Genomic DNA, 140,691 nt, shown 5'->3' on the forward strand with positions numbered 1-140,691 from the left:
GTACTCGTTTTCCACCAGCAGGTGGCGGCAGAGGGCGCCCGCGGGAGGCCTTGTCGGGCGGATCACAGCTCGCCTACTGTGCCATTCGGAGCTTGGGGCTGTATTTTTTCCAACGTATTTGCTACCCACACCCCGCGGGGCAGCTTGTCTTACAAAGAATTCTCTCTGTTAATATTCTCTTTAAGGCGGGCACGAAGCATCCACTGCTCTTCTAAGCAAGCAACCTTCCTTCTGTGCTCCCTTCGGGATGCAGGACTATGTGCACTCAGATTTATTCCACTCATTTTTCTTCCCCTTTTCATTGGCAGTCTCCAAGGACGCCTGGCTTTCTTCTCACAGACTCGCGTCCGTTTCAGTGTAAGGCATCTTTTCCCTCCGCTGCTCTAATCCAAATTCAAATTATCCAGATAAAACAATAGCGAGGTAAGAGAGAACTGTCTGAGTTAAAGTCACCATCTTTCTGTAACTAATTTAGCAGACAGCTGTACCACATCAGAGGAGGAGGTTTAGATGCTAACCAGGTCAGGCACATCACGGTCAAGTGAGCGCCCCCGGAATCACTAAAGCAACTTAAGGAAGAATCTACTAGAAGAAAGCTGTCTCCTCTTACCACCACCTATTTAAAAGATAGTGTAGTACAGGCAGTTCTACGTGCATAAAACCACATACACACAGTATACCTGACCCAAGTAAATTCCCTCTGAGAAGTCCACCATTAAGCAAAAGAGGTGTATTGTGGTGACATACAGCTGCCGTGTAATGATCCTGAAGGGATGAATCGCCCTATGTATTCCAAGGTACTCCTGTGGTTCGTTTGTTTTTTTTTTCAAGTACGTTCCCGCTAAGAAAAGAGTTCAGAATTGTTTATAACGAGTTCGTTCCAAGTGTCACTTTCTCACTTAACGTAGTAATAAAGATACGCTGCTGCTTTTGGATTTTATTTCCTTCTTGAATCTCACTGGTGTAATTCCAATGGTCAAACAACCTCTTCCAGAAAGACCAGCCCACTGCTTCACAGGAAAAGGAAAAGATGTCTCACACACGCTGGCTAGTACTAAAAAGAGTAATAGGAAGAGAAGTTCAGGCCATCAATGTAAGTATGTTTCCCTGCCTCTTCTGCTGGCTGGTCAAGTGGAATCCTCAGGACAGCCCCAGTACCTTGTGAAGAGCTTCTTAACGCCAGCACAACTTCAACCTGTCTTTTAAAAGAAAGCTGTTAAAGGAGCAGGAGACTGTTTTTAAATGAGAACAACCGAAAATAAAATTATCTGAAGAGCCACTTACTACTGGCATATTACCGTTTAAAAGGAAAATATTAATTACGTGCAGGTGCTCCAGTCTTCGTTGCATTTTCTGTGATTCACAACATTACCTTTGAACAAAAGAGTAAGAGGAACGGAAGGGAGGATATTAACTCGGGTAACCAAGGATTTGGTAAGCTGGAACTTGGTGTCTTTAACACTTTAGCCTTGGAGCAAAAATGTACACCCTGTACAGGCTGAGCTGACTGATGAGGCAGGTGCTCCAGGGTACGTGCTACCGGGAGGTAAGTAACAAACACATTCCGCAGCTATTACCAGAAGTGGGGTTTCAGGATATGCAGACTGGTTTCACAAAAAATATTAGCGGTCTGTTGGTGACAGACAATTTGAGGAATTCAGCGCTGCCCATTACAGACTCCTCAGATCAGCACTTAACGAGAATTAATAAAACGGTTTATTTTTTATATATATATATATATATATATATATATATATACACACACACATATACACACACACACACACACACCCCTATGTTCAAAAAAATGCATACAGTTAAAATATCAAATTAGTGATCCGGTAACAACACTGTTCAAAACCAATCTCTTTTGTATGAACATTAAAATAAATGCACACTTTTAAAAGCATTTCTTTTTAGTGCTTCCAAAGCACAGCGTGTGCCAAGGCAAGGCCACCTGAAGAATCTCCGTCCTCCTCACGGGATGAAAGAGAACTGAAGTCAGGGACCTGGGAAGCCTCAGGTGCGCTTTCATAATGTCTGCAGATAAAAACAGAAGAGAGTCTGAGGTAGATTGTTTAGTAACCACCAAGTGGTAACAGTCACAGGGCTGTCTTTAGCTTTCATTAACACAACAGCAGTTTCTTTACTCTCGATCTACGCTGAATCTCAAGTTTAAAGGCATGGCTAGCAGTTCTCGGGAACAAGGCCCTCGTCTCTGTGCTGGCAACATGCAATATTACCAGTGCAGGTGTTTCTGGGAGTTTTGTTTGTTTGTTTGTTTTTTTATTGGGGGGGGGGGGGGGGGGACACAACAGATGGGATCTCTCCACAATGCAGACACTGTGTGCATTTGACAGTGCCCCATTTTAGTGCGATCCACTGCCTATTGCACGTAAAACGGCTAATGACAGTATTCAAGTGAGTAAATTCTCACCACCTGCAGGAGGGGCAGCAATGGTTATTTTTTTCAGCCTGTTGAGCAAAGAGCACCCTCCACAGGAAAAAAGCCACACCTTTCATAGCACGTCCCTAAGGTTACAGCCCAGCTTCTGCCGATAGAGGTTCGTAAAGTTAAAGCTCTGCTGCTTCTTCTCGGACTCTGACAGTAAGATCACTTGACCGCCAGGATGGCGAGGGCAACAGCTACGTCCTCTTCCACTCTTCTGCGGCACAGCAAACTCATTCCCGGTCCGTATTCCTCTGGCTGGTACACTATTATCTACCGTTCACCTGATTAACTCTGTTGGGTAGGCTGTTGAACTCTAGCTCCTCTAGCGTTCTCTCTAAGTGCTGTATTAAGACACGATTTTTAAACCTAGGGAAGTAATTTCATTTCTTCTTCCAAAAACAGCAGTTAAATAACTCAGTATTATTTGGCCACGACAAACAGTATTAGCGGAGGCTCTCTGTTTCCAGCATGGAAGAGCTTCCCTCATTTCTGACATCAGAATGGCAAATTTAATTTGATACAGCCATCTTTCCCCAACCCACGCAAATTCTGGGTCTTTCTTCCATAACCACCCGTATCTTTCTATTTCACACTTCAGCTCTAGGTAACGACCATTTACTTCAGAAAATACAACGGCAGTTTGACCGCTGAAACTGTAATAATTTAGGTATGTCAAAACAAAACACTTGTTTTGGAAAAGACTGAGATTTGCTATCATGAACAACGTTAGCGTTTAACTCCGAATCATTCGTATCTATACAAACCTTGCTCCTTCCCTTATAGCAAATTCAATGAAATACTTCTGAGTTTCCATCCGTCCTTGTACGTACCTCCTCAAGAAGAGAGAAGATTTTTTTCACGATCTTAAAGAAGAGATCCAAACAGATATTAGAAACAGATCTTGTAAATGCATTTTCAGTAAATCTCAACAGCCAAAGGAAAAACAACAAAGCCTAGAGTTTCCCATTTCTGCATACAGTAATGCACGTAAGAAAAAAAAGCCAGCATACCAATAATTTGAAGTGATATCGATTAGCTGATATTCAAATGTAACGCTGAATTTTGTTCTCTTAAAAGAGCAGTATCTAGAAACACCTGCCCTTGGAAAATGCAGACTAGGTTTAATCAGCAGAGAAGCCTTGTATCTCCACGAACACGCTGCCATGATCAGCAGTTAATAGAAACAAAGGGATACCGAGCCATGTTTCAACCTAGAGCTGTCATTTTTGAAAGCAGAGGTTTAAGATAACTACTCTTTACAAGATGACCGATCTATGTGGAGCATGAGCACGATTGTCTCGTATAAAGTTTAACAAAAAAAAAAAAAAAAAAGTAGCGCAAAAGAATGAACCGGACACCTTAGATGTGAAACAACAGTATTTCTTCATTGGTTTCTGTGTTTTCTTCTCTGAACCAACTATGAAAACACGAATGGTGCTGTGACTAAGCCTGCTTAAGAGTGCTGCAGTAAGGACGGTGAGGATATAAAGTTGGACTCTGAATACATGTACTTACTTTCTTGTTCTTCCACTACTTGTACACGAGTAATCAAAAATCATTCCAAATCTGAGGTTTTATTTTCAAAATAGATCCTCATTTCAAGAAAAAGTCTTCTGTACCCCTAGCCTATTTTTAATACACTAATAAAGAACTTACTTCTTCCACGTTTGCAAACCTCTTTCACCACTCTGATTTTAATACCAGCATCGCTTCCCTCCAACATTGTAGGTGTTATTTTAAATCAATTTGGCACAGATTCAGAAGTAGACTCCATCACTCGTTTTTGGTCATCTCTAGCCACGCTGTAATTTAGAGGCCCTCGAACAAGTGCATTGGTACCAGGTTTACGATCCAAGCCATCTTTGCATCATTTAAGCAATTGAACTCATCATGTAGAGAGTCTAAGTCACCAGGTGACATTTCATCCTCTCCCTTAACAGCTGGAACCGAAGAAGCCATTTGCACAGACAAGCCATCAATTTGCTCTTCCAGCAACTGACAGTTTTCTGCTTTCTTCTCTCCATTACCATCTTGGACAGTACTGATACCAGTGTCTGAAAATTAAGAAGGAGCTTAGTAGTGCATATAACTGCAGGATCAAAAAACACAGAAGGACATTATTCTGCATCCCTTCTTGTTGAAAGTACTGTGGAGAGAGTTACTCAGCACTGTCAGATCACTTCAGTAGTTTTATTCACCCTTTGACGCAACCACAGGAATACCTCCTTTTGGGCTGCTACCGTCTCATATGACTGTCGTGAAGTTATTTGCTGTATTCCCATTTCAGTGACTAAAGCAAACTAAAGTTTCCCCTCCTTCCCCCAGTTCCAGCAAATTTTTCTTTCGACTCTGCTGCAACAGGTGGGTAAATTACTATTTGTGAGAAATTTAAAATTTTTTTTTTTTTTTTTTTTTTACACACTTTCCTTCCCCACTTCTCCCTTCCCCACTATAGAATACACAAATGAGAATTAAAAGCTGAAATGAAATCCTTGCTACCGCCAAACCATCGTGGTGAAAGGTTTCAGCACTTTTTAGAAACAGTTCCAAATTATTGCTCATTCAGGACTTCGTTACCTATAGCAACAGCCTGTTTGTCTAAGCCGACCAAAGAAATTCAGTCCCAATTAACTCTAAAACTTACGTGTCCTTTTGAATTAACACAGAAAGCACGGAGACCTTTTTTTTTTTTTTCCTGCACACTATGTCCATTTATGACCACACAAGTTCCTGTACTACAACAACTCCAACACACCTTTATTTGTTGGCATGCCTTTGAGGTTCAGATATGGTGACGGAGATCCAGCAGCACAGGGTGGCCCTTTCCCACCAACATGGTTTGTCACAACAGTGACTGTGGCCGTCGCAATAGCGGCGACGTGCTACGCCTTCTCTCTTTAGTGATGCTGGAGTATTGGGCTCTCCAGGACGCTTGATCTTATTCTGAGGCCCAGCAACAAATTTATCTGCTTCATCTATCATCGTACCCTGAAAAGACTTTTTTTTTTTTTTTTTAATATAAGTAAAAAACAATTGCTTCGTCAATTCACTACCAGAGTATTTGCCTCCGTGTTACAATTCAGTTACTTTTCAAATAATGATACAGCAGACAGCAAGACTTCTCCTACCTTCTCATCCTGTTTGAACAGACTGCCAAGTGTATGAAGAAGCCTTTTTGGTTGATCTGGATCAATCTCCCGAAGGGGTGAAGGCATCATTTTCAACTACTCCTGATGATTTCCCCTTTGAGCAACAGGAACGCCGTGAAGGCAGTCTGCAGCAGAACAAGGTATCTAAATTTAGTCTACCTTAAGACTAAGGAAATACAAGCCTCGCATGCTTCCATTTCCAGTGTTAGCATTTAAGATCTAGAAATCACTATTTCCTCCCTCTACAAAACAAAGGAAAAGCAAAAGGCAAATAAAGCCCCTCTTTCCTTTCACCATCACTATAAGAACATCTACTGCATCCTGTTGCACAGGAAAGCTCACCCATGAAACTGAATTTTCAAATTCCAAGCACGCACAACATGTTTTGTGACAGAAGGCAGAAATTTCATTCTTTTCCTTCGGAATCTAGGGAAGGACGACTGACCCAAGAAACGATGCAAAGTCTACTTCCTCTCCCACACCGAGGACAGAAACACTACTTAGGTGAATTAAATAGCTGTACCAGAATATTAATAAATAATTGTGTCCATTTACCTTCATCCTGCCCCACGATATCCCTGCGTGTTTTCAGAAGATTGGTTCTCATTCCGGTTAGCTGATCTAGAAGATTGTGACAAGACATATCATATGCATTTCTGAATGCCCGTGGCTTCAAATCCTAGTTTTATAATAAAACAAGTAACTTTCAGTTAACCCGCGAGTTCTCACGCACAAAGAAATTGCTCTGTGGGCTGTACTACCGTTAACTACTAAAAAAAAAAAAAAACAAAAAAAATTCCAAAACAACTTCAGACATTCTGAACGTATTCTGAAACAACTTTCTTTCCATCTCTCCGGAAAGAGCTTTCCTCCTATCTGTGACAAAGGAAAAAAAAAAAAAAAAAAAAGTTGTGATCGCGGGAGTCGTTACACAAAGCCACACTCTGTGAATTCACTACTACAGTTAAGATCATTTTTAGTCAAAAATACCTCGGCAGCAATGCTATCACTGCAAACATAGCGTTGCCAAAAAAAAAAAAAAAAAAAAAGAAATTCAACTCAAGATATAGGAGAGGGCGAGCTAAAAGCACAAATAACATGACCGATGGAGGCTGCAACAACCACCTGGTAGATGGTTGTCCACAGCCCTCGGATTGCATGGTCGTCTTTCCTGACAAACGAATACTGGAAGAACAGAAAAGATACACCGTGTGTCCGCAAAAGCCTTCGGGGAGACTACTGAAAGGAAAACCAAACCAAAAAACTAGGAACAGCAAGTGGCGTATACGTCAGTTTTGTTAACAGAGCACCACTAATGTACCAGGAATTTCCACATTCTTCGCCCCTCCTCTACCTTGAAAATGTCACCCAATTCTGTCAGTGTCTTCACCATCAGCATTTATTTATTTATTTCGTTTTTCACGTGGACATCCGAGGAAAACATTGAGTACCCTGTCATCGAGGAAGAAGAGGAGAGGGGGGAAAAAAAAAAAAAAAAAAGAGAGATGAGGGGGGGAAGAAGCACTGCCATTCCTTTCCTCGGTAATGCGAGCAAAAAGCTCAGGCGCTCAGCAACAACGTGCTTTGAAAGATAAAACACAGAAGAAACTGCACGTTATTTAGTCTCAGCTACAGAGTCACGTGTATTTGTACCTGCTCATTTATTCATCTGCCAGTGTATTTTAGTACAAACGCTACAGAACATAGAAACCGCAAGGTTACTACTACCTTTTGTGACCGACGCGATCTTTGGCAGGAACAGCTATCGAAAAAGAACCAACAAAATCCCCTTCGTCGACAGCCATCCGAACCTTTATCGTCTAACAGCAGTCCTACAAACATCCCCTGGGATGCTCAACTCCTGAAACTTTCTGTTCAACTTGAGGCAGAACAAGCCCTTACCCTGGGCACCTTCACCCAGCTCTCCACTGCTAGCAGAGTAGCACCCTGATACTGTCCAGGACGCGCTGCAGCAGCCTACTCGCTTACGCGTATTTACTGCAGCCTGGTTCGAGACGCGCACAGAGGGACCCACGAAAAATCCACCCTTTCCTTCAGAGAAGTAAATACATACATACATACGGACGACACGGTAAGGAAGAAAAGCTGAACACACAGCATGCGGTCCTTTACCGTGGGGCAGATCCAGCATCAGCACAAGGAGCTTTGGGGCACGTGAGCGATCATCTACACCGGCCATCGCGACAAGCCAAACTCACGCACACGAGCCTCGACCTAAAAACACAGAACACATTAAGTTCCTTTATAGCTTATGGAAGTAACAACCAGCATCTTAGATGCAGTTGGATAGTTGGATTGCATCAGCTTAGGGACTGCCTCCTTCAAAACGCACAGGGGGGTGGGGAAACCAGTCTTGGAAACCTGTTGCCTAACAGGAAGGAGACTGTTGTCTTCTCCTCCATAGGTGACGTTCTTCCAAGCATCGTCCTGCTCCTGGATTTTACCAGCCGCGACGGGATGGTCCTACCGGCGTGAGTCGGGAACGCTTCCCACGGGGTTTCTGTGACACTGAAGTAAGTTTTCCGCAGGTACAAGTAACGCAGCACGAGACGGCAAGGAAGCTAAGGCACCGTCTGCAGCACAGCACGTGTGCGATATTGGGCCTGAGGGGACCAGTCAAAGCCTGCAGTAATCGCTGAACAGGTGGGCAAGCAGGGAGCCCTACGGGAAACAAAGCTCACGTTCTGCAAAGCTCTTTTCCCGTCAAGAAGACGGCCTTTTCTATTCAGCGCATTTACTGAACTTTAGGCTACTTCCCATTCGCTTTGGCAAGTTAGCCTTTGCGTAAGCCAAGAGGTTTTAAACTGCCAAGCACCACTGATGGTTCTTGTTCTCCAACAACAGGGAATTTCAATCAGGGCACTCGTTAACAGGAAAGCCTGGCTCTGTTTCACACAAATCACGTACCTAAACCACGGAGACAGGAGTCTGCAGGAAGAACTCTTTAAAAGGTGAACTTAAAGAGAAGGATACTACTCATTTTTCCACAACTTCTGCAAGGACTGCGGCAAAAAAAGGCTGAACCAGGGACGTCTCTATCATCATCCCCTCTAGAATTCAGCAACTCCATACAGTTATGGGGCAAATACCACAGCTGCAGCGCAAGACAAACAAAGACCTCGAAGGTCACGTTTCTGCCTGCGTACCGAGTTCCGCTGGGAAGACCCCCCACCTCTGGAAAGACCCCCAGCCGCTCAACTCCCAAGCAACGTTGCCACGGCCAGTGCTTACGCAGAGTTTTGCTCTCTCTCGCTGCTCAGTACAGGCCCAAGGCCTCCTTTATTGCACACAGTTCAAGCAAAACTCTTGGGACATAACCAAGAGACAGACAGACAGACAGACAGAAATTGCCTCTCACGTCTGTCCTCACTGACCGCAACCAGCGTCCTGGAAAGCCCCGCAAGCACCGGTCTATTCCTAGGACAACTCCGAAAGCTGAGGCGGGACAAAGTTTAGCCTCTCGTACCAAAGACTGAGCAACAGACAGAGCCTGACAGGCCAGTTCATTCTAGGTCTAAGAGGCTACTACGACTCGGCAGGCACTACGTGCCTTCCTTCCCTTTGCGCTTCCCAGCGCCGAGCAGCTCGCGCTTCCGCAAATTCAATGAAGCCTTGGAGCCGGGGCTGCAGGAAGCTTACGAGCACGCCTTGATTCCACCCCGAGGTCGCTGCGACTTACCTGGGCAGTCGGGACGGACGGGCTGCTCTCTCTCCTGAGAACCCTGCGACCGCAGCACGCCAGCTGCGGCTTTCCTCGCTTTACCCGGTGCGCCACCTTCGCTCGGCAACAAACCCCGCAGGGGTCCTAGCGGCGGGGAGCTGCTTCTGCCCCGGTGAACCGCAGCACAAGGAGAGAGCCGGCTGTCAGGACGCAGGGAGAGGAAAGCCTCCGAGGCGCGGCGCGGCGCAGCCCAGCCCAACGATCAAGCGCAGCGAGGACCCGCGCCCGGCCTCAACACCCCCCGCCCCTCCCGGCCCGACGCTCCGAGGAGGCACCCCCGGAGGCTCTCGCTCGCCTCACCGCCGGCAACCGCGCTCGCCGCCAGCGGCAACCTGCGCCTCCCGGCGCGCACGGCCCGGCCCCGGCCCGGCCCCGGCCCGGCCGCGCAGCCCGGAGCCCACGTGGCCGCCCGGCAGCGCAGAACTACAGCTCCCAGCATGCCTCGGGACGGAGCACTCCAGCCAATCCAGAGGGGCGTCGGCCACGCGCACGCAACGGCACCTCCTCCTGCTGCCCTCTCTGCCCCCCCCCGCCGCCGCAGCCGCCCCCCTCTCCCCTGTCCCCTCTCCCCCAGCCCCCCGAAGCCGCCCCAGCTCCTCTCGTGCTCCGAGCATCTCCAGCATTTCAGGAACTGGAACCCTGGAACCGCTGACGTCTGGCACGTGTCAGAAACGTGGCAGGAGACGTACTCTGCTGTCGCAAGGCACTTGCAAAGCCGGCCCGACAGCTGAAGCAGACTCACACAGTCCACCGAGCAACTCGGGGCCCCCACTGCTGTCCACTCACCCTCATGCTTCGTTCAAGCTTCCGTGCCTACGCCCTGAGCTACAAGAAACAAAGAGAGAAGGTCACATCCACAATGGATACGCAAACAGTGCGGCACATGCAGAGGACTCAAACACAGAGACCAGAGCCAGACAAATAAAACAAACAAACAAACAAACAAACAAACTGAAGTCCACAAATGCCACAAGGCCATGAATGCATAGCAGCCCCGGCAGGGGTAATGGCAGACATACCCTTTGCAGATGAAAAAGGTGACCCTGCTCAGTCTCTTGGTAATACTGCACCAACACGGTCAAGCCTCTTGTAGCATGTCATCAAGCTGGTTTTAGTCCTCTGGAGAGTTACACAAGTGGGTTGATTCATCTAGAGATTAAAATACAGATCAAACACAGGAGCGTATCCCACCATCCCAAAAAAAAAGTGAGCCAGCAACCTCTGCTACATATCCCTCTATGAAGTGAATTCCAAGCCCTTAGAATTCCAGAAATCCATAGACTCCAGCCTGCCTAGAGAACCCGGCAACTGACTGAAGGAAAAACAAAGCACTTACCCCCAAAGAGCAGCCCAGGCAGAAGGAGCTCTCTGACGGCATACTTGGGGCTCATATACCTTTTGGTCCCACCCAGCACCCAAACCCAATCACCTGGGAAAGGGGAGGGGCAAAGCACATGAAAGTAGAAAGAGGAGGAGCAGCAGCTGTGGTTTATTTACTTATTTATAAGGCTTAGCTCAACAGCATGCAGAGGGCAGACAGGAGAACTGGGGTGTTTCTAGAAGCAACAATCCCCATGCTTTCGCTGCAGCTTTGAATATTGAAAGGACAACACAACCAAGCAAGTAACTGAAGCTTTTTCAGCTCGAATTAGCTCAAACTTTTATTTACGCAGAAAGAAAAATCTAGGAGCAGAACAGATTATACGCCAACAAAATCAATTCCGTTCCACTCGCAGCAAAAATCACTTCCTTCAGCAGGCTATCTGAGAACCAAAAGGCTATGCTGATGGGTCAAAACACACTACAGGACACTGGGGCCGGGCCCTCCGCTGCACCCACTTAAAACCCATCCCTATACTCACCAAGGTGCAACCCCAACCCGAACACAGACGCAGCATTTCAGCCTCAACACAGTTTCCAGAACTGCTGGAAAGCAAGCTTCATCCTCAGCGAGGCGTGCTCAGGCTGCACAGGAGGGGGCTTCGGGCACCTCTTTGCCTACCGAAGAAGACCGCCATCAGCACCTGCTTTGTTCCGATCCTAAAGGCTAACATCACAGCCCACGTCGCCTGGGACACCTGATAAACAGAAGAGAAAGCAGCCATACCGTTTTCAAGCCGTCCCTGCACGTGTCGCTCCTCGATGATCTGCAACCTCCTCTCAAATCCTCAACCGCTTCTGTGGAGAGCCTGCCATGGCACCTGCAAAGCAAGACCCTTCGCAGTCACCTCGTGCTACTTGGCAGTTCTGCTCCAATCCAGCTCACAAACAGCCCGCCCTTCCCGTGCTGCTCTTCAGAGTGCAGCTTGGCCCCTCTGAGCCTGTGCGACACACCTGTGAAACAAAAAGAAAAGCATAGGCTGAAGCAGCATCCAAAGCCACAGCACAGCTGGGACAGTTACTCTCATCTGCTCCCTAACCTCTGCTCCCTCACCTGCCCTCGAGGCAGATGCTTCCATCTGCTCTCTTAGGCCAGCTACAACACCCCTGAAATATCAACAGGATTTTTACTGTACTTTGTGCAGTTAAGTAACTGCAGTGACAACTGCACCCCTAAAGTACCTGCTACATCTGTTCATCGCTCACCTTGCCAAAAGCAGCTCCGGTCAAGTCCCGCGTTGTACACTGTGTTTCAGCTTTAACAAATGAAAACGGTCACAAGATAATCATTCAGCTGCCAGCATTAGCACCCATCCCTCAACAACACAAAGGGACCCCGTTTACAATATTATCATTTCAAAACAGCAGCCCCCATACCTCAGCACACCTCAGAAGTAGACCAAGCCAGTCACCGAGCTGCCTACGGAGCGCTGAACAGTTCCGGAAGGAGCTCTTTCCTGTGACAGGTTCCTCCAAAGGTTTACGCTCTACTGGGGACAGGAGAGAAATAAAAATAAAAGTTTCAAAAACCCCTTATCTGTAAGCTTTCAAGATTCCACAGACCTCCTCCTCAAGCACACCGTTCAAGCACTATGCGAGCAGCTGCTCACAAGCAGCTCAACTCTTCCCCCCCACACGCACATCTGACAAACACCACAGAGATGACTGTGCCTGCTGCCCTTCAGTACGTGCGCAGAGGCAGACCAGATGTCTTCGCCAACACAGTCCGGACAATGTATTAGCACACCCATGCACTGCCACGTTAGCTGTCATCACTAACTGCCAGGCAGGACAGCTCCAGACCAAACACATACACACACAGCCACGCCACAAACACTACAAACAAAACACACAACACAAGGCGCAAGAAAAAGTGACCCCCGGAGGGAAGCCCTATGGCAACAGCAAGTCACAACAGGTGCTCTGCACCAGACCCAAGGAGAGACTCAAATGTCACGACACGCGACTGGAAGACACTGCCAGAACTGGGGTGATGGAGGCCTAAAAAGCCTTCCTTCAAGACAAGAGACCAGAAGGATGGGGACTGAAAACCCCATATGATTCAAAGATCGAAGCCGAAATTCCTTTAAGCGGTATATTCTTTATTGCAGCGCTGGATGCACGGGGGGATCTCTCCACCTATCGTGCATACCCAAAGCAGAAAGCAGTCTTGAATTTATACAATCAATCTATCAATATTCTACTGGCGCCTATACATATTCATTGCCTACCCCCGCCTTCCCTCGCTTCTCATGCTAATTAGCCTTTTGGCACCTTGCGCCTGAGTAGAGCCTCCCAAGAACTGTGGGCAGGGGCCTTTGGGACGTGGGCAGGGGTCTTTGGGAGGAAGACCCCGAGTCTTCCTCACATTGTACTTTTCACCTTTGGTCAGGAATCCGCTGAGTTGGCATGTTTCTTAATCGCAAGAGCTGGCTGTTGCTAATTCTTCCCTTTGTTGTGTCTTTATAATGAATTCCAACGTCCAGTTTTGAGATTTATAGTCCTTACATTTGTTTCTCTGTCCGTCTGCCGCTTCCTTATCGTGAGTTCCGGTGTCTTGTTTCGAGATATACAGTCCTTGTCTGGGGACTGTCCTTGCCTCCCCAATACCTCCTTAATCACATAAGACGACGCTTAGGAAATCAATTCCCAAGCAAGAGCTCCTGATGCGGCCCAGATGACTTCCACAAGAGCGAGGATGGAAACAGGTGCGATCTCAAACCGAATATGATGCACGAGACCTGAAACAGAACTGCACTTCAAGCAGCGACTGCAAGACAAGAAGTGCTCGGATCAGAGCCACGATGACAAAACAAGCACTGAGGCCCTTCAGCACCGCTACCAAGTCGCCTGTCTGGTCTGTCCAGTGTAAAAAGCTAGAAGGATATCAAGACCCGAGAAGCACAGAACAGACGCTGCAGAAGCAACACTACAGGACAGACGAACAGAAGGAAACTGTCCTGCCTGGCGCACGCACTCACGCTACAAAATAATCCCGCTGCTTCTATTAGCCTGGTGACCCAGCCACAAGCAGCCTGAACGTGACCCAGCCTGAACCACCCTCGCAGCGGCACCAAGTATTTTCAGCCAGCTGGCTCCACGCTGCTCTGGCTCCCAGCTCCCATTAGCCACCCCAGATATGCAAATACCAGGTGCCCCCCAACTTAGCTCTCAGGTTGCTGCATGGTAAATTCCCTCCGCCTCAAGAAATACACAGGCACTGGTCGTCATCTTAGTCAATTGCCAGGCTCATCATCAGCTGCAAAAACAGAGTACCAGCATTCACTAGCATGCCGGTCATGATGCCCACCTTCTCCACAACGCTGACTACTGCTGATGCAACATACAACTATGCTCACCTGTTCCTCTCCAAATCCAAGCTCCAACAGTGCAACCAGTATCATCCACACCACCTGGGAAAACAAAGGGATTAAATGATCGTTGCGTTCACAACACATCACCCAATGGTGTGTTTTTTTTGTTGTTGTTGTTTTTGTTATTGTTGTTTTTTGTGTGTGTGTTTCCTGTATTTATTTATTTTTTAGTCTGCTTTAGCTCAACGGCATGCAGAGTGCAGACAAGAAAACTGGGGTGTTTCTAGAAGCAACAATCCCCACGCTTTTGCTGTAGCTTTGAATATTAAAAGGACAATACGACCCAGCAAGTAACTGGAACTTTCTTACCTGGAATTAGCTCAAACTTTTCTTCACATTGAAAGAAAAATCTAGGAGCAGAACAGATTATACACCAACAAAATTGAGTCCATTTCATCCCCAGAAAAAAAATCACATGCTCTCATCCCCTCCTGTACCTCAGCCGCTTGCCTACCCCACGTGGCACACGCTTCCATCTGTTCTCTTTACCCACTTATAGCACCTCTAAAAGGCAAACTGGAATTTTACTCTATTGGCTGTAGGAAAATAACTGCAGTGACAACCGCGCCCCAAACTGAGCCAGCAGCCCCTACTAAACATCCCTCTACTAAGTGAATTCCAAGCACTTAAAATCCAGAAATCCATAGACTCCAGCCTGCCTAAACAACCCTGCAACGGACAGAAGGAAAAACAAAGCACTGTCCCCAAAAGAGCAGCCCAGGCAGAAGGAGCTCTCTGATGGCATGCCTGGGGCTCATATAGCATTTAGCCCCGCCCAGCACCCAAACCCAATCACCTGGGAAAGGGGAGGGGCAAAGCACATGAAAGTAGGAAGAGAGCAAAAGGAGCAGCTGTGTTTTGTTTTGTTTTGTTTTCCTTTCCTTTCCTTTGTTTTTTAAAATCTGTTTTATCTCAAAAACATTCAGAGAGCAGACAAGAGACCTGTGGTGTTTCTAGAAGCAAAAATCCCCTTTTGCTTTTGCTGCAGCTTTTAATGTTGAACTGATAACGGCACCAAGCAAGTAACTGAAACTTCTTCAACTGGAATTAGTTTAAACACGCTCACCGTCATCTGCAAACACAGAGAACCAGCATTCACTAGCCCTAACCCTAACCCCAACCCTCACCCTAAACTCTAACCCTAGCCCCAGCCCTAGTCCCTAAGCCCAACCCTGGTTCCCGAGAACTTCATTTCCAGGCATGCTCTGGGCGCTCAACATGGCCTCCCGGAGGTCCGGAGGCCCAGAACTACATTGCCCGGCATGCTCCGGGCACCCAACATGGCCTCCCGGAAGTTCGGAGGCCCAGAACTACATCTCCCGGCATGCTCCGGGCAGTCAACACGGCCTACCGGAAGCCTGGTGCCGGAAAACTACACCTACCAGAATTCCCTGGACAGCCAGCACGGCCAATCAGAGGCCGAGTTTTCGAGAACTACATTTAACAGCGCTCACTGTAACCCTAGCCCTTCCCGCCCTTACACAAAAAAGCCTCAAGCCCTATCCCTAAACATCCTCGAAACCCCTACGGACCTAACCCAAACTATTTACCACACTAAACCCCTGAAGTCCTATGCCTAAAACCCCTAACCCAATAAATTAAGACGCTCAAATCCCAAACCCGCAAAATTGAGATGCTCAAATCCCAAACCCCCTTCCAAAAAAGAAAAAGAAAAATCAAGAAAAAAAAAAATCAAACAAAACAAAAACAACAAAAGGGGTAGATCTGGTGGCATCTGCCCTGTAACCCTGCAAAAATCACGAGGGACCTAGAACAACAAAGCAAACGCACAAAATAACATTGACATCCTATCCATAAATGTGCTATAACAATTAATCACCTCCAAAGAGCTTCAAGCAATAAATGCACATACTACTAGATCGGTTTCCTCTAAAAGATCGTACCAGACCCTGACCCACCAAAAGAACCCTGCATGTAGCTAACAGAAGCATCAACAAAGCACTGACCCCAAAGAGCAGCCCGGGCAGAAGGAGCTCTCTGATGCCGTGCCTGGGGCTCCTATACCATTTGGCCCCGCCCAGCACCCAAACCCAATCACCTGGGAAAGAGGAGGGGGCAAACCACAAGAAAGAGAGCAGGAGCAGCAGCAGCTGTGTTCTTTTATTTATTTATTTATTTGGTTTTTTTTGTGCCTATCCCTAGTTTACAGCATGCAGAGTGCAGACAAAAGAACTGGGGTGTTTCTAGAAGCAAAATTTACCGTATTTATGCCTCAGCTTTGAACATAGAAAGGACAATACAACCAAGAAAGTAAATGAAATATTTTCCACGGGAATTAGCTCAAACGTTAGTGTTAGGTCAGAGGTTGGACTCAATGATCTTGAGGTCTCTTCCAACCTAGAAGTTCTGTGATTCTGTGTGATTTACATATGAAGAAAAATCTAGGAGCGTAGGAAATTACACAGCAAAAAAAACAACGACGTAATAAGCAACGCGCATGCACGGCCCCGCGGCCGCCTGCAGTACTCGTTTTCCACCAGCAGGAGGCGGCAGAGGGCGCCCCCGGGCCCCACCGCGCATGCGCCCCCCTCGGCCGCCTGCAGTACTCGTTTTCCACCAGCAGGAGGCGGCAGAGGGCGCCCCCGGGCCCCACCGCGCATGCGCCCCCCTCGGCCGCCTGCAGTACTAGTTCTCCACCAGCAGGTGGCGGCAGAGGGCGCCCCCGGGGCCCCACCGCGCATGCGCGGCCCCCGGCCGCCTGCAGTACCCGACTAAAACCAGCAGGTGGCGGCAGAGGGCGCCCGCGGGCGTCACCGCGCATGCGCGCCCCTCGGCCGCCTGCAGTACCCGATTAAAACCAGCAGGTGGCGGCAGAGGGCGCCCCCCGGGCCCCACCGCGCATGCGCGCCCCTCGGCCGCCTGCAGTACCCGATTAAAACCAGCAGGTGGCGGTAGAGGGCGCCCGCGGGCGTCACCGCGCATGCGCGCCCCTCGGCCGCCTGCAGTACCCGATTAAAACCAGCAGGTGGCGGCAGAGGGCGCCCGCGGGCGTTACCGCGCATGCGCGCCCCTCGGCCGCCTGCAGTACCCGATTAAAAGCAGCAGGTGGCGGCAGAGGGCGCCCGCGGGCGTCACCGCGCATGCGCGCCCCTCGGCCGCCTGCAGTACCCGATTAAAACCAGCAGGTGGCGGCAGAGGGCGCCCGCGGGCGTCACTGCGCATGCGCGCCCCCCGGCCGCCTGCAGTACCCCTTTCCCACCAGCAGGTGGCGGCAGAGGGCGCACGCGGGCGTCACCGCGCATGCGCCCCCCCCGGCCGCCTGCAGTACCCCTTTCCCACCAGCAGGTGGCGGCAGAGGGCGCCCGCGGGTGCCAACGCGCATGCGCGTCCCCCGGCCGCCTGCAGTACTAGTTCTCCACCAGCAGGTGGCGGCAGAGGGCGACCGCGGGCGTCACCGCGCATGCGCGCCCCCCGGCCGCCTGCAGTACCCCTTTCCCAACAGCAGGTGGCGGCAGAGGGCGCCAGCGGGTGCCAACGCGCATGCGCGTCCCCCGGCCGCCTGCAGTACTCGTTCTCCACCAGCAGGTGGCGGCAGAGGGCGCCCGCGGGTGCCAACGCGCATGCGCGTCCCCCGGCCGCCTGCAGTATTCGTTTTGCACCAGCAGGTGGCGGCAGAGGGCGCCACCGGACCCCACGGCGCATGCGCGTCCGCCGGCCGCCTGCAGTACTTGCTTCCCACCAGCAGGTGGCGGCAGAGGGCGCCCGCGGGCGTCACCGCGCGTTGCGCGCCCCCCGGCCGCCTGCAGTACTCGTTTTCCACCAGCAGATGGCGGCAGAGGGTGCCCACGGGCGTCATGCGGCATTCGTGGCGCCCGGCAGCCTGCAGTACTCGCTTCCCACCAGCAGGTGGCGGCAGAGGGCGCCCCCCGGGCCCCACCGCGCATGCACGCCCCCCGGCTGCCTGCAGTACCCCTTCACCACCAGCAGGTGGCGGCAGGGGGCGCCACCGGACCCCACCGCGCATGCGCTCCCCCCGGACGCCTGCAGTACTCGTTTTCCACCAGCAGGTGGCGGCAGAGGGCGCCCGCGGGAGTCACCGCGCTATGCGCGCCCCTCGGCCGCCTGCAGTACCCGAATAACAGCAGCAGGTGGCGGCAGAGGGCGCCCGCCGGTGCCACCGCGCATGCGCGCCCCTCGGCCGCCTGCAGTACTCGTTTTCCACCAGCAGGTGGCGGCAGAGGGCGCCCGCGGGAGGCCTTGTCGGGCGGATCACAGCTCGCCTACTGTGCCATTCGGAGCTTGGGGCTGTATTTTTTCCAACGTATTTGCTACCCACACCCCGCGGGGCAGCTTGTCTTACAAAGAATTCTCTCTGTTAATATTCTCTTTAAGGCGGGCACGAAGCATCCACTGCTCTTCTAAGCAAGCAACCTTCCTTCTGTGCTCCCTTCGGGATGCAGGACTATGTGCACTCAGATTTATTCCACTCATTTTTCTTCCCCTTTTCATTGGCAGTCTCCAAGGACGCCTGGCTTTCTTCTCACAGACTCGCGTCCGTTTCAGTGTAAGGCATCTTTTCCCTCCGCTGCTCTAATCCAAATTCAAATTATCCAGATAAAACAATAGCGAGGTAAGAGAGAACTGTCTGAGTTAAAGTCACCATCTTTCTGTAACTAATTTAGCAGACAGCTGTACCACATCAGAGGAGGAGGTTTAGATGCTAACCAGGTCAGGCACATCACGGTCAAGTGAGCGCCCCCGGAATCACTAAAGCAACTTAAGGAAGAATCTACTAGAAGAAAGCTGTCTCCTCTTACCACCACCTATTTAAAAGATAGTGTAGTACAGGCAGTTCTACGTGCATAAAACCACATACACACAGTATACCTGACCCAAGTAAATTCCCTCTGAGAAGTCCACCATTAAGCAAAAGAGGTGTATTGTGGTGACATACAGCTGCCGTGTAATGATCCTGAAGGGATGAATCGCCCTATGTATTCCAAGGTACTCCTGTGGTTCGTTTGTTTTTTTTTTCAAGTACGTTCCCGCTAAGAAAAGAGTTCAGAATTGTTTATAACGAGTTCGTTCCAAGTGTCACTTTCTCACTTAACGTAGTAATAAAGATACGCTGCTGCTTTTGGATTTTATTTCCTTCTTGAATCTCACTGGTGTAATTCCAATGGTCAAACAACCTCTTCCAGAAAGACCAGCCCACTGCTTCACAGGAAAAGGAAAAGATGTCTCACACACGCTGGCTAGTACTAAAAAGAGTAATAGGAAGAGAAGTTCAGGCCATCAATGTAAGTATGTTTCCCTGCCTCTTCTGCTGGCTGGTCAAGTGGAATCCTCAGGACAGCCCCAGTACCTTGTGAAGAGCTTCTTAACGCCAGCACAACTTCAACCTGTCTTTTAAAAGAAAGCTGTTAAAGGAGCAGGAGACTGTTTTTAAATGAGAACAACCGAAAATAAAATTATCTGAAGAGCCGCTTACTACTGGCATATTACCGTTTAAAAGGAAAATATTAATTACGTGCAGGTGCTCCAGTCTTCGTTGCATTTTCTGTGATTCACAACATTACCTTTGAACAAAAGAGTAAGAGGAACGGAAGGGAGGATATTAACTCGGGTAACCAAGGATTTGGTAAGCTGGAACTTGGTGTCTTTAACACTTTAGCCTTGGAGCAAAAATGTACACCCTGTACAGGCTGAGCTGACTGATGAGGCAGGTGCTCCAGGGTACGTGCTACCGGGAGGTAAGTAACAAACACATTCCGCAGCTATTACCAGAAGTGGGGTTTCAGGATATGCAGACTGGTTTCACAAAAAATATTAGCGGTCTGTTGGTGACAGACAATTTGAGGAATTCAGCGCTGCCCATTACAGACTCCTCAGATCAGCACTTAACGAGAATTAATAAAACGGTTTATTTTTTATATATATATATATATATATATATATATATACACACACACATATACACACACACACACACACACCCCTATGTTCAAAAAAATGCATACAGTTAAAATATCAAATTAGTGATCCGGTAACAACACTGTTCAAAACCAATCTCTTTTGTATGAACATTAAAATAAATGCACACTTTTAAAAGCATTTCTTTTTAGTGCTTCCAAAGCACAGCGTGTGCCAAGGCAAGGCCACCTGAAGAATCTCCGTCCTCCTCACGGGATGAAAGAGAACTGAAGTCAGGGACCTGGGAAGCCTCAGGTGCGCTTTCATAATGTCTGCAGATAAAAACAGAAGAGAGTCTGAGGTAGATTGTTTAGTAACCACCAAGTGGTAACAGTCACAGGGCTGTCTTTAGCTTTCATTAACACAACAGCAGTTTCTTTACTCTCGATCTACGCTGAATCTCAAGTTTAAAGGCATGGCTAGCAGTTCTCGGGAACAAGGCCCTCGTCTCTGTGCTGGCAACATGCAATATTACCAGTGCAGGTGTTTCTGGGAGTTTTGTTTGTTTGTTTGTTTTTTTATTGGGGGGGGGGGGGGGGGGACACAACAGATGGGATCTCTCCACAATGCAGACACTGTGTGCATTTGACAGTGCCCCATTTTAGTGCGATCCACTGCCTATTGCACGTAAAACGGCTAATGACAGTATTCAAGTGAGTAAATTCTCACCACCTGCAGGAGGGGCAGCAATGGTTATTTTTTTCAGCCTGTTGAGCAAAGAGCACCCTCCACAGGAAAAAAGCCACACCTTTCATAGCACGTCCCTAAGGTTACAGCCCAGCTTCTGCCGATAGAGGTTCGTAAAGTTAAAGCTCTGCTGCTTCTTCTCGGACTCTGACAGTAAGATCACTTGACCGCCAGGATGGCGAGGGCAACAGCTACGTCCTCTTCCACTCTTCTGCGGCACAGCAAACTCATTCCCGGTCCGTATTCCTCTGGCTGGTACACTATTATCTACCGTTCACCTGATTAACTCTGTTGGGTAGGCTGTTGAACTCTAGCTCCTCTAGCGTTCTCTCTAAGTGCTGTATTAAGACACGATTTTTAAACCTAGGGAAGTAATTTCATTTCTTCTTCCAAAAACAGCAGTTAAATAACTCAGTATTATTTGGCCACGACAAACAGTATTAGCGGAGGCTCTCTGTTTCCAGCATGGAAGAGCTTCCCTCATTTCTGACATCAGAATGGCAAATTTAATTTGATACAGCCATCTTTCCCCAACCCACGCAAATTCTGGGTCTTTCTTCCATAACCACCCGTATCTTTCTATTTCACACTTCAGCTCTAGGTAACGACCATTTACTTCAGAAAATACAACGGCAGTTTGACCGCTGAAACTGTAATAATTTAGGTATGTCAAAACAAAACACTTGTTTTGGAAAAGACTGAGATTTGCTATCATGAACAACGTTAGCGTTTAACTCCGAATCATTCGTATCTATACAAACCTTGCTCCTTCCCTTATAGCAAATTCAATGAAATACTTCTGAGTTTCCATCCGTCCTTGTACGTACCTCCTCAAGAAGAGAGAAGATTTTTTTCACGATCTTAAAGAAGAGATCCAAACAGATATTAGAAACAGATCTTGTAAATGCATTTTCAGTAAATCTCAACAGCCAAAGGAAAAACAACAAAGCCTAGAGTTTCCCATTTCTGCATACAGTAATGCACGTAAGAAAAAAAAGCCAGCATACCAATAATTTGAAGTGATATCGATTAGCTGATATTCAAATGTAACGCTGAATTTTGTTCTCTTAAAAGAGCAGTATCTAGAAACACCTGCCCTTGGAAAATGCAGACTAGGTTTAATCAGCAGAGAAGCCTTGTATCTCCACGAACACGCTGCCATGATCAGCAGTTAATAGAAACAAAGGGATACCGAGCCATGTTTCAACCTAGAGCTGTCATTTTTGAAAGCAGAGGTTTAAGATAACTACTCTTTACAAGATGACCGATCTATGTGGAGCATGAGCACGATTGTCTCGTATAAAGTTTAACAAAAAAAAAAAAAAAAAAGTAGCGCAAAAGAATGAACCGGACACCTTAGATGTGAAACAACAGTATTTCTTCATTGGTTTCTGTGTTTTCTTCTCTGAACCAACTATGAAAACACGAATGGTGCTGTGACTAAGCCTGCTTAAGAGTGCTGCAGTAAGGACGGTGAGGATATAAAGTTGGACTCTGAATACATGTACTTACTTTCTTGTTCTTCCACTACTTGTACACGAGTAATCAAAAATCATTCCAAATCTGAGGTTTTATTTTCAAAATAGATCCTCATTTCAAGAAAAAGTCTTCTGTACCCCTAGCCTATTTTTAATACACTAATAAAGAACTTACTTCTTCCACGTTTGCAAACCTCTTTCACCACTCTGATTTTAATACCAGCATCGCTTCCCTCCAACATTGTAGGTGTTATTTTAAATCAATTTGGCACAGATTCAGAAGTAGACTCCATCACTCGTTTTTGGTCATCTCTAGCCACGCTGTAATTTAGAGGCCCTCGAACAAGTGCATTGGTACCAGGTTTACGATCCAAGCCATCTTTGCATCATTTAAGCAATTGAACTCATCATGTAGAGAGTCTAAGTCACCAGGTGACATTTCATCCTCTCCCTTAACAGCTGGAACCGAAGAAGCCATTTGCACAGACAAGCCATCAATTTGCTCTTCCAGCAACTGACAGTTTTCTGCTTTCTTCTCTCCATTACCATCTTGGACAGTACTGATACCAGTGTCTGAAAATTAAGAAGGAGCTTAGTAGTGCATATAACTGCAGGATCAAAAAACACAGAAGGACATTATTCTGCATCCCTTCTTGTTGAAAGTACTGTGGAGAGAGTTACTCAGCACTGTCAGATCACTTCAGTAGTTTTATTCACCCTTTGACGCAACCACAGGAATACCTCCTTTTGGGCTGCTACCGTCTCATATGACTGTCGTGAAGTTATTTGCTGTATTCCCATTTCAGTGACTAAAGCAAACTAAAGTTTCCCCTCCTTCCCCCAGTTCCAGCAAATTTTTCTTTCGACTCTGCTGCAACAGGTGGGTAAATTACTATTTGTGAGAAATTTAAAATTTTTTTTTTTTTTTTTTTTTTACACACTTTCCTTCCCCACTTCTCCCTTCCCCACTATAGAATACACAAATGAGAATTAAAAGCTGAAATGAAATCCTTGCTACCGCCAAACCATCGTGGTGAAAGGTTTCAGCACTTTTTAGAAACAGTTCCAAATTATTGCTCATTCAGGACTTCGTTACCTATAGCAACAGCCTGTTTGTCTAAGCCGACCAAAGAAATTCAGTCCCAATTAACTCTAAAACTTACGTGTCCTTTTGAATTAACACAGAAAGCACGGAGACCTTTTTTTTTTTTTTCCTGCACACTATGTCCATTTATGACCACACAAGTTCCTGTACTACAACAACTCCAACACACCTTTATTTGTTGGCATGCCTTTGAGGTTCAGATATGGTGACGGAGATCCAGCAGCACAGGGTGGCCCTTTCCCACCAACATGGTTTGTCACAACAGTGACTGTGGCCGTCGCAATAGCGGCGACGTGCTACGCCTTCTCTCTTTAGTGATGCTGGAGTATTGGGCTCTCCAGGACGCTTGATCTTATTCTGAGGCCCAGCAACAAATTTATCTGCTTCATCTATCATCGTACCCTGAAAAGACTTTTTTTTTTTTTTTTTAATATAAGTAAAAAACAATTGCTTCGTCAATTCACTACCAGAGTATTTGCCTCCGTGTTACAATTCAGTTACTTTTCAAATAATGATACAGCAGACAGCAAGACTTCTCCTACCTTCTCATCCTGTTTGAACAGACTGCCAAGTGTATGAAGAAGCCTTTTTGGTTGATCTGGATCAATCTCCCGAAGGGGTGAAGGCATCATTTTCAACTACTCCTGATGATTTCCCCTTTGAGCAACAGGAACGCCGTGAAGGCAGTCTGCAGCAGAACAAGGTATCTAAATTTAGTCTACCTTAAGACTAAGGAAATACAAGCCTCGCATGCTTCCATTTCCAGTGTTAGCATTTAAGATCTAGAAATCACTATTTCCTCCCTCTACAAAACAAAGGAAAAGCAAAAGGCAAATAAAGCCCCTCTTTCCTTTCACCATCACTATAAGAACATCTACTGCATCCTGTTGCACAGGAAAGCTCACCCATGAAACTGAATTTTCAAATTCCAAGCACGCACAACATGTTTTGTGACAGAAGGCAGAAATTTCATTCTTTTCCTTCGGAATCTAGGGAAGGACGACTGACCCAAGAAACGATGCAAAGTCTACTTCCTCTCCCACACCGAGGACAGAAACACTACTTAGGTGAATTAAATAGCTGTACCAGAATATTAATAAATAATTGTGTCCATTTACCTTCATCCTGCCCCACGATATCCCTGCGTGTTTTCAGAAGATTGGTTCTCATTCCGGTTAGCTGATCTAGAAGATTGTGACAAGACATATCATATGCATTTCTGAATGCCCGTGGCTTCAAATCCTAGTTTTATAATAAAACAAGTAACTTTCAGTTAACCCGCGAGTTCTCACGCACAAAGAAATTGCTCTGTGGGCTGTACTACCGTTAACTACTAAAAAAAAAAAAAAACAAAAAAAATTCCAAAACAACTTCAGACATTCTGAACGTATTCTGAAACAACTTTCTTTCCATCTCTCCGGAAAGAGCTTTCCTCCTATCTGTGACAAAGGAAAAAAAAAAAAAAAAAAAAGTTGTGATCGCGGGAGTCGTTACACAAAGCCACACTCTGTGAATTCACTACTACAGTTAAGATCATTTTTAGTCAAAAATACCTCGGCAGCAATGCTATCACTGCAAACATAGCGTTGCCAAAAAAAAAAAAAAAAAAAAAGAAATTCAACTCAAGATATAGGAGAGGGCGAGCTAAAAGCACAAATAACATGACCGATGGAGGCTGCAACAACCACCTGGTAGATGGTTGTCCACAGCCCTCGGATTGCATGGTCGTCTTTCCTGACAAACGAATACTGGAAGAACAGAAAAGATACACCGTGTGTCCGCAAAAGCCTTCGGGGAGACTACTGAAAGGAAAACCAAACCAAAAAACTAGGAACAGCAAGTGGCGTATACGTCAGTTTTGTTAACAGAGCACCACTAATGTACCAGGAATTTCCACATTCTTCGCCCCTCCTCTACCTTGAAAATGTCACCCAATTCTGTCAGTGTCTTCACCATCAGCATTTATTTATTTATTTCGTTTTTCACGTGGACATCCGAGGAAAACATTGAGTACCCTGTCATCGAGGAAGAAGAGGAGAGGGGGGAAAAAAAAAAAAAAAAAAGAGAGATGAGGGGGGGAAGAAGCACTGCCATTCCTTTCCTCGGTAATGCGAGCAAAAAGCTCAGGCGCTCAGCAACAACGTGCTTTGAAAGATAAAACACAGAAGAAACTGCACGTTATTTAGTCTCAGCTACAGAGTCACGTGTATTTGTACCTGCTCATTTATTCATCTGCCAGTGTATTTTAGTACAAACGCTACAGAACATAGAAACCGCAAGGTTACTACTACCTTTTGTGACCGACGCGATCTTTGGCAGGAACAGCTATCGAAAAAGAACCAACAAAATCCCCTTCGTCGACAGCCATCCGAACCTTTATCGTCTAACAGCAGTCCTACAAACATCCCCTGGGATGCTCAACTCCTGAAACTTTCTGTTCAACTTGAGGCAGAACAAGCCCTTACCCTGGGCACCTTCACCCAGCTCTCCACTGCTAGCAGAGTAGCACCCTGATACTGTCCAGGACGCGCTGCAGCAGCCTACTCGCTTACGCGTATTTACTGCAGCCTGGTTCGAGACGCGCACAGAGGGACCCACGAAAAATCCACCCTTTCCTTCAGAGAAGTAAATACATACATACATACGGACGACACGGTAAGGAAGAAAAGCTGAACACACAGCATGCGGTCCTTTACCGTGGGGCAGATCCAGCATCAGCACAAGGAGCTTTGGGGCACGTGAGCGATCATCTACACCGGCCATCGCGACAAGCCAAACTCACGCACACGAGCCTCGACCTAAAAACACAGAACACATTAAGTTCCTTTATAGCTTATGGAAGTAACAACCAGCATCTTAGATGCAGTTGGATAGTTGGATTGCATCAGCTTAGGGACTGCCTCCTTCAAAACGCACAGGGGGGTGGGGAAACCAGTCTTGGAAACCTGTTGCCTAACAGGAAGGAGACTGTTGTCTTCTCCTCCATAGGTGACGTTCTTCCAAGCATCGTCCTGCTCCTGGATTTTACCAGCCGCGACGGGATGGTCCTACCGGCGTGAGTCGGGAACGCTTCCCACGGGGTTTCTGTGACACTGAAGTAAGTTTTCCGCAGGTACAAGTAACGCAGCACGAGACGGCAAGGAAGCTAAGGCACCGTCTGCAGCACAGCACGTGTGCGATATTGGGCCTGAGGGGACCAGTCAAAGCCTGCAGTAATCGCTGAACAGGTGGGCAAGCAGGGAGCCCTACGGGAAACAAAGCTCACGTTCTGCAAAGCTCTTTTCCCGTCAAGAAGACGGCCTTTTCTATTCAGCGCATTTACTGAACTTTAGGCTACTTCCCATTCGCTTTGGCAAGTTAGCCTTTGCGTAAGCCAAGAGGTTTTAAACTGCCAAGCACCACTGATGGTTCTTGTTCTCCAACAACAGGGAATTTCAATCAGGGCACTCGTTAACAGGAAAGCCTGGCTCTGTTTCACACAAATCACGTACCTAAACCACGGAGACAGGAGTCTGCAGGAAGAACTCTTTAAAAGGTGAACTTAAAGAGAAGGATACTACTCATTTTTCCACAACTTCTGCAAGGACTGCGGCAAAAAAAGGCTGAACCAGGGACGTCTCTATCATCATCCCCTCTAGAATTCAGCAACTCCATACAGTTATGGGGCAAATACCACAGCTGCAGCGCAAGACAAACAAAGACCTCGAAGGTCACGTTTCTGCCTGCGTACCGAGTTCCGCTGGGAAGACCCCCCACCTCTGGAAAGACCCCCAGCCGCTCAACTCCCAAGCAACGTTGCCACGGCCAGTGCTTACGCAGAGTTTTGCTCTCTCTCGCTGCTCAGTACAGGCCCAAGGCCTCCTTTATTGCACACAGTTCAAGCAAAACTCTTGGGACATAACCAAGAGACAGACAGACAGACAGACAGAAATTGCCTCTCACGTCTGTCCTCACTGACCGCAACCAGCGTCCTGGAAAGCCCCGCAAGCACCGGTCTATTCCTAGGACAACTCCGAAAGCTGAGGCGGGACAAAGTTTAGCCTCTCGTACCAAAGACTGAGCAACAGACAGAGCCTGACAGGCCAGTTCATTCTAGGTCTAAGAGGCTACTACGACTCGGCAGGCACTACGTGCCTTCCTTCCCTTTGCGCTTCCCAGCGCCGAGCAGCTCGCGCTTCCGCAAATTCAATGAAGCCTTGGAGCCGGGGCTGCAGGAAGCTTACGAGCACGCCTTGATTCCACCCCGAGGTCGCTGCGACTTACCTGGGCAGTCGGGACGGACGGGCTGCTCTCTCTCCTGAGAACCCTGCGACCGCAGCACGCCAGCTGCGGCTTTCCTCGCTTTACCCGGTGCGCCACCTTCGCTCGGCAACAAACCCCGCAGGGGTCCTAGCGGCGGGGAGCTGCTTCTGCCCCGGTGAACCGCAGCACAAGGAGAGAGCCGGCTGTCAGGACGCAGGGAGAGGAAAGCCTCCGAGGCGCGGCGCGGCGCAGCCCAGCCCAACGATCAAGCGCAGCGAGGACCCGCGCCCGGCCTCAACACCCCCCGCCCCTCCCGGCCCGACGCTCCGAGGAGGCACCCCCGGAGGCTCTCGCTCGCCTCACCGCCGGCAACCGCGCTCGCCGCCAGCGGCAACCTGCGCCTCCCGGCGCGCACGGCCCGGCCCCGGCCCGGCCCCGGCCCGGCCGCGCAGCCCGGAGCCCACGTGGCCGCCCGGCAGCGCAGAACTACAGCTCCCAGCATGCCTCGGGACGGAGCACTCCAGCCAATCCAGAGGGGCGTCGGCCACGCGCACGCAACGGCACCTCCTCCTGCTGCCCTCTCTGCCCCCCCCCGCCGCCGCAGCCGCCCCCCTCTCCCCTGTCCCCTCTCCCCCAGCCCCCCGAAGCCGCCCCAGCTCCTCTCGTGCTCCGAGCATCTCCAGCATTTCAGGAACTGGAACCCTGGAACCGCTGACGTCTGGCACGTGTCAGAAACGTGGCAGGAGACGTACTCTGCTGTCGCAAGGCACTTGCAAAGCCGGCCCGACAGCTGAAGCAGACTCACACAGTCCACCGAGCAACTCGGGGCCCCCACTGCTGTCCACTCACCCTCATGCTTCGTTCAAGCTTCCGTGCCTACGCCCTGAGCTACAAGAAACAAAGAGAGAAGGTCACATCCACAATGGATACGCAAACAGTGCGGCACATGCAGAGGACTCAAACACAGAGACCAGAGCCAGACAAATAAAACAAACAAACAAACAAACAAACAAACTGAAGTCCACAAATGCCACAAGGCCATGAATGCATAGCAGCCCCGGCAGGGGTAATGGCAGACATACCCTTTGCAGATGAAAAAGGTGACCCTGCTCAGTCTCTTGGTAATACTGCACCAACACGGTCAAGCCTCTTGTAGCATGTCATCAAGCTGGTTTTAGTCCTCTGGAGAGTTACACAAGTGGGTTGATTCATCTAGAGATTAAAATACAGATCAAACACAGGAGCGTATCCCACCATCCCAAAAAAAAAGTGAGCCAGCAACCTCTGCTACATATCCCTCTATGAAGTGAATTCCAAGCCCTTAGAATTCCAGAAATCCATAGACTCCAGCCTGCCTAGAGAACCCGGCAACTGACTGAAGGAAAAACAAAGCACTTACCCCCAAAGAGCAGCCCAGGCAGAAGGAGCTCTCTGACGGCATACTTGGGGCTCATATACCTTTTGGTCCCACCCAGCACCCAAACCCAATCACCTGGGAAAGGGGAGGGGCAAAGCACATGAAAGTAGAAAGAGGAGGAGCAGCAGCTGTGGTTTATTTACTTATTTATAAGGCTTAGCTCAACAGCATGCAGAGGGCAGACAGGAGAACTGGGGTGTTTCTAGAAGCAACAATCCCCATGCTTTCGCTGCAGCTTTGAATATTGAAAGGACAACACAACCAAGCAAGTAACTGAAGCTTTTTCAGCTCGAATTAGCTCAAACTTTTATTTACGCAGAAAGAAAAATCTAGGAGCAGAACAGATTATACGCCAACAAAATCAATTCCGTTCCACTCGCAGCAAAAATCACTTCCTTCAGCAGGCTATCTGAGAACCAAAAGGCTATGCTGATGGGTCAAAACACACTACAGGACACTGGGGCCGGGCCCTCCGCTGCACCCACTTAAAACCCATCCCTATACTCACCAAGGTGCAACCCCAACCCGAACACAGACGCAGCATTTCAGCCTCAACACAGTTTCCAGAACTGCTGGAAAGCAAGCTTCATCCTCAGCGAGGCGTGCTCAGGCTGCACAGGAGGGGGCTTCGGGCACCTCTTTGCCTACCGAAGAAGACCGCCATCAGCACCTGCTTTGTTCCGATCCTAAAGGCTAACATCACAGCCCACGTCGCCTGGGACACCTGATAAACAGAAGAGAAAGCAGCCATACCGTTTTCAAGCCGTCCCTGCACGTGTCGCTCCTCGATGATCTGCAACCTCCTCTCAAATCCTCAACCGCTTCTGTGGAGAGCCTGCCATGGCACCTGCAAAGCAAGACCCTTCGCAGTCACCTCGTGCTACTTGGCAGTTCTGCTCCAATCCAGCTCACAAACAGCCCGCCCTTCCCGTGCTGCTCTTCAGAGTGCAGCTTGGCCCCTCTGAGCCTGTGCGACACACCTGTGAAACAAAAAGAAAAGCATAGGCTGAAGCAGCATCCAAAGCCACAGCACAGCTGGGACAGTTACTCTCATCTGCTCCCTAACCTCTGCTCCCTCACCTGCCCTCGAGGCAGATGCTTCCATCTGCTCTCTTAGGCCAGCTACAACACCCCTGAAATATCAACAGGATTTTTACTGTACTTTGTGCAGTTAAGTAACTGCAGTGACAACTGCACCCCTAAAGTACCTGCTACATCTGTTCATCGCTCACCTTGCCAAAAGCAGCTCCGGTCAAGTCCCGCGTTGTACACTGTGTTTCAGCTTTAACAAATGAAAACGGTCACAAGATAATCATTCAGCTGCCAGCATTAGCACCCATCCCTCAACAACACAAAGGGACCCCGTTTACAATATTATCATTTCAAAACAGCAGCCCCCATACCTCAGCACACCTCAGAAGTAGACCAAGCCAGTCACCGAGCTGCCTACGGAGCGCTGAACAGTTCCGGAAGGAGCTCTTTCCTGTGACAGGTTCCTCCAAAGGTTTACGCTCTACTGGGGACAGGAGAGAAATAAAAATAAAAGTTTCAAAAACCCCTTATCTGTAAGCTTTCAAGATTCCACAGACCTCCTCCTCAAGCACACCGTTCAAGCACTATGCGAGCAGCTGCTCACAAGCAGCTCAACTCTTCCCCCCCACACGCACATCTGACAAACACCACAGAGATGACTGTGCCTGCTGCCCTTCAGTACGTGCGCAGAGGCAGACCAGATGTCTTCGCCAACACAGTCCGGACAATGTATTAGCACACCCATGCACTGCCACGTTAGCTGTCATCACTAACTGCCAGGCAGGACAGCTCCAGACCAAACACATACACACACAGCCACGCCACAAACACTACAAACAAAACACACAACACAAGGCGCAAGAAAAAGTGACCCCCGGAGGGAAGCCCTATGGCAACAGCAAGTCACAACAGGTGCTCTGCACCAGACCCAAGGAGAGACTCAAATGTCACGACACGCGACTGGAAGACACTGCCAGAACTGGGGTGATGGAGGCCTAAAAAGCCTTCCTTCAAGACAAGAGACCAGAAGGATGGGGACTGAAAACCCCATATGATTCAAAGATCGAAGCCGAAATTCCTTTAAGCGGTATATTCTTTATTGCAGCGCTGGATGCACGGGGGGATCTCTCCACCTATCGTGCATACCCAAAGCAGAAAGCAGTCTTGAATTTATACAATCAATCTATCAATATTCTACCGGCGCCTATACATATTCATTGCCTACCCCCGCCTTCCCTCGCTTCTCATGCTAATTAGCCTTTTGGCACCTTGCGCCTGAGTAGAGCCTCCCAAGAACTGTGGGCAGGGGCCTTTGGGACGTGGGCAGGGGTCTTTGGGAGGAAGACCCCGAGTCTTCCTCACATTGTACTTTTCACCTTTGGTCAGGAATCCGCTGAGTTGGCATGTTTCTTAATCGCAAGAGCTGGCTGTTGCTAATTCTTCCCTTTGTTGTGTCTTTATAATGAATTCCAACGTCCAGTTTTGAGATTTATAGTCCTTACATTTGTTTCTCTGTCCGTCTGCCGCTTCCTTATCGTGAGTTCCGGTGTCTTGTTTCGAGATATACAGTCCTTGTCTGGGGACTGTCCTTGCCTCCCCAATACCTCCTTAATCACATAAGACGACGCTTAGGAAATCAATTCCCAAGCAAGAGCTCCTGATGCGGCCCAGATGACTTCCACAAGAGCGAGGATGGAAACAGGTGCGATCTCAAACCGAATATGATGCACGAGACCTGAAACAGAACTGCACTTCAAGCAGCGACTGCAAGACAAGAAGTGCTCGGATCAGAGCCACGATGACAAAACAAGCACTGAGGCCCTTCAGCACCGCTACCAAGTCGCCTGTCTGGTCTGTCCAGTGTAAAAAGCTAGAAGGATATCAAGACCCGAGAAGCACAGAACAGACGCTGCAGAAGCAACACTACAGGACAGACGAACAGAAGGAAACTGTCCTGCCTGGCGCACGCACTCACGCTACAAAATAATCCCGCTGCTTCTATTAGCCTGGTGACCCAGCCACAAGCAGCCTGAACGTGACCCAGCCTGAACCACCCTCGCAGCGGCACCAAGTATTTTCAGCCAGCTGGCTCCACGCTGCTCTGGCTCCCAGCTCCCATTAGCCACCCCAGATATGCAAATACCAGGTGCCCCCCAACTTAGCTCTCAGGTTGCTGCATGGTAAATTCCCTCCGCCTCAAGAAATACACAGGCACTGGTCGTCATCTTAGTCAATTGCCAGGCTCATCATCAGCTGCAAAAACAGAGTACCAGCATTCACTAGCATGCCGGTCATGATGCCCACCTTCTCCACAACGCTGACTACTGCTGATGCAACATACAACTATGCTCACCTGTTCCTCTCCAAATCCAAGCTCCAACAGTGCAACCAGTATCATCCACACCACCTGGGAAAACAAAGGGATTAAATGATCGTTGCGTTCACAACACATCACCCAATGGTGTGTTTTTTTTGTTGTTGTTGTTTTTGTTATTGTTGTTTTTTGTGTGTGTGTTTCCTGTATTTATTTATTTTTTAGTCTGCTTTAGCTCAACGGCATGCAGAGTGCAGACAAGAAAACTGGGGTGTTTCTAGAAGCAACAATCCCCACGCTTTTGCTGTAGCTTTGAATATTAAAAGGACAATACGACCCAGCAAGTAACTGGAACTTTCTTACCTGGAATTAGCTCAAACTTTTCTTCACATTGAAAGAAAAATCTAGGAGCAGAACAGATTATACACCAACAAAATTGAGTCCATTTCATCCCCAGAAAAAAAATCACATGCTCTCATCCCCTCCTGTACCTCAGCCGCTTGCCTACCCCACGTGGCACACGCTTCCATCTGTTCTCTTTACCCACTTATAGCACCTCTAAAAGGCAAACTGGAATTTTACTCTATTGGCTGTAGGAAAATAACTGCAGTGACAACCGCGCCCCAAACTGAGCCAGCAGCCCCTACTAAACATCCCTCTACTAAGTGAATTCCAAGCACTTAAAATCCAGAAATCCATAGACTCCAGCCTGCCTAAACAACCCTGCAACGGACAGAAGGAAAAACAAAGCACTGTCCCCAAAAGAGCAGCCCAGGCAGAAGGAGCTCTCTGATGGCATGCCTGGGGCTCATATAGCATTTAGCCCCGCCCAGCACCCAAACCCAATCACCTGGGAAAGGGGAGGGGCAAAGCACATGAAAGTAGGAAGAGAGCAAAAGGAGCAGCTGTGTTTTGTTTTGTTTTCCTTTCCTTTCCTTTCCTTTCCTTTCCTTTGTTTTTTAAAATCTGTTTTATCTCAAAAACATTCAGAGAGCAGACAAGAGACCTGTGGTGTTTCTAGAAGCAAAAATCCCCTTTTGCTTTTGCTGCAGCTTTTAATGTTGAACTGATAACGGCACCAAGCAAGTAACTGAAACTTCTTCAACTGGAATTAGTTTAAACACGCTCACCGTCATCTGCAAACACAGAGAACCAGCATTCACTAGCCCTAACCCTAACCCCAACCCTCACCCTAAACTCTAACCCTAGCCCCAGCCCTAGTCCCTAAGCCCAACCCTGGTTCCCGAGAACTTCATTTCCAGGCATGCTCTGGGCGCTCAACATGGCCTCCCGGAGGTCCGGAGGCCCAGAACTACATTGCCCGGCATGCTCCGGGCACCCAACATGGCCTCCCGGAAGTTCGGAGTCCCAGAACTACATCTCCCGGCATGCTCCGGGCAGTCAACACGGCCTACCGGAAGCCTGGTGCCGGAAAACTACACCTACCAGAATTCCCTGGACAGCCAGCACGGCCAATCAGAGGCCGAGTTTTCGAGAACTACATTTAACAGCGCTCACTGTAACCCTAGCCCTTCCCGCCCTTACACAAAAAAGCCTCAAGCCCTATCCCTAAACATCCTCGAAACCCCTACGGACCTAACCCAAACTATTTACCACACTAAACCCCTGAAGTCCTATGCCTAAAACCCCTAACCCAATAAATTAAGACGCTCAAATCCCAAACCCGCAAAATTGAGATGCTCAAATCCCAAACCCCCTTCCAAAAAAGAAAAAGAAAAATCAAGAAAAAAAAAAATCAAACAAAACAAAAACAACAAAAGGGGTAGATCTGGTGGCATCTGCCCTGTAACCCTGCAAAAATCACGAGGGACCTAGAACAACAAAGCAAACGCACAAAATAACATTGACATCCTATCCATAAATGTGCTATAACAATTAATCACCTCCAAAGAGCTTCAAGCAATAAATGCACATACTACTAGATCGGTTTCCTCTAAAAGATCGTACCAGACCCTGACCCACCAAAAGAACCCTGCATGTAGCTAACAGAAGCATCAACAAAGCACTGACCCCAAAGAGCAGCCCGGGCAGAAGGAGCTCTCTGATGCCGTGCCTGGGGCTCCTATACCATTTGGCCCCGCCCAGCACCCAAACCCAATCACCTGGGAAAGAGGAGGGGGCAAACCACAAGAAAGAGAGCAGGAGCAGCAGCAGCTGTGTTCTTTTATTTATTTATTTATTTGGTTTTTTTTGTGCCTATCCCTAGTTTACAGCATGCAGAGTGCAGACAAAAGAACTGGGGTGTTTCTAGAAGCAAAATTTACCGTATTTATGCCTCAGCTTTGAACATAGAAAGGACAATACAACCAAGAAAGTAAATGAAATATTTTCCACGGGAATTAGCTCAAACGTTAGTGTTAGGTCAGAGGTTGGACTCAATGATCTTGAGGTCTCTTCCAACCTAGAAGTTCTGTGATTCTGTGTGATTTACATATGAAGAAAAATCTAGGAGCGTAGGAAATTACACAGCAAAAAAAACAACGACGTAATAAGCAACGCGCATGCACGGCCCCGCGGCCGCCTGCAGTACTCGTTTTCCACCAGCAGGAGGCGGCAGAGGGCGCCCCCGGGCCCCACCGCGCATGCGCCCCCCTCGGCCGCCTGCAGTACTCGTTTTCCACCAGCAGGAGGCGGCAGAGGGCGCCCCCGGGCCCCACCGCGCATGCGCCCCCCTCGGCCGCCTGCAGTACTAGTTCTCCACCAGCAGGTGGCGGCAGAGGGCGCCCCCGGGGCCCCACCGCGCATGCGCGGCCCCCGGCCGCCTGCAGTACCCGACTAAAACCAGCAGGTGGCGGCAGAGGGCGCCCGCGGGCGTCACCGCGCATGCGCGCCCCTCGGCCGCCTGCAGTACCCGATTAAAACCAGCAGGTGGCGGCAGAGGGCGCCCCCGGGGCCCCACCGCGCATGCGCGCCCCTCGGCCGCCTGCAGTACCCGATTAAAACCAGCAGGTGGCGGTAGAGGGCGCCCGCGGGCGTCACCGCGCATGCGCGCCCCTCGGCCGCCTGCAGTACCCGATTAAAACCAGCAGGTGGCGGCAGAGGGCGCCCGCGGGCGTTACCGCGCATGCGCGCCCCCCGGCCGCCTGCAGTACCCGATTAAAAGCAGCAGGTGGCGGCAGAGGGCGCCCGCGGGCGTCACCGCGCATGCGCGCCCCTCGGCCGCCTGCAGTACCCGATTAAAACCAGCAGGTGGCGGCAGAGGGCGCCCGCGGGCGTCACTGCGCATGCGCGCCCCCCGGCCGCCTGCAGTACCCCTTTCCCACCAGCAGGTGGCGGCAGAGGGCGCACGCGGGCGTCACCGCGCATGCGCCCCCCCCGGCCGCCTGCAGTACCCCTTTCCCACCAGCAGGTGGCGGCAGAGGGCGCCCGCGGGTGCCAACGCGCATGCGCGTCCCCCGGCCGCCTGCAGTACTAGTTCTCCACCAGCAGGTGGCGGCAGAGGGCGACCGCGGGCGTCACCGCGCATGCGCGCCCCCCGGCCGCCTGCAGTACCCCTTTCCCAACAGCAGGTGGCGGCAGAGGGCGCCAGCGGGTGCCAACGCGCATGCGCGTCCCCCGGCCGCCTGCAGTACTCGTTCTCCACCAGCAGGTGGCGGCAGAGGGCGCCCGCGGGTGCCAACGCGCATGCGCGTCCCCCGGCCGCCTGCAGTATTCGTTTTGCACCAGCAGGTGGCGGCAGAGGGCGCCACCGGACCCCACGGCGCATGCGCGTCCGCCGGCCGCCTGCAGTACTTGCTTCCCACCAGCAGGTGGCGGCAGAGGGCGCCCGCGGGCGTCACCGCGCGTTGCGCGCCCCCCGGCCGCCTGCAGTACTCGTTTTCCACCAGCAGATGGCGGCAGAGGGTGCCCACGGGCGTCATGCGGCATTCGTGGCGCCCGGCAGCCTGCAGTACTCGCTTCCCACCAGCAGGTGGCGGCAGAGGGCGCCCCCCGGGCCCCACCGCGCATGCACGCCCCCCGGCTGCCTGCAGTACCCCTTCACCACCAGCAGGTGGCGGCAGGGGGCGCCACCGGACCCCACCGCGCATGCGCTCCCCCCGGACGCCTGCAGTACTCGTTTTCCACCAGCAGGTGGCGGCAGAGGGCGCCCGCGGGAGTCACCGCGCTATGCGCGCCCCTCGGCCGCCTGCAGTACCCGAATAACAGCAGCAGGTGGCGGCAGAGGGCGCCCGCCGGTGCCACCGCGCATGCGCGCCCCTCGGCCGCCTGCAGTACTCGTTTTCCACCAGCAGGTGGCGGCAGAGGGCGCCCGCGGGAGGCCTTGTCGGGCGGATCACAGCTCGCCTACTGTGCCATTCGGAGCTTGGGGCTGTATTTTTTCCAACGTATTTGCTACCCACACCCCGCGGGGCAGCTTGTCTTACAAAGAATTCTCTCTGTTAATATTCTCTTTAAGGCGGGCACGAAGCATCCACTGCTCTTCTAAGCAAGCAACCTTCCTTCTGTGCTCCCTTCGGGATGCAGGACTATGTGCACTCAGATTTATTCCACTCATTTTTCTTCCCCTTTTCATTGGCAGTCTCCAAGGACGCCTGGCTTTCTTCTCACAGACTCGCGTCCGTTTCAGTGTAAGGCATCTTTTCCCTCCGCTGCTCTAATCCAAATTCAAATTATCCAGATAAAACAATAGCGAGGTAAGAGAGAACTGTCTGAGTTAAAGTCACCATCTTTCTGTAACTAATTTAGCAGACAGCTGTACCACATCAGAGGAGGAGGTTTAGATGCTAACCAGGTCAGGCACATCACGGTCAAGTGAGCGCCCCCGGAATCACTAAAGAAACTTAAGGAAGAATCTACTAGAAGAAAGCTGTCTCCTCTTACCACCACCTATTTAAAAGATAGTGTAGTACAGGCAGCTCTACGTGCATAAAACCACATACACACAGTATACCTGACCCAAGTAAATTCCCTCTGAGAAGTCCACCATTAAGCAAAAGAGGTGTATTGTGGTGACATACAGCTGCCGTGTAATGATCCTGAAGGGATGAATCGCCCTATGTATTCCAAGGTACTCCTGTGGTTCGTTTGTTTTTTTTTTCAAGTACGTTCCCGCTAAGAAAAGAGTTCAGAATTGTTTATAACGAGTTCGTTCCAAGTGTCACTTTCTCACTTAACGTAGTAATAAAGATACGCTGCTGCTTTTGGATTTTATTTCCTTCTTGAATCTCACTGGTGTAATTCCAATGGTCAAACAACCTCTTCCAGAAAGACCAGCCCACTGCTTCACAGGAGAAGGAAAAGATGTCTCACACACGCTGGCTAGTACTAAAAAGAGTAATAGGAAGAGAAGTTCAGGCCATCAATGTAAGTATGTTTCCCTGCCTCTTCTGCTGGCTGGTCAAGTGGAATCCTCAGGACAGCCCCAGTACCTTGTGAAGAGCTTCTTAACGCCAGCACAACTTCAACCTGTCTTTTAAAAGAAAGCTGTTAAAGGAGCAGGAGACTGTTTTTAAATGAGAACAACCGAAAATAAAATTATCTGAAGAGCCACTTACTACTGGCATATTACCGTTTAAAAGGAAAATATTAATTACGTGCAGGTGCTCCAGTCTTCGTTGCATTTTCTGTGATTCACAACATTACCTTTGAACAAAAGAGTAAGAGGAACGGAAGGGAGGATATTAACTCGGGTAACCAAGGATTTGGTAAGCTGGAACTTGGTGTCTTTAACACTTTAGCCTTGGAGCAAAAATGTACACCCTGTACAGGCTGAGCTGACTGATGAGGCAGGTGCTCCAGGGTACGTGCTACCGGGAGGTAAGTAACAAACACATTCCGCAGCTATTACCAGAAGTGGGGTTTCAGGATATGCAGACTGGTTTCACAAAAAATATTAGCGGTCTGTTGGTGACAGACAATTTGAGGAATTCAGCGCTGCCCATTACAGACTCCTCAGATCAGCACTTAACGAGAATTAATAAAACGGTTTATTTTTTTTATATATATATATATATATATATATACACACACACATATACACACACACACACACACACCCCTATGTTCAAAAAAATGCATACAGTTAAAATATCAAATTAGTGATCCGGTAACAACACTGTTCAAAACCAATCTCTTTTGTATGAACATTAAAATAAATGCACACTTTTAAAAGCATTTCTTTTTAGTGCTTCCAAAGCACAGCGTGTGCCAAGGCAAGGCCACCTGAAGAATCTCCGTCCTCCTCACGGGATGAAAGAGAACTGAAGTCAGGGACCTGGGAAGCCTCAGGTGCGCTTTCATAATGTCTGCAGATAAAAACAGAAGAGAGTCTGAGGTAGATTGTTTAGTAACCACCAAGTGGTAACAGTCACAGGGCTGTCTTTAGCTTTCATTAACACAACAGCAGTTTCTTTACTCTCGATCTACGCTGAATCTCAAGTTTAAAGGCATGGCTAGCAGTTCTCGGGAACAAGGCCCTCGTCTCTGTGCTGGCAACATGCAATATTACCAGTGCAGGTGTTTCTGGGAGTTTTGTTTGTTTGTTTGTTTTTTTATTGGGGGGGGGGGGGGGGGACACAACAGATGGGATCTCTCCACAATGCAGACACTGTGTGCATTTGACAGTGCCCCATTTTAGTGCGATCCACTGCCTATTGCACGTAAAACGGCTAATGACAGTATTCAAGTGAGTAAATTCTCACCACCTGCAGGAGGGGCAGCAATGGTTATTTTTTTCAGCCTGTTGAGCAAAGAGCACCCTCCACAGGAAAAAAGCCACACCTTTCATAGCACGTCCCTAAGGTTACAGCCCAGCTTCTGCCGATAGAGGTTCGTAAAGTTAAAGCTCTGCTGCTTCTTCTCGGACTCTGACAGTAAGATCACTTGACCGCCAGGATGGCGAGGGCAACAGCTACGTCCTCTTCCACTCTTCTGCGGCACAGCAAACTCATTCCCGGTCCGTATTCCTCTGGCTGGTACACTATTATCTACCGTTCACCTGATTAACTCTGTTGGGTAGGCTGTTGAACTCTAGCTCCTCTAGCGTTCTCTCTAAGTGCTGTATTAAGACACGATTTTTAAACCTAGGGAAGTAATTTCATTTCTTCTTCCAAAAACAGCAGTTAAATAACTCAGTATTATTTGGCCACGACAAACAGTATTAGCGGAGGCTCTCTGTTTCCAGCATGGAAGAGCTTCCCTCATTTCTGACATCAGAATGGCAAATTTAATTTGATACAGCCATCTTTCCCCAACCCACGCAAATTCTGGGTCTTTCTTCCATAACCACCCGTATCTTTCTATTTCACACTTCAGCTCTAGGTAACGACCATTTACTTCAGAAAATACAACGGCAGTTTGACCGCTGAAACTGTAATAATTTAGGTATGTCAAAACAAAACACTTGTTTTGGAAAAGACTGAGATTTGCTATCATGAACAACGTTAGCGTTTAACTCCGAATCATTCGTATCTATACAAACCTTGCTCCTTCCCTTATAGCAAATTCAATGAAATACTTCTGAGTTTCCATCCGTCCTTGTACGTACCTCCTCAAGAAGAGAGAAGATTTTTTTCACGATCTTAAAGAAGAGATCCAAACAGATATTAGAAACAGATCTTGTAAATGCATTTTCAGTAAATCTCAACAGCCAAAGGAAAAACAACAAAGCCTAGAGTTTCCCATTTCTGCATACAGTAATGCACGTAAGAAAAAAAAGCCAGCATACCAATAATTTGAAGTGATATCGATTAGCTGATATTCAAATGTAACGCTGAATTTTGTTCTCTTAAAAGAGCAGTATCTAGAAACACCTGCCCTTGGAAAATGCAGACTAGGTTTAATCAGCAGAGAAGCCTTGTATCTCCACGAACACGCTGCCATGATCAGCAGTTAATAGAAACAAAGGGATACCGAGCCATGTTTCAACCTAGAGCTGTCATTTTTGAAAGCAGAGGTTTAAGATAACTACTCTTTACAAGATGACCGATCTATGTGGAGCATGAGCACGATTGTCTCGTATAAAGTTTAACAAAAAAAAAAAAAAAAAGTAGCGCAAAAGAATGAACCGGACACCTTAGATGTGAAACAACAGTATTTCTTCATTGGTTTCTGTGTTTTCTTCTCTGAACCAACTATGAAAACACGAATGGTGCTGTGACTAAGCCTGCTTAAGAGTGCTGCAGTAAGGACGGTGAGGATATAAAGTTGGACTCTGAATACATGTACTTACTTTCTTGTTCTTCCACTACTTGTACACGAGTAATCAAAAATCATTCCAAATCTGAGGTTTTATTTTCAAAATAGATCCTCATTTCAAGAAAAAGTCTTCTGTACCCCTAGCCTATTTTTAATACACTAATAAAGAACTTACTTCTTCCACGTTTGCAAACCTCTTTCACCACTCTGATTTTAATACCAGCATCGCTTCCCTCCAACATTGTAGGTGTTATTTTAAATCAATTTGGCACAGATTCAGAAGTAGACTCCATCACTCGTTTTTGGTCATCTCTAGCCACGCTGTAATTTAGAGGCCCTCGAACAAGTGCATTGGTACCAGGTTTACGATCCAAGCCATCTTTGCATCATTTAAGCAATTGAACTCATCATGTAGAGAGTCTAAGTCACCAGGTGACATTTCATCCTCTCCCTTAACAGCTGGAACCGAAGAAGCCATTTGCACAGACAAGCCATCAATTTGCTCTTCCAGCAACTGACAGTTTTCTGCTTTCTTCTCTCCATTACCATCTTGGACAGTACTGATACCAGTGTCTGAAAATTAAGAAGGAGCTTAGTAGTGCATATAACTGCAGGATCAAAAAACACAGAAGGACATTATTCTGCATCCCTTCTTGTTGAAAGTACTGTGGAGAGAGTTACTCAGCACTGTCAGATCACTTCAGTAGTTTTATTCACCCTTTGACGCAACCACAGGAATACCTCCTTTTGGGCTGCTACCGTCTCATATGACTGTCGTGAAGTTATTTGCTGTATTCCCATTTCAGTGACTAAAGCAAACTAAAGTTTCCCCTCCTTCCCCCAGTTCCAGCAAATTTTTCTTTCGACTCTGCTGCAACAGGTGGGTAAATTACTATTTGTGAGAAATTTAAAATTTTTTTTTTTTTTTTTTTTTACACACTTTCCTTCCCCACTTCTCCCTTCCCCACTATAGAATACACAAATGAGAATTAAAAGCTGAAATGAAATCCTTGCTACCGCCAAACCATCGTGGTGAAAGGTTTCAGCACTTTTTAGAAACAGTTCCAAATTATTGCTCATTCAGGACTTCGTTACCTATAGCAACAGCCTGTTTGTCTAAGCCGACCAAAGAAATTCAGTCCCAATTAACTCTAAAACTTACGTGTCCTTTTGAATTAACACAGAAAGCACGGAGACCTTTTTTTTTTTTTTCCTGCACACTATGTCCATTTATGACCACACAAGTTCCTGTACTACAACAACTCCAACACACCTTTATTTGTTGGCATGCCTTTGAGGTTCAGATATGGTGACGGAGATCCAGCAGCACAGGGTGGCCCTTTCCCACCAACATGGTTTGTCACAACAGTGACTGTGGCCGTCGCAATAGCGGCGACGTGCTACGCCTTCTCTCTTTAGTGATGCTGGAGTATTGGGCTCTCCAGGACGCTTGATCTTATTCTGAGGCCCAGCAACAAATTTATCTGCTTCATCTATCATCGTACCCTGAAAAGACTTTTTTTTTTTTTTTTTAATATAAGTAAAAAACAATTGCTTCGTCAATTCACTACCAGAGTATTTGCCTCCGTGTTACAATTCAGTTACTTTTCAAATAATGATACAGCAGACAGCAAGACTTCTCCTACCTTCTCATCCTGTTTGAACAGACTGCCAAGTGTATGAAGAAGCCTTTTTGGTTGATCTGGATCAATCTCCCGAAGGGGTGAAGGCATCATTTTCAACTACTCCTGATGATTTCCCCTTTGAGCAACAGGAACGCCGTGAAGGCAGTCTGCAGCAGAACAAGGTATCTAAATTTAGTCTACCTTAAGACTAAGGAAATACAAGCCTCGCATGCTTCCATTTCCAGTGTTAGCATTTAAGATCTAGAAATCACTATTTCCTCCCTCTACAAAACAAAGGAAAAGCAAAAGGCAAATAAAGCCCCTCTTTCCTTTCACCATCACTATAAGAACATCTACTGCATCCTGTTGCACAGGAAAGCTCACCCATGAAACTGAATTTTCAAATTCCAAGCACGCACAACATGTTTTGTGACAGAAGGCAGAAATTTCATTCTTTTCCTTCGGAATCTAGGGAAGGACGACTGACCCAAGAAACGATGCAAAGTCTACTTCCTCTCCCACACCGAGGACAGAAACACTACTTAGGTGAATTAAATAGCTGTACCAGAATATTAATAAATAATTGTGTCCATTTACCTTCATCCTGCCCCACGATATCCCTGCGTGTTTTCAGAAGATTGGTTCTCATTCCGGTTAGCTGATCTAGAAGATTGTGACAAGACATATCATATGCATTTCTGAATGCCCGTGGCTTCAAATCCTAGTTTTATAATAAAACAAGTAACTTTCAGTTAACCCGCGAGTTCTCACGCACAAAGAAATTGCTCTGTGGGCTGTACTACCGTTAACTACTAAAAAAAAAAAACAAAACAAAAAAAAATTCCAAAACAACTTCAGACATTCTGAACGTATTCTGAAACAACTTTCTTTCCATCTCTCCGGAAAGAGCTTTCCTCCTATCTGTGACAAAGGAAAAAAAAAAAAAAAAAAAAGTTGTGATCGCGGGAGTCGTTACACAAAGCCACACTCTGTGAATTCACTACTACAGTTAAGATCATTTTTAGTCAAAAATACCTCGGCAGCAATGCTATCACTGCAAACATAGCGTTGCCAAAAAAAAAAAAAAAAAAAAAGAAATTCAACTCAAGATATAGGAGAGGGCGAGCTAAAAGCACAAATAACATGACCGATGGAGGCTGCAACAACCACCTGGTAGATGGTTGTCCACAGCCCTCGGATTGCATGGTCGTCTTTCCTGACAAACGAATACTGGAAGAACAGAAAAGATACACCGTGTGTCCGCAAAAGCCTTCGGGGAGACTACTGAAAGGAAAACCAAACCAAAAAACTAGGAACAGCAAGTGGCGTATACGTCAGTTTTGTTAACAGAGCACCACTAATGTACCAGGAATTTCCACATTCTTCGCCCCTCCTCTACCTTGAAAATGTCACCCAATTCTGTCAGTGTCTTCACCATCAGCATTTATTTATTTATTTCGTTTTTCACGTGGACATCCGAGGAAAACATTGAGTACCCTGTCATCGAGGAAGAAGAGGAGAGGGGGAAAAAAAAAAAAAAAAAAGAGAGATGAGGGGGGGAAGAAGCACTGCCATTCCTTTCCTCGGTAATGCGAGCAAAAAGCTCAGGCGCTCAGCAACAACGTGCTTTGAAAGATAAAACACAGAAGAAACTGCACGTTATTTAGTCTCAGCTACAGAGTCACGTGTATTTGTACCTGCTCATTTATTCATCTGCCAGTGTATTTTAGTACAAACGCTACAGAACATAGAAACCGCAAGGTTACTACTACCTTTTGTGACCGACGCGATCTTTGGCAGGAACAGCTATCGAAAAAGAACCAACAAAATCCCCTTCGTCGACAGCCATCCGAACCTTTATCGTCTAACAGCAGTCCTACAAACATCCCCTGGGATGCTCAACTCCTGAAACTTTCTGTTCAACTTGAGGCAGAACAAGCCCTTACCCTGGGCACCTTCACCCAGCTCTCCACTGCTAGCAGAGTAGCACCCTGATACTGTCCAGGACGCGCTGCAGCAGCCTACTCGCTTACGCGTATTTACTGCAGCCTGGTTCGAGACGCGCACAGAGGGACCCACGAAAAATCCACCCTTTCCTTCAGAGAAGTAAATACATACATACATACGGACGACACGGTAAGGAAGAAAAGCTGAACACACAGCATGCGGTCCTTTACCGTGGGGCAGATCCAGCATCAGCACAAGGAGCTTTGGGGCACGTGAGCGATCATCTACACCGGCCATCGCGACAAGCCAAACTCACGCACACGAGCCTCGACCTAAAAACACAGAACACATTAAGTTCCTTTATAGCTTATGGAAGTAACAACCAGCATCTTAGATGCAGTTGGATAGTTGGATTGCATCAGCTTAGGGACTGCCTCCTTCAAAACGCACAGGGGGGTGGGGAAACCAGTCTTGGAAACCTGTTGCCTAACAGGAAGGAGACTGTTGTCTTCTCCTCCATAGGTGACGTTCTTCCAAGCATCGTCCTGCTCCTGGATTTTACCAGCCGCGACGGGATGGTCCTACCGGCGTGAGTCGGGAACGCTTCCCACGGGGTTTCTGTGACACTGAAGTAAGTTTTCCGCAGGTACAAGTAACGCAGCACGAGACGGCAAGGAAGCTAAGGCACCGTCTGCAGCACAGCACGTGTGCGATATTGGGCCTGAGGGGACCAGTCAAAGCCTGCAGTAATCGCTGAACAGGTGGGCAAGCAGGGAGCCCTACGGGAAACAAAGCTCACGTTCTGCAAAGCTCTTTTCCCGTCAAGAAGACGGCCTTTTCTATTCAGCGCATTTACTGAACTTTAGGCTACTTCCCATTCGCTTTGGCAAGTTAGCCTTTGCGTAAGCCAAGAGGTTTTAAACTGCCAAGCACCACTGATGGTTCTTGTTCTCCAACAACAGGGAATTTCAATCAGGGCACTCGTTAACAGGAAAGCCTGGCTCTGTTTCACACAAATCACGTACCTAAACCACGGAGACAGGAGTCTGCAGGAAGAACTCTTTAAAAGGTGAACTTAAAGAGAAGGATACTACTCATTTTTCCACAACTTCTGCAAGGACTGCGGCAAAAAAAGGCTGAACCAGGGACGTCTCTATCATCATCCCCTCTAGAATTCAGCAACTCCATACAGTTATGGGGCAAATACCACAGCTGCAGCGCAAGACAAACAAAGACCTCGAAGGTCACGTTTCTGCCTGCGTACCGAGTTCCGCTGGGAAGACCCCCCACCTCTGGAAAGACCCCCAGCCGCTCAACTCCCAAGCAACGTTGCCACGGCCAGTGCTTACGCAGAGTTTTGCTCTCTCTCGCTGCTCAGTACAGGCCCAAGGCCTCCTTTATTGCACACAGTTCAAGCAAAACTCTTGGGACATAACCAAGAGACAGACAGACAGACAGACAGAAATTGCCTCTCACGTCTGTCCTCACTGACCGCAACCAGCGTCCTGGAAAGCCCCGCAAGCACCGGTCTATTCCTAGGACAACTCCGAAAGCTGAGGCGGGACAAAGTTTAGCCTCTCGTACCAAAGACTGAGCAACAGACAGAGCCTGACAGGCCAGTTCATTCTAGGTCTAAGAGGCTACTACGACTCGGCAGGCACTACGTGCCTTCCTTCCCTTTGCGCTTCCCAGCGCCGAGCAGCTCGCGCTTCCGCAAATTCAATGAAGCCTTGGAGCCGGGGCTGCAGGAAGCTTACGAGCACGCCTTGATTCCACCCCGAGGTCGCTGCGACTTACCTGGGCAGTCGGGACGGACGGGCTGCTCTCTCTCCTGAGAACCCTGCGACCGCAGCACGCCAGCTGCGGCTTTCCTCGCTTTACCCGGTGCGCCACCTTCGCTCGGCAACAAACCCCGCAGGGGTCCTAGCGGCGGGGAGCTGCTTCTGCCCCGGTGAACCGCAGCACAAGGAGAGAGCCGGCTGTCAGGACGCAGGGAGAGGAAAGCCTCCGAGGCGCGGCGCGGCGCAGCCCAGCCCAACGATCAAGCGCAGCGAGGACCCGCGCCCGGCCTCAACACCCCCCGCCCCTCCCGGCCCGACGCTCCGAGGAGGCACCCCCGGAGGCTCTCGCTCGCCTCACCGCCGGCAACCGCGCTCGCCGCCAGCGGCAACCTGCGCCTCCCGGCGCGCACGGCCCGGCCCCGGCCCGGCCCCGGCCCGGCCGCGCAGCCCGGAGCCCACGTGGCCGCCCGGCAGCGCAGAACTACAGCTCCCAGCATGCCTCGGGACGGAGCACTCCAGCCAATCCAGAGGGGCGTCGGCCACGCGCACGCAACGGCACCTCCTCCTGCTGCCCTCTCTGCCCCCCCCCGCCGCCGCAGCCGCCCCCCTCTCCCCTGTCCCCTCTCCCCCAGCCCCCCGAAGCCGCCCCAGCTCCTCTCGTGCTCCGAGCATCTCCAGCATTTCAGGAACTGGAACCCTGGAACCGCTGACGTCTGGCACGTGTCAGAAACGTGGCAGGAGACGTACTCTGCTGTCGCAAGGCACTTGCAAAGCCGGCCCGACAGCTGAAGCAGACTCACACAGTCCACCGAGCAACTCGGGGCCCCCACTGCTGTCCACTCACCCTCATGCTTCGTTCAAGCTTCCGTGCCTACGCCCTGAGCTACAAGAAACAAAGAGAGAAGGTCACATCCACAATGGATACGCAAACAGTGCGGCACATGCAGAGGACTCAAACACAGAGACCAGAGCCAGACAAATAAAACAAACAAACAAACAAACAAACAAACAAACTGAAGTCCACAAATGCCACAAGGCCATGAATGCATAGCAGCCCCGGCAGGGGTAATGGCAGACATACCCTTTGCAGATGAAAAAGGTGACCCTGCTCAGTCTCTTGGTAATACTGCACCAACACGGTCAAGCCTCTTGTAGCATGTCATCAAGCTGGTTTTAGTCCTCTGGAGAGTTACACAAGTGGGTTGATTCATCTAGAGATTAAAATACAGATCAAACACAGGAGCGTATCCCACCATCCCAAAAAAAAAGTGAGCCAGCAACCTCTGCTACATATCCCTCTATGAAGTGAATTCCAAGCCCTTAGAATTCCAGAAATCCATAGACTCCAGCCTGCCTAGAGAACCCGGCAACTGACTGAAGGAAAAACAAAGCACTTACCCCCAAAGAGCAGCCCAGGCAGAAGGAGCTCTCTGACGGCATACTTGGGGCTCATATACCTTTTGGTCCCACCCAGCACCCAAACCCAATCACCTGGGAAAGGGGAGGGGCAAAGCACATGAAAGTAGAAAGAGGAGGAGCAGCAGCTGTGGTTTATTTACTTATTTATAAGGCTTAGCTCAACAGCATGCAGAGGGCAGACAGGAGAACTGGGGTGTTTCTAGAAGCAACAATCCCCATGCTTTCGCTGCAGCTTTGAATATTGAAAGGACAACACAACCAAGCAAGTAACTGAAGCTTTTTCAGCTCGAATTAGCTCAAACTTTTATTTACGCAGAAAGAAAAATCTAGGAGCAGAACAGATTATACGCCAACAAAATCAATTCCGTTCCACTCGCAGCAAAAATCACTTCCTTCAGCAGGCAATCTGAGAACCAAAAGGCTATGCTGATGGGTCAAAACACACTACAGGACACTGGGGCCGGGCCCTCCGCTGCACCCACTTAAAACCCATCCCTACACTCACCAAGGTGCAACCCCAACCCGAACACAGACGCAGCATTTCAGCCTCAACACAGTTTCCAGAACTGCTGGAAAGCAAGCTTCATCCTCAGCGAGGCGTGCTCAGGCTGCACAGGAGGGGGCTTCGGGCACCTCTTTGCCTACCGAAGAAGACCGCCATCAGCACCTGCTTTGTTCCGATCCTAAAGGCTAACATCACAGCCCACGTCGCCTGGGACACCTGATAAACAGAAGAGAAAGCAGCCATACCGTTTTCAAGCCGTCCCTGCACGTGTCGCTCCTCGATGATCTGCAACCTCCTCTCAAATCCTCAACCGCTTCTGTGGAGAGCCTGCCATGGCACCTGCAAAGCAAGACCCTTCGCAGTCACCTCGTGCTACTTGGCAGTTCTGCTCCAATCCAGCTCACAAACAGCCCGCCCTTCCCGTGCTGCTCTTCAGAGTGCAGCTTGGCCCCTCTGAGCCTGTGCGACACACCTGTGAAACAAAAAGAAAAGCATAGGCTGAAGCAGCATCCAAAGCCACAGCACAGCTGGGACAGTTACTCTCATCTGCTCCCTAACCTCTGCTCCCTCACCTGCCCTCGAGGCAGATGCTTCCATCTGCTCTCTTAGGCCAGCTACAACACCCCTGAAATATCAACAGGATTTTTACTGTACTTTGTGCAGTTAAGTAACTGCAGTGACAACTGCACCCCTAAAGTACCTGCTACATCTGTTCATCGCTCACCTTGCCAAAAGCAGCTCCGGTCAAGTCCCGCGTTGTACACTGTGTTTCAGCTTTAACAAATGAAAACGGTCACAAGATAATCATTCAGCTGCCAGCATTAGCACCCATCCCTCAACAACACAAAGGGACCCCGTTTACAATATTATCATTTCAAAACAGCAGCCCCCATACCTCAGCACACCTCAGAAGTAGACCAAGCCAGTCACCGAGCTGCCTACGGAGCGCTGAACAGTTCCGGAAGGAGCTCTTTCCTGTGACAGGTTCCTCCAAAGGTTTACGCTCTACTGGGGACAGGAGAGAAATAAAAATAAAAGTTTCAAAAACCCCTTATCTGTAAGCTTTCAAGATTCCACAGACCTCCTCCTCAAGCACACCGTTCAAGCACTATGCGAGCAGCTGCTCACAAGCAGCTCAACTCTTCCCCCCCACACGCACATCTGACAAACACCACAGAGATGACTGTGCCTGCTGCCCTTCAGTACGTGCGCAGAGGCAGACCAGATGTCTTCGCCAACACAGTCCGGACAATGTATTAGCACACCCATGCACTGCCACGTTAGCTGTCATCACTAACTGCCAGGCAGGACAGCTCCAGACCAAACACATACACACACAGCCACGCCACAAACACTACAAACAAAACACACAACACAAGGCGCAAGAAAAAGTGACCCCCGGAGGGAAGCCCTATGGCAACAGCAAGTCACAACAGGTGCTCTGCACCAGACCCAAGGAGAGACTCAAATGTCACGACACGCGACCGGAAGACACTGCCAGAACTGGGGTGATGGAGGCCTAAAAAGCCTTCCTTCAAGACAAGAGACCAGAAGGATGGGGACTGAAAACCCCATATGATTCAAAGATCGAAGCCGAAATTCCTTTAAGCGGTATATTCTTTATTGCAGCGCTGGATGCACGGGGGGATCTCTCCACCTATCGTGCATACCCAAAGCAGAAAGCAGTCTTGAATTTATACAATCAATCTATCAATATTCTACCGGCGCCTATACATATTCATTGCCTACCCCCGCCTTCCCTCGCTTCTCATGCTAATTAGCCTTTTGGCACCTTGCGCCTGAGTAGAGCCTCCCAAGAACTGTGGGCAGGGGCCTTTGGGACGTGGGCAGGGGTCTTTGGGAGGAAGACCCCGAGTCTTCCTCACATTGTACTTTTCACCTTTGGTCAGGAATCCGCTGAGTTGGCATGTTTCTTAATCGCAAGAGCTGGCTGTTGCTAATTCTTCCCTTTGTTGTGTCTTTATAATGAATTCCAACGTCCAGTTTTGAGATTTATAGTCCTTACATTTGTTTCTCTGTCCGTCTGCCGCTTCCTTATCGTGAGTTCCGGTGTCTTGTTTCGAGATATACAGTCCTTGTCTGGGGACTGTCCTTGCCTCCCCAATACCTCCTTAATCACATAAGACGACGCTTAGGAAATCAATTCCCAAGCAAGAGCTCCTGATGCGGCCCAGATGACTTCCACAAGAGCGAGGATGGAAACAGGTGCGATCTCAAACCGAATATGATGCACGAGACCTGAAACAGAACTGCACTTCAAGCAGCGACTGCAAGACAAGAAGTGCTCGGATCAGAGCCACGATGACAAAACAAGCACTGAGGCCCTTCAGCACCGCTACCAAGTCGCCTGTCTGGTCTGTCCAGTGTAAAAAGCTAGAAGGATATCAAGACCCGAGAAGCACAGAACAGACATTGCAGAAGCAACACTACAGGACAGACGAACAGAAGGAAACTGTCCTGCCTGGCGCACGCACTCACGCTACAAAATAATCCCGCTGCTTCTATTAGCCTGGTGACCCAGCCACAAGCAGCCTGAACGTGACCCAGCCTGAACCACCCTCGCAGCGGCACCAAGTATTTTCAGCCAGCTGGCTCCACGCTGCTCTGGCTCCCAGCTCCCATTAGCCACCCCAGATATGCAAATACCAGGTGCCCCCCAACTTAGCTCTCAGGTTGCTGCATGGTAAATTCCCTCCGCCTCAAGAAATACACAGGCACTGGTCGTCATCTTAGTCAATTGCCAGGCTCATCATCAGCTGCAAAAACAGAGTACCAGCATTCACTAGCATGCCGGTCATGATGCCCACCTTCTCCACAACGCTGACTACTGCTGATGCAACATACAACTATGCTCACCTGTTCCTCTCCAAATCCAAGCTCCAACAGTGCAACCAGTATCATCCACACCACCTGGGAAAACAAAGGGATTAAATGATCGTTGCGTTCACAACACATCACCCAATGGTGTGTTTTTTTTGTTGTTGTTGTTTTTGTTATTGTTGTTTTTTGTGTGTGTGTTTCCTGTATTTATTTATTTTTTAGTCTGCTTTAGCTCAACGGCATGCAGAGTGCAGACAAGAAAACTGGGGTGTTTCTAGAAGCAACAATCCCCACGCTTTTGCTGTAGCTTTGAATATTAAAAGGACAATACGACCCAGCAAGTAACTGGAACTTTCTTACCTGGAATTAGCTCAAACTTTTCTTCACATTGAAAGAAAAATCTAGGAGCAGAACAGATTATACACCAACAAAATTGAGTCCATTTCATCCCCAGAAAAAAAATCACATGCTCTCATCCCCTCCTGTACCTCAGCCGCTTGCCTACCCCACGTGGCACACGCTTCCATCTGTTCTCTTTACCCACTTATAGCACCTCTAAAAGGCAAACTGGAATTTTACTCTATTGGCTGTAGGAAAATAACTGCAGTGACAACCGCGCCCCAAACTGAGCCAGCAGCCCCTACTAAACATCCCTCTACTAAGTGAATTCCAAGCACTTAAAATCCAGAAATCCATAGACTCCAGCCTGCCTAAACAACCCTGCAACGGACAGAAGGAAAAACAAAGCACTGTCCCCAAAAGAGCAGCCCAGGCAGAAGGAGCTCTCTGATGTCATGCCTGGGGCTCATATAGCATTTAGCCCCGCCCAGCACCCAAACCCAATCACCTGGGAAAGGGGAGGGGCAAAGCACATGAAAGTAGGAAGAGAGCAAAAGGAGCAGCTGTGTTTTGTTTTGTTTTGTTTTCCTTTCCTTTCCTTTGTTTTTTAAAATCTGTTTTATCTCAAAAACATTCAGAGAGCAGACAAGAGACCTGTGGTGTTTCTAGAAGCAAAAATCCCCTTTTGCTTTTGCTGCAGCTTTTAATGTTGAACTGATAACGGCACCAAGCAAGTAACTGAAACTTCTTCAACTGGAATTAGTTTAAACACGCTCACCGTCATCTGCAAACACAGAGAACCAGCATTCACTAGCCCTAACCCTAACCCCAACCCTCACCCTAAACTCTAACCCTAGCCCCAGCCCTAGTCCCTAAGCCCAACCCTGGTTCCCGAGAACTTCATTTCCAGGCATGCTCTGGGCGCTCAACATGGCCTCCCGGAGGTCCGGAGGCCCAGAACTACATTGCCCGGCATGCTCCGGGCACCCAACATGGCCTCCCGGAAGTTCGGAGTCCCAGAACTACATCTCCCGGCATGCTCCGGGCAGTCAACACGGCCTACCGGAAGCCTGGTGCCGGAAAACTACACCTACCAGAATTCCCTGGACAGCCAGCACGGCCAATCAGAGGCCGAGTTTTCGAGAACTACATTTAACAGCGCTCACTGTAACCCTAGCCCTTCCCGCCCTTACACAAAAAAGCCTCAAGCCCTATCCCTAAACATCCTCGAAACCCCTACGGACCTAACCCAAACTATTTACCACACTAAACCCCTGAAGTCCTATGCCTAAAACCCCTAACCCAATAAATTAAGACGCTCAAATCCCAAACCCGCAAAATTGAGATGCTCAAATCCCAAACCCCCTTCCAAAAAAGAAAAAGAAAAATCAAGAAAAAAAAAAATCAAACAAAACAAAAACAACAAAAGGGGTAGATCTGGTGGCATCTGCCCTGTAACCCTGCAAAAATCACGAGGGACCTAGAACAACAAAGCAAACGCACAAAATAACATTGACATCCTATCCATAAATGTGCTATAACAATTAATCACCTCCAAAGAGCTTCAAGCAATAAATGCACATACTACTAGATCGGTTTCCTCTAAAAGATCGTACCAGACCCTGACCCACCAAAAGAACCCTGCATGTAGCTAACAGAAGCATCAACAAAGCACTGACCCCAAAGAGCAGCCCGGGCAGAAGGAGCTCTCTGATGCCGTGCCTGGGGCTCCTATACCATTTGGCCCCGCCCAGCACCCAAACCCAATCACCTGGGAAAGAGGAGGGGGCAAACCACAAGAAAGAGAGCAGGAGCAGCAGCAGCTGTGTTCTTTTATTTATTTATTTATTTGGTTTTTTTTGTGCCTATCCCTAGTTTACAGCATGCAGAGTGCAGACAAAAGAACTGGGGTGTTTCTAGAAGCAAAATTTACCGTATTTATGCCTCAGCTTTGAACATAGAAAGGACAATACAACCAAGAAAGTAAATGAAATATTTTCCACGGGAATTAGCTCAAACGTTAGTGTTAGGTCAGAGGTTGGACTCAATGATCTTGAGGTCTCTTCCAACCTAGAAGTTCTGTGATTCTGTGTGATTTACATATGAAGAAAAATCTAGGAGCGTAGGAAATTACACAGCAAAAAAAACAACGACGTAATAAGCAACGCGCATGCACGGCCCCGCGGCCGCCTGCAGTACTCGTTTTCCACCAGCAGGAGGCGGCAGAGGGCGCCCCCGGGCCCCACCGCGCATGCGCCCCCCTCGGCCGCCTGCAGTACTCGTTTTCCACCAGCAGGAGGCGGCAGAGGGCGCCCCCGGGCCCCACCGCGCATGCGCCCCCCTCGGCCGCCTGCAGTACTAGTTCTCCACCAGCAGGTGGCGGCAGAGGGCGCCCCCGGGGCCCCACCGCGCATGCGCGGCCCCCGGCCGCCTGCAGTACCCGACTAAAACCAGCAGGTGGCGGCAGAGGGCGCCCGCGGGCGTCACCGCGCATGCGCGCCCCTCGGCCGCCTGCAGTACCCGATTAAAACCAGCAGGTGGCGGCAGAGGGCGCCCCCGGGGCCCCACCGCGCATGCGCGCCCCTCGGCCGCCTGCAGTACCCGATTAAAACCAGCAGGTGGCGGTAGAGGGCGCCCGCGGGCGTCACCGCGCATGCGCGCCCCTCGGCCGCCTGCAGTACCCGATTAAAACCAGCAGGTGGCGGCAGAGGGCGCCCGCGGGCGTTACCGCGCATGCGCGCCCCCCGGCCGCCTGCAGTACCCGATTAAAAGCAGCAGGTGGCGGCAGAGGGCGCCCGCGGGCGTCACCGCGCATGCGCGCCCCTCGGCCGCCTGCAGTACCCGATTAAAACCAGCAGGTGGCGGCAGAGGGCGCCCGCGGGCGTCACTGCGCATGCGCGCCCCCCGGCCGCCTGCAGTACCCCTTTCCCACCAGCAGGTGGCGGCAGAGGGCGCACGCGGGCGTCACCGCGCATGCGCCCCCCCCGGCCGCCTGCAGTACCCCTTTCCCACCAGCAGGTGGCGGCAGAGGGCGCCCGCGGGTGCCAACGCGCATGCGCGTCCCCCGGCCGCCTGCAGTACTAGTTCTCCACCAGCAGGTGGCGGCAGAGGGCGACCGCGGGCGTCACCGCGCATGCGCGCCCCCCGGCCGCCTGCAGTACCCCTTTCCCAACAGCAGGTGGCGGCAGAGGGCGCCAGCGGGTGCCAACGCGCATGCGCGTCCCCCGGCCGCCTGCAGTACTCGTTCTCCACCAGCAGGTGGCGGCAGAGGGCGCCCGCGGGTGCCAACGCGCATGCGCGTCCCCCGGCCGCCTGCAGTATTCGTTTTGCACCAGCAGGTGGCGGCAGAGGGCGCCACCGGACCCCACGGCGCATGCGCGTCCGCCGGCCGCCTGCAGTACTTGCTTCCCACCAGCAGGTGGCGGCAGAGGGCGCCCGCGGGCGTCACCGCGCGTTGCGCGCCCCCCGGCCGCCTGCAGTACTCGTTTTCCACCAGCAGATGGCGGCAGAGGGTGCCCACGGGCGTCATGCGGCATTCGTGGCGCCCGGCAGCCTGCAGTACTCGCTTCCCACCAGCAGGTGGCGGCAGAGGGCGCCCCCCGGGCCCCACCGCGCATGCACGCCCCCCGGCTGCCTGCAGTACCCCTTCACCACCAGCAGGTGGCGGCAGGGGGCGCCACCGGACCCCACCGCGCATGCGCTCCCCCCGGACGCCTGCAGTACTCGTTTTCCACCAGCAGGTGGCGGCAGAGGGCGCCCGCGGGAGTCACCGCGCTATGCGCGCCCCTCGGCCGCCTGCAGTACCCGAATAACAGCAGCAGGTGGCGGCAGAGGGCGCCCGCCGGTGCCACCGCGCATGCGCGCCCCTCGGCCGCCTGCAGTACTCGTTTTCCACCAGCAGGTGGCGGCAGAGGGCGCCCGCGGGAGGCCTTGTCGGGCGGATCACAGCTCGCCTACTGTGCCATTCGGAGCTTGGGGCTGTATTTTTTCCAACGTATTTGCTACCCACACCCCGCGGGGCAGCTTGTCTTACAAAGAATTCTCTCTGTTAATATTCTCTTTAAGGCGGGCACGAAGCATCCACTGCTCTTCTAAGCAAGCAACCTTCCTTCTGTGCTCCCTTCGGGATGCAGGACTATGTGCACTCAGATTTATTCCACTCATTTTTCTTCCCCTTTTCATTGGCAGTCTCCAAGGACGCCTGGCTTTCTTCTCACAGACTCGCGTCCGTTTCAGTGTAAGGCATCTTTTCCCTCCGCTGCTCTAATCCAAATTCAAATTATCCAGATAAAACAATAGCGAGGTAAGAGAGAACTGTCTGAGTTAAAGTCACCATCTTTCTGTAACTAATTTAGCAGACAGCTGTACCACATCAGAGGAGGAGGTTTAGATGCTAACCAGGTCAGGCACATCACGGTCAAGTGAGCGCCCCCGGAATCACTAAAGAAACTTAAGGAAGAATCTACTAGAAGAAAGCTGTCTCCTCTTACCACCACCTATTTAAAAGATAGTGTAGTACAGGCAGTTCTACGTGCATAAAACCACATACACACAGTATACCTGACCCAAGTAAATTCCCTCTGAGAAGTCCACCATTAAGCAAAAGAGGTGTATTGTGGTGACATACAGCTGCCGTGTAATGATCCTGAAGGGATGAATCGCCCTATGTATTCCAAGGTACTCCTGTGGTTCGTTTGTTTTTTTTTTCAAGTACGTTCCCGCTAAGAAAAGAGTTCAGAATTGTTTATAACGAGTTCGTTCCAAGTGTCACTTTCTCACTTAACGTAGTAATAAAGATACGCTGCTGCTTTTGGATTTTATTTCCTTCTTGAATCTCACTGGTGTAATTCCAATGGTCAAACAACCTCTTCCAGAAAGACCAGCCCACCGCTTCACAGGAGAAGGAAAAGATGTCTCACACACGCTGGCTAGTACTAAAAAGAGTAATAGGAAGAGAAGTTCAGGCCATCAATGTAAGTATGTTTCCCTGCCTCTTCTGCTGGCTGGTCAAGTGGAATCCTCAGGACAGCCCCAGTACCTTGTGAAGAGCTTCTTAACGCCAGCACAACTTCAACCTGTCTTTTAAAAGAAAGCTGTTAAAGGAGCAGGAGACTGTTTTTAAATGAGAACAACCGAAAATAAAATTATCTGAAGAGCCACTTACTACTGGCATATTACCGTTTAAAAGGAAAATATTAATTACGTGCAGGTGCTCCAGTCTTCGTTGCATTTTCTGTGATTCACAACATTACCTTTGAACAAAAGAGTAAGAGGAACGGAAGGGAGGATATTAACTCGGGTAACCAAGGATTTGGTAAGCTGGAACTTGGTGTCTTTAACACTTTAGCCTTGGAGCAAAAATGTACACCCTGTACAGGCTGAGCTGACTGATGAGGCAGGTGCTCCAGGGTGCCCCCCAGAGGGGCGTCGGCCACGCGCACGCAACGGCACCTCCTCCTGCTGCCCTCTCTGCCCCCCCCGCCGCCGCAGCCGCCCCCCTCTCTCCCCTCTCCCCCAGCCCCCTGAAGCCCCACGCCGTGTAGACCCCGCCGCACGCCCGGTCCGGTGCGGTGCGGCGCCGCCCCCGCCCAGCACAAGGGCCATTGCAGCACAAGCCGCCGACCGCGTGGCGCCCCGCCCGCCTGGCACCTCGCCCCCTCCGGGCCCGGCCCCGACCACCATCCTCGTTACCGCACCGAGCGTCGGCGGCTAGGGCTGAGCCCGGCCCAGCCCGACCCGACAGCTTCCGCCCACAGTGCCGGCATGTCCTGACGCCACTTCCGCCCTCGGCTCCCAGCCAATCAGGAAGTGCTTCCGCCCTCAGTTAAGGCACACCGTGATGACACTTCCGCCCTGGGTTTCCAGCAAATCAGGGAGTGCTTCCGTCCTCAGTTAACGCACTTCCTGACACCACTTCCGTTCCCGGTTGCCAGCCCGGTACAGGCTCGGCCGGTGCTGCTTCCGCTCCGCAGAAGGGCGCTGCCGTTTTGCGGCGTGCGGGAGTCCTGCAGCGCCCCCCGGCTCCCTCTGCTCAGGCAAGGCGGCCGGCTCCGCGCATGTGCAGAAGCAGAGCAGCAGGCACGGCTTCACGGAGCAGCGCTGACGTGCGAGCTAAAAAAAGAAAAAAAATAAATAAAAGCAATCAAACAAACAAAAAAATACCACTCACAGCTTTATGCGTTTACGCAACTTTCTAACAGTTTTTCCAACACTAAGGTGCAATATTCTTCCGGTGTCACGGGGGATGGTTGGGGGATGAATTTCTCAGACTGATTAAGGAGGTATTGGGGAGGCACTGGGGAGGCAAGGACAATCCCCAGACATGGACTGTATATCTCGAAACAAGACACTGAAACTCATGATAAGGAAGCAGCAGACGGACAGAGAAACAAACGTAAGGACTATAAATCTCAAAACTGGACATTGGAATTCATTATAAAGATACAACAAACGGAAGAATTAGCAACAACCAGCTCTTGCAATTAAGAAACCTGCCAATTCAGCAAATTCCTGACCAAAGGTGAAAAGTACACTGTGAGGAAGACTCGGGGTCTTCCTCCCAAAGACCCCTGCCCACGTCCCAAAGACCCCTGCCCACAATTCTTGGAAGGCTCTACGCAGGCGCAAGGTGCCAAAAGGCTAATTAGCATAAGAAGCGAGGGAAGGCGGGGATAGGTAATGCATATGTATAGGTGCTTGTAGAATATTGATAGATTGATTGTATAAATTCAAGACTGCTTTCCGCTTTAGGTATGCACGATAGGTGGAGAGATCCCCCGTGCATCCAGCGCTGCAATAAAGAATATACCACTTAAAGGAATTTCGGCTTCGATCTTTGAATCAAGACCCCCCCCGTACCTGTACATGAAAGCGGGAAAACCTCCCGCCAATGGGAACCACGGCGTGCCCGACCAGAGCCACTCAGGCCCCACCTACAAGAGAGAAATAATGCAAGCTGTGTTCAGTGCAAGCGGATGTTAGGGAAGACACCCCCCAGAAGGATACCTGTCTGACTTCCGGGGTCAGTCGAAGGGCCAAGCCTCTCTTCCCCCTACCTGGCACCCTCCACCCTGGGTCACTGTGGGGTAACGTTTGAACGCTGCCCTTCAATGCACTGTTCCTAGCCGTGACAGTTCTCATTGAACACGACTAGAACGAGAGCGTGCTACCTCATTTAGGTGAATCTGTGACCGTGATAGTCCAGTACCCTGAATCCAAACAGTAACAGTCAGTCAAAGTTAATCAGCTACGCCCTTTAATGCGACCGTATTTCATAGGGAAAAAAACATTAAGCCTAAGATTTCTCGTCCCTAAGGCCCTGGGGGACAGGCAGAGCAGGAATCCAAGACTCCAGAAATGCTGTACTCTAAGGAACTTTTACTCATTCTAGCTTAGAAGTAGCTAAACTGTTTGGGATGAAGTATTCTAGGCGAGGAAAGGTAGTGGTAAGCTTGAAGCAGAAATGGACTGTGAAAACACTTCAACCAACTGACAGAAGTTTCGCAACTGAAGGTGACGCTCTGTAATGAGAGGAACGAGGAAACCTTGAAACTCGCCGTGCTCTCAGGCTTCCCTATATAACTACCCTGGTTCCTTCCACTCACTTTGGGATTCTTTTTTGTTTGTTTGTTTGGTAGGATGGAATTGTCCATCCACACCAGATTTCACCTATGTCTGTCAAAAGCAAGTTTGCCTGTGTGTCTGATCTGCGCTTTTGCACAAAAATTCAGCTACATATGTTTGGAAATCAAACTCTTTTGTTTTCTGGACTTTTCTATAGTTAGTTAAATACATTGACTTCTTGTTTGGCTGGTGCACTATAAAGTATTCTTTTTGTAAGCAAACCGTGTGCCATAGGGCTTCTGGCAAATGTCAAATAACTGATAATCACTAGTATCTCCACTACAATCGGTTAATTTAGTCAAGGGAAAATCTGACCAACTGCCACATCATCTGACATAAACCAACATGTGGAAGCACCCACATGTAGCATGCAAGAAGCCTGCCTGCTGGTCCCTTACACACCAAATTCCATCTCCCTTTCCACCAGACAAGAAAAAGCGCCTTCCCTGCCCTCCTTCTGAACGCTGTTTTTTCAAGCTGTTGCTGCAACCAGAACCACTCAGAGAGTTCAGCAGATACTTCGGAAATGCCCGGCTTTGTATGGCAGCCAACTGGGGAGCAGCCTGAATCGCGGGTTTCAGATGCTGGTTCATCTCTGATGAGATGATGGTCACTACACGTGCTCACTGGCAGTATGGATGTTACATGAGGTGTTGAGGGGGGGCATTCGCACCAGCCCTGTCATTCAGTTACAGAAGGCACAGCTCACCTCAGATTTCAGCCTGGCCTTTCACTGCTTAAAGTCAAAGAGCAGCACCACTGAGAACGACAGAACCACACAGACAGTTATTGCACTGTGGTGGTTTTACAGTGCCGGGCAGCTAAACTCCACTACAGCCTCCTTCTCACTCCTCTTCAAAAGAGGGATGGGAGGGAGAAGAAAGTATGCTGAAAAGAAAAAGAAATGAAAAGGAAAAGGAAAAGGAAAAGGAAAAGGAAAAGGAAAAGGAAAAGGAAAAGGAAAAGGAAAAGGAAAAGGAAAAGGAAAAGGAAAAGGAAAAGCTCATGGGTTGAGATAAGGATAATTTAATTAAAAGGGGAAAAATATAAATAAATAAATTAATTAAAAAAATAAATAAATGAGCAAATGCTGTGCAGAAGCATAAAGGGAAGAAAGAAATTACTCTCTACTTCCCATCAGCAAGTGGTGTTCAGCCAAATCCCAGGAAGCAGGGCCTCAATACACACAGCAGTTGTTTGGGAGGACAGCTATCTTCAAAAAGAGAGCCACCCCCCTCCTTCCCCTTTCCCACCTTGTATTGCTGAGTGTGACATCAGATGGTATGGAATATCCCTTTGGTTGGTTTAGGTCTGCTGCCCTGGTGATGTCCCCTCCCCACTTCTTACCCACCACAAGCTTGCTGGATCTGGGGGGTTTGGAGAGAGTCTTGGTGCTACGCCAGCTACAACAATCTACAAAACACTGATGAGGTACCAGTGCTGTTCTAGCTACAAGCGCAGAGCAGAGCACTGTATGGGCTGCTGCAGGGAAAGCGAACTCCATCCCAGCCAGACCCAGTACATGCAGGGAAAGATTTTCAGGAAAGAATTTCCCTTCACAACACCGTTCCCTCTGCTTTTCTTTGCATGTTGAGGCTGTTTCGGAAAAGTGTTTCTCTCCACGGCACCAGGAGAATTCCCAGAGCTTCTCTCCTGTTCCATAGCAGAGCCCTGCATGTAAATGCCGGGCAACCTACGGAGAGTGCCTGAGAAAAGCAGACGGGGGCACCTCTAAGCTCTACGCTTCGTTCTCGTCATTTACATGTTTTTCCTGTGGTCGTCTCCGGAAGACCGCCTAGTTTTTGGAAGAATGGACCGTGGAAGTTTACATGCGTGGACAGTACCTGTAAAATAAAATACACGGTGGGTAAGAAACGGCCTGTTACAAGCGTTATTTTTAGATAAAGCACCACACGAAACAAGGATGCGGTGGGTATCTTCCAACGACTTTCACAAGCCCTGGCACCACCTCACAGGAGTGAGAAGGAAAAAAAAAAAAAAAAAAAACTACAACAAAAAACGGAGCCGGCGGCCGGGCGGGGGCTGACGAGAAGCACGAGCAGCAGGCGGCGCCAGGGCACGGGCAGCCCGGGGGGCCGCGGAGCACGGCAGCGATGGCCCGGCGCTCACCGCCACCGCCGCGAGGATCCCGCGGGCCGGGCGCTTCTCGCGCGGCCTCCCCCGCCCGCCTTCCTCCTCCGCACCCGGCCGCTGCGCTGCCACCCGCCCGCGGGCGGAGCCCGGCGCCTCGCGCTCCCGCTCTCACCGCGCGAGGCTCCGCCGACGCCCGGCGGCTCCAGCGCACCGGGCGGCACCTCCGGCCCCGCAGCGCCGAGCGCTGCCCGGGGCCCCTCCTCCGCACCGAGCCGCGCCGGGGCCCGGCCGCGCTCAGGGCGCAGAGCGCACGGCCCGCCCCGGGGCCCCCTCGGGCACCGAGGGCCGCGACGAGGCCCGCCCGCGGCGCTCCCTGTCCCGGGCGGCGCGGGCCCGGCGCCCTCAGCCTGCCTCCGCGGGGCAGCCGCCGACCGCGGCGCCCGCTCGGCGTCCCCGGGCCGGCAGAGCGCCCGCTCCCGCCCCGCCCGGCTCCCGCTGCCGCCCCGGGCCCCGCCGCGCGCTCTCGTAGCCGCGGGCCGGGAGGCGCCGGGGGCCGAGCAGCTGCTCCCCGAGCCGCCGGGGCCCGGAGCTCGCCCGCACCCGAGGCGAGCCGGCGGCGCTGCGCAGCTCCGGGCGTGCCGCTCTGCTCCGTACCGCTCCGTGCCGCTCTGCTCCGTACCGCTCCGTACCGCTCTGCTCCGCGCCCTTCCCGAGCGCCGCGCGCGGCTCCTGCTGGCTGTGCGGCCGGGTCCGGCCCCGCAGCGCCCGGCGCTGCAGCCGGCGGCGGCCCCGCTGTGTCCGCGAGCGGTGAGCCCGGGTGGCGGCCTTCGCGCGCAGCCTTTTGCTGCTCGTTTCCCTTGTCGGCGCTGCTGCGGTTCCCCGATGCGGGTCTTCAAAACCGACGTGCATCGAGCGTCTTCCCAGCGGGAGCCGTCAGCCGCTTCGCTGCTTTTCTTTAACGGTGCTGCTGGTGCTGTCCGAAGGATCGCTGCCGCCGGTAACCCTCTCTGTTTCACACACGGACACGTAAACTAGGCCCGAGGGAAGGCGAGCGCTCCCCGGCAAGGTACTGCGTCCTGCAAGCACTGCCAAGTCATGCCAGACCTTCTGCTGCTACCGGTTCCGGGCCGTTGCGCCCCGTTCCCCAGCGGTAGGTCGATGGGAATTTTCGACCTGCTTTTGCCACAACCACCGTATTGTTAGCGGTGTTGTGCGGGGGCCAGGCAGAATACTCGTGTTTGCACATTGCCGGCTCTGCGCGGAACACAGCTGACCTGCCTACAAGAAGCAGGTCTTTAGCTTAGCCCCACAAAGAATCTTTTCCCGTTCTTTCAGCTACCTTCAGTTCCCACAGGCCTTCATTATGAAGATTTCAGTTGATTGCTGCTAACACACACTTGAATCCAAATGTTTGTGCTATTCATAGTGAAACGCTCATTCAGCTAAATGCTTGTCTGTGTCAGGGCTCTTTTGATCAAACTGAATAAAAGACTTGACAAGGTTTTCTGCATAGCCCCGGGTCACATGAAGGAATTCACCAGTGCAGGGACGCCACGCAGTAATAAAATCTCTCTGATTTATGCAGCATAGGTGATGTCTGGGGTTCCAGCAGACAAAAGGAAAGGTTTTTTTTTTTTTTTTTTTTTTTTTTTTTTTTTTTTTTTTTTTTGCCAGGGCAGGACTGTATCTGCCTTTTAGAAACCTTTCAAGGGCATCCTGCTAGGTGGAAAGCAGGCAGAGGTATCTACGTGTACCTAAGACAATTCTTGTGAACCAGAGAGCAAAGTGCAGGCTCTGCACTGACACATCACTCACTCATTCTGAACATCTGAGTTTGTTCTCTTTCCTAAGAAGGACGTTTGGCAGTGCATTTAGCTCCCATTACCCATCTCAGTGATGGGAGCCTCCGTACCCTGACAGCTTTGCTGTCCCTGCAGCTCCTTGCTCCCTCCCCGCAGGGTGCAGCCAGCCCCCTCCACTCCCTGCCATCTCTATCCAGAGGCTGGGGAGGACAGGGAACACAGGGAACAGAGCTGTAGAGAGCAGTAGGGCCCGTTTGTGCCCGTAGGCAGAGCTGCCCGTTGTCCCATCAGAGCGCCTGGCTTTGTCGGACCCGGTGGTGTTTTCTGTGCTCTTATGCTATGCGACAGAGATCTTCTTCCTCAGACTCTTCGCTATACCTGAGCAATGCATGATCCTAGAGCCTGCTGATATCACACTTTTTTTTTTTTTTTTTTTCTCTTCCAGCATAATGCAGAAAGAGGTTCTGCTTGCTCACATTTCTGCCCTGTGGTTGCAGATGTCTCTTGATTTTCCTTGTACTGTTCTTCCAGTACCAGGGCTTTGTCAGCCACCTTCCTGCCTTTGTCAGCCTCCCATGTTAACAGGCTACTTTTCCAGCTAGCTGTAAAAGTCACCTTTCAGTGCTGTGACACCTTTCTTGTGATTCCCTTACAGCTCTCGAAGTCTCATTAGAACAAAAGGGGGCACTCGCACACTGCAGTCTTGTCTGCATGGACCATGTTGGTTTAACACTCGCTGCCTGGAGTGTAAGAGCTCTGACCAGCAGTAATTTGTCACTGTGTAGTTAATTCTCCAGTTTGAAACTGACTTGCCTCTGTTAAGAATCCTTCTTCATAAATGGATGGTAAAAACATGCTCTTCAGGTGCACGTGCTTACTTAAGTTGCTCTGCACTGTCTCCTACTCGAGGAGAGGCTAGCATTGCCATCAGTGGCAAAGATCCTTTTGTCTTAGCCACTCAATGGCTTTAAACTAAAAGAGGGTAGGCTGACATTAGGCATAAGGAAGAAATTGAGGCACTGGAACAGGTTGCCAAGAGAAGCTGTGGATGCCCCATCCCTCGAAGTGTTCAAGGCCAGCCTGGATGAGTCTTTGAGAAACATGATTTAGCGGGAGGTGTCCCTGCCCATGGCAGAGGTGTTGGAATTAGATCTTTACAATCCCTTCCAACCCAAACCGTTGTATGATTCAGTGGTCGTGTGATCTCATCTCATCTCATCCTTCTCTGCTCCCTCCTGCCCAACAGTGCCAGTACACAGACAGGTGGCACAGTGCAATGAATTGCATCAGGGAACTTGAAATTAACCTGTCAAAGAAGGGGGAAGCAGCTATTTTTAACCTCAGTTCCTTCACCTAACCCATGTTGTGGCCTCACAAGCAGTTTAACAGCACCAAGGTGTTAAGGTCTTTAACAGCACACAGCAGCTGTCAGGGAGTACATGGCTGCTGCCTAATGCAGCATGTCTGTGCCATGAAGCACAGCCTCAAGGTGCCTGCTGTGGACCAGCAAGATCAGAGCCAGGCCAGCCCAGATCTTTGTGCAGCACAAGCTTCCCTGGAGACTTCTGTGCCTGGCCCATTGCCTCAGAACTCCGCTGGCCTTTTACTCTATGTACACCTTTCCCTCACCGATCTCCGTGTGCCTGCCCTGTATACCCAGAGTCTGCTGTTGCTTTTTGTTCCATACTTGCTGAGGAATGAAAATGTATGTCAACTGCCACTTCAGTCGATCCTCATAGTGTTTTTTGGTTGTGATTGTTGTGGCTCATACATCCACTTAAGCCTTCTGCCTGAGCATAGGCACATGTCAGATTCCATCTGCGTGTCCTACAGCGTTTTCAGGCTGTGTCTTGGGATCAGCACTCAGACTGCGCCTAGTTTTTCACTGAGCCGCTATGCAGCCATGCAGATTTACTGGGTTCACCACGTACAACTAGCTCATTCGGTGAAAGGGCTCCTTAGCTGCTCTCCATGTCTGATAGTCACTGGACCAGATGGAGCAGAAGCTGAGCTCTTTAGGTGACTCCTACAATTGCAGTTATCCTGCAGCAAGGACACCTGCCCTAGAGAGAAGACTCCTGGCTCCTGGTCTCTGTTCCAAGTACTTTTTTTTTTTTTTTTTTTCATACAAGCATGAAATACAAAGACAGCAGAGACCAAACGCACCTCCAGCTCCCAGCACAAGGGACCTGTCTGCCTTCTCTGTCTCTTTTTCTGCATAATGCCCTGCTTCAAAAGGAAAGAAGTGGATGGCAAGAACCATTCCTTACACTTTTTCCTAAAAAGCTATGGTGTGATAATTTGAAATGTGCGTGCTTCCTGTAGATGAGGAGATAATTGGACTGGTTATCTTGCTTCTTGAGCACGTACTTCAGTCAGTAGACTAACATGGACCTGGGGGAGAATGCTGTTGGACGGTAGGAGAAGCCTAAATTTGGCAGTGTATGTTACACAGAAATATCCCTGGACTGAAGCCTTCACATGGCTTAGAGAAACACTTGTTACCCAACCTGTGCTAAATGGCCTTGTGGCAGAAAGCAGTTCTTGGTGCTGTTTCATCTGGAGCACAGACGTAGCCAACACAACTTCTGAACCAAAAGGCCAAACAAGCTGGTCCCAAAGTGCTGCAAAGGGTGGGAGACAGCAGAAGGGATCTTTTGCATGGCACTTCAAGGGTCACACCTGTCAGTCCCCTTCTCTTTCCTCAGCCACCTCAACAGCCTTCTCGGCCACATCTTCATTCCACACAAGGTGGTAACTGAACATATGCACTCTACAGGGAAAGGTAACCTGGTTACTCCTACAATAATTTTATGTAATTATATTGAATTATTTAAATAATACAAAACCAACGATATAATAATTGTACGGTATTTTGTGCAAATATAATGTATAATATGGAATAAATATATCAAATATTTATAATATGTAGAACACAAACTATGATAGGTTTATAATTGATGGCACTAGAAAACCTTATCATAACAAATCACCATATGATATTTAATGCTCAAATTGAAAACACGGTAATTTTCCTTGCTAAGGAAATTATTTCATATGGAAAAGTTTTTGCTATGCAGGTGGAACAGGGGCCAAGGGAGAGCTCCCCTGCCTTTCACAGTATTCAAAACTTAAAGGCCTTGGACAAGTGGACAAGGCTGTGAGCAAGCTGATGTGCCTGCACCTGCTCTGAGGCCTCCAGAGGCTCTGTCTCCATGGATGTGATTCTCTGATTTTTGACCTCTGGGAGCACTGCAGCCACACAATAAATTACAACACACACATGCCAGGCAGACTAGAGGTTGCTCAAGTCTTTTGACATGCACTTTTTTTTTTTTTTTTGAGTGCATCTCTGTTATTTTGTGACATGGGTTGTAAAAATGAAAGGAGGAAGAAGAGAGAGAACTAAAGATCAAGGATCAGATGTTAAATCCTGCTTGCTCACTTGCTGGTATGAAAACAGTTTGTAAGTGTGCATTCACAATTAACAGCAGACATATTTTGTATCACTGAACTCTGCAAGCAGTCTTTTAACATATTCTAATCGTGCCTGTAAGTGATCAAAAAACTGCAGTGGGAATTACTATAAAATTTACTAAAAAATTACTAAATTAAATTAATTTACTAAATTAAAAATTAAAATTTACTAAATTAAAACTTACTAAAGATTACTATCTATAAAAATATGAATGAAATTACTGTCATAATTTAGGCCTTAAAGCTGAGCAGTGGTTAAAGCCAGACTGAAATTTTATACCAAATCATAACCCAAAAATATCTCACCCTAAAGATGCTTCTCTTGCATGCTTCCTGCTATGGCTTCAAAGGGCAAGCCCAGTATTGTGGAAACATCAGTATTCCTGAAGACCAAAAACCGGAAGACTTCTATTTGCTTAAGGATTCTGCTGCATTCCTCCCTGAGGCAAAACAAACCAGTAATCCTCATTGTTACAGAAACATAGCACTTCACATCTGTTTATCTGTATATAAACATTAAACGATTAATAAAAAATAAGCACCAAAAGGCTTAATTTGAAATCTACTGAAGTTAATGCTAGTCCTCAGTACCCTGGGATACAGCTTCTCGTAACCCAGAACAGCAGAGTTTTCTATTAATGTTATCACACTTTTGCCTGTAGAAATGACTCCTTCAGCACAAGGTGGAAAGGCATGGGGAAGGCAAGCTTCTTTGCAACAACGTGGGGTACAGATGTCCATGCAGATCCAGGACAGCCCCTGCCCGGCTACCACCTTCACGGAGAGTTTCCGTACAAACCCACAGCCTCACATGTCAGTACAGAAAACCATTGCTGTGAAAATACATTCATTTTTTTCCACACTACAGAAGAGAAGTGTTCAATATCCCTCTTCTTTTCGTTTCTTTTCTCCTTTTTATTTTTTTATTTTTATTTTTTTTTTTATTCAGTTCTGTTTTAGGTGAAATTGTCCCCATCTCTGAAAAATATTATGAGACTGGTGCCTGGAAAGCATTACACAACTGTGGAGGAAAGAAAAAGTGCAGTCATGTGTGGCTGGGGTGATTTCTTCTTGACAACGTTGAGAACTGAGGAGCTCTTGCAAACGAAAGGTTCAATCCTGCTGCCCATACATAAACAGGTCTCCAGATAGGCTTTGCATGACTGTGACGTATGGGATGAGACCCTGCATTAGCAGGAGGAACCAAGTGATGCGGTCAGTAAAGCATAATGGGAAAAACCGAACTCTGCTACAACTAAATGTCATGTTGATAAATGCAACTTCACTGTTTTTTATAAACAAAATTAAACTTAATTTGCTTCACAGTAGCTAAGGTGCCGTTAATTCAAAACCCACAGAGTAACTCATTGGACACAGTTAATAGTCAGCAGACCACATAGGCCAGGCTTTGAAAGCATTTAATATTCACTGAAGTGCTGCTTGTATCCAATTATAACTCACTACTTGCCATCTTAATAATTTAAATCTGTCCACTCTTTAGAGAGGAAAAAAAAAAAGCACTAATCAAAGACATGAATGCACCTTTTGCTTTTGACAGCATTAAATTAAAACTAAATGGTAGATCTTGAATGAGTTACTCTGCAAGAATAAAGGCATTAATGAGGTAATTTCATTATAGAGGCTCATCCAAGCCTATGTGAAAACAAGGGAAGTAAATGGAGAGGAAAGCCACGGAGGAAATTAGGGTTCCTTCCACACTAATTAATGTTTTGGGGCATTTAGTACAGGCACCAAATTAACTGCTCCAAAGAACTCCATTGAAAAAAAAATACATTGTTGCCCTGCCATGTAATTAGAAGACAGTACAAGTAGAACACTTAATGAGTATAAAGCCGGCCTTTAACTTATTCTGCCCAGCTTCTGAAAACATGTCATTGTGGAGGCCTAAGTTTAAGGAAGCACCAGGCGTACAATATAGGATTGTTTAGGTCCTTCTGTTCGGTGAGCTGTAAACAGGTAGCCCTGAATGAGAGACTCTGGGACTCCTGGGAGGCCCGGCTTCCCAGAAGAAGAGGAAAAAAAAAAAAAAAAAAAAAAAAAAAAAAAAAGTCTTAAATGCATCCAGAGGAGAAAAAAAAAAAAAAAAAAAGGTGAATAGGCCCGGCACAGCTCACCCAGTGAATGCTCACTGCTGTCTTAAGAGATTACATGATGTTGTGCCACCCCCTCTCATTGAGTTATCTTTACACTGCTTTTGTCTCCTCTAATTGGAGCTGATGAGGTGCTAATTGGTTGCCTTTCTAAAAAGCGGTGCTTAAGCACTGGCAAACAGAGTAAGACAGCGTGAGTGGAGTTAATGAGGGCTTAGCACCCCCCACCCCAAAACCCAAGCAACCCCTCCGCCTCGTATGAGCACACGAACGCACGCACGGCCGTGCCCCTGCCGCAGCCGAGAGCTGAAGGGACGTGACCGACTTCGGGTACAGCCCTGCGCTGGCCCGAGCCGTGTGAGGAAGGGGCAGTGCCGGGCCGGCAGCCGCGCCCCGCTCGCCGCGGGCAGGCCGGCGGCTGGCTGCTGGCGGCGGGTGCCGGGTGCCCGGCGGGGCCGGCCGCGGGCCCCGTGGCCGCAGGGGCCCGGGTAAGAACCGCGCAGAGACGGTTCTCACCCGCCGACAGAGGCTGCGGGGGGCAGCTCACACTCACCTCGCGCAGAAAGGCACGGGCGGGGCGGGGCGGGGCGGGGCGGGGCGGCCGCGTTCGTCCCTCGCCGCTTTGACGCCCGCGTGCCAGCCGCGGCCGCCGCCAACGGAAAGGCCGGCAGCGCCTGGGCACGGCGGCAGGGCCCGGCACGGCGCGGGCGAGGCCGAGGCCGAGGCGGCAGCAGCAGCAGCAGCAGCAGCAGCAGCAGCAGCGGGCCGTGCCGGCGCTGCGCCCCGGAAGCACGGGGGGCTGCGGGTGCCAAGGAGCTCGCTGTCCTCGGGAAGCGAGGCACGAGCAGCTGCGGCACGCTCAACTGCAAGCGCCCCTGTAGAAGGAGAGGCGCCCGTGCTCGGGGGCGAGCGTGCTGCCGTTCTCCTTGCTTCGGCATTTGGCGTTTTGCAAGCTTAAACTTTGGTCTTTTGCTACTTAAAACAGGGTATGCAATTAATAACTCGGACGTCGTTTTCAGCAACAATTCATACATGGAAATACCCTAAATATTTTGAACCCATGAAGAAAAGAAAAAGATAGAAACTTCTTTTTTTTTTTTTTTTTTTTTTTTTCGTAATGCTTTGCATGTTTGTTACTTTTTTTTTTTTTTTTTTTGCCAGTTTTACGTAAAGTATTTTGATTAGAGTACAGTGTTAAACCTCTTGCAAGAGGCTGCATGGTTAACTATAACTGCATCTGGAGCTCCTAGATCCCAGTTTTGCCATATCCGTACACATTTCCTAAAAAAGGCTTTGAGTGATGCTGAGTAGTCTGTATCTTACACCTATTTTGAAGGTGGGCTGATATTGCCTCCTGAATTTCTACACCAATTCTGGAATTCCCTGCTACTGAAAGCGTTCCTGAGTCCTAGCGATAACGTACAAAAAAAAAAAAACTGGTCTAGTGCTGATGTCACCTGGCAACAGGCAAAAATTATCCTGCAAGTTATTTGAACGGGACACTGCAAACATCACTGCTGAAAACAATCTGCCATTTCTGAATCTGTTTATATATAGTCTACACAGACATGTGGCGTGATCTTTCAGTAGGTGCAAGGTTGCATTTTTCACATGTACATCATATGTATGGGCTCCGGAGAGAAGTTGGCCGATGATGACAAGTTCGTCCCCTCTGTCACAGACTCAGTACCACCAGCCAGTTCTCTAAATCGTTCAAAACTGCTTGGCTGAACAGTTTCATATTGGACAAAAAAATAATAATAATAAAAATAAAATTAAGGACGAAGCAGATAAAACTATAAAACATACAAGAACGATGCATCTTTTGTTAAGACAACTCAGATGGTCTATTCATGCTGAGGAGAAATCAACAGTCAAGGCTCCCCCTTTCATCACTTTTATCTTTTTTTTTTTTTTTTTCCTCAGCAGTTGGAAAGACCAATTAGTTTGCAAACAGCCAGTTACATGGGGAGGTGTTTATGCCTGGTAATTTGTCCCCCTATTCACATTCTAAACAGGATTCTGTTCAATCTTATGCATGGGCACTTGCTTTTCTTTTGGTTGTCATGAAAACGAGGGATTTCTTGCTGGCTGGTAGAAAGAAACTTTCTAGTGGACAAAGTTACAATTAATTCCTCTAAACGTGTTCCTAGAGCCATCCACCTATTAAAGCTCAGCGGAGGTCTTTGCTCTCAAAAGTCCCAGAAGATGCAGAACTAAAAACAAAACAAAACAATACAAAAAAAAAAATCATCTTGGTTCCCTTTAAGGCTAATTGAGCAAATATATTTTCTTCCCCCTGCTCCTAGTTTATGTACTTAAAAATTAAAAATCTTCATGTGTTTTCCACAGCAGGTATGATTGTGCCTGCAGAGATCGACGCTCCCACCACTGCTACCTGCTGTGTTCTCACAGAATGCTTGCAGGAGGTAGTCCCTTGGGTTTCCTGTGTTTCCCATGGGATTAATAGTTTCTGGTTTACCCCAAACCAGTATGACATGGGTTGTAAAATCACATGCCGCGCATGCCAAGATGTAATCCTTAAACATATCTTACCCTCTTTCCATTTCCTCCTCCAGTTTACTTTTCGCCTGGCTGCTGTTAGCAAGGTGCTTCCCAGGCCCCCTCCCTTCCTAATGAGCACGTGCACACATTTAAATAGGAATGACCTTCATTTTCTGAAGGTGAAGGTGATCCTGGTCCTAAGGAACGAAGAGGCAAGAGAGCCGAGGTCTCTACTCAGCTCCTACTGTTCCCAGTCCTGCTGGATGGTGGCGTTATTGCTCTGGCTGTTGCCGCATCAGCTGCAGCCTGGGGGCACATGCAGCACTACTACACCTAACACGGGAGATGAAGGTGCCTTAAACCACCTCCCCTCGTTGGTAGGTTTGGGTCTGGAAGCCTTATCTTTTCCTGCAGAAGTGGTAAACAGTTTAGTGGTTGCAAAGTGCATGGAGCAGATATCACACGGCAGAGGCAGTATCACACCTGTAATTAGCATTGCACCTTTTGTTTCTGCTGGGACTGGTTCCTTGGTGTATCTTCAGGCCAGCTCACAGGTGAACCTGGGCCAGTGGCTCCTACCACCAGTGGACAACACATCTGTCATCTCTGACCTGAGAGGGGATTTGTCAGCTGTCCCTCTGTATCCCCGGTACGGTGGCACAGCACCTCACGTGGAAAAGCCACTTGCCTGCCACTGCTGCCGTTGGTAATGTCCCCAGGGAAAGCAAGTAGCACAGGAGAGGCAGGTGAGTGAAACTTCCCTGCCTTTCCTCATCCTTCTTCCTGCTGCTCTGTACAATAAAGTCTGAAAATGTCTCTTCCTGAATATCGGTCGTTTTGGAAATGTCAGTTCACCACAAGCACTCTTAGGCTAATGTTTAATAATTAAGTCCTCTCCAAAGGAAGTAAAGCCTGTTCATGAAGTTCACGTGAAGGGAAAAGGCCCAAGGGGTGACAGTAAGGGACTGCTATTTCCAAAGAAAATACCTGAAGGGTATCACAGGAGACTGAAAATACAGCAAGTCTGGAAAGAACCCTAGGGAAAGGTGGGCAGGTTTTTACTCTTGTCCTTTCCAACCCCTCTTCTGCATAGGTTGCCCAGGACAGAGGTTGCTGGGGAGTCAGGCCCACATGCCCTGTACCGTGTCCTGAGACACCACAGGCACAGTGAGCAGCTGGAAAAGCTACAGGACTGATGGACTGATGGCAATGGTCATACGGTGAGCTGGACTGACTGACTAAAGGAAGGCATGGGAATGCAGGTTGCCTGAAAAAGCAAAAGCAGCAGTTGGTGAAGTGTGCAAAGCAAAAGGCACCTGATCTTTCAAGCTTCATCTTCTGTTTGTGTTTCCGTGCTATGCTCACTGGGGGAGTATCTCACAAGCTGTTAAAGTGCTCCCGTTACATGCTACTGCCTTTCCAGGAGTTAAAGTACAGCATCAGGCAAGGTGCTGCTGCTAGAGCCTAGTCATTTGGTTAGCGGTGACTGGAAACTAACAAGCATACCAGCAATAAGGAACAGACTTCACAACTCAGGAACTGGATTCTTCAGGATACTGCATGCAGTGCTAGTCACAAGCTCAGCATTGCAGAAAAAGTGATCATTGTTTCAGAGAAAGGTGAGAAGCGGCTCCTGTGAAACAACACTACTTAACTTCTTCTGGTAAAAAGAACAGAAGTGTAATGTTGGGAAATGCATGACCTCTTTCTATAATACTGATTGTACTAAGAAGTATCTCCATCCTTTAGGTAACACTGGATGCTAAAAACAGTTGCCAGGTAGGCTGAAACAGGCTTTGCAGCTTCCAGTGCAACTGAAGAAAGACAAGGGGGATGCAGCCAAGCTCAGTAGGAACTGCTGCAAATGGAAGGGATGGGGTTTTAATGCCACCAGAGAATACAGCCACAGTCCAAATGGGCACAGCGGGCAGGGCTGGGGCATGCACGTCCAAGGAGAGCTGGACGCGTGCTCTGGAACCCTTCTGCAGGGACCTGTGTGGTGACCCAGCGCTGCTGTGGGGTGGCTGGGGCAGCCCAGCCTGCACGGCTGCACGCTTGCTGCGGTCGGGAGCCCTGCCATCCAAGGTCCCTGGAAGCCAGTCAGTTGAGTGACCAGGATGCTGTGAGCATGTCTCAGTGCATAAGTGTATGTTTTCCCCTGAATTCTGCACATTGCTTCTACTTCGAGCAGTAAAATTCTTGACAAAGTTAAATTGAATGTGGCTTTTATCTGATTAGTTATCCTTTGGGTACCAAAATTACCAAGAGCTCCTTCCTGCTTGCATGTAGAAACTAAAGGGGGAAAGTGCATGCTTGCAGTGAAAACAATCTGGACGGTCCTTCAGCCATCAAGCGATGCTTTAGGGATCGATCATTCCTTATATTGTCCTCCCCATTAGGGCTGACAGTTATATTGCATTAGAGAAACAATGAAGTATCTAGAAACGTGTCCAACTGCTGAGGGAAGGCCTGTTGTCAGGAGGCAGATAAGTATCCTGGAGAAAGCAAACAGGGGAAGGAGGGGAGGTGAAGTAAAGCAAACGAGAGAACGAATGTAGCAGAGGTGAGACTCCAAGCATGGGGTAGATGCCTGGCAAGTGAAAAGGACTCATCAAGTAGAGTGGGGAAGCAGTGAGAAGACTGTGTGGTGTTAGTTGTGTTGTGCTGTGCCGAGGATCACATGAGCAGCTTGTCCAGAGGCTGTGCTCAAGAAGCCAAAGTTCAAAGCTGGGGGTGCTTCCATGTTTTTCATGGTTCACTTCCAGGTCATTTGCTTTAAAAGATTCTAAATTTGTCAACTTTTAATGCTCAAAGAGGTTCAGATGTTTTTAAATCAGCTCAGCTCGTCCCTGCTTGAGATAAACATGAACAGGACAATTGCTCGTTTTAATAAAATATAACTCAAAATTCGCCATTCAGAGTTGCAGGAGAGTGTGTTAGAAGGGGGCTCTCACTGCGGTGAAGATGTTCAGTATTTAAAATACTCAACAAGATCGGGGAAGAGCTGACTGAATATTGTCAGTCTGCAGCCCTAGAACTGAGTAAAGCACAAAAGAAGGTAAGAATGAGACAGAGGATGAGCTTTTGTGCCACTGCACTTGCCTCCTGGGGTCCAAAAAGGATCCTTGCATGGTGAGATACCCCCACCAATTTCCAGTGGATGTGTATGAAAGCTAAAACTATCAAAATATCAATTACTACCATGGGTTTCTGCAGCTTTAGGCCGCATTTAGGCTAAGCCATTTGACTTTTAAAGCATGTTAGGCTCTTAGCAATTCATTAACTCATGTGTCTGTGGAATTAGCCAACCAATTTATGCATCTTTTTGAAATCTAGCCTCATCTACTAAGCAGGTCACAGAAAGAGCAATGCCCTTTATTATTTTATGACTAAGCATTATTTCTAAGGTTTAGTTTTGATCTGGGAATAATAATTAGCAAATGGTGTCTCCTGCCATTTTTTTAAATCTGTGATGGCATCCCTAAACTGGTGGCTGAAGAGGACGTGCCTTGCCTTCACCTCATACTCATGATTTTGCTAAGTAGCCTGCTATTTATTTTGGGAACCAGAGCAAATATGAACACAAAGCCTTCTGCACAGTGAAAAGCATTTGCTTCCTTTACTGTGGAACACCAGCATTAACAGTATTTCCTTAATAAAAGTGCTAAAGAGAAAAGGGCTGGAATGGAACCATTGTGGAAGTTGACCGCTTGCTGAAGAGTATCTGAGAGCCATGTGGAAGCTACAAAGCTTCACCATAACCTTGTTTGCACATTTTACACTACTTAAGTTGTGGAATGTCTGACTTGATCCTAGGGCTCACTTGTTACCCTTGGTAAAATTTTGGCTGGTACATCTGCTAGATCGGATGCTGAACTGAGTCCTGCCAGGAATCAGGTTAAGCTTTCCTTGTATCTCAGTGGCACTGGGATTCTGATCCTGCCTAAATACACTAATATAACCAATACGAAGATAGGTACAAAAATTACTTTGCAGCCTGAACTTTGTTAAGTCAGGCAGGATATTTTTATTTGTTCCATATCAAGATAAATTCATACCAGTGAACTTCCAAGCAATTTTTGGCACAGCTGAAGCTTTGCCTTAGCTCACCCAGAAGTCACCTGCAATAGCATACCGTGCACAACAAGGTGTGGTAGACAACTTGCAGCCAAGAGAAGAGCCACAGAACATTTTCTGCAACAAAATGGTATCATAATAATGTTTGAACAAGGATGCTTTATTTTAGAAACTCTGATGTTAGTCCAGGCCAGGGGAACCAAAGATGTAGCATGATAAATAAAATAGTAAAATAACCAGAGAAAAAATGTTCTCTGTCCCTATCTCAGTCTGTACAGCATTTTTACGTGCAAACAAATTATTACTAACAACACTGCTCAAGTCCTTTAACTGTCCTGGTAATACCACTTGAGGAACTAGATACTATTGTGACTTTTTTTTTTAGCCTGGAACTGTGAAATATGAAGAATAAAGCAGAGCAAGGATTATCAAGAAAGGAAGGAATTCTCAGAGATGATCTGTCCTGTATGTCTGCCAAGCAGACACTGCAGCACAGACACTTTTCCTAATAAAGCTTTTGCAGAGATGCTATGCCTTGTCAGCACTCTCTCCAGGTACTCTGCAGTTGTAACAAATACAAAATTTCCTGTTTAAAACCAATACTCATTTAAAGCCACTATTCTTTTTAACAGTTACTTGTTGACACAGAAGGTAAATTCCTTTGTTTTGTGTTTTTTTTTTTTTTTTTCTTTTTTTTTAAAGAACCATTTTTATGTTTTATGGGTTGTGGTGTGCTCCCCTTCATCTAATCTTCACTGATGTTAGAAGTGTGCATTTACTGATAGCTGTGTTTTCCAGATCTCTCCTCCATGCAGTGCTCTCCTTTGGTCAGTTTTCTGTGAGCAGCAGTATACTTAATGCTCACTGCAGACTTGCTGGGGCCAGTGGCTGCCACAAACGTGACAGGTTCTCAGCTCACCTTCATCACAGTCTTCTTTTTATGGCAAGTTCTAACGTATATGTTTGAGAGAGTGGAGTGTCTCAATTCCCACAGTGCCAGCAGCGGTGGTCTAATGTGAAACAAAGGCTGCACATGAAAACAGCAGAGAAGGTGAAATAAAAATTGTCCTCATTTATATATCCACAATGGAGATGCATTTCCAAAAAGCATGGTATAAAGTTAGATGTACCTGCATTCCAGATCCAAGAATGGCCCAACTGTTAAAATGGATAATATGACAATGTCATCTGACTTTAGCAAAAAGTAGAGAATGCTTATTTGTTCTGAAGAGAGCTTTGAAAAAAACCTGTGTGGTTCTTTCCCTCACAGATCACAGGAGATAGCTAAGGTACAAATGAATTGAGAAAGCATTTCATATCCAATAGGTCATTCCTACTCTTTGTACCCTATAATATTTTAGTAATGCTGCTTTATAGCACAATAATTGGATTCCATAATGTTTCTTACATTAAGCAATGTCAGCATGTTAACAGAAAATGTTAACTTATTCGCTTTTTAAAAAGCCTCTTCCACTGGAAAGCCTGTATATTTTCATAGAAATAGATGCTGGTGAGAACAAGGAATTTCTGAAGTCAGGGGAGTTGATTTTAAATTGGATAGAAATCTGAAAGTTTCTCCAGAGCAAGAAAGAAAAATGGTTTTCTTGGTTTCAAAGCTAAAAATAAAAGGTACGTGTCCGAACGACCTGCTTGGATGTTTTAGCCATGCCTGTGGAGTTAACCCACCGTGCCCGCCCCAACAGATCTAGGAGATTGTCTCCGAGAGCCTGCAGCCCTGCGATGGGGAGCCATGCCCTGAGCTGGGGTGCCCTGTGCCCTGCTGCCCGTGGGCATGGCCCGCAGCCAGCCAGAGGCTGACGTCAGGCGCGGAGGCCAAGCGTTAGCGGCGGCAGCTTGCGCAGACACCGGCCGCTTCACACTGAGAGAAAGTCGTGGATGATGACCGAAGAAATTTTCGCTTACAAAGACATGGGGTCTGTCAAGCGTCACTGTTGTGGACTTCTCTCGACCTCGCTCGGCAGCACACTCCCACTGGTTGCAGCCTTTGTCCTGGAGTTTTTGGCGATGACCGCCTTTGCAGGCATTTGTTTCCAGCACTGGCTCACCAGGTGGAAATGCAGCGCGGGCTTCAGTGACGGCCTGACCCGGCGCCAGCAGCTCTCCGCCGGGGTTGCTGTGGAGACAAAGCTTCCTGTGCGTAATCCAAGCTTATCCAGCTCCTTATCCTACATGTGACCCTTAATTACTTGCTAAATTAGAATGGTTTTCTGAAAATCACAAGGGGAGGTTAATATGTTCTTCCAGAGCTGGTCAAGCTAAGATGACACCAGATTCACAGGGAATTCAAATTACATGATCCCTGAAGGCGTCTCTTTCAGAAGGAAGACGAACTTTCCCAATGGGAGGCAGAGTGCCATGATAATGCTTCTGTCACTCACTTTCCTTGCCCTGCTTGTCTAGCTACAGCTTAATCCGGTAGGAACAATGTAGTAAGTAAATATCAGGTTGATTAATTATGGTGCAAGATTCAGTAACCGCTTGTCTTCTGTAATTAACATTGTAACTGAAATTAAGTAATACACTTCATACATGGATTCCTGGACGTGGAGGAGGAACAAGAGAGAATCCTCAAGGTTGCAAGAGGGAAATGAAGGAATTAATAACAAGGAGTCAAAATACTAATTGCCTCTTTAAAGCTACAGTACATTTTAAGATACTCTTCATGCAAAAAGAAAAATGATTTTACTACTTCTAGGTGTCCTTGTAGAGGTGAAACAAGGGTTATCAGTAAAAATATTGCTAAAGATTTCTGAAAATACACCCTTGTTTCACCAATTCGATAAATGGAAATTACAAGAGGTGCACAGTGGTTTTCCTTTCCTTGGTTTCCTGTGACACGCTACTTAACAAGGAGTGAGCCTTTCACTTGCATGAGAAGCTTTATAAAGCTGTGCTAAAAATGCAGTGTCATGGTTCCAAAAAAAAGCGCTGTCTGCCTCAGCACATGCCTGTCTATTGTGAAAGGTAAGGTAGTTCGGGTCTGTGCACATATGCTTGTTCACATGGATACACATAAAAATCAGTGACTAATCATTAAGATGGGAAGAGCCCCGACAGGTAAGTGCTGCCTATAGCCTGCAGTATTGCAGACTTCTCTTTAAGACCTGCTTGTATCTTACACTTCAGTTACGGATACAGTCGCTTCCATTCCTGCTCAGAATTGCTAAGTACAAGACAACACACCTCAGAAGTTTATCACTAGCACAATAAGCAATGGTTCCCCCAGCACTTTTTAGAAAGGCTTCACTGTGGCCTAATTTTTTTTTCCATTTTCTTTCCCCTGTCTCCTAGGATTGTGGTCTCTGGCGTATCCAAGGGCTCACAGCATTGCAGGCTGAAGGACACATTCATGGGCGCTGGATAGTCACAGGGTCTTAGACTTCCCTGCTGAGACCTCTGAAAAATGTGATGGCATTTTTCTGAGAATAATGACAGAGAAACCTATGCCATCTATTGCTTGGCAGGGTCCGAGACAGTTTTTTGGTCCATTACGTTTATAAAAAATTTATGATCCTGTCGATGGATCTTTGTAAAAATAATTGTCTTATGAAGATGCATTTCTAGATGTGTGAGAGCTTTGATTGGTGAGCACTATATATTCACACTTTCTTTGGCATCTCTGCTCATACTTCCAGCAATACGATCACGTTTTTCTGAGTGAGCATCAACCCACTAGTAACTGGACTGATGATGGCAAGTATTTTCTCAAATGAAAAGGCTGTCAGTCCCTGCTAGTTCAAGAAGGTTTCATTCCAGTGAACCATTTTCCGCTCTCTCTTTGCTGAACCATCACTTCCCTGTCACTGTATTTGAATTAAAATGTCATTTTCAGGACAGAAATGAAGAATTTTCTTACAATTAAGAAACATTTTCTGTTTCCTTAATAGGAAAAAAACAAAAAACAGTGAGCTCAATAGTGAACTCATGTAGTCAAAACAGCTCGAAGGGATAGTACTCTTTCTTAACTGTTAATTTGTGTAATTTGGAAGTCTCTGGGTGTTTTCCTGTGTGTCAGGGTGGACTGCAGGGAAGCTTTCTGTGCATGGAAATACGGCCTTTAAAGGAGTGAGTTTCCATTTTCAGATGAGGTGTGGTGAGGAGTCCTCCATGCACAATTATTAAGACAGCCTAGTACCCATGATAAAATCTTTGGATGCCATCCAAATGACTGAAAGCCACCTAGTTATTTATGTGAGCACACACACAAATATGCACGCACCCTTTCCACCTCCGATAGAGTATTAGAATTCATACATTACATCTGCACTGAAAAACTCCTTAATGACAGGGTCTGGTGAGCCCTATGACATCTGGGGGTGTAAGGAAGCTTTCCAAGCACTTCTTCCAAAAGTTTTGATTTTCACAGAATTAGAAACCATTTTAAGATGTTTTCTTAAGCATTTGGAAATACATAGATACATATATTTTACATACACACTGTAAAAAAGAAAGCATTTTAAGATGATTTCTTAAGAAATCCACCCTTCTCTTCTTTCAGTTTCTGCATTCAAAGTATAGGGAGTTATCAGGATGGAAAAAAAGGATTACGGATATTCAGTAAGCTGCCCCCTCCCCTCCCGTCCCCCTTAAAATACCAGGAATAAGGAAGGGAACTTCCTGGTTCCACTGCCTGCTTTGGAGAAGGGTCTGTTAGAAACATGGGTCAGATCTTCACATTCATTACAGGAACCTCATGGCTACCATAAGAAAACAGACACACACACAAACCAGCAAATTAGAAGGGTTGAAGAGACAGAGAGAAACGGAGACCACAGGGTCTGGTGGCCAGAGGTGGGTGTGGTGGCCAGAGATAGGTCTGACACAGATTCCCCTGGGGTGAAGGAATTACCTTTCTCTGTCAGTCTAGTGGAAACACACAGAGGAACCTGCAAAATGTTGTGTCCTCTACTATCCCTTTGTGTAGGTTAAAGGAGTGGAAGAATAGAAAAGGAGAATATGCTGTCATCTAAAATAATCTTTTAAAGTGCTAAGCTACTAGGCTGTGACAAGCTGTGATTGGTTCCTCTCAGAGCAAAACCAGCAGGGGAATGAAGGTATCTGAATAAGAGATCACTTCTAAAAATGCTGATTCTGTTGTACCATTAGATTGACATCTCTACCAGGAATGAAGATAATCAATATGAAAAAAAAAAAAAAAAACACCACCACCAACAAAAAAATGATATCCTAAACACTTGAGATTGTGTTCAGCTGCTCTTGAGCTATTTCATCTCCACCCCTGGTTTATTTCGTTGGTTTATATCCTTTTGATCTCTATCTTGAAACGTGAAAAGAAAACAGTTGTACAATAACGCCTTATAGTCTATGGCATATTCCAATTCAGGTAAAAGATACATTAAGTACAGTTCAGCTTGGGATCAGTTCAGCCTGGAAAAACTTTTCAATTCTCCGTGACAAAACTGAGCAAAATAGTTCAGAAAAGAAGAACAGCAAAGCAAACAGTGCTCCAGGGATCTAACAAGGCAGGCAGCAAGATCCTTTACTTACCCCAGTCTGGCAATTAACTCACATACAAAGAGTTTTAGGGGTCTCATGGTGACCAAGAGACTGTAGCAATGCGGTCTCCCAGAGTGCAGGGTATGGCAGATGAGCTCTGGGGAATCTGGCCGTGGTGCTTCAACCCACAGCCACGTCACAGTGTTTCTCCGGCTCTTCCAGGATCACCACTGCCTCAGCTGGGAATGGTAAGGGCTGCGTGCTGGCACATCAGCTGTTCCCATTCTTAGCTCAGCATATAATTTCAAATATGGCTTTATCAGCAGTTTCCACAAAGAAATTTATCTGAGGCTTGAGTACACTCTGCTTGTGGTTACCTCTAGTACCCTTTTAACATCTTCACCAGAGCAGTCTTGCTCAGCAGGCTGGGGCATTTACTTTGTTTCAAGGGTGATGATGGAATATTTCTGTTTTCTAAAACATGCAGGTAGGATTCACTGTTGTTTTCAGTTCAAGTCAACAGCAAAAATTCCACTGATTTTAGTGGAAGCATCAGCTGATCCATGGTAATTTTTTATGTTGCTGCTGAGTATTGGTGTTGGAAAGACGTTGGGAGCTTTCCATCCAAAAGCAAGTAGGTTAATCCTGCAATTAATTTTAAGAACTACATTTTGCCAGCTTTTAGTCAGAACTCTTTTTCCTCTGACCTTTAAAGAATCAGCTAGCAATCTAATATGCATAAGGTTGTGCAAGCCACAAACTGCAAGAGCACTATCCTGTTTAATCTAGGAACAGAATGTAAATTGTTATTATTTACACGGTAGAGAGGAAAACCCATCTCCCCTGAGCTGCTAGTGACACTCTTCCTAATGCAGCCCAGGCTGCTGTTGGACTTTTTTGCTGTGATGGTGCTATCGCTGTTCTATGTCAAACTTGTTGTCCACCAGGACCCCGAAGTCCTCCTCTGCAGGGCTGCTTTCCACCAGGTTACTCCCCAGCCTCTCCTGGTGCGTGGGGCTGTTCCACCCCAGGTGAAGGACTTTGCATTTCAGTTTGCTGAACTTCATGAGGTTCCAGCAGGCCCATTTCAGCAGCCTGCTCAGGTCCCACGGGAAACAGACCCACTGTCACAACCCAGGCCTAGGAAACAGATAGGCTTGGTTTCTTTCTTCTTCTAGGTGGAACAGCACTAAGAATGTTAAAGCAAGTGTGTGTGGGGGTTGAAACAGTGGTTGTTCATGGTTGTTCACGATACTGCATGTTCTGAACACAGCCTTAGCTGTGCAAAGCTGTGTTACCTCTTTGACTGTGTAATGCCTAGGGGTTTATTTCTGTTCTTGGACTGGATAGACAAAAACTTCAAATCAGGAGAAAGGCCTGAAAAAGCCACGAATACTGTTTATAGAAAAATGCAGTCTGTGATCTTCCTTTTCCAGAAAACTGCAAATACTTGGAGGAATCGTGTTCTGCTTTTGTACAGCCATGCACGAAAAGCTTGTTGAGATCCCTGGTCTACCATTTCTGGTCATTACCATAGGCACTGACAGAGAGTAAGTGAAATGTGCATGCTTTCTTTACAAAGTCTTCAAATATGTTCACCTCCAAATTAAAATTCCCTCTTGGAAAGGTGGTACATGACTAAAGCATTGCTGTTGGAGTGTCCTTGGCTGCTCCGAAGTGAGCTGAGTGCTCATCTAATGGATAAAACAAATTATTTTTGTTTCAACAAATGCAGATGATGTAGAGAAGTATACTCCTGACCACAGTTTGACTCCTGAACACAGTTTGAAACAAGCAGAAAACTCTGCAGACGATGAAATAGGTGATGCTGCTGAAGGATGGTGAGAAAAAGAGAAGGGTTAGCTACCAAGCCATTCGATGTGAGATTCGACGTTTAAATGAAGGCATGGGATAGAGATGTCTACTGCAGACCTAGCTTGCTGTATTACTGATAGGAAGAAAACAGGACTCCTAAGGTACATGCTGATGTCTTTTAAGCATCCACTTAAAATGAGATTACCCTTGCCCCTGAAGCGCTCACTTTTCTATGCTGGTTATAGAAGGAGTCCAGAACAGCCATAACAGATGTAAATGCCTATCCTGTAGATGCAGATGTCTAAAAAGTGAGGTTAATCTGCTATGTAACCACAGACAAGCCAGTTACTAGCTACCTTAGGCTACCTTATGGACACATTCCAAAATTTTTCCTGCACTGAAGACAGGCCACACTCCTGTGCCAGGCGGTGCCGCAGCCCTGGCCCAGGCTGCCCAGAGAGGGGCTGGGGGCTCCTCGGGGAGGTCTCCAGCAGCTGCCGGGATGTGGGGCTGGGCACCCTGCTCGGGGGGCTGCTGGGCTGGGGGGACCAGAGGCACCTGGGACTCCCTGCCCTCCCTGACCAGTCTGAGAGTCTGATAAATATGATGGGATCATGTCCTCAACTAAGCTACACTGGCCAGCCTTCCCATGTGTGTGCAATTTTAATATGCAAAAAAAATGCTCATGCGACATTTACTGATAATTTATGCTGCTGCTGAAGATGACTTACATGCGTTAATGAAGGAGTCCTTTGTGCTGGCGTAAAGCGTGCACTGTACTGTGCATTCTATAGAAAAACGTGGAGGGGAACACCTTTGCAGACTTGGTACAATGATAAAAACGTTCACGTGAACAAAACATTGTACAAAGTGCAAGGTATGCTTGCAGAGCTAGATATCTTTGACAGAGATTTTCTGAGATAGAAGTTACGAGTGAGGCCGCAGTGATCTTGACAGTAGTAATTGCAATGAAAAGTGGACTCGAAGGAAGATTTTTATTGCAGTTTGCTCTGCTGGGGCCTTCCCAGGATAGCAACGCTGTTACCCACACGTTCAGATGAAAGGGTCAAACTTCCATGGCATTAACCAAATCTTTCTGGCATGGCAGGGCTGAGAGTTTCACAGTATAAATGCAAAGGACACAAAGGGAAGGTATGACGATAAATGGTTATTCAATATTCCTTTAAATAAAATATTTTGAAGTTTGACATCCCTAGAGTTTGTCATTTAGCCAATGTATATGTAAAATAAATATTTATATATGTAGTCTCTAAGATCATTCGTGTCTACACATGTTCATACAATTTGATTACTTCATTTTCTTCTTCAGCCGAGGGAAATGACTGGCTGAAGCGAGAGTTATTGCAATGTAGTGAAGTTTTCAGTGCAGAGTGACTGTACAAGCTAAGTAGAGTTTTGACAGAATGGCAAGAATTAAACAAATGGTGACCTGGGAAATCCTGTTCCCTGACTATGGACTGCTGTGAAACTGTCTGAGTTTCACATGCTGTGTGACAATTATGAAACAACTCTGAATTACTGTATAAAACAAAGGGACACAATCGATCAAATGACAGGTGAATTGACAGCAAGAATGATGCATGGAAGAGTAACTGCATAACATTCTGTTTTATCTACTAATACAATTAGCTGAAACAATTTCATATGTCATGAAGTTTTGCAGTATACAGTGTCTGTTCTGCAAATCATGTATTGTTCTGTGCTTGTGCCTCTAAGTGGTAGAATTTCAGACATGCTTATGTATGTGGGTAGGTAAGAGATTTGTTTCAAGGCTAGTGCTTTCGGTTTTTATTCTTTTAGTGTGATTCAATTATTTTTTTGGCATGATAAATTCCAAGATTACTGCCAAACGTATGATGTGGACACAACAGGGCTTCATGTCGTTCTATTCAGATCTCTGATGAATATGCCATTTTATCCTCCCAAAGTAATTGCAGCATATTGTATTGCCAGTGTGCTCTAGGGTTCTACTAGGAAAATCACTTTCTAGATCTTTACCAAAGAGAGAAACAGGTAAGTTTTCAGCCCAGTTAGCTGCCAGGAAGAAACTCTTGATTCCCTAAATATCCCCCACTGCTGTACTCCAAAACCCCCCACCAATATATATTCTTATTTAGAGATACTTTAGAATATAGTGGGATACTACACAGAAACAAAAATCGAGTGCTTCTTCCTCTATATTACCATTTAACTTATCAAGAATACAAAATATGCTTATTTAAGTTCTTCTAAAATTCATCTCAGATATATTTTGCTGGCATACAACACCTGATCAGTGTATTTGCTTTGTGTAATTGAGGAAGCTCACATACCTTTCCCAGTTAATGTGTCAGGTTTTACTTTGTCTATGCTGAAGCACGTACACTACCAAAAAAAAACAAAAACAAGCAAACAGAAAACAACAGCACAAACCGAACTTGATCTCTCCCGGACGACTCCAAGGCCATCTCCTTTACGAGGCTCTGAACCCGCTTACCGTTAAGTCGCTCGTACTCCCAGGTTGGGCAAGCGGACTAGAAAGGACCTCGGAAACGAGGGGCTACGAAAAGGCCCCTCGCAACCGAGCGAGCACACGGTGCCCCCCCCCGCTGCTCGCTGCCTCCGGGAGCGGGCGGGGGCGAGCGGCGGGACCGAAGGCGGCTCCCGCGCGCAACCGGCCCCTGCCGACCGCCTGAGGCGGGGGCGCGGGGCCGCCCGGGGCCCGGCAGCGGCCGCGTCCTCACCTGGGCGGCTCCGCCCGGCCGGCGGCCTGCGGCTCCCTCGCGGCGGGGCTCGTGCCGTGAGGGAACCGCGTCAGTGCCTGTCTGCTGGGTTGCTTTCTACGGGGCTCGCGACCGGCCTGGAAGGCGCAGACAGAGCCTGCGTAAGCGGGGCCCCTGCCGAGGCGGCGGCGGCGAGGGCCGGAGCGCCCTTCTCCCCTCGGCCGCGTAGCGGGACGCCGGGCGGGCGCGGCGCGACCGCGGGGATGGCTCAGCCACGCTCGGCTCCCCTCGGCCCCGCCCGCGGCCAGGAGCACGCCGCCGGCCGGCGGGAACCCGGCGGGGCCCCCCGTGGCACGGCCCCTCAGGCGCCCTGAGGCAGAGGCCCGGACCCCGCTCCCGCGGGAGGGCCGCGCACCCGCCGGGCCGAGCAGCGGCGCCGCCCCCGCTGGCTGCAGGGCGAGGCCCCGCCCCGCCCCGCCCCGCCCCGCCCCGCCCCGCCGGGCCCGGCCCCGCGCTCGGCCAATCGCGCGGCGCCCTGTTGGCTGTGCCCGGCGGCCCGCAGCACGGCCCAAGATGGCGGCGCGCGCGCGGCGGGGCGGCCTGGCGGCGGCTCTCGTGGCCGGTGCCCTGCTCGCCCTCGGGCGGGCGGCGGCGGAGGGGGGCTCGGCGGCGGCGCCTCCGCACCGCCGGTTCGAGTACAAGTACAGCTTCAAGGGGCCGCACCTGGTGCAGGCGGACGGCACGGTGCCGTTCTGGGCGCATACGGGCAGTAAGTGCTGGGCGGGCGGCAGCCGCGCAGGGGGCTGCGGCCGGCCGGCGACGGTGCCCGGGGAACGGAACGGAACGGGCGGGAGCCGCGGCGGGCTGGGGCTGGGGCTGGGGCCGAGGCCGGGGCTGGGGCCGGGAGCCACGGCGCAGGTGGCCGGAGCCGGCCGGCCGCGGCCGGGCAGGTTGCGGGCTCGTAACCGGGGGCGGTTACGAGGAGCCTGGGCGGTAGCGGGGAAGCGCCGGCGGCCGCTCCGGAGCTGCCCGAGAGCGGTCCGGAGGTGTCGACGTGTCCCTGCGGGCGGCCGGCCGCCAGCCCCCCGCTGGCCGCGGTGCGAGGGCCGCGCGGCTCGGCTCCGCCGGGCACCGGCTGCGCCCACGGGGCAGCGGCCCCCGGTCGCCGGCGAGTTCTCCGTCCCGACGCCCCCCTCCCGCTGTGAATCGCGGCGGCGCTTTGGGCCTTCCTGGCCGGTAGCTTCGGCCGTAGCGCTAACTGCTGCTGTTCGCTTTCTGCCAGATATTAATTCAGCTCGTTTTGGTTGGCTCGAGAGCGTTACGTTTGAGCTCTGAAGGCTATTCGATGTTAACGTGAAGTTACAGGTGACAGGGAGGAAACTGCACGTTACGTTCTTGCTTGCTTTTTTTAAGCCAAATAGATGTTATTTCATAAGTGTGAATGACTCCTCACTCCTCCCTTCTTTCTCCCTCAACTCGTGCCTCTTTTTTCTTTAAACCGCTAAACAGAAGGCTGGAACATCTGTTCGTAAAAAGCAGGAGGGAAAACAGTGATTTGTGGAAAAAAATCACACGATGCTTAAGGCAGGAAACAAAATCTTTTTTTAAAAAAAAAACTTAATTAGTATCTTAACGACAAGACCCATGTTCTATTCAAGTTGTACATCGCACTACCAAATAGAAGGTGAACAAGTACTCTGTAAAAGAACTGTAATTAACTTATTAGGAGTAAGGATGGTGTTGCGTGTTTTTTTTTTTTTCCGTTTGTTTTGTTTTAATTCTCAAGTGATAGAGTATTCCATTAAAAAGCTGTTCTGAAAACTTGAGCTGAAGTGACTGGACAATTTTGTGAATTTAGAGGACTTGTTAAATGGCTGGTTGCGCATTCACAATACTTTTTATTCTATTTAACGTTGGTTCCGTTCTTTTCTAGATGCAATACCAAGTGCAGACCAGATTCGAATAACGACTTCTTTGAAAAGCCAAAGAGGATCAGTGTGGACAAAAAACAAGTCAATATTTGAATATTGGGAAGTCGAAGTGACCTTTCGAGTTACAGGAAGAGGCCGCATTGGAGCTGATGGACTGGTATTAAAAATTTGATCTAAGTTTAAAAAATAGACGTACTTCAAAAAGTGGCTCTTGACTTACAGCTCTTAATTTCTTTCTGCAATAGGCAATCTGGTTTACAGAAGAGCAAGGCATGGAAGGTCCTGTTTTTGGGGCAGCTGATAAGTGGAATGGTGTTGGAATTTTCTTTGATTCCTTTGACAATGACGGAAAGGTTAGTTGGAAGTAAACTCTTCTAGCAGAGAGATAAAATTAATTTCCTGCCTGTTTGGTACATATAGCTTTGTGGGGAAAAAATAGAATGCCATTTTCCTATTTCCCTCCATCTTTCACTTAAAGGGCTGGTTTAAAATAGTCATGTTTTCCTTAATACAATTTCAGCTTGACCTCTTCTATATACTTTTTCAAGTGTGTCACTTTTTCTTTTTTTTTTTTTTTTTTGTGGGGGGGGAGAGTGGGTAGGAAGTTCAAGCTTGAAAGTTGGAGTGTAACACATAATGAATCTACTGAATATTAGCTCATCTGTTAGGTTTGGAGGGAAAATGCATTGCACATATGTATAAGCTGAAATTTGGAATGTCCGTGCACAGTTTGCAATGTTGATAAACCTGAAGAGTTATGCTTTGGAAGAGGCGTGTTGTACAAAATATGCTACTGTGGAAGCAGATTTATGTGTCTCTTAGAAGAGATGCTCTTTTTTTGTGGAACAAATCTGCCTTGAGCAGCTTGGTAGCATCTGTGGCAATGATGATAGTTGCTGGGTTTTTTTTTGTTTTTTTTCCCCTACTTTCATCTAAAAATCAGTAACATTGCTATAGGTACCTGCTTTTGAGTTTTCAGTTTTCCAGTCCAGAATACATCAAAGGTCCTCAGAAACTCTAACAATATGCAGTTGGTCTGCTTCGCTTTTCTGGTACTGCTTTGGCTTTTTTCTACTGTTCTAGCTACTTATTTGTAGGTGTAAAGGTTTAGTGTGTTGTTTTTTCTTTTTCCTGCAGATGGGTTTCAATATACAGCAAACTTAAAAGCTGACAGACTGAAGGTGACGTTTATGATTTAGATCTTGAAAGACAAGAATTGGAGTGTTGTTCAACTCGCTAAGAATTTTAAAAGCTTTTCTGACTTCTGACAGGGTTGTGGACTTTTGCATAGTTTAGCTGGCTGAAAAGACCATCTGTCAAAATTTGCATGTGGATGGTTCTGTTTTCCAGTTCCAGGACTCTTTTAGTAAAATAGTGATTAATTTTAGTCACTGATGTGAAATTTTTTTTTTTTTTTAAGAAGGTGATGATGTATCATTTCTAGTCAAAACGAAAGTGTGTGCCATGCCTGCATTGGTCTGACGTGTCTTAAATACTGGAGTCCATAAGACTTCTTTGATGATAGCCTGTTACTTTCTTCAGTCCCAGTATGGAGAAAACCTTCCTGGTACTGTTTTTCATATGTTTGCTGGAAGGTGCCTAGGATGTAGCTGAACATCAGCCTAATATGTTAGCATTCAGAAGTAGACTCCACCTAGTACTTCCAACTCAAAGCACCCTAGTTGTGACTTTGATTCTAAAAATTGCAAAGCCTTTTTTTTTCACTTCTTTCTAAAGCTGCAGGCTATCCTAGAGTTGAATTTTTATTTCTCTGTAGACATGGTGAAAAGAGCTTTTCAAAAAGGAAAAAAAGTTTTATAGCTCTGAACAGCTGAAATAGTAAGAACCACACTAAATAGAATCATAGAATCATTTAGGTTGGAAAAGATACTATGTTAGTATCTGTCTACTATGCTCTAAAGGGTACTAGGCGTGGGTTGCATTCATTAATGCTATGAAATTGAACTGGTTTTACACACTTTCTGCAGAATATATGCAAATATGTTTGAAATAATATAGTAATACTGTTGTTACACTAGAATAGACTGTTAAGAAGATGCTGTTTAAGTATTTTGGTGGTACTGAGCAGGCGTAATGCTGATACTGAAGCAATTCATCTAATCAAAATCAATTGTTGAGAAGTAGAAATTATGGCGTATTTCTCTACACCATGCACAATTCTGTTGTCCCAGTGTAAGTGATGAGGGAAAGCAATCGCATACTTCAGTTGTAGTGGTCTCAAAGTATTAAAGAAAAAGGACCACATGCTCCCTGTCACTGTGAATAGAGAAATATGTCATTTATTGGATTCTTGAAATCCACGTTTTGTTTTCTTAAGAGTTGGGAATCTGTCCAATTGGACAGTATATTCCTGTGGGAAATAATGAATGGTAATGTTGAAGGGAAAGTAGAGATTATCTCTGAAAACTCATGCTCCTATAACAACTAGAGTTAACTTTCTAAACTCCTCTAGGCATCTGGAAGAGCGCTGTAAATTTGTTCTGCTCTTCCCATTTCAGCTTGTTCTCATTTTCTAGCAGTTTAAATAACTGGGGATATGTTTGTTTAGCCAGTGACAGATAGCTCCTGAGTTCTTTTTTTTAGTGACTGATAAAGTCAGCAAGATGTCAACATACAGCCTGTTTGAATGTTTTTCTGAGTTACATAGACAAAGTCAGATGTAGTAAGTCATCGAAGAGTTCTAAGATCTGTATATTTGCTACATATAAAATCCATAGATGAATTTATATTTCTGTATTTATCAAATGATGCTATTCAGTGGCATAGCCAAGAACTTATTTTTTTCCCCACCCCTAGCTATACAAAGAACATACCTGTCTCTTGCAAAGTATGCAGGATGACACACTACTTCAGTCATCTTGCTTTCTGTACTTAAAGATGACATAAGAATAACACCTAGAAGGTGTTATTCTTCTAGGTTTTCCTTCACAGGAAGGCTATCAGTGATGTCACATAGTTCTCTTTGAATTAAACTATCCCATTTGTTTGCTATTTGTTTTTCTAGAAAAACAATCCTGGAGTGATTGTTGTAGGGAACAACGGAAATCTTCTGTATGACCATCAGAAGTAAGTTTATTTTCAATGTTGACTTAATGACAAATGTTTGTTTTTGAATGATGAAGTGTTGCATGAAACTCTCCAAGAAACATTTTAAAGGGTTATTTTATATGGAACTCTGTTTATGTATTCCTTTATATCTACGGTTTTCTGTTAAAACACTGTTTTAACAGCACAGAAATGGGCAACTGATTTAAGTGTTATGTGGCCTTAGGTGTGGGTGAACTCAGAGAAGTGGAAGTACAGACTTTTTACCTCGTCATTGCTTATGAGGGTGTTCCGTATGCAGCTTATAGATGACGAGTGATTAGCTGAAAACTAATTGCCTCGTAGTAAATTAATTGGTTTAATTTTGATTTCTGATGGTCTGTTGTCAACAGCACAATTACTTTTTTTTTTTTTTTTTTGGGGGGGGGGGAGGAAGGGAGGAGGTATTTTTGGGGAGAGAGGCATTTAGTTTATCTGGTGTGGTCCAGCCTATAGTTAGTTTATGGGTGCAGGAATATGTCTTAAAAGCAGACTTTCCCATTGCTGTTTCTACCTATAGTGTCCTGTGTAAACCACCTGGTACTGTTGAGCCCAGACTTCAGAAAAGCTCAATACAACTGAGAGACATCTTTTGCAACAGCTTTTACATTTTGAAAAAATAGTATGATGCTTCTTAGTGATACAGTGATGCTTTTTTGTCTTAGCTGATATATCATAAGATATAGTTTTATGCAAGTTGTCTTCTTGCATAGTGATGGTTCCACTCAAGCATTGGCCTCCTGTCAGAGGGACTTCCGTAATAAACCCTACCCTGTTCGAGCAAAAATTACATACTACCAAAAAACACTGACTGTAAGTACTCTGAAATGATCTAATTAACTCATGTTTCTCAGCTTTTCAAGCGTGGGGTTGGGGGTTTGAAATAGCTGCTACAAAGGCCTCTTACGCTAATTTCAATATGCTTGAAAAAGTTGAGCTCAGTAGCTTGGAAGCTGGAATGAGGTGCAGTATGTTCGAATACTAGACAAGTTCTTTCAGCACATCTGTAGCTTTCTGAGCTGACTTAGCAGGTATTGCTGATTTTTCTGATGTTACGTGGGGTTCAGTCATGCTGCTGTATTCATACATGTATGTGCTCCGACCCTGCTGTGTTGCTGTTGACCGGCCTGTAAATGTGTCCCAAAGCCAGCGTATGTTCTTCAGCTTTCACACAGTTGAGCAGTCCCTGAACTTGAGCATATTTCTCAAGCTGATCAGAGAGCTTCCAGTTGACTGTAGGGGATTCTTAAAATATGATTAAGAAAAGACAGCTCTTTGACAGCACACTTAAATTTGTTGCTTGAGAATTCCCACCTCCAAGAAGCAGGAGGACTTTGAATGTTAAAGAAGATAGAAAACCACTGGTGTAAGGGGGTATTTAAGGCTTCTTAAATACTATTTGGATGATTGCCTCCTAGATACGGGGACAAAAATGCTAATGTGGTGCTGGGTTGGAATAGCTCTGAAGTATTTCTTTCTTGGCTTCTGATTTCTACCGAAAAGATACTGTTCATAGGCATTAGTCAGTTACAACATGCGGCTATCATTTTTTAGTAAAAGTTTCTCTAAAAGTAAACATGAGGGCACCTAAAAAAGTGGACCTTGTACTCAGTTGTAATGCTAAAAGCTATGTGTTAGTCTTTAAAGAAAATTAAATTGCAGACTCTGAGGCTGCTCTCTTTTTGAATATGCCCAGTCGCTGATGCCTTATCTAGAAGCTCCTCACCCAAGTGGTACAGCTAACCTTAGCGGTTCTTGGAATGCTTTGGTGGAGGAAGGGAGAATCTCTAAGCTTAGGATCGATTGAAGAGCAGTAAGGATGACTGTACTAGGCTGGACCAAAAACACGAGTTGCCCAGAATCCTATTGGGATATATACTTGATAGATTGGCCTTTAGTGATCACTGAGTCACGGATTTCTTCAACAAGAGTTAGTATTATTAGATCTTGATGAGTTTTTCCATGTATTAATCTGTTTTGCTGTTTCTTATAACAGGTAATTAAGTTTTTCTCTCTTACGTCTGTATAATATGTCCTCTTAAGCAATGAATAGAAAATACGGAATTCTGCTCATGTTGAACTTTGAATCAGGCCTTTCTTCTTTAAAAAAAATAAAAGCTTATGCTTTTTTTCTAGTAGAACCATCTTCAGAAATTAAACACCTGCTTTCAGAAGCCAAAAAACTATGAAGTTGCCTGATAAGTTGTATTTGTGTCCATTAGTATGAATTAACAAAGCAATTAACCAGATCGTGCAAATAGCTTTGCCTGAGTAATTTCTCAAACAGATTTTTGTGGTTAAAACTATAGGTGTTTGTCTTTCTAGGTATTAATTAACAATGGATTTACTCCGGATAAGGAAGATTTTGAATTTTGTGCTAAAGTGGAAGATATGGTGTTGCCATCACAAGGATATTTTGGAATATCTGCAGCAACAGGGGGACTTGCAGGTAGAAAATGTTAAATTGTGGCAGACAGTGTGGAGACTTGCAAGAGACCTTTTTTTTTTTTTTTTTTTTTTTTTTTACACTTTTATGGCTGGTGTTGATCCATTATACTAATTTTTGACCTAATCTCTTCCTGTTTGAACTAATCTCCTCCTGTTCCCAAATAACTGAAATGCGTAGATCTTTTTCATGCCTAGAATAGAAATACCTTCAGTTTGTCCTGACAAAGATGTTGATCAGTCTCATTTGCTACTGCATAAACTTGGGAGGGGTTTGAGAGGATACTCTTAGCTGGAGATCCTTTACAAGTTGGAAGGTTGACCTGAAAAGTTGCAGGATATTTTATAATATGTAGCAGTACTCTTTAGTATTGTTGTTTTTTTGTTTGTTTGTTTAATCCAGATGACCACGATGTCCTGTCTTTTCTGACTTTCCAGTTGACTGAGCCTGGGAAGGAAGTAGTAAGTGTCTCTATGCATAACTAGTAAAATGTACTAATATATGTATAGCACCAGATCTTGGCATTTTTTTCTGCAGTCATAATTAGCATCCCTGTTTCTAAATTTTGGCATGGAGCTGTGCTGTCATCTGTTTTGGAAAAATAAGATTAATACTATAGTATTTCAGTAGTTTAGTTACATTGAGGACCAGAACTCTTGAAGTAACACTGAATTGATGATAATCCTGATATTAAAACAAAAAATGCAAAGAAAACAAACAAAGGTACACTTTGGACAAATTTGTTTTCACTTTCAACTTTGCATTCCTGTAGAACACTTTTGTACTGTTAATCCTCATCTGTTCTTGTAAAACTCGACTTCTTTATAATTGCAGAAAGTAGGCTTTTCAGGAAAAAGCCATGAGTTTCCATGTGAATGCCTGGTTTCTTGCTTCCACGTTAATATATTGTTAACATATGTTAATATATGTGCTTCGCAAATTGTCATGCCATCAGACCTGAAGTCTAGACAGCATTTGCTGGACAGTGTGTCATATAGGAGTGGTAGAAAATCTTTTCTCTCCCCCTTACCTTTTGATAATGTTTTAAAGCCCACACCAGATGCAGAAATTCCTCAAAAAGATAAAGAAAAATATCAAGAAGAGTTTGAACACTTTCAACAAGAATTGGATAAAAAGAAAGAAGAATTTCAAAAGGAGCATCCTGATGTTCAAGGACAGCCAGGCAAGTTATTTGAGCAGTTTTTGAGTTTTCAGGGAAAATATTTGCTTTCCAGGATGTTCAAAACTAGGGCCTAATACTGTGGCATGCTGATCTTAACAAAGCTGCTACTGATTTTTATATCCCTGTACCATATTTAAGAATCTTTGGCTTTGTGTTTGTGAAATGGTTTCCGTAATATGAGATCTCTTTCCTCTCAGGCTTCCTGAGGAGAGGAAGTGGAAAGGGATGTGCTGGACTGTGTTCCTTTGGAGGAACACTGATGGCAGGATGCATGGGAATGGCAGAAAGCTGTTCAGATTGGATATTCAGAAAAATTTCTTCACTGTAAGGGTGGTCAAACATTGGAACAGGCTTACCAGTGAGGTGGCTGATGCCCCAAGCCTGTCAGTGTTCAACAGTCCTCAGTAGTATACTTCAAATTTTGGTTAGCCCTGAAGTGGTCAGGAAGTTGTTCTTTGTGATCTTTGAAGGTTCCATCCAACTGAACTGTTCTGATTCATGCCTGTATTGAGAACAAAACAAATGAACAGAAACATATACAGACTTTAGAGATATATCCAATTATTGGAAGAAATATATTTAATTACTGGAAAAGTATGTCAGTGTGGAAACTTCAAGGGTGCAAGAAAAATCCAGTGCAGCTTACTATGAATGCATATGTGTTAACTATTTCCTGTGCTTTTTTTTTTTTCTTACCAGCGGATGATCCTTTTGAAACTGTAAATGATCGTGAACTGAGGCAAATCTTTGAAGGTCAGAATCGAATTCATCTTGAAATCAAGCAGCTAAATAGACAATTGGACATGATTCTGGATGAGCAGAGAAGATATGTCTCTGCAGTCACAGATGAGATTGCTAAAAGAGGAGCTGGTGTTCCAGGTCAACAAGTACAGGTAACTCAAAAAGTAAACTGCAGTTGATATCTCTGCCTAATTTTGAAAGTGCAATCAATTATTTTTTCCAAGATATGTTGATTTTTTTTTTTTCTCACCCGTTCCTGCCCCGACACCAGGTTTCCCAGCAAGAGATTGATACCGTTGTGAAAACTCAAGAAGAGGTCATTAGACAAGTGAATGAAATGAGGTAAATGCTTTCTTTTCTAAATATTAAGGCTGTTTTGAATTTTATTAGTTTCCACCTTTTAAGCCAAATTTGTTATTTCAGTAGAAGAATGTGGGTAAACTTGAAATTTCTGTATGTGTTCCTTAGTGATGATTGTTCAATTTCTGTAATAAACGTAAGTTTGTGTCCATACAGTGGTTAAGCCCCCCTCACGTGCAGCACTTTATCATGAGGTTCTGCTGCAAAAGCAAGGTAAGTCGAGCACCTTTGGAACCAGTTGGTTTCTGTAGAATGACTAGTTTGGTAACCTGCTACCTCATGAAAATTTTTTGCTCTGATTTTTAGAGCATTGATAACAACATGAGCATGAATGCCTTCACATTATAGCTGGTGAATCTTAATAAATAAATTATGTTGTATTGGAGTATCTTGTCATTTTATCAGGAGTATGCGGACAATAGGAGTTACATAATATATATATATATATACATATTTTAGTGTAAGCAAAATCTGTTAAGGCATGTAAGTCTTCTGAAGGGAAGTTTTGTGCAAATTAAAATGTTCAGATTTCATTTCCACTGGGAATTCTTATTCATGGAGTTTATGAAAAGGTGGTTCTGTTTCTAAGAGTTCAAGAACAAACAACAACAAAACCCACAGATACCACTTAAAATAAATAAACAAAAATCTAAAGTCTTGCTGAACTACCAGGGTCAAAGAAAGGGTTGTCATCAGTGATGCAAGCTTCAGCTGGAAGGCAGTCACTAATGGTGCACCTCGGGTTGGTAGTGGGGCCATTATTCTTCAAGCATCTTTATTAATGATGTGGACAGTAAGACTGGGTGCATCTTCAGCAGTTTTACAGGTGATGCAAAGCAGGGAGTAGCATTTGATACTCACATGGTTGTGCAACCATTCAGTGGGACCTGGACAGGCTGGAAAAGTGTTCCAACAAGAATCTCATGAAGTTAAAGGCAAGTGCAAAGTCCTGCAGCTGTGTAACTCCATCTATCAGTACAGGCAGGGGATTGATCATCTGGAAGGCAGTTCTGTAGAAAAGAACTTTACTGGTAGATGAGTTGAATGTGGGACAGCAGTGTGCCCTTATGTTAAAGACCACGAATAGCATCTTGGGCTGCATTAGGCAATGTTGCCAGTGTGTCAAAGGTGATGACTTGCCTTTTACTCAGCATTGGTGGCATCACCTTGTGGGGTCTGGGTGGATGGTAGTAGAGGGAGTCCAGTAAACAACCGTGACAATGATTAAGGGCACACAATGAAAGATAAGGGAGCTGGGACTGTACAGACTGGAGAAAAGGCTCAGCAAGGTCTTAACAATGTGTGTAAACATCTGATTTTAGAGATGATGGGGGCTGGGGAAGATTTGGGGTGTGGGTGGTAGGGGAAGGAAGACAGAGCCAGTCTTCTCACTGGGTACCCAGTGACAGAATGGGAGGCAGTGAGCACAAACTGAAATACATGGAGTTCTGTTTGCTCTTCAGATGTAAAAAATAAATAAATAAATAAATTTTTGCTTGTGATGGTAGTGAGACATTTAGTAGGTTGGTTGCCCAGAGAGGTTTTGCAGTCTCCATCCTTGGAGATGCTGGAAACCTGACTATGACTTAAAATACCTTTTTTGGTTTAGTGATAAGGGAAGTTGTCAAAAAATTGTTTTTCTAATTTGTGAGTATTTAATGGTCTAACGTTTATTTGCTGTGTGAAAACTGCCTATCAGCTGATACTGATGCATCTTTTTGTAGCAAAAGATAATCACAGTAAAGGAGACTGACAGACACAGAACTTGCCTGATTGAGTTCAGTTGTGTATCAGTCTTGTGGGACTTGTCAGAATCAAATGTTAAGGCTCCTGATTTTATTGTTGTCTTGTTTTGTCTTTTGTCACAGGACTTTTGCCAGGACTTTTAACTTTCTCAGGAATCTTCTATATCTGCAAGGGCACTTGCAAGTTCCCAAATGATTAATAGTTTAGCTTTTAAGGTGTATATTTTTTAATCGATTGAGAGGTATGCTGTACTTTTCTAATTAAGTTACCAAATGAAGCAAAGATCTCCATGTTTAAGGTTCGATACTGCTAAAGTGGGTTTGAGAAAATGCCTGTCTTTCAAGGGGGTGTTTATATAATGCTTCCAAGATGTTTAACAATAGCTGTTGTTAGCTGGAATGTCTTTAAGTTGGTTTACTACTTCATTTTCAGTAGTTAAAACATTATTTTTTGGCTTAAAAAAAATAATCAATTCTACAACTTGATATTGTGTATTGTGTATAAGCAGTTGTTTTGTTTTGTTTTGTTTTTTGTTCATGTTTTTGTGTGTGTGTTTTTTTTCCCCTCTGGTATTAGTTCAGGGGCAGATCTTGTCATTCATCTAAGTAGGTCAGGTTTTTGTACAATGAAGATTAGAGTGCTTCTGTTTTGTGGTTTTTTTTTTTTTTTTTTCACTTGTTCTTCCACGGAAGCTTTAGCATTAATATTCTTGACAAATCTTTATACCTTACAAGCAAATTAGATTTTCTTGTTAACACTGGCAGTCTGCCCTTTCAGTGACTACTTACTAGGTATGAGTTTGTGTAACGTCGTCTTAATATTTTTCTTAGATTAAATAAATGTTTTATTTATAGATAGAAATGAACAGCCCGCTGTTGGTATTGCTGGTCATCCCAGAGGAAAAGGACTTACTGTCTTAAGTAATTTTCTTGTCAAGATTTGGGGATTTCTTAATCATCTGATTACAGAAGAATCTTGCATGTTCATACAGTAGAAACGAACAGCATGATATTGTTTATGCAAAAGTAAAGTAAATTAAATTTGATACAGACCATGTCTATTTAGGGAAGTTATTTTGCTTTTAACAAAGTGGATTAATCTGGGGGAAGGCGGGTATGCCGATTTCTGTTCATTACACAGGGATTCTGGTACAAGGAGGGAGATGTACCAAATGAGTCTCACTTGCATTCTAGCACTGAAAATAGTGGGCCGAGATAAACAATCAGCAATTATTAGGCAGTGGTCCCGCTGTTCATTGCATGGGTTTCCATGGGGTAGTTAGGAACAATTTCCAGTGGAAAAACTTTCTTCTAAAATAAGTTATTACAACACTAATTGTAACAGCAGGTAAATAGTAACCAATTGACTTTATATGTTAATAACATAAAAATATAAAACGTATGGATTATATGCTAATGCTATTCAGGATATGTTCATTTAATTCACGACAGATTGAAGTGTTTTTTTTTTTTTTTTTGCATTAATTTTGCCTGTATGAATACTATTGGTTCAAAGACAAAAATGTAGAATGAGTGATAGATGTCTTACCTATCTTTGTTTGCAGCAGCTTGTAGGAGCAAGCAGCTGTCTTTTGTTAAAGCCTTTTGATAACTTTACTTCAATAGCTTTGTTTTTAATATTGCAAGTACTGAGAGTTTTGCAGAAATCCATGCATACCTAGAGTGCAGCACATTATCTGTATTTAAGAAATAAAACTGGAAAGTGGGTTGTCTTCCAGTGTGCTGAAGTGGGATTGACTTTTCACGAACATGGAAGGAAAAGGGGAATTCTTGGATCATTATTGGAAGTGAGATTTTTTTTTTTTATGGAAGTATGCAGAATATTGTTTGTCTCATGTGAAGTTGATTGTCTGCGTGATACTTAAAAGGAAAAACTAGTAGTCTTTCATTTGGAGAAGAGTATATCGTTAATCCTACATTTAAGAGGGGCTACAATTGCTAAGTGCCTTTTTTCTCTAAAGTGGTGTATCTGCAGCTTAATATAATTGAGTAGATTAATTCAATGTGTAGCTCTGACTTAACATGTAGCTACTTCAAGTAGTTGAGCATGCTGCAAAATTTTTGCCATGATGAGACAGCAGCTGTGAAACTAAATAATAACGTATCTGCGTTTGCAGTTTTTACCTAGATTTGTGGTAGTGCCTTTGAATCTGTATGGTACCTTTTTTTTTTTTTAATTCTGTGTTTTGAACTTTAATGGCATAAAGAGCAACTGATGCAAAGCTAAAAGATGAGCACCATCTTTATGAAGATTCTTTGTAAACATCTAAGTTTTGATGCTTACCTTGCAATTTGCACAACGAATATAAACCATTTAAAATCAATAATAAAATTTTGTGAAGCGCTTATGTATTGTTGCTACCAGTTTTCCCAAGGAATGACGTTCTAGTGTTTTTTTCTTAAGGTGCAAGTTAAATTGCTGACCACTGTACAAAGAGTTAGGACTTTACCTTGAAGGCATTAAAGTAAACTCTAATCTGAAGGAAAATGTGAAGTTTGAAGTAAATTAAACAGGAATCCAAAGACGTACATTTTGAGTGCTTATTCTGTTAATAACGAAGAGATTAACATTCACATGATAAATATTTTAGCTGAAAATAATCCTCTTTGCAACTGAAAAGAGACATCACAGTAAGGGAAAACTATATAAACATATTGACTAGAGACTAAGTGTTTTTCTCTCACTGATTAGTTCACCTCAAACAAAACTAGGTATGGAACCTCAACTTTTCAGGGATTTAATATGATTTGTTAGAGCAGCAAAATGAATTCACATGGTAACAATATTAAGTATTATGACAGTGCATATAGGAAATGAGTTTCTCATATAAGTGATAATCATGAAACAAGGATGTATCTAAATCTTTTCTTATCCCTAAAGCCGCTTCTTTATTTTTATTTCTTACATGACTGCTTTTATTTATTTATTTTTATAAAACAGCTTTGGCTTTCTTCAAAGATTGTATTATACTCTGTTTATCCTAAAGCCTTGGCAAGAGACTTAGATAAAGGACTTGTTTTAGACTTGATCAATCAAGCAAAGCAGATGTCTAGCAATAGAATATTTGCCAGATCTTGTTTTCTGTGTGACTTTGGGAGGTAGCACACTGTACAAATTGAAACTGTCTGCAGAATCAAATATTAAAGACAATAGTTTGGTTAAGGAATTGCCTCCTGAGAAGTATTCTTGGAAGCCAGAAGAATGTTTTCTGCCTTTTTGGGTACCTGTGTATTTCAGACTAATTTTAATGGACTGAAATGTGTCCAACATAAATGCTGTTTATATAAAAAAATGTTTTGTATTGAATGATGTTTTGTTGTCCGTCTTGCTTTAGGAATTCCATGGCTGATACTCTGAGGCTGATCAGTGGAGCTCAACATCCTGGTTCTGCTGCAGGAGTCTATGAAGCGACTCAACACTTCAATGACATCAAAGAACACCTTCACGTAGTAAAAAGGGACATTGAGCATTTAGTACAACGAAATATGGTAATTTGTGTGCTGTTAGTGTAAAGCATGACTGTAATGCTTCTTTATTTGGCTGTTGGTAAAAAGCTGGGATGAGCCAGCATGCAATTTACAGAGCAATTAATCCTTCATTAAGCTGCTTCGCTGAAACTGCACTGCCCTGACCCAACTGCATGATCTGTGTCTTGATGAGAAGTTTTGCACAAAGAGCATGATTTTTAGTCTAGCTTCCTGTGGAAACAAGGTCAAGCAATTAAGTTTTGTAGGTGCTTTTGTGTTTGTACCCCTGCTTAACAGTTCCATATATAGGAGACTTTGTAAGCTTCTGCAGAGAAGGGAGAGGTTTAAACAGGGGAAACTTAGGAAAGCTCTGCTTCAGATACGTAAATGTTAAAGATGACTGTGTTAACATTCAGGAACACATTAGTCTTACCTAGATAGCAATTAGGCTGAATTAGCTTATGAACCCATACAAGGTTGTTATTTTCTTTCTCCTGTGGTCCTTCAGTTATCGTTAGTCAGGTTATCTGAGAAACAAAGAGGAAAGGGGAAAGTGAAAAACAGGGAGTTAAATTAACTTTCTCAAAGTAGTTGTCATTTTTGGCTGATTTCTGATTGTTTCAATTTTTAGATCATGGTGCACAGACCTTGTTTTGTTTCTTGCGTAGCGATCTTTTGATGGCATGTTGTTTCTCTTCTCAGATAACGCTTTTCTTATTTCTTAGCCATCCAGTGAGAAGTCAAAGTGTCCAGACTTGCCACCGTTTCCATCATGCTTATCTACAATGCACTTCTTCATATTTGTAGCAGTGCAAACAGTGTTATTCATTGCTTATATCATGTATAGGTAAGTATATCTTTCTTGAAAGACAACAGGGCAAATGATTTTAGAACTTCTGAGTAGAAATGCAATTGCGATGATATGATTATATTAATCTTCTTTAAAACAAGCAATCATTCAGATTGGAAGAGACCTTTTGAGGTCTTCAGTTCAGCCTGTTCAAGTTCTACTTGATTGTTATCTATCATTGTCTTAACATGCATCTCTAAATAAACAGCTCCTGTCTCTTCAATAACATCTTCTGGGTATTGGAAATTGCCATGAGACCTCTCAAAACCTTCTTTTGTCTAGGAAGAACAAGTCTAGTTCCTCATACCTCTCCTCCTGAGGCATGCACTTCAGCCCCTGACCATCATTGTGGTCCCCTACTGGACTTACTGACATTTATTAACAAAATCTGACGTGATCTGAGTTTTTGCTACATGTGCCTAACAGCTTTTGTCTGATTTGACAGATTTGTCAGTGAACTTTTTTATGATACATATCCTATGTAAGAGACAGATAAGGAGATACTGATGTTTTATGGAGTTCTTAGCATTGGAGGGGTGGGTTGTGTGTTTTTGGTGGTTGTTGCTCGGTTTTTACATTGGGATGTTTGCTGTATTCTCTTCTTCTTTGTAACATCATAACATTCAAATTAAATGTCAGTGGAAAGGGAAACCTATTGAGAATACGGACTTACTTGTTTGGTGGTCCTGTTTCTCTCATACATGGACACTTCTTTGGAATAAAAGGACCAAAATAGCTGCAGTGCTTTTCAAAGAGAAAATGCTGTTTGCTACCTTTATGGAAGAATAACTAGTATTAATATAATATAAATGCTGCTCTGATATCATCAACTTTTATTTTATGTCTGCTTCTTCACAAAGTAGGGAGGTTTTTTTTAATGTCATGTTATTTCATCAACTGGGAAATGACTTCCAAGATAAATGAGGAGCTGGTCACCTTCAATTCTTTCTGATACCCTTGTACTTCTATTTGTGTGTGTGTGTCTCTATCTAGTACAGTATCTATATCCACTAAAGAAAATAATTTTCTGTGCCAGAGTGAAAAAAGTCCTATTTCTATTTCAAGCAAGTTCTTATGCTGCTTAATTGCATGTTTCCTCTTCTGTCATGATCTTTAGGAAAATCAGATATTGAGAAGCTTTAGAGAATATTAATTAGAGAATTTTAATAATAAATTAATAAGCTCTTCCACAGTTTTTTCTACCCAGAATGTTTCCATCTGATGCAAAATTGGAACTATAGTCATGCTTCCTTTATATTTGTGAATAGAGTAACTTATATACTGTTTTTGTGATACAACTTATGTTTGATTTCTTTAAGCTTCTGTTGAAGGGGAATGGAATCTTTTAATCCCAAAATAAAAGAACGAACTATCTCAACTGGTTAGGTAATCTTTTACTGTACATCCATAATGAATTCTCTCCTGGTTTTTCTTTCAGGAGTCAACAAGAAGCAGCAGCCAAAAAGTTCTTTTGATGACCTCTTCCTTTTGTGTGTACATAACAGCAGTATGTATGCACAGAAAATCATACAGCTCTGTAAATGAGGGAAAACTTAGTGTTTGATATACTTCAATATTGTAAATTATTTAACTTTGTTAAACCATCTTCTCATTTCAACTGTTAATATTAAAGTTAAAAATGGACTGGGGAGCAGCAGAGCAAATGCTAGGAAGGGGAAGGCTGCGGACCCTATCTAGGGCTCTGTTCTCAATTAGGTTTCTGATAAATACCGGAAGGTGTTTACTGTATTCCTCTTCTGTTAGAATTTCAGAGGAGGGATTTAAAATAAGCATGTTTGGTGGCCGTTGATAATGGGAATTTGTGAATTGATGATTTGTGCAGAAAACTTGCCAGTAAGTATCCGTATCAGATTTAGAAAACAACAACACACACAATTCTCCAAAATCCTCTAAAACCAAAAATCTAAATCAAAACAAAACTACACCTCTCTATTGTGAGGGGAGGAAAACTTGTTATAAACATTTCATTTCTTTACTATTTGGATCTAATGGCTTAAGAATGATTTTGAAAATTCTAACTCCTTGTGATATACAGATTCTAACTTTTCTTTAGTACATGGATGCAAAGACAGTCCTGCTAACTGTTAAGTTAGACTGCTGATATCTGGTATAGAACAAACTATACAAGATAAGCAAACAAAGTCTTATCTCCTTATTTTGGGTACTGTTTTTAGGCAGTGAGCAAAAAAAACATGATCAAGTAGTTTCTTCAGATATATTTGGATTGATTTCTTTTTTGTAGTTTCAAGTCTGTCTGTAATCTTGTTTGGAGACTTTTTGGAACTTTTTCAACAGAGATGCCATTGCTTTATACCATTTCCTATCTGATTTCAAGATATGTTGAATTTGGAAATATGCCTTTACTGTTATAAAGCTGTCTTGTGTCTATCATGTATCAAATACAGATGCTTTGATTTAAATATTGACATGGCAAGTATTCTAAACTACAAATACTGAATGTTAACAACTTTCCTTGCAGACTGTTGCTTCAGAAATGTTTGTTAGTCCAGCAGCTATTGTAGAACCAGTATTGTGTATCAATTCCTGGTTTAATACCTAACGTGTAAGATTGAACGTGTTTTTCTTTTGATGTTGCTAATCAGATGAACATTTGTTTCTGAAACGAAACAAAGCAGAAAGCCCAAATTAGAAATGTGAAATTAATTTGTTTTGACTTGTTTACATATCTGTGGTAACTTTTGTCTTTAAGTTGTTTTCGTGTAGAGTTAGAATAGTTTTGTTTTTCTTCTAGTTCTATAAAATACACAAATGTCTCTGGATGTTTCTCTTTGAATCACAAATTTGTCTGAAAACCTGCAAAATTTGTCTGGAACCTAGTATACTACTCCTGCAGTTCTCCAGTCTGTTCTTCTGGGAGTGCAATGTGTGCTGCCAAATTCACTGTTACGAAGAACACTTCTAGCATTGTGCCTGACAATTTGGAGAAATGATAAATCTATGCAATACACTTTGTTACTGAAAAGGCAGTGCCCCAAAAGTGGGTGTCTGTGCTATACCAATAAAATTATACTACCTACACCCCTATTTACATAGCTATGCTGTGTAGCATACTGGTATAGCTTTATAGATTCATTTCTGAAGTTGAGATTTTGGTGTACTAATTGGAGAAACTACTGCCTCAAGCTCATGTTGCTGGATAAGTAGGATAAGTAAATGAAAACCTTTTCAGAGAATGCAGAGTAACACACAGGAATTTATCCATTCAGTTCTAACACCAGCAAATATTTACAGGTGCCTTGAGTCCAAACTATTACAACCCTGACTTTTTTCACTAAGCTTAATATATTTTCTTAAATTGTTCTGAAGATATACGTTGTTATTCTTGTCCATTGCTAGTTTTCTTGCATCAGTGCAACACCTAAATGAACTCCCTCTCTCAAAGCAGGCTTTGCAAGACCCTTTGTACAGAAAGGCTGATGACTGTATCCTAGTGAATTAGGTGCATAGGTCTGGTGTAATGAGGAACAGCTCCAGTGTATGTATTGGAGGAAGCCTGTACTTCTTGTTACTGTGAACTTCTCCAATTATAACTGTTTCAAAGCTGGACGCCCCATACTGTTGTGTGGTTTCTTGGGAAAAAGGGAAGGCTGGGACTGGGGGTTAGGGACAAACTTGCATCAACAGCTATATCTCATATGGGGTCAGCTTCTGTGTTTACCCTGCTAGTATATCTGACCTGTCTCCCATGTGGGAAACATTTGCATTAGGGAGTAGAAGGCCTGACGTGTAACATCCTACAAGCGATAACTTTGCTTCATGCTTCATTTCACAGTCATTGCTCCCTGGAACATCAGTAATTGCTTCACAATTCACTGGATCAAAGGAAAACTCCCAATTACACAGACCAAATTTTGTTCTGGCTACTCCTGAAGTGCTAGCAACAAATCTGGATTTTAAGAATTTTTGTCAGTTAATGTAGCCTTTTGATATGAAGTTTCTCTCAACACTGATAACATATTTCATTTTGTCAAGTAAGATTTCAGGACTAAGAGAAGACAACTTTCAATTCAATTTGACAATATGATGGGAGAGCAAATCTAATACCAGTATTTGAAGTGTGAATGATAAGTGGCAAATACTTTGCTGTGACAAGGGATTCTCATTGTATTAGAGTATACTAAATAAATAGTCATACCTGAATCTTTCAAGCAAAATTCAGTAGTTCTAAATTACCTAACTTCCTGTTTGAAGAAAATCTGACATTTATCATTGATTGCATCAATTACTGTAACACCGAAGACTGTCTACTGTTTTGTTTTGTTTGTTGTTTTTTTTTTTTTTTTTAAAAAAAAGTGAACAGCTGACATTTCCATATGTTTGTTTCTGAATAATGTAAATTGGTGGTTGGAGTTTGGAAATAACCTTATTTGAATAAAGATGCATATTTTTAGTAAACTTCTTTCTTTTAATCTGGTTAATCTGGTATGTGTTACTGAAGTCTAAGTGTATTGGAAGCATTCTTGATGCTGTTCTTCAGAACAAAAGACTCAAACATAACTCTAATCAGAACTGGATTTGCTCAAAAGCTTGTGTGAAGAGTATCAGATATGTAGGGTCAGGTGAAAAGTACTGTGTCAACTTCGAAGTCTCTTAACAGTAAATCAAGTTGTTTGCTGGCCGCTTTGATCATACAAAGTACCTAATTTTTTTGAGCTGAAGATTGCTGGTATGTCTGTAGTTCATTTTCCAAGTTCCCCAAATTGCCCTCATCTGCGTGCTCTGCCCTGGTTTATTAAAAAACAGCATGTCTACCCAAAACAAGATAGTCTCAATGGGTTTTGTGCGTGTGTGTGTTTTCTTTTTTGTTGTTGTTTTTAATTTATACTGTTCTGTCCAGTAAATCATCTGTAGTAATCTCTCACAGGAAGATTAAGCATCCCCTCATTGACTATGATTTTTCCCCAACCAGGAACAAATTGCCTGATAGGTGGGTGGGTCTTGACTTGAACCTGTTCAAGCTGAGAAAGACCTAAAATTCCTATTTCTGTCTTTCTCTGCAAATGGTCTGAAGTTCAAACTTACATAAAAGCAACATCCTGTTCTAGAGGGACGAAGAGGTGGGAGAGTCTGGGCCCTTTCAAAGAATGCTTAGCTACTTCTGGATGACGTGGTTGGTGGTGTCTGCTGTGACCCTGTTTTGGGAACACGTTCTCAGGTCTGGATGCTTGCCTGTCAATAGCATTTTTGTGCTGTCTTGTCTGTGAGGCTTTTGGACTTTGCCCTTTGTGAATTGCCTGTTTCGGGACTCCAAATTCTATTCTGAGGTTGCAGGTGCCTCTGTTCTTTAGATACAGAACTTGGGCTTTTTTTCTTTTCACGTTGTCCAGTTCAGATAACATGGGAAATGAGCCTTTAATTAAGTTTTCGTTTAAGTTATAGGGGAAGGTCATTGATTTAAAGCCAAGGAAGTAGCAACACCAGTACTTAATAAGCAGCCGACTGTATGCTTTTATTAAGCCTGTGATTCCTGTAATCAACAAAAAGTTGTAAGTGGTTTGTAACCAGTACAGGCAGTGGTTACAGCACCTCTCAAGAGCAGGAATTACTTTGGAGATTCCAGTCCTTGACACCCAGGGTAGGTAACTAGGTAGTACTGCGAGCAATGTGTTCCTTATTGGACCGAGTGTTTATTATTTGCTGAATCCATAATGAAGTCAGCAGTTCACTAGTTAGTTTTATTTAGTCTTAGAAAGTTTCACAGCTAGTCTGTGTTTCTTAGGGTTTCCAGTGCCAGTAGGGTCAATAACTTTCAAAGTACTTTTCTGTTATCTTCCATTTCAAATCAGACATTAGAAACCCTTTTGCTCTTTGGTTCATGAGACCTATCTCAAGACCTGGAGGGCAAGATCTCAGGTTCATAGCAACCACTTTCCAAGACAGTTTTCAGCTTTCTTGCCTTCTCAGTCTCTCATTGTGTGAATGCATCTTACGCAACCTTCCTCTCCTTTCTCTTTTAGGCAGAAAGGGGTACCAGCAATATTTCTGTAGTGATTGAAGTCAGGGAAAGTTCTCATCAGTAAAGACCAGTAGCTCAAAGAATAACAGAAGTAGAAGTCTCTGAAACCTATTAATTGAAATCAGGGCTGCATGTCACATTTTTGAGCGCACTGTGCAAACGCATTGCTCCTGTTGGAGTTTTTGATACAGATGAGCCAAACACTTCAAGAGGACTTGAGAAGCAGTTGGCACTAAGTGGTGATGTTGTGGGCCAGCATTCTAACAACCAAATGGCTGTCAAAGCTCAGAGAACATGATAACAATCAAAAGGTAATTTTATCTGATCTTAAACTTCTCTTGTAGCATGATTGTCTGTGATGCCTAACATACTGTTACTGAACTTAGGTGAATTTTAGGATCTGTGCATAAACACTGCCTATGTATGACTTTAGGCTGCCCAATCAAATGTTTCTGCAAGCCACTAAAAGCCTCTTTGTGATACGTACATGGTTTGTACGGTACCCTTTTGTCCTGTGAACTTGGGTGAGATATAGCTTGGAGATGAAGCAGATCAAGAAGACAATCCTCCAGCTTCTGATGTTCACATTTCTGTTAGCTTTGCTCAAGCAGTGTGTGTGAAGGTCAGCAGGACAAAAACTTTTATCCAGAGTTGCGATGTCCTCTTTCTCTAGCCACCTCTATTGCTAGATATACCTGAACTGATGAAGCACCTTCTGCTCTCACTGTGTTATGAGGAACATGGGGCAAGACACCTTTGTGAATCAGGTTACACTTCAGGAAAAAATTATATTTATTTATTTATTTATTTCCCCCCCCCCCCAGAGGCTTCTGCTTAGAGCTGTCAACTTCAAGTCAAATGATCTATAAATAGCCCTTTCTTGTTGCTTCTTCCCCTCAAAGCTGTCTGCGTAAGGGAAAGGGGGTCCTGTGGTCTTGTTCTCTGTATTGGGTGGCTGTACTGCTCACAGTCATAGTGGTCACCCAAAGGCCGGCTTCTTCCTGGCAGACTCTAGATTAGGCCAGTTTGCTGGGCTTTCCAAGTACCACCAAAATGAGTGAGGTCTTGGCTTCAGCAGAAGGCAGTAGAGTTGCAGGTTAGAGCCATTCCTGCTTGTATACATCATGTCAAATCCAGTAAATGGAGAAAAAAAGTAGAAAAGCACCACTTAAAGCACAGGTACAGAATGATGAGGCAATAACATGTCACATTCTGGTGGAGCTAGCATGCCTGCACAGCTACAGGGGACCAGCAGTAGGCCCACAGTGCTGGCTAGTTGTCAGCTCGCTTGAACAGTCTTCTCTAAAATGCAGAAGGATGGGAAATGCAGGATACCATCAGCCACTCTGCCCTTGGATGCCTCAGAGGGTCAGCAAGCTGAAACAGGGAAGTCTTTGGGTGCTAAAGAAAATCAGACCGACTATTGCCAGGTCCATTTTGAAGTAACTCTCTGTGAAGTAGAAGCAATGACATCTTATGTATAAACTAAATGCTGGATCTTTAGTTTTCAAATTTTGACAGGTCATAAATTGTGTTTAGTTTTATACTTTCAACTTCAGAGTAAGGTATAATCAGGTTTAGCATTCTCTACTTAAACTGGGATGAACTATCTGACCTGTATGATCTCAGTTCTGTTAAGCACTTGGACAAGTACAATAAGGTTTGGAAATCAAGGTCAAAGTTGATCAGATGCAAAAAGGTGATTCTTCCAACAAATTCTTGCAATTTATGCATAGCTCTGAAGGTGCAGAGTGATTATCAAAATCAATTTTGATTAAAAAAAAAAAAAAAAAAAGCAACTGTTTCATAGGTATAGTTATTCTGTCAAAGAAATTTTGTTGTGACTTTGAGTTCTTGCTGCTGAGTGATACTCTGTTTCAAAAATAAATTCAAAGGTTCTTGTTTAATCACTAATAATCCAGGATTACAGAAGGTCCTGGTATTTTTTTTTCTTTTTCCATTTTAAAATAGTAACAGGTCTGCTTTAATTAGAAAGGCTCTAATGCAGATTAAGGCATTAGGCAAACTAGAAATCCTCCCATCTCTCAGTGAAATTATGAGAGTGCTAGGAGAACCACTTAGATAATCAAGACGACAGGATATTTCATTATGCCACATGCAGCTAGTCGAAGTACAATAAATATTCAAAACTCCAAATCATGAACATTTGAGGCTTAGTAGGTAGTCAAATAGCCTATGATTTAGGTAGCAGATCTTGCAGATCTTCAGCTGAATAAACCTGATGAAGCTAATGATGTGAACAAAAGTTTGACAGATTAGAAACCTAGCACCAGCAGCCCACATATAATAGCTCAGTAAGATTTATTTCTCCTTTATTGTATGCAGCACCAGTCAAGGTGGTGATCTAATTGGATAGAGCCTAGGGAGGAGTGAAATAAACCACAAGGAATGAACACTAAGAAAACACAATGTGATTCCCTTCAAAAGAAAAAAAGTAATGATGACAGTAATGCCCCATTCATCTGTGAGACAAACAAATCATATGAAAAGGGAATTAAAATTCCATGTACTTTCTGTCCAATGTGATAACATATTACTGGATAAAAATGATTAGTTGTTTTTTTTTTTTTTTTTTTTTCTTAATGAAGAATTCCAGTTTTCAAATCTCATTGGACTGTGTAAACCTCAAAGGATTTTCTGCTCAGTAGCCCAGAATTTGCAGTTTTATTATAGCCATTTAGTCAACCAGGCTTTTATTTCACATTGATTGTTTCCTTGGAAAATTTTTTGGTCTTTGTGAGAGTTTTGAGATGGAAGATGTCAAAGGGATGTTGCACACAATAATTTTTGTATATATATATACACACATATATATATAATTAGCTTACGGTATTAATATAAAAAGTAGGTAGCTGCATCTAATGATTTTTTTTTGAGTAATCTGAACCATCTGCCTCTAGATATTAAGGAGTTCACTCTTTAATCCAGATTATGGCTGACAAACTGGTGTTGGCATTCACGTTTCACTAGTGCTGTGCCCTTGAAGAGCCGCTGTGGCTGTAGAAACTCTCTTATGACTGTCAGTTTTGAAAACATTTTTTTGTTTGGCTTGGCTTTTTCTTGTAGCTTTTTTTTTTTTTTCTTGAGGAGAGGATGGCCTTCCTAATGAAAAGTATGTTGAGCAACCAGGTAAAGAATTTGGGACTTGGAGGTGGAGGGGAAGAAAACAAGGAAGAAAGCACTCCTTCCGACCCAGCAGCCGCTGCAGGAATGACCAGAGAGGAGTATGAGGAATATCAAAAGCAAGTGGTTGAGGAGAAGTGAGTACCTGATCCTTATTACCAGTATGGGGCTGATTCTTTGTGACTTTGTGCAGGTAAAAATAACCCAAGAAGAAGACAGACATTCCTAGGGTTAGGGCTTCAAACATATATATATATATATTTTTTTTTTTAGCAGAAAAGTCTTTTTTGGAGAAGCTTTCCAAAAAAAAACTTCACCAACTGTAAATGATAAACTATTGTATTCCTCCTTCTCCCCCCTCATCCTACAACTCTTTCCTACACTCTCCTGCTCTCACCACAGCTTGATGTGTTGGATTAATTGGAGTTGCCTTATATATAACACTTTTTTCACATGTACAAAGGTGGTTATATTGTAGTAGTTGATTTTAAAATCCATATGATTTGCTCTCCTAGAACTCCATGTGTAGTACACTTTACATGTATAGTTCTTTCTTGGTCCATGTTTATCATGGCAGACACAGAAAAAGTAATGAGTGCTATGTAAAACAGCTAATATCTATCTAGACATAAGTTTTAAGATGGTTATTTCTTCTAGTTGCATTTTTAGTTACTTTTCCTAAAATCTACTTGAATAAAGCAGAACTTTTCAGATGATTAAATGTCATGAATGTAATTTTTTTTTTTCCTGTAGTTATAATCTTCACCCCTTGTTATGTTCCAATATCAAAACAGAAGTAAAATAAAGGACTTTTAGTGTAAGTCAAATCATGCATAATTTATAATTGCTTTCTTTATAAGAAAACAATTGACTTTTAAATCTCAGGTGCATCTGTTCTTCTAATGATCAATTACATAATGGTTGTGTAAATCCTTCACGTAAGATGATTATAGGTGAAAGGCTAATGACTGACGGAATTTGAGGTATCCAGGTCTGTATTTAGCAGCAGCTGTTTCAATCATAAAACCTTGAGTGGGTAATACTCACTTTTGAATAAAATGCAGAATGTTTTGCTATGTCTTTTTGTCACAGGATATTTGAAAGAGACAGAGTCAAACCAGGATTCCTGGAATGGGAAGAATGCAGGAAAAACTATTATTTGTATGAAGTTTTCAAGTGTGGCATGTCTGTTACATACAGAAATGTATTGAGGAGTCACTGCAGGAGCACTTCTGAAAGTACAATTTGGAACTACAGTAGGAACATCTGCAGTACTTTCAGACAGAAGATGTGGCTGAGGATAGCACATGCTGTGTGGTTATGTAAATGTGTGTCAGAAATGTTCGGCACAGGCAGAACATCTGCTCAAGGGCTGTCTGGATTTTACCCAGCTTTCAGCTGTACAGAGTGGAGGTCAGGGATGTAAAGTGCCTTGCTGGAGTCATACTCAGGCACCTTGATACATGACTGTCCTGTCTTTTTTTGTTGTTGTTTGTTTTGTTGTTGTTGTTTTGTTTTGTTTTGTTTTGTGACTAACCCACAAAAATTCAAGGACTGCTGTTTCTCAGCAAAGTGTGTGATATGCAGAGACAAACAGCTGGCTTGTGCCAGCAGTTTCCAGCATGGTTCCAGAGTTTGTCTCCAGCACCACAAGAGTTTAAAAGCAAGAGGGGGGGGGGGCACCAGTTTGTGCTGTACATCAGCTCCTGGCTGTCATGCAACAACCCCTATATCTGTTTCCTGTAGCCACAAATCTTCACGTTCCTGGGAATAACTAAATCCTCCAGAACAACAGGGTGTAAGATCAGGGCCCAGGCAACGGTGGAAGATTGCCAAGTCTTCCTGTGATGCCAGGACAAGTGAAAAGCTCAGATCTACCTAAATAGAAAATCCCCTCCTTCCCCCGAGCCTCACAGAGCACCCAAAGGGATCTGTAACATCGCAGGGAGCACTACCCTGTGGGAACATATCCCAACACCAGCCTGGGCCAGTAAGGGCTCCTGTGGAGAAGGAATGGGCAGGAGAAGAGGAAGGTTGAGAAAGAAGGCAAAAATGTGCAGGAAGTGCAAAAAAAAAAACCTTTTCCCAATCATCCCATCTATTACTGGATGAAAGAAGTTTAAGATGGCTTGCAGTTGATGTGAACTAGTTCTTTTAAAAAATGAGAGAGAGGAAGAGTGATGCAAAAACTCTTTTGTGGAAGCAGAGGAAAGGTAATATTTCATTCCAACGTGACAAATTTTCAACATGATAAAATATCTATACTGGAACAAAACAATTTTGCCTGAGAATTTCTATGAAGCTTCTTCTGAAAAAAACAAAAAACAAAAAACAAAAAAAAACAAAAAAAAAAAAAAAAAAAAAAAGAAAAAAAGAAAAAAAAGAAAAAAAAAAAACTGGGAAGGTGAATGATATCAAATATTACCAGAAATCATCTTTGACAACACACATTTTGAAATAAATATCTAAGTAATCTAACAAAGAATTTTTATGAAGAATCTTTGAATTGAATTAAAGCATTTTATAAAATCACAGGCAAAAGAAGCACTTTTCCACAGAGAGAAGCTGTGGAATTAGTTGTTATAGGATGCTCTGGAGCAATAAATGATTAAGAAAAGACTGGGAAAATTTACAGATGACAAAAGCCATCCAAAGCTATTGAAGATGATGTAGGGCCAATTTCCAGCTCCAGCAGTCCCTAAACTAATGAATTTAGGAAGCTGGACGGTTATGATACAGGATGCCTATCCTGCTCTTAAATTCTGTCTTTGTCTGCCACTGTCCACTGTTGTAGACAGGACTCTAGGATAGGTGAACTTTTTGGTCTGACCTAGAAAAAACACTCTACCATGGGTTTCCAAGCTAGAAGAATGTCCTGCTTGCAGAACAGGAACATTGCCATCACTGTAAGTGCACCTGGTGGGATAAACAAGGAACAAGCATACATTTTCTGCTTTGTGTATTAGAATTGCTACAGTGAGCGATAACAGCCTGTACTGACACAAACTCCAGACAAGCAGTATTTCATTCTTCATAGTACTTAAGAGAGGTGCACTGAGAGCAAGCTTGGGATTCAGGAATTTGAGCCCCTGAGCATCACTTTGTTGTTATCACTCTTTTTGTGCCTGTGAGCAAGTTACATGACTTCAGGAATAACTTCTGCCATTGTAACAGACAGTATTTCATCAGTATCTTGAAGAAACTTTTTTTTTTTCCTTTTTTATTTTTTTTTATTATCCTTTCTGATTTCCAGGATGGAAAGAGATGCAGCCTTTGCACAGAAAAAGGCAGAGAGAGCCTGTCTGAGGGTTCATCTGAGAGAAAAGTACAGACTCCCTAAGGTAAGCCTGTAGTTTGTGACTTCACCTACCTCAGTGGCTGTTTTTAGAGCAGACAGCGCCCGTGCAGAACTCTGAAAGCAGCCAACTGCCTTCGTTAGCAAGATCCTTGCTGCAGCTCAGTACAGAAGCCAAGGTGGCCACAGCTATGGATTTTCCTAGTGGCTGCTGGTTTTAGACCCCTTTTTTCCTGCTCAGTAGATGAATTAAATGGAAAGATTCTTGTAGTAATCTCTGTAATGTCAGATCTGAAATAGGAGACCGGGCAAGCTGGACATCTGGTCTGACTGAGCCTTGCAGCTAGTACATATGTTCTTAAATCAGCAACATACACCAGTTAAATAAAAAAATATATATAATAATAAACCAGAAAGTAAATAAGCAAAACTACTGAAAACTCTTCTACAAGCTGTACACTCGAACTCTCCAAACTTCTGAGTGCTCATTTGTATTATCGTCTTTCAAGTAGGGCAAACAGTCCATTCTTTTTTTCTTTAGTGCTGCTTTTCCTTATTGCTGCCTTATTTTGCAAAGTATTCCCAGAAAACAAAACAAAACAAAACAAATATATAGAGATAGATATCAGAAGCTGCAAACAACTGAAATCTGGAGGTTTGTTAAAAGCAGGAAGCAGCCGTGATAACTTCTGGGTCGTGGCAGAAAGCCCAGGTGGCAATTTAAGTTGCGAACAGTCAGTCAGTCTCTTCTGTGGGAGTGAATCAGAGGAATTTTCTCCACTCAGGGTTGTCAGAGGAGGTTGTTACACCATGCACAGTACTCCAGGGCCACGGGGTATTTACCCAAGAGTTGTAAAGGACTTTCAGATTATGAATGGCCACACTTACCGAGGTACTCTGTCTGCCATTGAATCTCAGAAGGTGGCAAATGTGAACATGTTTTCAAAAAAAAAAAAAAAAAAAAGGCTCCATAAGATATAGATGGGAAAATAAATCAGTAACTGAGTTATTTAAAGGAAATGTGGGGAAAACGGGGAAAACTACCAAAGATAGCTAACAGATATATGGACAAAAATCATGTGATGGGAAGAAGAGTAAAAAGACCTTTGTATCAGACAGCCCAACCTTTCAAATTGATCACCATGCTCTGATGAGATGACTAATTATAAAGGTGAAAATGATTAGTTTTAGATTAAAAAAAATATATATATACACCTTTGGTCAAATTCCTTCCCCAGAGGCTCTTTGAAAAAAACAAACTGTGGTGGAACAGGAAGGAAGGTCCATGAAGTACTAAATATTCAAAAGCTAGGAGAAAAAGGACAGTAATGATGAGTCCTCACAATGGAGAGGGTAAGCAATAAGATTTTGCGAAAAATCTGAGCTGTTTAACATATTCAGTAATTAGCTGGGGGAGTTCAATGTACAGAAGTGTTAAGGGTGTTGAAATTAAAACTTGCTTAAGCAGTTACAGGAAACGATAATGATAGTGAGTGAATGGGCAGTGAAACGCTGCATGAGGTGCACTGCAAGAGTAGTGAAAGAAGAAGAAAAACCCGCCCTATCTCTGTGTGTTATACCCGCCCTATCTCTGTGTGTTATGGATGGGTGGTTTCAAATGAACTGCTACCAGTCAAGAAAGAGATCTCAAAGTCATTGCAAATGAGTCACAGAAAACATCAGAGGAGTCCTCACTGGTGTCCAAGGGAAAATAGAAATTTCAAGAATCATTAGGAAAGGGATAGACACCAAAATCAGAAAACATTATTAGGTTACATTAGCAGTCTTTAACAATTTGAAACTGGAATGCAGTTTTAATCACTCTGTCTCAAAATGATAGGAGAACAACAAAAGCAATCTGCAGTTTCGAATGGCCTTGGCACAAGCATCGGTTAAACGTGCCTGTGAGGGGATGCAATGGAGATGTGTCAATTCGTGACCACTGTAAAGGAAGTAAATAGAGAACAATAATACACTATTTCTAAACAGCAGATGAAATCAAAAGTATTCCACAGAAAGTTTCAATCACTAGTGGAAGCCTGAGTGCTGATGTTAGGTTAGATACCTGTATTCTTACAGTTGTTCATAGTTGTTAGATTAGATGAATCCCATCCCTGTGCCCTAAGCTCTGACTTTTGTTGTCTAAATTCCTTTGAATATACAGTGAAAATATGAAATACCCCCCCCCCGTTGTTTTTTTTTTTTTTTTTTTTTTTTTTCCCCAAAGGACAAGGAACATAGTTTTCCAATTCATGCAATATCTCCCTGTCATCCTGAAGCATTTAATGGTGCTCTACTCAAACATCTGTAAAGTTGAAGTTACATTTAGTTCCCATTCATTTTGAAGATGTAACTGAAGACTCATGTGTGCAAATTACTACCATGCACTTAGGGACTCCCTAAAATTTGAGACTGTTCTCTGGGCCACAGAATTGAAAGCCTATGAGTTAGTTCAACCAAGTGTTTTTTGGCATGTGGGTGTTGTCCATTAGTTATGCTTTTCCATTTTATCCAGAGTACGCTGCACTGTTTGCTCCAACACAGAGAAAATAACTCGGGATTCTGTGCTTTGACAGATTGTTTTTATGTTTATTTCATAGGCTTCTTCAACAGGCAGGAAAGCAGTAGTATGGAACAGTGTTTGCTCAGAACTGCTACTGCCAAGAAATGTTAGTGTTTTTGAAAATTTAATTTATATCCCCCAAGGAAGCATTTTCTTCTTAGCAGTTTTGGAGCTTGCTTATATTACTGCTACTTGCCTGCCAGCTCCGAGTCGTTACTGTTTATTTTCTGGTCAGTATTTCTCATTGTTTTTCTGGTTAATTAAAATGGAGGAAGGTGAAGAATCCATCATATGTACACTTAGCTGCTAAAAAAATTAGCACTTGATGCAATACAGCCACTCAGGGACTCTGTCATCAATGGAAAGAGATGAGCACGAAACCTCATCTAGCCAAACCTCCAGATAGGTGTTTAAGGTGGAGTTGGCTCACCTCCCAGTGATGCATGCCTCCCACAGAAGGGGTCACATTGCTACGTTAGACTAGCTGAAGTTAGGCGAGAAGCATTCCACCCCTAATCCATAAAACACTGGTTCTTATACTCTGCTTTAGCTGGAATTAGCAGAACAATCCCATCTTTCACTCTATGCTCACAAACTTGAGCTTGAATCTGAATTTTGTGAGACGCTGGGGTGTCCCAAATTTCTGGGTTCATTGCCAGCTTGGTTTTAAGAGGAGAGATCAGGTTGTGATCTCAAGTCTTACTGACAGGACAGTGAAGAGCAGAAGATTTGAATGGCTTTGCAACTTTTGGCCTTGTTTATCAGGCACTGTAGAGCACTGCAGTGAGGAAATCAATGCACCAAAAGGCTTCGATGTCTCCTGGAGAACAAGGAAGTTTGTCTTTGCTTGAATCAATGCTGTCTTAAGCAGTGTTATAAATAGTTCCCAGAGACTGTGTAGTTTGGACTCTTACAAGGAGGGAGAAGAATATTTGTGTCTTGAGCTTACTGAATTTCTCTACTATGCACATGCATAACATTTATTCATTCTATGCTCTGGTTTCTCATCTATGGTTCAGCCTAGCAAGCACTGCGGCTCTGCATGAGGTGCCCATGACACAGCTTCTCCAGCTGCTGTTGTTGGCCTGGCAGATTTACTGGGTGAAGGGGGGAAGCTCAGGAAGCACTCCCTTCCCTGGGTTCGTCCTGACACAAACAGCAGTGGCTGCACTCCTGCAGCCTGCTGCCCTGCAGGCAGCCTTCCCTCTGCTGACCCCAGGCTGTGCCTCTCCCTGGGCTCGGGCCTGTGCAGTGGCACTGAGTAAAGGTCACTTCTGGAAGGGCTTTGCAGACTCAAGTTTGTGTAGCCTCCTTATTCCCCTATTGTGAAAAAGTCATGTCAGTTCTCCCAGGAATTACTGAGCCTGAGCACTAGTGGTTTATATGCTATTAAACTGCTCTTAGCCTGGTTACTCTTTCAATGCTTGCAAAGGATTTCTTAAGAGATTTATTCTTCCAGCTTCCTTAAGATGTGCTTCAGGTACAGTTATGTGAAATACAACTTCAGTGACTTACTGAAATTTTGTCATTTGAGCAAACGCTTCCTGAAAATGCCTCCTGGCTGTTGCCTGGATTTCCTTTTTTGCTTTTACCTTCACAAATATTGTTACGACCTTGTGATCTGTGTGGTCTCTGTGTTGTTTTTTTTTTTTTTTTTTTTTTTTGCCTCTCCTGCAGTCAGCAGATTTTGGAGCTTGCTGGTCCGTCAGTCACATGAAGATATGGATTTCTCTGTGTTTTGGTGGCCCTTGTCATGTCACTCAGCTTCCAAATGGGATGAACTCAGTTGTGTTTAACTAAAGTCCTATGTTCTTGCTCTGTGATGCATAACTGCAAAGGTATTCAGGTGATAAACTCCAAGGAATTTCAAGAAAATTAAGAACCCATATTCTTCATTGATTTTGAGCCCAGGTAGATAGAATTTTTCTTATTATACCAGTGTAATTACAATATTCTAGCAGTAAGTAGCCCACATTTTCCAGCCCTTTCTGTTCTGGGATGAGATATTTAATTGGGATGATGGCCCTGGTCAAGGTTGAGAACTACCCATGAAACTTCTCCGTTTCTATATTAATTAAGCAGTAGCAATGGGATTAATTATGAACAGGAAGTCCAACACACTCAAAATATTCTCCACTAATAAACTATTAATACCCCAGGGTATTTCATTTGTGATTGCTCAGGGTTGCCATCACAGAGGTCACGTAACAGCAGGGAACACTGAGTCACCCCAAGGCTAGTGGTGACCCAACTTAAAGAAAAGCTGAAAGAAAAACCTTCCCAGGAGCTGCCGAGTCCTGCAATTTTAACTTTGTCAAAGCAGAAGCATTGCAAAGTGCTTGTGCAAGGCTGAAGCTTCAATAATGTCTTCTGATGTCTACCAGAGTAAAGTGTTTTACTGAAGTGAGGAAGAAAAATGCAAGGTTGCATGGCTACAGACCTAGAGCACTGTGTTCAGCACTGGGGTCCCCAGCACATGGATGTATTCGAGTGAGTCAGAGGAGGCCACAAAGATGATCAAGGACTGGAGCCCCTCTCCTATGCAGACAGGCCAAGAGAGTTGGGGTCGTTCAGCCTGGAGAAGAGAAGCCTCCGGGGAGACCTTACAGTGGCCTTCCAGTACTTAAAGGGGGCCACAGGGAAGTTGGGGAGGGACTCCTTGTCAGGGGTGTAGGGATAGGACAAGGGGGAATGGCTTTAAACTGAAAGAGGGGAGATTTAGATTAGATATAAGCAGTCCTTACTGCAGTTTTGGCCTCAGCTTGCTAGCCCCTCAGACACATTACCTGGCCTGATCCCTGTACTGGGATCAAAGTCAAATGTAACTGAGTAATTTTAAAAACTATCCTAGAGTGTGTAAGGAATAAAATTAAATAGGTATGCGTTTTCTGTGGAAAGCACAACTAAATACTAAAACGTTTGCAACCATCTCTGATGTACTGTTTAAAGAATTACCTACTAAAACATCAGAAATGCCAGAACTAAAGGATTTAGCAGTGAAACAATTACAAATTAGGAAACAAATCAGGAAACCTAGGCTCAGAAAGTGATTATATAATGTAAACACCAGTTATAAATAATGTATTTCTTCTATGAGGTGGTAGATGCTGTGTCTAACCCTGAGCTGTCGAAGGCCCTCTAGTGCCATTTTCATAAAACTACATCACTCTTATGTGAAATCACAATTATTTGCTTGAACCTAAAGGCAAACTTTGCAATTTGGTTGAAAAATGAATGAATCTTGTGACTTAGATAAAATCACACCATTTGTATTTAACCAGTCTGGCAGGCCTCATTCATAATCTGAGGTGAAAAATATTTTTTTTTCTCTAGCTTTTAAAAACTTGTCTTTTTGCAACCAAAACCAACCAACCAACCAACCAAACAAACAAAAAACAAACAAACGATTAAAAAAAAAAATCAGGGGAAAATATTCTGTGGAGAAAGCCTCGCCTAAGCTACTTCCACTCACCCTTCCCTCCAAATGTATAAATGTTGAACAAAGCTTTCATACGTAAATTTACAATGAATACAGTATTACATAAAAACTCATTTCAGATCAACAAACTCTCTGTAAGGGCATTGGGCTTTTAAAATTATCTGAAGACATTTTGTCATTTTCAAAAATGGAGGACTTCTGCCACGCCTATTGCTTCTCATATAAGTGACCCCTTTAAATCAAAGTATGATTGGCCTTCTGCAGGTTGCTCCCAAGGCCACACGCTTACTTGTACTTGTACTTGTACTTACACTTTACTCTTTTTCACTGCCCAGAGGTCTTGGTATTATGGCTGAGTGTCCCTTTAAATAGACATACATGTCTGCACTGTGTAGTCTGATGTTTCCAGCAGGTACCAGACCTGCGTACCTCCTACAGACTGCACAGACCGTCTGCAGGCCATCGGACCAGCCTGGGCTGAGCCAAAGCCACTGAGCGCCTCAGCTCAGTCGTGCAGTCCTGATGAGGCAGTCAGACAGACAGACAGACTGTGCATGCTGCCTGCACACAGCACAGGGCCCGAGGAACGTGCAGGATACATGCTGTGTGAATAAAGCTGATTTTTTGTTTCTGCAGGGAATGTGCTAGGGAGCAGTAGGCAGCTGCTCACAGCTATAGCCTGGCGTCGGAAAGTCTAGCCAAACATAACTCATCTTCAGAGTCCCTCTGAACAGAATGTCCAGCCAGAAGAGAAAGAGATATGCCTGGAGAAATGTGCATATATGTTAGCTCTGTGCATGACCAGTGTCATACATGGGATATAAGGAGCATCCTCCATGCTATTCTGTATTAATCAGCTGCAATATACCATTTGTTCTGGGCTGCAGGTACTCAGCAGAATGACAAGAACAGAAAGAGGAAAAAAATATCCTGGGGGTGAGTTTAATTACTGAAAGATTAATTATGCAAAACAGGGAAGTACAAGATTTTAAGTGGTTGATTGGATTGTTGGCCTAAATCTCTAGACATTAGTCTAGATAGTGGACATGTAGTAAAATCACACTAGATCATTTGTTATGCTTTGTTTTCCTTTTTGGAAGCATGTGCTGAGACAGCTACTGAACAGCTTTTCCCCACATCCTCTTCACACTCCGTAAGGCCCTAAAAAATGCTTCTTTCAAAGGCTTAAGCATAACCACATACCCAGCTCTCGCATAAAAGCCAGCGGAGCAAGGTGTCTGTGGTTTTGGAAGTCTCCCATCTGCAGTGCTCTCTCCAGTTCTGGGAGGGTGATAAGGTCTCTGCAGCTGCCCCTGGCTGACCTCCTACCAGTGCGCTGCTGCCTCATCATGCCCAGGGCATGCAGCAGTGGCCTGCCCCGTCTCCAGCAGGATTTGTCTGTGGTACACACTAAGCATAGCTTCAGTAACAAGAGGACCTGCCTCTCAGGTAGGACAGGAGCTCTAAGCCAGCAAAGAATTTATTAAGCATATACTTTGCTTCTCTGATTTTCAGTGGTTTCAAGTAATTTAGCAGGACATGCTTTTCTTTTCAATTTTTTTTTTTCTACTTATAGAAAATACTTCTACATTTATTGCATGAAGGTCTCCTTTCTTTTCACCACCATTTATGAAAACAGGAAAAAAAAAGAAAGATATTATTACATACATAGCGTATGTCCCTGAAAAAAAAATAATAAATCAATTCTATGACACAAAATTATGCCAGCAAAATGCTCTCAGACTTGTGATAACGTAGACCAGCTACATTAGTTATTCTGAAAATTGCAAGTCATATCAGGTAGCGCATTAAGGGATAGAAACTCTGAATATTGCCAGTATCATTCACTAGCACACATTGCAAATGAAAGCATGAAACTCAGAACTAAGCAGGGCCCCCTTTTCAGTTCAAAATCTAAAACTCCATGCTATCTGGGACACATTTATAAGAGAAAGCAGTCCCTTAATGAACCTAATCCTATTAACAGAATTGTCAACTTAGGTTTGTCATCAGAAAGATGTTTTTAGCCGTGAGACATTTAGTCTGTGGACAACTTTTGCCTCTGCAGAGTACTCAGTGCATCACCTCCATACAAAACAAAGTGCATTTTTACCACTTGTTTGAACATCCATTTTGAACATTCATGCCAGCTGATTTCATTCCACTTGCTTTCTTGTAAACTGCTTTCTACACACACAGCAGGGCAGGGTCACCTTAGCATAAATCTGGTATCTAAGATAGGGTGAAAAGAGATGTTCCACCATATGCTATGTTTTGCAAGCTAGTGATTTGATCTCATCTAGTTTAGTTTTGTTTAGAGGAAGGCTTTCATCTAAAATACTAGTAGTGTGGGACTAGACTGGGCAACTCCACTAACTATGGAACTTGAGAAACTTCATTTCCAGAATCAGGAAAGATTCAGTAATTACAAGTAAGTGCAATAGAGAAGATCAGGCAAGAAAAGAAGATGGTCCTGGTGAGTTTGTGTTTGTGGGAACACAAATTACTTTCAGCATCCTTGTATTTGAAATTTGGAAATCGCACTATCCCCTCTGTGTTTTTCCTGAAGAGCTGTGTTTATGGTCAGAGGAGTGTCATCCAAAAATGTATATGCTAAAACCTCGCTAATGCATAGTGATGCAAGTAATAATGTGTGTTTAAACAAACAAACAAACAAACAAACAAAAAACAAACAAACAACGAACCAACCAACCAAAAAACACTACCCAACAAAAAACCCTTTTATTCACTTCTTGCCTTCTACTTCATCCTGCCCGGTGCCCCTACCTGTGGTCCCAGCATGGCCATGGACATGGCACAGGAGAGGCTCGCGGGGAGAGGCCAGGTCAGCACCATGATGCTGCATCGCTCGTGGCGGCTCTTGCTTGCAGGTCAAGTTGTCGGTGAGCTCTGGTTCTGTACACAGCTGGTGCACTGCAGGGGACAAGAGACAGGATCAGGTCTGGGTTCTCCTATCTACGGGACTCTGTGTATAGGCACAGGTAAATTTTATGGCAGGAAGATAACCAAAAGGAAAATTACGTGTCGCTTAGTGATGCTGGAAAACAGTTTGGCTCCACTGGGGATTAGTCAGTAAGCTTTCATCACTTTTTCTTACAGACTTGGTAAAAATAGACAGCCTGTTTTCTGCTTACAGCTGCCTGCCACATTTGTACAGAGAACTCAGAGCTGGATCGCTCCTGTAACAAAATGGATCTGGCTGAGTCTGATCCATTGACCCGCATTACTGCACCAGGTGCATAATCGGGGTCAAAGAACACTCCCAGGCACTCAGGCTCCAGCATCTGTGCTGCTGAATTGTCAGAATAGTGTCTGTCCCAGTTTTGGCCTGGGCACTCTCCCAGGCAGTTCCCAGGGCTGGTTTGGGAGCTGGGACAGGCATTCCCAACAGGGAGTTAGATGGGACCACCCTGTTTTGTAGGGCAAAAAAGCTCAATAGCATAGCCGTGGGTTGTTGCAGGCCAGCTGGCCTTGGGGCAAGAGACCAGCACGAGGTATATTTAATTTGCTAGGAATAGATGTTGTTTCTGTGTTCTCAGAGACCCTAAAAGGGTGGCTGAGCACTTGCAGAGACATGGAGACTATGGGGATAGGAGAGCTAATTCACGAGGAGACAGACGATCCAGCCTGCTGTAGGTTTACTAAGGGAAGGGGGGCTTTCTGTGTGGCTTTGTCAGAGACCCCCTAACCTGTCCTATCCACTAGCACTGCCTATCTGGATGCTGTCTGTGGTCCAAGATGGGTGTATTCTGATGCAGGGTAGTGCCTCCATCACTACTGGAGCCGTACCTGGCTTTGAGCAAGGTACAGTCCCCACCTGTGTGCATGTTGGGGCAGCAGGGAGCTGCAGACCCTGCTTGCACTCTGATCCCAAGCTGCTGCCTGCAACTAACAGACATAATTGTGCATTTCCAGCACCGCATTCCTGCTCTGGGCTTCTGAAAGTGTGTGCTTGGAGCTGCATGCTCACTGTGTACGCAGATGCTTGCAGCAGCATTTACCTGACTTTAAGAACATTCTTTGGGAAAACTGTCTCATCTCTTCTTGTGAGAAAGCAAAGCTTGTTTCCACCAGGCTTAAAAACAAACAACAACAAAACAACCTCCCTCCCCCCCCCAACACTGGGTAAAATCAGGTATTTAAGGTAACATTTCCATTTAAACAACAAAGGAACAGAACCAGATCTGACAACTTTTAGAAGAAAAAAGAAGAGGCAATGTGCATCTTGCTGGCTTCTTTGCTTGCTGTTGAGCAACGCTCCTGTGTTGGAGCTCGTATTGACTCTACTCAAGGCCAGGCTATATATCAAGAGGATAAAAGCAGGTGGAATTTCAGTGACTTTGACAGAATTTTGCTGCTTTCAACCACATCTGGATACATTCATCTTTGGTCAGAGATCACTTTGAAACCCCAAACTGTGCCATGCATCACATCTCAGACTTCAGCAGGACAGGGGACATTGCTGCAAAAACATGCCAAACAGTAATTCAACTTGCCAACATTGCCTTCATGTGCATTATATGGCCATTTCTCCACAAAATATATGCTAGCATGCAGTGATGATAAATTATAAGTAGTTCTAAAGGAAAGAAAACGTGTCATCGGCTGCTTAGGAAGACTTCTTCAGTAAGTAGCCCAGTATCTTTTTATCATCCTGTACTGTGATGTGGGAGAATTTCAGAAGGAAAACTCCTCTGATAGCTATTGCTTGTGGATTAAAAGCTTAAATTGTTGCTCCTGCTACACAATCAATAAAGAACACTTCTGCTGATTGGGATATTGTTACTAGCTCCCACAGATTTGATGGCAGCAAACCATATTCAACAGGGTCAAGAGATCTCCTTACTCATTTTAGCTACATGATTGAGTAGCATCAATCATGATAAACCTCTCTGTATTTTTCAGAAGAAATGGGGGAAATCAGATTAACGGGAAGTATAGTTATTACAAGCATAATGCTGTGCAAGTAAATGTAACAGTAAATAGTGGCTATGCAGTCAAGCATACCAGCCTGCTTGTTCTTGCAAAAGCCTGAAACTACACAGCCATTGCTCATATACATCCTTCCATTCACCCTTGCATTCATTCATTCATGCAAACCCAAGACCCCTCTCACTCTCAAAAACACCTCCTGCTGACAGCATTGCTACTTATTCATATCAGGCCTTTGCTGCTGTCATGCTTCATTTTGGAGATGTAATGAAGCATTAATGCTTATCTTTGATGTGTGAACTGTGTCAAAATATCCTGTTCTTCTGTGCTCAGGATCCATCAGAATCCACAACAAAATGTGAACAAAATCGCCATTGTTTGAAAAATTGACATAGCCCCACTGATAGAGTGTTTCAACAGGCGGGCAGGAAGCAAGTGTACCTAGTGCCTACTGCATCTCAGCCCTTTTAATTGCTTAACCAGTTCCTTCTCTTGTCTCTTTTTGCTTTCTCAGATGTGCACCAAACCTCCATCCTTGCTTTTGTTAAGTCCTCCTATTATCCCACTTACCAGCACTACAGCGTTGCTCTGATTATGTGCCAGGCATCCCTTGCTCTTCGTCATGACTTGGAGTGCCAACCAAAGGCCTAGATAAGATTTAGACATGGTCTGGTGAAGATGGAGACCTTTTTTCCAGTAATTCTAAGTTTTCTTACACTGTGTGACCTTTGTATTGTGCGAAGTTCTAAGTAGAAGATACTTCATATTAAACACTCAAACTGGGCAGGCTCCTTCTACAGTTCACTGAAAACCCAGAAAGACCTCAGTTGTGTCAGAAATCCTATTTGCATTAATGCAGCTTTCTTCATGCCCCTCTGCCAATGCAAAGGGTCTTAAAAGGGGAAGGTCATTTACTGTCCCTTCCCATTGCTAGAACAGCGAGCTGCTACAGGGACTTGGCATTGGCATGGCCAAGACGGGAACTGCAGGGCCTGTGTCAAACCTTGCTGAAACCAGTTTTTGATAATCACCAGATCTCATCTCTCTCTTACTCTCTCTCGATTGCAACTGCTGCAGGCCATTTTCCAGTCTATTCTCCTGAGCATGTCTAGGTATTAAAATGGCAGGTATCCCGATGAAATGCTCTCTGTTTTAATATAAAATTTTGTACAGTTTGAGCATTATCGTTTTTTTTTTTTTTTTTTTTTTAATTATTGTTATTTAATTGCTGCCTAACAGAAAGTATATGGAACACAAAAGTAATAGCAACCTTCCAGGTTGAAACTGCAGAACAGGAGTAGAAAAGAAGTTTCACAACTAGTGTGACTTCAGTGAAACTGAAGTATTGAACAAAGTGCTGCTGATATACTTGTGGGTTTGTGGTAGACCTTAGCAGAGTGAGTTTTTTGCAGACCAAGTTGCATACATGTGTATAGAGCACCTGATTTGGGAGGGGCGGGGAGGGGGGCTGCTATTCGTTATGTAACTGTAGGCGATAGTTAGGCATTGCATGATAGTGGTCGATAATTCAGTGCTGGGGCAGAAGAATCTATTCATGGCAGCCCTGTTGCTACAACATGTTTCAATGCAAATATCTAAACGGTGAATTTACTTGCTGATCCATTCCCTAATACAAAAGGTAGAAAGCAGTAAAGCTGATCAAATAAAGCCCTGTGGCTATTAGGCTTGCATTATAAATAGGACCTATTTTTACTTTAAGCAAAATATATGTCATTTAGCAGCTCAGATTCACACTGTTTTTAACTGCCATTTATTTTACCTTCCCAGCTGTAATGAAAACAAAAAAGTAGTCTATCAGGCAAATGCCATACTTATTTTCATATAATGAAACGGATGGAGGATTAACAGCAATCTGTCAATAGCCTGAAAAGAAATGGCAGAAAAAGTGAGTTTGCTTTCTATATTAGGTCAGAGGAGCTAACACCTACCATGATATTCCAGTGGCCAGTTTCTAGGAAGTTGACCTCCGTCACTCAGCACCTGCATATATCTGACTCTGGGGCAGCTTCCAGCAGGCCACTGGAATACCAGTGGTTTTCTTCCTGATCTTGGCTTGGGTTCTACAAACTGACACACCGCCTACTTTTACCTGAAAGCATTACAGATTCACAGCTACAGCTATCCTGGCATGCACATGGAGCACAAAGTAGCCTCTTATTTAAAAGTGTAGTATCTTAATTTGCCTGTATACATACATACATACATATATATAAGAAAAATTGCAAAACCCAAAGCATCCAGTCCTGAAGGGAAGGGTAATCAAGATGCAGCACAAAACTTGTGCATGCTGGCAGCAGAGCCTGGGCTGTTCACCTTCCTTCTCAAGGAGGTAACTGCAGTGGGACAGCCGCATGCCTCATGGAAAGACTAGCCTAGTGGTGAGCACCCTAACAAGGTGTGCCAGGTACTGCTGCCCTGTGGGCAGGACCCACACCAACCAAACCAAACAAACGAACAAAAAAGAGGCTCTTTAGGTCCTGGGGAAGCAGAAATACTCTCATGTACTGCTTTTATTTTGTTTTGTATCAGAGTGAATTGGATGAGAATCAAATACAGATGGCTGGAGATGATGTGGGTTTGCCAGAAGACCTTCAGAAGATGGTGGCAGAAGATCAGGTAGAAGAAGAGGACAAGGACTCTATCCTGGGACAGTTGCAGAATATTCAGAATATGGACATGGATGCGATCAAAGAAAAGGCACAAGCCACCTTCACTGAAATGAAACAGGCTGCTGAGCAGAAGTGTTCTGTGATGTAGAAGAGGCACTGCTATCCCAGGGCTGTGAATTCAACCTTGTCTCATGGGAGTGGGGGGTGAGGGCAGGCAGAAGAATGCACTTAGCTCTATAGCAGTAAATGTAAATATAAAAGAGAGGGAGAGAGACTTTAAAACCTCCAGGGGGTCAAAAAATTAAGTGCTGTGACTCGCTTAGTGCAAAGTTAGAAATGATCCTAATTTTTTAACATGACATTTTTCCATGGGAAAAAGATGGCTTAAAAAAAAATAATAATAATAAAAATTGGGGGAAAGATGTGCCTTTTTCCATTTTTTCAAACTGATCAAAATGCTACTAAATGTGTATTTTGTAATTAAAATTGTGCTTCTGTTGCATAACATATAGGTAATCACTCATTTAATACTGCTTTCAGAAGGAAATATATATATATATGTAATAAAATGTCTTTTTCAAACATTTTGAAAGAAAACCAATATTCAAATGTTGACGTTTTTTGCAAAACTTTTTTTTTTTTAAAAAAAAAGGTTTTGAACACCTCTGTACTACATATAAAAAAGCATAAAATGCTACAGCTTGGGACAATAATGTCATTGTACATAGGAATGAGTGGGGCTTTGCAGGAAACCAAGGCTTGGTAGCTATCAGTGAACCACGAACCACAAGCAATGCAGACTCTTCCAGGCTGCTCCAGTGTCGCATCCTGCCGGTCTTCAAATGCAGCTCAAATCTAAGCTGTCAGCACTGCCCCTCTGCTTGGCTTCTGTCTGAGCCAAATTCTGGGGCTTGGAATACCAGCATGTAACTTGTATAGTTCACTGCATTTACTCTAGAAGTTAACTCCAGGCAGAGGTAAACATAAACCTGGCCTCCCTGGCAGACTATGCCCAGGCAGTGCACCCAAACCATGAGAAAAAGTGTGTCTTTCACTGGTGTTGAATGACTGAGTCCGCAGGACAAGCCAGACCCATTTCAACAGCCTTAGGTTCAGGACCAAGCAAAATTTTTTTTTATTGTTATTTTTTTTTCCTGTGGAGAAGCTAAGCGGGTGCTGACCCGACAGCTCCCACTCCCCAGCAAGGGGGACTGATGCTGGGTAACAGCTAGAGCAGCCCAGCCCCATATGAGCACCCAGCTGGCTGCCTGTGCCACTGGCCCGGAGACCCGAACAACCTGGGCCAGCACAGGACACCTCTCTGGCCCTGTGGGGCAGAGCCCTGTGCTTAAGGCAGATGTGAACATCGACCTGTCTCTGCACTTGCACCGCAATGAGTTACCACGCATGCTAATCCATACAGGGGCCATACTGCTCTAACACATGGCTGATGCATACCATGCTGCTCATGAGGAGCCCAAATATTCTGTGAAATGAAGTACTTTGTAAGTTTTACAAGAGATAGTCTGTGAATGAAATATGCAGGTGATTGTGTGTAGCAACTTCCTACAGGTTTATAAGTCTCTCTCTTTCTCTGTCTCCACCCAAACAAGTAAAAATATTCATTCAAAATGAATAAATGCACTAAATATGATTTGTCTCCTTTCTTTCTCTTTCCTTCCCTCCTTGCTTCCCTTTTTTCCTCTCTCCTCTTCTCTCCTCTCCCCTCCCCTCTCTCTTCTCTTCTCCAAAGCACAGAAGATTGGTCTACAAAGCACAGAGTGTGCTCCAGATGTGCAATTCACCCTGTTCTGAATTCCCTTTGCCAGTGCTGGGTCATGTCCTTCACCACCTGTGGTGGCTCTGCCAAGCCCTGGGAAATTAGAGTTTTGTGGAGAAAAATTGGGTGGTCCTATGGATTGACTTTGCAGAAGGCCCCACCACCAACAGGGAGGATCTTCCAAGGGATGCAGAAGACAGCTGGGTCTCCTCAGACTTAAGTACAGGAAGAACACCTGCCTCTTTATCTGGCAGCTTAAGTCCCCCCATTGTGGCAGCCCAGAGCAGCTTGCCACATGCACTTGGACAGCACCTCTCCTTGCAGAGTGGGACAACAGTCACCCACAGCTGCATGGCGGCAGTGCCGAGGGGCAAACAGACACAGAACCTGCCACGTGCCTTGCCTGCTTGGCCGTCTGGATTCTCCGGTGAATCCAGGCAGCACCTGCAGGCTGCCCTTGTGCCTCCACGAGGCAGAGCAGGGCTCAGCCCTGGCTGGAGAGTCCCTGCCCTGCCAGCTGTGCACCGTGCTTGGTCCCATCCTGCTGGGAGCTGGTGGAGCTGGGAGATGGCCATGATGCCAGAGCTGCCAGTGGAGAGGCGGGCATAGGTGGCAGATGCTGGCCCATGGGACACCTCTGTGCAGGAGGGTTCTTGGCTGCTTGCAATCTTCTTGAGAAAGCTTGGCAATGACTGCTCAAATCTGAGTTGCAAAGTTGTTTTAAAGCCTGTTATTAAACATTTCCCCCACCGCAGTCCCCAAGAAAACACTCTTCCCTCTGTATTTATATAAAGCTGGTAGGTGTCTCCACACTGTTCTGTTACTTTACAGGGTGAATTATTTTATCTCTAAAACACCACAGTAAACAAGTCTAAGACTTTTGACCTTTGAATTAAAATGTGCCTGGGACATCCAGAAAATCTTATTGAAAGCATCTGGTGGTTTAAAGGAGCTAATTAAGTTCGTCAGCACATATAGGATCAGCATTTTCACGGTTTAAAGGGTCAGAGAAGAAAGTACAGTCAGAATCACCAAACAAGTGATTAACGAGATTCAAAAAAAAAAAAAAATCAGGGTTAGCAGAGGCAAGCGGGGCTGGGAGGTAGCTGGGGGCTGGCGTGGGATGGATCAGGGACCCCGTCCATGGCAGGGGACGCTGCCTGGCCCTGGTGCTGGCCACAGCCAATCTGATCTGCTGCTGGAGCAGCCTGGGTTGCCATTGGCACCATTTTTAGTGTTGTAGATGTAGAAACTCTCAGTCCGGCATGGCCTCCGCTCCAACTGGCGCCTCCCTGGGCTGCCAGGGCTTGCGCCTGCTCCCGGGCTGGCACTAGGTGTGCCTTGGGCTGGTGGGGCCAGCGCCACTGCACCAAATTGCCCCAGCAGCTCTGTGTGGGTCAGCATGATGGCCAGGGCCTGGCCGCAAATCTGCCCTGCTGGCTGACCCTGGGCAGCACGGTGCAGCTCACCCCTCTGGCACCAGCTGTCCCCATCCTCCCACAGCAGCTGCAGAACTATGGGGTAAAAGCTGTCCTGGCTCCCACAATTGTTTGGGGATTCAGGAAGCTGCCCCGGGCGCTGTCTGGAGGAGCCATGTGCTTATTTTAGAAGGCAGGAGTGGTGGTGGCAGGCAGCAGAAGTGGTGCTGAGGCCCTGCTGGGCTGCAGGCAGGATGGAGGGGCTGACAGTGCCCAACCATGACAGCCAGCACCCCAGGACCACCACTGCCAGGCGGCACCTCCACCACAGAAAGCTCCCAGTGACCCGTGGGCAAGGGCAGCAGGCTTGGGGTGAAACCAGCGGACCCCAGAGACGGCAGGGCCTGCACCACTCCCAGCTGCCCCCATCCCCAAGCAGCCAGTGTGGCCTCTGGAGTGCAGGGATCCCTCAGAGCTGGGCACTGCCATCAGCCTCAGGGGTGCAGCATTTCTCAGGGGTGAAGCATTCGCAGGGCCTCAGCACTGAGGCCTCCCCACAGCTCATTAGGCTTAGCCCTGGGGACGATTCACGGGGAGCCTGGAGCACAGAGGGCAGGCAAGCAGCATGCTGACACCAATTTGACTCAATTAATATAAATAGATGTATATAAATACATCAGTGTGTCTAAACACACCTATCTACATAAATACCTGAAGAGATGATGCGATGAAAAAGCAGGCTTCTGTCAGTGCTGCCCATGTCCAGGCGCAGCGGCAGCCCTGTAGCGGAGCCCCAGCGGCTCCCCCTGCCCGCCAGGCCGCACTCCTGTGCCGGGCGGTGCCGCGGCCCAGAGAGGGGCTGGGGGCTGCTCGGGGAGGTCTCCAGCAGCTGCCGGGCCGTGAGGCTGGGCACCCTGCTCGGGGGGCTGCTGGGCTGGGGGGACCAGGAGCTGCCTGCCCACCCCAACCGGTCTGTGAGTCTGGGATTTTGATTCTGTGAACTCGTAAGGACAATAAAGTAAGGTATTTCTCCAAGGTCTTTCACTAAATAATCTTTCTCCTAAGGCTGCTGGAACCTAAAGAGTTAGATACTGCATGTGCGTGCTTGTCTGTGTGTGCATGTGTATGTGTGTTTTGTGCATGTGTGTGCAAATCCACGTGTATATATGTGCATGCACCTGTGCGCATGTGTGCATATGAGTACATGGCTGTATGTGCACGTGTGTGTGTGAGCTGCACGGAAGAGGAGCAGATTAAAGGCGTTAGGTCACATGGGAGCTACTGCTGGACCTGCCCTACCTGGGATTTGGGTTCTTACAGTTAATAGGATCGCTGGAGCTCAAGGCCGTCATCCCATCAAGATAAATGTCTCTGGTGCCCACTTTTAAGCAATCCGAATTCAATTAGGCTAATTGGAAAACAAGTAAAGAAGGATTTCATTAATATAGCCTTACAGCATGAACCTCCACTCCCCCGCCCTGGAGGGATGTTCAAGCATGGCAAACCCAAAGCCTGAGCCCTTGCACCAGGCCCGTGCCACTTACCGTCCTGACGTGGCCACCCCCACTCCTGCCACAGCCATGGCTGCTCCTGTGCCCACCACCGAGGCAAGCACTGGCAGCAGCTCACTCCAGCCAGTGCTCCCTGGGGTTTCTGTCCTGGTGGGGAAAAAAAAAAGAAAAAAAGGAAAAAAAAAAAAAGCTTTCCTAGAGATGGAGGAGAAAAATCCCACCAGAAAGGAATCAGGAGGTGACTGTCAAGGTACAAGTGCTGAAGTGATGGGGAGGCAGCAGCTTTCTCATACATCATGCTTTCAAAGAGATTCTTGAACTGCAAACTTCTGCAGAGAGAGAAGCAAAGTCAGTTTTTATAGCTTTTAACAATCTGTGATGTGATTCAGAGCATGCAAACTGCAGCAGGGTACAGGTTCCTGCTGGATGAATATTCCCCCTGCATTGTCGATTTGCTGTCTGACCTTGAAAGTCCTGTTCATCTCTCAGGGTGGCAGTCCCTGCTGAACATCACTGGTCTGGAGAATGATTTCTCACCTGCAGACTGACTTCAGCTTCAGATGTCTTCTCTACAAGGCAGCAAATTATTTCGGCTTGACATAAAGACAAGAGAAAAGGAAACACGAATCTGGGGCATTTTATGGTGCCAATTTCACTGTGCAAAGCCCCATCCAGTACACTTCTCTTAACAGCATCAACAGGTTCAAAACTATTCCCATTTAGTCTTCATTATGCATAAACCAGAAGTAGGCATTGGGGACAGCTGCACTTTAGAGATTCTCCATCTCAAGAATTCTTGTTAGCTTCCAAACATAATTTCAGCAATAACTGTTGCAATAATGCATTGAAACTAATATTAATAAATTAAAAAGGTGGTGGATCAGGGGCCGCCTTTGGATAGACAAGTAATAAATCGCACCTACTTGATTACCTAATGAATATTCTCAGATCTGATTGCCCTGTACATTTCCAAAGAGCAATGGTCTTTGTGAAGCTGTGACGTACCATCGATTTTTTTAGGCTTCATACCTATGAGACATATCCCAGGAGACTGTGACAACAGAGATTCAGCTAGCAGCCAGTGCATTAGACCCTAAAGGAAATGTTCAGATGCCCCCCTTTCATTCACCACCCTAAACTCTCTCTGTTAGTCTCTGACTATTAGAGGAACCATCAGAGTTTCTGAGGAACCATCAGAGTTTCTGTGCTGCAGTCAGAACCTCCCTCCTCAGTGCCATCTGATGCTTCATGTGTGTGTGTGTCAGGGCACTGAAGTCAGCATGTATAAAGCAGGGCAAGAGAGAAAAGGCAGCTCCAGAGCTGGAAGAGACAGAGCTGGTCTCTGCTCTAATACAGTTTTTTCCATATTTTTACATGTTTTGACCCAGGGAGTCGCTGCTTCCTTCAGCAACTCCACTCCTCTGCAAAAACAATGACAAAAACGGCTCTAGACTTTCTGTACGCCTGTAATGATCTACTGCTGAGGAGGGAGGAGACTGCTCTACTGGGGAGGAAGGTCTCTCATGTACGGTGTGCAATGTGCACCCTGCTTTGGGGTGGAAGTCTTCTGCTGTATGTCACATTGGAAGTAATAGCAAAAATTCTGAGTCTTGTTCCTGTATTTGCCAATTCTGACAGGAACCTGAAAAGCTGCATTTGTGCCACGATCCAATACCCTTAGTGGCTCTTAACTGCCAGGCCAGGGTCTGACTGAAAAGCTTATGCTGCTTCATCTCACCTTGCTTTCCTTGCTTTTTTTTTTTTTTTTTTTTTGTGTGTGTGTGTGTGTGTTTGTGTGCTACAACAAGCAAAAAGGATTCCCAAGTGTGCCCAGGGTTTCTGGAGGAACAGGCATGTTTAGTGCTGGTTGTGAGTGCCATAAAAACCCAGCTCCAAATTAGAAGAAATTAGGGACATTGCACAGTTCATTCATCTTCGCTAATGGAGTTCTTGGGAAATACACATGTAGATTAAAGGAACACAATGGCCCCTGGCTGATTGCTTTGAGTACCCTCCAATGCCCCTACAATGGTATTGACTTGCTTTTTATATCGTGCACAAAAGCCACACTAACCTTTTTTTGTCTCTTCAGTTGGCCTCTTCCCTCTTTGCCAATGGATGGCTGAGCTTCCTCCCACCCCCCCTCTCACTCTCCCTGGAAGCAGCCAGTGAGGGCAGACCTCACCTGGAACGTTTAGGAAAAGCTGCTGAGCTACAAGAAATTAACTTTGGGACATCAGACCATAAACCTTAAAAAGGTGTGGGCGAGGGCTGAAGCAAACGCTGCCAATCGGGAGGAAGACACAAAGATGGAGTGAAGATATCCTGAGGGAAGAAGCCATACCTTTCAGTAGCACGTGTATCTGGAAGAAGCAGTACCAATGTTTTTCATTCACATACACCCTCCTCAGGCTCGAAATGGAAGCATCTTTGAAGCTAAATGCAGGCTGAAAACCACTTTGACGCTTTTGTGTTTGTCACTTTAGCTGGGACAAAAGATGGTTGGTACCTCAAAGAAATGGGCAGGTGCTAGCAGGAAAAAGTGATAAAGAGAAGGAAAGAGAAAGGCAGGGAAAATAATAATGCAGAAAGAAGTAAGTTGGAGGCGGGAGACACGATGCTGTTCCCCAGTTAGGACTGCGTTGAGCTCATGTCCTCCACCAAGCCCGGTGCAAAGCAGGGTGTGGGATCAGCTCTCCACCTCACCTTCAAAAGCAAACTGTAGATGTCCCATGCACCCTGTCCTGCCTTCTAGCCTCCAGCCCCACTCCCTCAGCAGGGGACTGGGCTGCCGAATTGGCTCTGCTCACATGGCCTGTCGTCCTCTGTCCTCTCGGGAGTGATACCAACAACTTGAGCCCAGTCACCACCACCCCCGCCCCGATACCTCCGGAGCTCATCCTCCCAAAAAGCCCACGTGCGTTTTCACCCGGGCAGTAAACGTGACTTGGAAGGCTGCCGAACCCAGGGCAAGTACCCCGTCGGGGGACCACAGCAGCAGCTTTTACCCCCGGGGCTTTTCACCCTCTGCATTTAGCCGCGGGACAGTGCCACGGCCCCCTCGCGCCTCTCGTCCGAGATGAACACCGCCTCCGCGGCCGAGGCGCCCTCCAAAGGCGCGGGACAGGCGTGGGCTGGAGCTGCCGGGGCGAGGAGCGTGTGCGCGGGGGTGCTCCGGGAGCCTCTGCCCCGGGCCCGTCCTCCGCGCTACCGCCAAGCGGCCCCCGCGCCCCGGGCCCCGCCGTGCCGGGTCGCTCCCCCCCGCCTGTCCCACGACGGCTTCCGACGGCGCTCGGCCGGCCGCGGGGCTGCGGCGGCGGCGGGGCCCGGCGGGGCGCCCGGCCAGGGCCGGCCCCGGCGGCAGCGGGGGGCCGCCCAGCCCCGCCTCGGGTGGCGTCGCCCGGTGCCGTCCGGGGCCGGCGGGGCGGGGAGAGGCGGGGGCGGCGGCGGCGCCGGGGGGGCCGGAGGGGCGGGGGGCCAGCGGGCGGCGGCGGCGGGGCCCCGGGGATGCCCTGCCCCCCCGCCAGGCCGCAGCGGCGCGGGGCCTCGCCTTCCCTCCGGCCCGCCGCCCCCCGGCACTCCTCCCCCGCCCCAAGGAGGCCAGCCCGCCGGGCGGCGCCGTGCCAGAGCTGCCCGCGCCGCCCCGGGGCCGGGCGGGAGCGCCGCCGCGCCGGGACCCCGGGCCGGCCGCCCCATGCACCCGCCCGGCGCCCCGCTCGCCATGGCCGAGGGCGCCTTCTCGCTGTCGGCTCCGGCGGCGCGCAGCCCCGGGGGGAACCCGTCGAGGCTGCACAGCATCGAGGCCATCCTGGGCTTCAGCAAGGAGGACGGCCTCCTCGGCCCCTTCCCGCCCGACGGCGGCGCCGGCAGCGCCAAGGAGGCGGACAAGCGGGGTCCCCGGCACGGCCTCCCCAAGATGCCCGGGGAGCCGCCGCCGGCCGAGCGCCAGGGCCGCGCCGAGCGCTTCCAAGGTGAGCGCGGCGGGCGAGGGGCGCCGGGTCCCGGGCGGGCGGGCGGCTCTCCCCGCGCCCCGGGCGGCCGCGCTGCCGCTGACTCGCCTCTCTCCCCCCGCAGAGCCGTACTGCCCCGGCAGCGCCAGCCCCGAGCTGCCCGCCGGCGGCGGCGAGGGGAAGCCGTCGGACGAGGAGCAGCCCAAGAAGAAGCACCGGCGGAACCGCACCACCTTCACCACCTACCAGCTCCACGAGCTGGAGCGCGCCTTCGAGAAGTCCCACTACCCCGACGTGTACAGCCGCGAGGAGCTGGCCATGAAGGTCAACCTGCCCGAGGTCCGCGTGCAGGTAACGCCCGCGCCCGCACGGACGGCCCCGGCCCCGGCCCCGGCCCCGGCCCCGGCCCCGGCCCCGGCCCCGGCCCCGGCCCCGGGAGTGCTGGTGCAGCACGGCCCGGCCGGGCTCGGCGCAGCCGCGCGTTGCCGGCGCCGGCAGCCCCCGGCCCGGCTCGGCCCGGCCCCTCACTCGTGGCAGCGGGAGGCGCTCAGCCCCGCCGCGCCGACGGCCTCGCTGCTCCGGTGCCGCTGCCGGAGCCCCGGCCGGCGCCCGGCCGAGCGGCACCGCGGGGCGCGGGGCTGCGCCGCAGCTCCGGGCTCGTCTCCGGCCGGCCCCGCTCGCACGGCCCCGACGCGGCAGGCACAGACCGGCGGAGCCCGGGGCCGTTTCGCGTTTGGCCGCCGCCGGTTAAGCGGCGTGTCCCGCTCCGGGGCACCGGGGCGGCAGAGCCGGGCGGTGGAGCCGGGAGCGGCGCGGCCCCAAGGTGGCTCCGCACAGCCCGTGCCCGGCCAGCGGCAGGGTGTCTCCAGAGGGCCCTCACCACGCTTCTTCCCCAAGCCCACGGGGAAGCACCTCCAAGTCCGCTCCTGCCTCGGTGCCTTCTCCTGCCCTGCCCTGCCCTGCTCTATTCCCTCTGCTCCATCTCATGTTTCCCTCTGTGCCCGGGGAAGCCTTTGCCTTCCGTGGCAGTGGCAGCGCTGTCCGGGGGCAGCGGTGCCTGGCTAACACGGCTGTGCTTGCAGGTGTGGTTTCAGAACAGACGGGCCAAGTGGCGGCGGCAGGAGAAGCTGGAGGTGACCTCTATGAAGCTTCAGGACTCACCTATACTCTCCTTCAACCGCTCACCACAGGCGACCCCCATGGGCCCCCTCAGCAGCAGCCTGCCCCTGGAAACGTGGCTCAGCCCGCCTGTGCCCAGCGGCACGGCCCTGCAGAGCCTGCCTGGCTTTGTGGCCTCTCCGCAGAGCCTGCCTGGCAGCTACACACCACCGCCCTTCCTGAACTCTCCGGCCGTGACCCACGCGCTGCAGCCCCTGGGGGCAATGGGGCCACCGCCGCCTTACCAGTGCGGGGCCACCTTTGTGGACAAGTTCCCCTTGGACGAGGCGGACCCACGCAACACCAGCATTGCTGCCTTGCGGATGAAGGCCAAGGAGCACATCCAGTCCATCGGCAAACCCTGGCAGACGATCTGAGCTCCTTCTTCCAGCACCTGGGACAAAAGCACTGGGAAGGCTGGTACCGGGATGCCCAAGGGATGCCCTTGACCCACTCTGACTCCCCTGGACAAGGACCTGACAACGGAGGGCTGTCCCTCACACCAGCTTTTTCCCCATGCCCTGGCTTGCTTTGTATTTTGTGGTCTTTTTAATCTCCTTTTCCACATGCCCTGCGGAGTTAGGGGTCAGATCATAGCTTAGGAAAAAAATCTCTTTCGTTCTCCCTTCTTGGCTGGATGCTTTAGTTGCAATAAAAGCTGAAGTAGGGCGAAGAGCGGCGTAGGGTGGCTGGGAACCAAGGCCTGTGTGATCTGGGGAGGGTTTTCTGTTTGCACCATTAAATGCCACAACTGGTGTGAAGCCTGTGCGTTGTGTGTCTGCACAAGGGGGCTGCCCAGGCCAGGTCCTTCGCTGCCTCTGGCGTGTGGTGGGGAGCCGCTGGCCTGGCCGTGGCCCTTTCCCTCCTTGCAGCCTAGCCTTGCTGGGGGTCTCATGCTTCCCCCTGCCCCTGGCTGTGGTGGCTCCCTTCAGTCACTGCCGGGGGCTCTTGATGGGGCCAGAGGTGTGGTCCCATGACGGGCGCACACCCAGCCAGTGGCTCCATGCTCTGCAAAGAGTGGCCGGGGTCCCACCAGGGCCCAGCTGCAGCGTTCCCACACCCAGCAGGACAGCCCGGGGTGGGATGGGATTTGCTGCCCCCATCCTGGGCTGCCAGCCCACGCCACCACCTCGGAGAAGGGTCCGGTAGGTCCTGCAGGCTCCTGGCTCCTCAGCCCAGCCGCTGCGTGGGGGCTGACTGGGGCAGCTGGCCTGGCAAGGCTGGGGTGCTGGCAAGGCACTGGGCCGCGCTCACCCCACACTGCACAGCACCCTTCCCGAGTTGCCTAAACTAAATCTGCGGCATCTTTATTTTCCATTATCTCCGTTACTGCCCGTAATGGGGCTGAGAAGCTGTAATGAAACATCCCTTCTCCTCCACTGGGCACGGGGCGCTCTGCACACTCTGGAGGTTGTGGCAATTAACGTTTCTCATTAGGGAAGGGAGAAGGATGCACAAGCGTCCTCATTGTGTCCTGGGGATGATTCAATGCAGACTGGGAGACCTCTCCTTTCACCATTTCCCACTCGTTGTGGCCAGACAAAGGCTGGCTTCTAATTATATTTTCACAATCTGTGCGTATCTTTAAGAGTCCTGTCAGAAACAAGTATGTCAGCTTTGTTCAGCTTCACTTCAGGGAGCTTTTTAACCTCAGACAGCAGTTTCTAAACATCCCTTCACAGCCTCCTCCACAGCAGCCCCATCCGTTGTCTGGAGAGCTCCTTTTGCAGATAATAATGAGAATCCCTTTATTTTGAAAACGCCTTTCCCTCCCTCTTTGGCCTCTGTGCGCATCCAGCCTGCCTCTTTGTATCAGGCCCCATGCTGTGTCCGGGCTTCCCTTCCCCAGCCGTGCTGGCCTGGGGGGCATGTAGGTGTGCCCCGCTGCCCCTTTTACAGGTGAGCTTTGTATCGCTGAGGATGCCCAGAATACGGGGCTTGCAGTAAGGCACATCTCCTCCGGTGGCTGTGAGGGAGAGATGTCTCCTCGTGTTTGTGATGTGCCTGCACACCTGGGCTGCGTCAAAAGAAGACACGCATTAACAGATGTCTACACAGGCTGCACACACCCTGGTACCCCAGGGACAGGAACAGTCCCGCTTGGTGTTACTCGGCTTAAAACCCTCCTGCACATGAATGCATTTAATTGTCACCCAAAACCTGTTTCCCGTGCTTCTTGCTCACGATTAGCAAGCAAAACCCCGAGATCTCAGTGGTGTTCTCCCCCATTTTGCTGCTATTACCCTCCCTCCCTGTTGCCTCCTATTCTCCTATGTCCTGCAAAGCCACGTGAAAGACCCCCTGACTTTCTGTTCAGCACCGGAATCAGCATTGACGCTCAGTAACTTAGAGTCAAGCACTAATAACAGACAGCGACAGGACAGCAAAGTGAAGACACCTGTTCACTTTTATCAAGCTCTTGATCCAAAATCTGCAAGCAAAAAATGGTAATTATGTCAAGCTGTGTCAATTGTTCTTTTACTTGGATATTAAGCAGGTCTTTTTTATATTTTGTAAATGTGAACCCTGCAATGGATTATCTACACACAAAGATCAGTTGTGTGCTTCAAGGAAAGTGACAAGTTTATTGCTAAAAAGAAACATTCTAATCTGCTAAACATGAGTGGTCACAGAGAGGTAAATATTTTTAAAACCAATAAAGGGACAGAACTTGCATCTCTCTCCTACCTTGTCTGGTTTCCTGTATTCCTACACTTTCTTTCAAATTGTCCCATTCCATTTTAAAAGCTCATTTGTTCAGTTTGTTGTAAATATCTTCTCCTCCTTAATTGGGTGCTGAGTCTAATAATCCTGCCTCGGCTTGTTAACTGTACAATGGCAGTCAGAGTTAATGACCCATTAGTGATTAATTCCTTAACCAGCATCTAATTGCTCACTGTAAAACCTTTTCTTAAAAGTGGATTAAATCATCTAGATCCTTAACCACTTCTTTACTCTAACTTTGCTAAGACTCTTAGCCTGGCTGTTTCTGAGTGATCTATTTATTCTTTTGCTTAAATTGTATTAACAAGCTAGTATTGTTAGTGTCTATATTAAACTTCTTTGCAACATCTGAAGTTCTAAGGAAAAATTACACCAATAAAAGATAGCAAGTGAAAATATTAAGAAATCTACGCCCTTGCAATGGAGACAATTTCAGACAGAAAAGGTTGTTATGCTAACCATGGCATTTGAGAGAAGTGGACTTGTAGGACAGGGTGGCCAGGACATGGGAACAGGTACTTGAGGTTATTGGATAGTAACTTGAGGTTATTGGTAGGGTAACCGCTCATGGCAGTGTGTAGGCTTTGGTGGGTGAAGCTGTAAACACTCAGAGTTTTCAGAAGTGTGGCCTGGTCTTCACTCAGTGTCCTGGTTACGGGGCATTTGGCAGGGGCTGCCCCGGGAGACTCCTGGGAGGGATCGGTACATGCGGGACAAATCCTTGCCACCATTCCACACACACAGATGTGCACAGATGCTCTCCTGGAGGTACCGCACCTCCTTGCTCAGGGGATGTGATGAGCCGGGAGAGGCAAACCTTGCTGGGACTGGGAAGCAAGACAGTGTATGTCTGCTACCGGTCAAAAGGGAATTACTCATAGTTAAATTGGCCATGGGGAAGGCAGCCAGTATCAGTAGCTGAGGAGCTCTTTCCCCTTTCCTTCCACATTGCATTTTAATTGAATGAACAGGCTGAGCTAGGACCCTAGCTATGTTTGCAAAGCATTCCAATACATTTCCAGGTAAATCCCACACGACCTGTCTGAGCTTCATGTTTTTTACCTGGGGAGAGGATGGATAGATATACATTTATTCATATTATACAGATCATGAGATCACCCACTGTGCATTTGGCTTCAGAATTTTGGAAAAGTAAAATTGAATCACCATCTCTGCATCTGCTTCACCTGTAGCAATCTCTCCACTTGCAAATGAGGTTAATCCTGGGTGATTTCTCATTAAGATATGAAATGTGGAGAGGCGGACAGCTTTTCCTGAGAAGTCTTTCCATCAGGCTTGGCTGCTTTTACCCAGACAGAAATCCCAGGCTTAATATAGAGAAGTGCTCTGTAAAGTTTTGTACAGGTCAATAGCATGAGCTATGCAGGAGAGAAGACAATTATCATCAAGAGCTTTGAAGATCTCTGAATTAGTAGTTACAAATAAAATGTCATCATGAAACTTGGTCTCAATGCCACCATTTCTCAGCAGAAAGTATATTCTAATCTCTTTTCTTTCACAACCCTGCTCAAAATCCTGTCAGTATTCAAGAAAACTCACAAAGAATCCTGACCTATTTGAGTAGAATTCTGACCCACAGTTTGGCTCAGCTGCTTTCCAGTGAAGCAAGACTGGCTCTCTCAGTCCCTGATG

At 46.5% G+C, this 140,691-nt stretch overlaps 4 protein-coding genes and 7 long non-coding RNA genes across 60 annotated transcripts; 3 read left to right on the forward strand and 8 right to left on the reverse strand.

Moving 5' to 3' along the window:
• Positions 1-858: 858 nt before the first annotated feature.
• LOC311426547 lies at positions 859-6,372 on the reverse strand. Of its 6 annotated transcripts, XR_014686828.1 has the most exons (7): positions 6,157-6,372; positions 5,581-5,726; positions 4,109-4,506; positions 3,283-3,315; positions 1,958-2,793; positions 1,299-1,372; positions 859-1,195 (listed from the first exon to the last, which is right to left on the reverse strand). It is a non-coding gene; the product is annotated as an uncharacterized lncRNA (long non-coding RNA). The 6 variants fall into 6 exon arrangements; XR_014686829.1 differs by having other exon boundaries at positions 859-1,372; positions 6,157-6,371; XR_014686830.1 differs by having other exon boundaries at positions 859-1,372; positions 1,958-2,040; positions 3,217-3,315; positions 6,157-6,362.
• Positions 6,373-7,842: 1,470 nt separating this feature from the next.
• On the reverse strand, positions 7,843-14,874 carry LOC311426545. Of its 6 annotated transcripts, none has more exons than XR_014686817.1 (10): positions 14,407-14,874; positions 14,083-14,136; positions 12,101-13,982; positions 11,930-11,979; positions 11,451-11,544; positions 11,206-11,341; positions 10,363-10,492; positions 10,130-10,168; positions 9,302-9,447; positions 7,843-8,122 (listed from the first exon to the last, which is right to left on the reverse strand). It is a non-coding gene; the product is annotated as an uncharacterized lncRNA (long non-coding RNA). The 6 variants fall into 6 exon arrangements; XR_014686818.1 differs by having other exon boundaries at positions 7,843-8,283; XR_014686819.1 differs by having other exon boundaries at positions 7,843-8,529.
• A 4,249-nt stretch (positions 14,875-19,123) lies between these two features.
• On the reverse strand, positions 19,124-24,631 carry LOC311426501. 6 transcript variants are annotated; one of them, XR_014686785.1, is made up of 7 exons: positions 24,420-24,631; positions 23,844-23,989; positions 22,372-22,769; positions 21,546-21,578; positions 20,221-21,056; positions 19,564-19,637; positions 19,124-19,460 (listed from the first exon to the last, which is right to left on the reverse strand). It is a non-coding gene; the product is annotated as an uncharacterized lncRNA (long non-coding RNA). The 6 variants fall into 6 exon arrangements; XR_014686786.1 differs by having other exon boundaries at positions 19,124-19,637; positions 24,420-24,629; XR_014686787.1 differs by having other exon boundaries at positions 19,124-19,637; positions 20,221-20,303; positions 21,480-21,578; positions 24,420-24,617.
• Positions 24,632-26,105: 1,474 nt separating this feature from the next.
• On the reverse strand, positions 26,106-33,137 carry LOC311426544. Of its 6 annotated transcripts, none has more exons than XR_014686811.1 (10): positions 32,670-33,137; positions 32,346-32,399; positions 30,364-32,245; positions 30,193-30,242; positions 29,714-29,807; positions 29,469-29,604; positions 28,626-28,755; positions 28,393-28,431; positions 27,565-27,710; positions 26,106-26,385 (listed from the first exon to the last, which is right to left on the reverse strand). It is a non-coding gene; the product is annotated as an uncharacterized lncRNA (long non-coding RNA). The 6 variants fall into 6 exon arrangements; XR_014686812.1 differs by having other exon boundaries at positions 26,106-26,792; XR_014686813.1 differs by having other exon boundaries at positions 26,106-27,710.
• Positions 33,138-37,396: 4,259 nt separating this feature from the next.
• Positions 37,397-42,882, reverse strand: LOC311426549. 7 transcript variants are annotated; one of them, XR_014686841.1, is made up of 7 exons: positions 42,686-42,881; positions 42,110-42,255; positions 40,639-41,036; positions 39,814-39,846; positions 37,837-39,324; positions 37,697-37,733; positions 37,397-37,592 (listed from the first exon to the last, which is right to left on the reverse strand). It is a non-coding gene; the product is annotated as an uncharacterized lncRNA (long non-coding RNA). The 7 variants fall into 7 exon arrangements; XR_014686840.1 differs by having other exon boundaries at positions 37,697-39,324; positions 42,686-42,882; XR_014686842.1 differs by having other exon boundaries at positions 37,397-37,733.
• Positions 42,883-43,675: 793 nt separating this feature from the next.
• LOC311426550 lies at positions 43,676-49,214 on the reverse strand. Of its 4 annotated transcripts, none has more exons than XR_014686847.1 (8): positions 48,636-49,214; positions 48,465-48,514; positions 47,986-48,079; positions 47,741-47,876; positions 46,898-47,027; positions 46,661-46,699; positions 45,833-45,978; positions 43,676-44,653 (listed from the first exon to the last, which is right to left on the reverse strand). It is a non-coding gene; the product is annotated as an uncharacterized lncRNA (long non-coding RNA). The 4 variants fall into 4 exon arrangements; XR_014686848.1 differs by having other exon boundaries at positions 43,676-45,060; XR_014686849.1 differs by lacking the exon at positions 43,676-44,653 and having other exon boundaries at positions 45,757-45,978; positions 46,617-46,699.
• Positions 49,215-49,339: 125 nt separating this feature from the next.
• On the reverse strand, positions 49,340-51,409 carry LOC311426551. The gene is made up of 3 exons (XR_014686851.1): positions 50,942-51,409; positions 50,618-50,671; positions 49,340-50,517 (listed from the first exon to the last, which is right to left on the reverse strand). It is a non-coding gene; the product is annotated as an uncharacterized lncRNA (long non-coding RNA).
• A 4,219-nt stretch (positions 51,410-55,628) lies between these two features.
• On the reverse strand, positions 55,629-85,045 carry LOC311426555 (uncharacterized protein). 21 transcript variants are annotated; one of them, XM_084502969.1, is made up of 6 exons: positions 68,581-69,007; positions 60,306-60,387; positions 57,779-57,852; positions 56,554-57,031; positions 56,099-56,139; positions 55,630-55,995 (listed from the first exon to the last, which is right to left on the reverse strand). In XM_084502969.1, the coding sequence occupies exons 1-4, from the start codon at positions 68,963-68,965 to the stop codon at positions 56,952-56,954; spliced, it is 621 nt and encodes a 206-aa protein (XP_084359095.1). In that variant the 5' UTR covers positions 68,966-69,007; the 3' UTR covers positions 55,630-55,995; positions 56,099-56,139; positions 56,554-56,951. The 21 variants fall into 21 exon arrangements, 9 of the variants coding, with proteins under 9 accessions (XP_084359101.1, XP_084359095.1, XP_084359100.1 ...); XM_084502974.1 differs by lacking the exon at positions 68,581-69,007 and adding an exon at positions 61,238-63,356; XR_014686857.1 differs by lacking the exons at positions 56,099-56,139; positions 68,581-69,007 and adding exons at positions 66,223-66,356; positions 84,647-85,045 and having other exon boundaries at positions 55,639-55,995; positions 56,617-57,031.
• Positions 85,046-85,180: 135 nt separating this feature from the next.
• Positions 85,181-105,278, forward strand: LOC311426554 (protein ERGIC-53-like). Its single transcript, XM_084502967.1, has 13 exons — positions 85,181-85,394; positions 86,559-86,713; positions 86,802-86,909; positions 89,582-89,643; positions 90,375-90,474; positions 91,987-92,110; positions 92,510-92,568; positions 93,158-93,290; positions 93,990-94,183; positions 94,303-94,373; positions 99,493-99,646; positions 100,351-100,472; positions 101,914-105,278. Exons 1-13 carry the CDS (start codon positions 85,199-85,201, stop codon positions 101,948-101,950), a joined length of 1,515 nt encoding a protein of 504 aa, XP_084359093.1. The 5' UTR covers positions 85,181-85,198; the 3' UTR covers positions 101,951-105,278.
• A 4,309-nt stretch (positions 105,279-109,587) lies between these two features.
• Positions 109,588-126,661, forward strand: LOC311426557 (complexin-4; the record flags this gene model as incomplete). The annotated part of the gene is made up of 3 exons (XM_084502981.1): positions 109,588-109,754; positions 112,871-112,958; positions 126,418-126,661. 3 exons carry the CDS (start codon positions 109,588-109,590, stop codon positions 126,643-126,645), a joined length of 483 nt encoding a protein of 160 aa, XP_084359107.1. The 3' UTR covers positions 126,646-126,661.
• Positions 126,662-134,596: 7,935 nt separating this feature from the next.
• On the forward strand, positions 134,597-137,075 carry LOC311426533 (retinal homeobox protein Rx2-like). The gene is given in 4 exon segments (XM_084502950.1): positions 134,597-134,868; positions 134,870-135,177; positions 135,281-135,507; positions 136,239-137,075. Coding segments are annotated over 4 exon segments (1,143 nt in total). The 5' UTR covers positions 134,597-134,713; the 3' UTR covers positions 136,692-137,075.
• Positions 137,076-140,691: the final 3,616 nt, after the last annotated feature.

The sequence above is a fragment of the Aythya ferina genome, assembly GCF_964211825.1.
Source record: "Aythya ferina genome assembly, chromosome: W".
In the NCBI taxonomy this organism is placed as follows: Eukaryota; Metazoa; Chordata; class Aves; order Anseriformes; family Anatidae; genus Aythya; species Aythya ferina.

What these genes read in the sequence shown, in the direction of transcription:
- LOC311426555 (XM_084502969.1), bottom strand. Translation starts at nt 68,965, where the DNA reads ATGCCGAAGCAAGGAGAACGGCAGCACGCTCGCCCCCGAGCACGGGCG. An exon ending in GACGACCACAGGAAAAACAT is followed by an intron (nt 57,853 to 60,305) that starts GTAAATGACGAG and finishes TCTCTCTTGTAG; the next exon opens with GTGGGGCCTGAGTGGCTCTG. An exon ending in TTTCCCGCTTTCATGTACAG is followed by an intron (nt 57,032 to 57,778) that starts GTACGGGGGGGG and finishes TTCTTTTTTTAG; the next exon opens with CTCGCACGTCAGCGCTGCTC.
- LOC311426554 (XM_084502967.1), top strand. Translation starts at nt 85,199, where the DNA reads ATGGCGGCGCGCGCGCGGCGGGGCGGCCTGGCGGCGGCTCTCGTGGCC. An exon ending in AGCAACAGGGGGACTTGCAG is followed by an intron (nt 92,111 to 92,509) that starts GTAGAAAATGTT and finishes TGTTTAATCCAG; the next exon opens with ATGACCACGATGTCCTGTCT. An exon ending in AGACAAGTGAATGAAATGAG is followed by an intron (nt 94,374 to 99,492) that starts GTAAATGCTTTC and finishes GTCTTGCTTTAG; the next exon opens with GAATTCCATGGCTGATACTC.